The sequence below is a fragment of the Staurois parvus genome, unplaced genomic scaffold (genome assembly GCF_062004578.1).
Source record: "Staurois parvus isolate SC_StPar_1 unplaced genomic scaffold, SC_StPar_1.0 ptg000147l, whole genome shotgun sequence".
Lineage (NCBI taxonomy): Eukaryota > Metazoa > Chordata > Amphibia > Anura > Ranidae > Staurois > Staurois parvus.
This window is the reverse complement of record NW_028317943.1, coordinates 25844304-25988482: the sequence shown is the minus strand read 5'-3', so window position 1 is coordinate 25988482 and position 144179 is coordinate 25844304. Positions and strand designations below refer to the sequence as shown.

General features: G+C 42.5%; 1 protein-coding gene and 2 pseudogenes across 4 annotated transcripts; 1 reads left to right on the top strand and 2 right to left on the bottom strand.

Moving 5' to 3' along the window:
- The first annotated feature begins 26043 nt into the window (after positions 1–26043).
- On the top strand, positions 26044–122775 carry TBC1D30 (TBC1 domain family member 30). Of its 4 annotated transcripts, XM_089674154.1 has the most exons (15): positions 26044–26175; positions 26259–27370; positions 63382–63546; positions 88090–88151; positions 89151–89216; positions 89558–89683; positions 93065–93250; positions 99869–100037; positions 100995–101163; positions 106630–106735; positions 109750–109862; positions 116953–117089; positions 117422–117622; positions 118384–118443; positions 120575–122775. In XM_089674154.1, the coding sequence occupies exons 2-15, from the start codon at positions 26821–26823 to the stop codon at positions 121333–121335; spliced, it is 2871 nt and encodes a 956-aa protein (XP_089530280.1). In that variant the 5' UTR covers positions 26044–26175; positions 26259–26820; the 3' UTR covers positions 121336–122775. The 4 variants fall into 4 exon arrangements, with proteins under 4 accessions (XP_089530280.1, XP_089530281.1, XP_089530282.1 ...); XM_089674155.1 differs by lacking the exon at positions 118384–118443 and having other exon boundaries at positions 26047–26175; XM_089674156.1 differs by lacking the exons at positions 26044–26175; positions 26259–27370; positions 63382–63546 and adding an exon at positions 83929–84419.
- On the bottom strand, positions 101757–102299 carry LOC149464846 (cilia- and flagella-associated protein 57 C-like; annotated as a pseudogene).
- Positions 102298–103293, bottom strand: LOC149464845 (cilia- and flagella-associated protein 57-like; annotated as a pseudogene).
- Positions 122776–144179: the final 21404 nt, after the last annotated feature.

Sequence of the window (144179 nt, the reverse complement as noted above, 5' to 3'; positions counted from 1 at the left end):
CTATAACTTTCACACAGACTACATAATATGCACTGGTTTGGGTTATTTTTACCAAAGAAATGTAGCAATATAAATTTTGGCCTAAATTTATGTAGAAAAATGAATTATTTGCAAAATGTAAAAATAGAAACGATGAAAAATGCTTTTTTTTTAAATTTTGGTATTTTTAAAATTATATCTAAAAAAATAAACCCAGTGGTAAATAAATACCACCAAAAGAAAGCTCTATTTGTGTGAAAAGAATTAAAAAAATGTTGTTTGGGTACAGTGTGGCATGATTGAGTAATCGTCATTTAAAGTGTGAGAGCGCTGAAGGCTGAAAATTGTCCTGGGTAGGAAGGGGGTATAAGTGCCCTGTATTGAAGTGGTTAATATATATGCTGCAGGGACCGCACTGACTTTGTTAGCAATTATTATTTATTAGCAATAAAAACTGACATGGGTTCTAATTCTTCTCCACTGTATCCATCCCACTGGATATCACATGAGATATAATACAGCATGGTTTCATGAGATAAATACTGCATACTTTGGATAAATACTGCATGCAGTATTTTAGAAGTGTTTTATAATGAATGCCAAAATTTTTTTTAAAAACACTGAGCTGTATTTTACTGTATCTCTTAAAGCGATCAATACTGCTTTGTGAATGGAGCCCAATATGGGCGGCACAGTGGCTTAGTGGTTAGCACCTCTGCCTGGCAGCACTAGGGTCAATGGTTCAAATCCCAACCACAGCACCACCTGCCTGGAGTTTGCACGCTCTCCCTGTGACCCTGTGCCTGCATGCGCCTCCTCCAGGTACTCCAGTTTCCTTCCACACTCCAAAGACATGCTGGTAGGTTAATTGGATCCTGTATAAATTGTCCCTAGTATGTGTATGTATGAATGTGAGTTAGGGACCTTAGATTGTACACCCCTTGAGGGTTAGGGACTGATGTGAATGTACAATATATATGTGTAAAGCGCTGCATAAATTGACAGCGCTATATAAGTACCTGAAATAAATAAATATGCTACTTTTCCTTAATATTGCCCTTTATATAATATAACTGCAGAAAAAAATATGGTAGTCCAAAAGTAACTATCACTAAGACTAATAATAATAAGTAAGAAGAAATATGTTGTATGGCACAGTAAAAGGAAATCAGTAAATAGGGCAAACATAATATATAAGAGATTTTGATACATTTTCCATCTTTTTCACATATTATATGTCTAAAGATTGATGAGCTTATGAGTGAATGTATTGGAATTGCAAATACAGTAATGTCAGGTGGTTTATACAACTATTCCCTCAGTGCAGTCTTGTGTGTTGATTCAGCTGCTAAGCACCGCAGGAAATATAATCCTGTTATCTGTTTTACAAAACATATAGAAAGCTTTCCTATTACGCATATGTAGGCTGGTGCTTACTTCTATACACAAGGATTAAATAGCCCCCTGAAGAAATGTCAATAAAGCCAGTCATTCACAGTTACGCTTTTCATAGATTTGCTCTCTTAGATAAGTAGAATTAACTAAAACCTATGGAGTGAGGGGGTCTACCTTTTACTGATCTACTGATGGTCATACAGGTATCAATTTTCTCTAAGAATGTATATCACTTTACTAGCAGAATATTGTACACAAATTGATTTAGCAATCCGCCATATGGCTGGCCATAGAGGTTCGATCCATCTATAGGCAGGTTGGCTGTACTGAGGTCGATCCATCGATCAACTTCACTACATCCAGCCTGTTGTTTTTTTGCTATAGCCACCAGCAATAATCTACCAGATTTACTAAAACTGGTTCTCTCAGAATCTGGTGCAGTTTTGCATGGTAACCAATCAGCTTCTAACTTCAGCTTGTTCAGTTAAGCTTTGGCAATAAAATCTGGAAGATGATTGGTTTCTATGCAGAAGTGCACCAAAACCCTAGATTGTACGCCCCTTGAGGGTTAAGCAGGCCATAGACGGGTCGAACATCGGCTGATTTTTTTTAAAAAAAAGAAAAATCGGACGTCGATTGGTGACGTTACCACCAACGTTAAAAAAAAAAACGTCCGATTTTCGACCCGTCTATGGTCGGCATTAACCCCATAACTTCTGTCCCTTTCAGAGACAGGGGAGCACACCATACAATGTGACAGCAATACAAATACCTTATTTGGCTTACGTTTTTATTTGGATACATTTGTTGCAACCGCAAGACTTTTTCATATAAAATATAATAGCGGATATTTTTCTTCTTTGTCTTCTTCTTTTTCTTCTTATTCTTCTTTTTCTTCTTCTTCTTGCAGGTCATGGCTCATGCGCAGATTTTTTATTGGTAAAACGATAAAAATTCCCATCATTGCTGGGAAAATCGGCCGATCATCAAAATTGGCCGCAAATTTTCCAACATAACCGATAAAAAAATGTGCAAAAACCCCGAAAAACAGCCGACCAATTAACCCACTAACAGTGCGAAAATCGTCCGATTTTATTTTTCCGGCCGTAAAATCGGCTGATTTTTGACCCGTCTATGGCTGGCATTAGGGACTGATGTGAATGTACAAAATATATGTAAAGCACTGCGTAAATTGACGGCGCTTTACAAGTACCTGAAATAAATAAATAATAATAAAATTTGCGCTCCCCAGCTTTAGTAAATAATCCTAATTGTGTTCTGCTGGCAAGGAAGGCTCCCCGCTGGGAGAAAACAATAGCACTGTAGAAGGGATTCCCCCATCAACAATGGCTGTGTTGATGGGAGAATCAAGAAATTTTCTTCCCTGCAACCCACAGTTGCAGGAAAGCAAATTGCGTTATCTTTGGCTTGCTTACATTTGCAGTTTGTCATCTGATCCAATCGTATTTTCACTAAAAATCAATATAAATGTATAAAATATGTATGTATAAACTTTCAACCATCAAGAATCTCAAATTCCCTGTTCATGATTGCTTTGTGTGACTTTGTTTGTTTCGCACTGTTGCTTGTATAACTACCATAACAGATCAAATCGACGGAAAAGCTAACTGGCAAATGGCCAGCTTAGAAGAATATTAATGTGAATAATATTGTATTGTTAGTACTACACAATATGCAGGGCTTGTGCAGTTGCAGCAACAGTTTCTTAAACCTCTTGCTGACCACATAACACATATCAGTAGCTGCAGGAAAAATGGGCTTTAACTCCCAGCGGCCGCATATATGCACAGCAGCCTCAGGTTGTGTTCAGAGCATGCTCACTGTGCAATCCCAGCACACTGACCGAGGTATCACCAACAATTCTCAGTCACGGCTTCTAATTGGGAGCCAACAGGACAGGTTCTTGATCATGTGACCTCTGTGAAATCACAGCATCCACATGATAGCGAAGCTGTGAAGACTCCCAGACATTAAAGTCTACTAAAAGGGCAGTGTGAAAGGGTTAAAGAACATTTAATACTAAACTCTGGATGCTTCATAAATTATAAACATTATGTCCCTCAGTTTATACATACTATATTGCTCCTTTTGTCTAGGGCAGTGGTTCTCAACCTTTCTAACGCCGCGACCCCTTAATACAGTTCCTCATATTGTGGTGACCCCCAACCATAAAATTATTTTCGTTGCTACTTCAGAACTGTAATTTTGCAGTGGGAGGAATAGTGCCCCATCATTGGTATCAGTGGGAGGACTAGCGCCCCATCATTGGTATCAGTGGGAGGAATAGTGTCCCATCGTTGGTATCAGTGGGAGGAATAGTGCCCCATCACTGATGTCAGTGGGAGGAATAGTGTCCCATCGTTGGTATCAGTGGGAGGAATAGTGTCCCGCCACTGATGTCAGTGGGAGGAATAGTGTCCCATCGTTGGTATCAGTGGGAGGAATAGTGTCCCGCCATTGGTGTCAGTGGGAGGAATAGTGCCCCATCATTGGTATCAGTGGGAGGAATAGTGCCCCATCGTTGGTATCAGTGGGAGGACTAGCGCCCCATCACTGATGTCAGTGGGAGGAATAGTGTCCCATCGTTGGTATCAGTGGGAGGAATAGTGCCCCATCGTTGGTGTCAGTGGGAGGAATAGTGCCCCATCATTGGTATCAGTGGGAGGAATAGTGCCCCATCATTGGTGTCAGTGGGAGGAATAGTGCCCCATCATTGGTGTCAGTGGGGGGAATAGTGCTCCATCATTGGTGTCAGTGGGAGGAATAGTGTCCCATCATTGGTGTCAGTGGGAGGAATAGTGCCCCATCATTGGTATCAGTGGGAGGACTAGCGCCCCATCATTGGTATCAGTAGGAGGAATAGTGTCCCATCGTTGGTATCAGTGGGAGGAATAGTGCCCCATCACTGATGTCAGTGGGAGGAATAGTGTCCCATCGTTGGTATCAGTGGGAGGAATAGTGTCCCGCCATTGGTGTCAGTGGGAGGAATAGTGCCCCATCATTGGTATCAGTGGGAGGAATAGTGCCCCATCATTGGTATCAGTGGGAGGACTAGCGCCCCATCACTGATGTCAGTGGGAGGAATAGTGTCCCATCGTTGGTATCAGTGGGAGGAATAGTGCCCCATCGTTGGTGTCAGTGGGAGGAATAGTGCCCCATCATTGGTATCAGTGGGAGGAATAGTGCCCCATCATTGGGGGGAGGAATAGTGCCCCATCGTTGGTGTCAGTGGGGGGAGGAATAGTGCCTATCGTTGGTGTCAGTGGGGGGAGGAATAGTGCCTATCATTGGTGTCAGTAGGGGGAGGAATAGTGCCTATCATTGGTGCCAGTGGGAGGAATAGTGCCCCATCGTTGGTGTCAGTGGGAGGAATAGTGCCGCATCGTTGGTGTCAGTGGGGGGAGGAATAGTGCCTATCATTGGTGTCAGTGGGGGGAGGAATAGTGCCCCATCGTTGGTGTCAGTGGGGGGAGGAATAGTGCCCCATCGTTGGTGTCAGTGGGGGGAGGAATAGTGCCCCATCGTTGGTGTCAGTGGGGGGAGGAATAGTGCCCCATCGTTGGTGTCAGTGGGCGGAGGAATAGTGCCCCATCGTTGGTGTCAGTGGGGGGAGGAATAGTGCCCCATCGTTGGTGTCAGTGGGGGGAGGAATAGTGCCCCATCATTGGTGTCAGTGGGGGGAGGAATAGTGCCCCATCATTGGTGTCAGTGGGGGGAATAGTGCTCCATCATTGGTGTCAGTGGGAGGAATAGTGCCTATCATTGGTGTCAGTGGGGGGAGGAATAGTGCCCCATCGTTGGTGTCAGTGGGGGGAGGAATAGTGCCTATCATTGGTGTCAGTGGGGGGAGGAATAGTGCCCCATCGTTGGTGTCAGTGGGGGGAGGAATAGTGCCCCATCATTGGTGTCAGTGGGGGGAGGAATAGTGCCCCATCGTTGGTGTCAGTGGGGGGAGGAATAGTGCCACATCGTTGGTGTCAGTGGGGGGAGGAATAGTGCCCCATCGTTGGTGTCAGTGGGGGGAGGAATAGTGCCCCATCGTTGGTGTCAGTGGGGGGAGGAATAGTGCCCCATCGTTGGTGTCAGTGGGGGGAGGAATAGTGCCCCATCATTGGTGTCAGTGGGGGGAGGAATAGTGCCCCATCGTTGGTGTCAGTGGGGGGAGGAATAGTGCCTATCGTTGGTGTCAGTGGGGGGAGGAATAGTGCCCCATCGTTGGTGTCAGTGGGGGGAGGAATAGTGCCCCATCGTTGGTGTCAGTGGGCGGAGGAATAGTGCCTCATCGTTGGTGTCAGTGGGGGGAGGAATAGTGCCCCATCGTTGGTGTCAGTGGGGGGAGGAATAGTGCCCCATGGTTGGTGTCAGTGGGGGGAGGAATAGTGCCCCATGGTTGGTGTCAGTGGGGGGAGGAATAGTGCCCCATCGTTGGTGTCAGTGGGGGGAGGAATAGTGCCCCATCGTTGGTGTCAGTGGGGGGAGGAATAGTGCCCCATCGTTGGTGTCAGTGGGGGGAGGAATAGTGCCCCATCATTGGTGTCAGTGGGGGGAATAGTGCTCCATCATTGGTGTCAGTGGGAGGAATAGTGTCCCATCATTGGTGTCAGTGGGAGGAATAGTGCCCCATCATTGGTATCAGTGGGAGGAATAGTGTCCCATCATTGGTGTCAGTGGGAGGAATAGTGTCCCATCATTGGTGTCAGTGGGAGGAATAGTGCCCCATCATTGGTGTCAGTGGGAGGAATAGTGCCCCATCATTGGTGTCAGTGGGAGGAATAGTGCCCCATCATTGGTGTCAGTGGGAGGAATAGTGCCCCATCATTGGTATCAGTGGGAGGAATAGTGCCCCATCATTGGTGTCAGTGGGAGGAATAGTGCCCCATCATTGGTATCAGTGGGAGGAATAGTGCCTCATCATTGGTATCAGTGGGAGGAATAGTGCCCCATCATTGGTGTCAGTGGGAGGAATAGTGCCTATCATTGGTGTCAGTGGGGGGAGGAATAGTGCCCCATCGTTGGTGTCAGAGGGGGGAGGAATAGTGCCTATCATTGGTGTCAGTGGGGGGAGGAATAGTGCCCCATCGTTGGTGTCAGTGGGGGGAGGAATAGTGCCCCATCGTTGGTGTCAGTGGGGGGAGGAATAGTGCCCCATCGTTGGTGTCAGTGGGGGGAGGAATAGTGCCACATCGTTGGTGTCAGTGGGGGGAGGAATAGTGCCCCATCGTTGGTGTCAGTGGGGGGAGGAATAGTGCCCCATCGTTGGTGTCAGTGGGGGGAGGAATAGTGCCTATCGTTGGTGTCAGTGGGGGGAGGAATAGTGCCTATCATTGGTGTCAGTAGGGGGAGGAATAGTGCCTATCATTGGTGCCAGTGGGAGGAATAGTGCCCCATCGTTGGTGTCAGTGGGAGGAATAGTGCCGCATCGTTGGTGTCAGTGGGGGGAGGAATAGTGCCTATCATTGGTGTCAGTGGGGGGAGGAATAGTGCCCCATCGTTGGTGTCAGTGGGGGGAGGAATAGTGCCCCATCGTTGGTGTCAGTGGGGGGAGGAATAGTGCCCCATCGTTGGTGTCAGTGGGGGGAGGAATAGTGCCCCATCGTTGGTGTCAGTGGGCGGAGGAATAGTGCCTCATCGTTGGTGTCAGTGGGGGGAGGAATAGTGCCCCATCGTTGGTGTCAGTGGGGGGAGGAATAGTGCCCCATCGTTGGTGTCAGTGGGGGGAGGAATAGTGCCCCATCGTTGGTGTCAGTGGGGGGAGGAATAGTGCCCCATCGTTGGTGTCAGTGGGGGGAGGAATAGTGCCCCATCGTTGGTGTCAGTGGGGGGAGGAATAGTGCCCCATCATTGGTGTCAGTGGGGGGAATAGTGCTCCATCATTGGTGTCAGTGGGAGGAATAGTGTCCCATCATTGGTGTCAGTGGGAGGAATAGTGCCCCATCATTGGTATCAGTGGGAGGAATAGTGTCCCATCATTGGTGTCAGTGGGAGGAATAGTGTCCCATCATTGGTGTCAGTGGGAGGAATAGTGCCCCATCATTGGTGTCAGTGGGAGGAATAGTGCCCCATCATTGGTGTCAGTGGGAGGAATAGTGCCCCATCATTGGTGTCAGTGGGAGGAATAGTGCCCCATCATTGGTATCAGTGGGAGGAATAGTGCCCCATCATTGGTGTCAGTGGGAGGAATAGTGCCCCATCATTGGTATCAGTGGGAGGAATAGTGCCTCATCATTGGTATCAGTGGGAGGAATAGTGCCCCATCATTGGTGTCAGTGGGAGGAATAGTGCCTATCATTGGTGTCAGTGGGGGGAGGAATAGTGCCCCATCGTTGGTGTCAGAGGGGGGAGGAATAGTGCCTATCATTGGTGTCAGTGGGGGGAGGAATAGTGCCCCATCGTTGGTGTCAGTGGGGGGAGGAATAGTGCCCCATCGTTGGTGTCAGTGGGGGGAGGAATAGTGCCCCATCGTTGGTGTCAGTGGGGGGAGGAATAGTGCCCCATCGTTGGTGTCAGTGGGGGGAGGAATAGTGCCCCATCGTTGGTGTCAGTGGGGGGAGGAATAGTGCCCCATCGTTGGTGTCAGTGGGGGGAGGAATAGTGCCCCATCGTTGGTATTAGTGACACAAATGATGGGGCACTATTCCTCCCACTGACACCAATGATACTTACCTTGCTGACCCCTGCTCCAGCCTGGGCTCGCTCTCTCCCTCTCCCATCTACAGCCTGCAGAAGCAAAATTTGCACTTACCTGTCAGCTGTTCCTTCTCTGGCCTCTCTCCTCTTCACTCGGTCCTGCAGCTCCCTCGATCTTCTTCGATCTGCGCGCTCTGCCGCTCGGCTCCTCCTCTCCAAGCTCCACCTCCTCGCCGGTGATTGGCCGGCTGTGTGCCTCTCCTGAGCTACAGTTCCGGTGGCCAATCAGCGGCGAGGAGGCGGAGCTGTTGAGTGATCCCGGAGGTGTGGCCAGGTTACAGGGGCAGCATATCATCCCGCCCACAGATCGCGAGACAGAGCAGCGGTGTCTCGGTTCCTAAGACCATCGGAAATATGTTTTCCGATGATCTTAGGCGACCCCTGGGAAATGGTCGTTCGACCCCCAAAGGGGTCGCGACCCCCAGGTTGAGAACCGCTGGTCTAGGGGATGATTTACGAGATTTCACAGGATCTGCCTCAAGGAGGGTCAAGTTTGCGGCAAACATGACGTGTCTGTCACATTTGTTTTCAACAGTCAACATTCTCGGAACCCACAGACTTGACACCTTGTGCATGTCCAGCACTACTGTTAAAATGTGTCCAACACGTTCCTGGGATGTGCCCACTTTCTCTGCGATGAAGCGTTCTGTCACACGCCTGTCTGCCATTACGAGATGCTGGATTGCTGTGATGTTTTCCTCCGTACAGGCAGTTGCTGGCCTTCCACTGTGAGGGGCATCTTGAACAGCGGGGTTCCCCCTCTTGATTTCCCCCACCCACTTTTTAACGGTGGAATAGAAAGGCCTAATGTTTCCATTATGTCCTTGTGGATGTCCTGTCCACTCATTCACTTTTTCAGCAGTTGCTGGCCTTCCACTGTGAGGGGCATCTTGGACAGCGGGGTTCCCCCTCTTGAATTCCCACACCCACTTTTTAACGGTGGAATAGAAAGGCCTAATGTTTCCATTATGTCCTTGTGGATGTCCTGTCCACTCATTCACTTTTTCAGCAGTTGCTGGCCTTCCACTGTGAGGGGCATCTTGGACAGCGGGGTTCCCCCTCTTGAATTCCACCACCCACTTTTTAACGGTGGAATAGGAAGGCCTAATGTTTCCATCATGTCCTTGTCCTGTCAACTCTTTCACTTTTTCAGCAGGTATTGGATAACAGCACGTTTGCTCACTTTCTCTATCTTTCAGACAGTGATGACCTTCTGCGTTTCAGTCTTCAATAACTGAAACAAAGAAAAAGCTATTTGGGAGAAATTTAGAATGGAACCTTGCCAGGGGCGGACTGACAACTCATGGGCCCCCCGGGCAATAGGGGATCATGGGGTACCTGTGTCCATGCCCACACTCAAACCACACCCAAAAAAGCCTATGAAAGGTACCAGGGGCATCTCATGGGGCCCCCTACTGACTCCGGGCCCTCAGGCAGTGCCCGAGTACCCGAATAGGCAGTCTGCCCCTGAACCTTGCAAAGATATTTACTATGAGTAGCAAAAAAAAAATTGGGCTAAGACTAATGCTTCATGGGTAGGTCGAGAACTTTTCAGTTGCCCTTCGTAACTCTGAGCAAAACATGCCCTTCTGTACAGTCCAGCGGCAAATGGCACTCCGGTCATCTGCCCAGGAGTGTGGACAGACAGCTCTGACATCATCATGTACAATGCAAGATCAGTGGTGCTGCATTGTATGTGATTATGTCAGTATTGAAACTGGAGTGTAGGATTGTGGAATAAGTGGAAGAAATTGTGTAATAAGTTTTACTCAGTGTTAGACCATCCCATTGACAAAACAAGAAATGTATGTTTTGCATGAGCTGGGAAAGGAGTATTTCACAATTTTTATAATATACAGTATGAGGTGTCTAAAGTTCAGCTTTAATTCATAGGAAAAAACGATAACAATTATCAGCACCAAGGCAGGGTTATACTTTTTCCACTCCCCTGCCACTGTTAAAGTGTATCTACCTCTTCTGCCACTATTAAAGTGCATCTAAACCAAAAAACAAAAATGTAATATACTGCATCTTGTGAAACCTTAGTTGTGTTGTCTGAATTCATTTTTTGCAGGGTTTTCTTTGCCTTTTTTTCTGTCTTTCTGTCTATGGAGCATTGTCACCCTAGGCCTAATTTCTAATCAAACAGCCCCCAACTTCCCATTACATAGAGGGGAGTTGCTTTGCAATTCAAAGAAGATAGATGGGAAAGCTTGTAGGCAGATGCCAACAAATTGGAGATATTAGTTAGAGGTTCTGGACTGTCCAGGTGGGTAAGGTTTAATGCCAGTTTGGTGTTTTCCCGGGTTTTTGCTCTGGGTCCTGCTCTCCACCAGTGCTGCATAAACGGGGGAAGTTACTGAAGTTACTACAAAGGGGTGCATGAAAGTACTTGGTGTATTGAAGAACAGGGACTGTAAAGTACACATGGGGTAGAAGAGGAAGGCCACTACAAAAGAGTAACCATGAACTAGTGGAAACAGGTTAGGCAGCCATTCAGCAGCAGTACCCAGCATAGGTGACAGGTCCTCTGGTAGCAAGGAGGTTAGTGTTCTGGCTCCCTCCCTAGGGGTCAGTTCCGTCAAGCAATAACCGGAACTGAACCGACAGTATGGAGACCCCAGGTACCTCACCGCATGGTGCAGGAGAGAAGACGAGAGTGAATTATGTGCACATATGGGGTCTGTGCTAGTGAACAGTGGGACCCCATTCTGTTACTGGGAGTGAGGTGTCAGATTTATGCTGAACTGGTGGAGAGGGCATACGCCTAGCGGTGTCCCTCCTAAATGCAACATTCATAGAGTAAAGGTGTGTAGTGACATGGGACGGCACGATTACAGAGAGACTCTGTAGGTCATACAGCTACATACAGTGTACAGTTTATCTCTAAGCCAGGGTTCCACCTTAACGTTGGCTCTCACAAAAATGTGGTCCCACCTGATCCTGAGCATTGATGAGCGTGTCCGCAGGAAAAGGTACCCCCACATGTAGAGTGAGTTGGCCCTGCCCACAAGCTGATAATATTGTTTGAGATTTCATCTCAGTACACAGAATGCTACAAGGACACTGGGTTTTTGACAGGATCAACAGGTGTTTTCTGTACTTGTGGAAAATCTAGTTAGTCTATGCAGCCACCTATATCTGAAGACTGCTAGGCTGCAAAATGTTATATATTTATTCTTGGGCTACATACACTTTAATTTTGTCAGACAGCTAGGTTTGCTTGTACACTATATTGTCAAAAGTATTGGGGCGCCTGCCCTTACACGCAGATGAACTTTAGAACTTAGTCCATAGGGTTCAATATTGCATTGGCCCACCCTCTGCAACAGCTTCAACTCTTCTAGGGAAGGCTGTCCACAAGGTTTAGGAGTGTGTCTATGGGACACCTCTCCACTGCTCTAGAGTCCAGTGGTGGCGTGCTTTACGCCACTGCATCCAACACTTTGCATTGCACTTGGTGATGTAAGGCTTGGATGCAGCTGCTCAGCCATGGAAACCCATTTCATGAAGCTCTCTACACACTGTTGTTGTGCTAATCTGAAGGCCACACGAAGTCTGGAGGTCTTTATCCATTGCCTCTGCAGACAGTTGGCAATTTCTGGGCACTGTGCGCGTCATAATGCACTGACCCCACTCTATCATTTTATGTTGCCTACCACTTCATGGCTGAGTTGCTGTTGTTCCCAGTTGCTTCCACTTTGTTACATTATCACTAACAGTTGATTGTGGAATATTTAGTAGAAAGGAAATTTCACGGATGGACTTATTGCACAGGTGGCAACCTATCACGGTACTATGCTTGCATTCACTGAGCTGCTGAGAGCGACCCATTCTTTCACAAATGTTTGTAGAAGCAGTCTGCATGCCTAGGTGCTTGATCTTATACACCTGTGGCCATGGAGGTGATTGGAACACTTGCATCCAATGATTTGGAGGGGTGTCCCAACACTTTTGGCAATATAATGAATGCGTAGTAAAAAAGCATTAAAAGCATGTGAAATTAAAAAAGTAACTCATAATTTGAATACTTATGTAGAGCCCCAGTTGTAAACTAGTGTTAAATATTGTTTTTGGCCTCCCTGTAGCCAGGGAGAGCAATAATCCTTTAGCAGTGTCTGTTCTGGGGTCTGCTGGTGCAAGCTTGGTTGCTTTCCCCTGCATTCCTCTGGGTTTCGGGATATAGTGGGTGAAAGAACACAGACCCTGGCCTGCATATTACTGCCTCTTCAGCCAATCCATGGTCAGGGGTCTGAGAGACATATAAATAGGCTGGGGCCTAGAACAGTGGTCTCTTGATCCTGGGGAAGTAAGACCCAGCCCGAGGGCTGTGGCATCCCTGGGAGAGTAGCTGCAGATGTAAGAATCCTTTTGGGGTCCCGGCTTCTGCTTTGGCTGGGGGACCTCTGGCCTAGCCTCCCAAGCATTTGCAGAATGCCAATCTAAGCATCCAGGACACAGGCAAATCAAGTATAGAAACTCACTGATACTGCAGGTGGCAACACAGTATTCAGGACACAGTGAGCATCAGCATCTTGGAGACTTTCTTTAGCTCCATTTGGGAGACCTTTTTCTTAGTACATCCAGGACTATACTCCTGTTAAGGAGTCCCTATTTAGTACCGGTTTACCTTCAAGTTAAAGAGGACGCCCTCATCTTGAAGGAGTAGAACAGCTTTAGTGTCCTCTACTACAGTTAGTTTAAAATTTGTTGGAGTATTCTTAGGCTCACCCTATCCCAGTTCTTTTAGCAAATAAAACTACAAAAAGACACGTACAGCCTATTCTCTGACTCAAGTGACTATGAACTACCTTGTGCCTGGCTTCTGTGTGCCTATCAGGGAATAAAACCTGGGACCAAACAAACAGACCAGTCCCAGGTCTGTGCTACACTATGATCACATTTATTTGTGATTGGATGCAAGTGTTCCAATCACCACGTGCCACCACTACCAGACCCACACGCTCCTACACCTCCCATTCCCATGCCACCCTCCTCACCCTTCTCCTATCCGCTGGGGACATCTCCCCGAACCCTGGCCCCTCACCACCTCTCCCCCCCTCCAGGGACCCCCCTGCCCCCGCCTGCCACCGCAACCCCCTCAACCTCATACCTGTGCACCTCCTCCCCGCATCCATTCCCCCTCTCTCGGTTGCACTTCTGAACGCCCGTTCGGTTTGCAACAAACTAACTGCCATCCATGACCTCTTTATCTCCCGCTCCCTCAACCTCCTAGCCATCACCGAAACCTGGGTACAGGCCACTGACACTACCTCCCCTGCGGCACTCTCCCATGGAGGTCTCGTCTGGTCCCATTCACCAAGACTGAGCGGTCACAAAGGTGGTGGTGTCGGCCTGCTCCTATCACCGCTGAGCACCTTCCAGGTCCTCCCTAACCCCCCCTCCCTAACCTTCTCCTCCTTCGAGGCTCACTGCATCCGGCTCTTCTCACCCACCCCCCTAAGGATCGCAGTGATCTACAGGCCCCCCGGATCCATAGCCCGCTTCCTGGATGACTTCGCCGCCTGGCTTCCCTTCTTCCTCTCCTCTGAGCTACCGACCATCATCCTCGGGGACTTCAACATCCCCATCAATGACAACACCCCAGCTACCTCCCAACTCCTCCACCTAACCTCCTCCTTCACACTCACACAATACACTCAGTCCTCCACCCACATCAATGGGAACACCCCGGACCTCGTCTTCTCCCACCTCTGTACCCTCAACCACTTCACTAACACCCCCTTCCCTCTCTCCGACCACCACCTCCTCACGTTCTCCACCTCCCCTTCCCCTAACTCCCCCCCCAGTGCGCCAAACCATCACCAGCCGCAACCTCCGCAACCTGCACCCGGCCCCCCTCCACTCGACTGCCGACCACTTACACGACAGCATCCTTCCACTGTCATGTCCTGACCTAGCCACCTCCACGTACAACGACTCACTATCAGCTACCCTAGACTCTCTGGCACCCCTAACCACATGCAACATCAAACCCAGACCGCTCCAACCATGGCAGAACGACCACACTAAATGCCTCAAACGTCGCAGTCGTGCGCTGGAGAGACTATGGCGCAAAACCAGGTCCCCTCATGCATTCTCCCTCTACAAATCTGCCCTCCTCACCTACACCTCCTCCCTCCACGCCGCCAAGCAGGCCTACTTTGTTAACCTGATTAACACCCTCTCCACCTGCCCTCGCCGACTCTTCTCCATCTTCAACTCCCTGCTCTCTCCCCCCCCCTCCTCCACTCTGTACCTCACTTACCGCCCACGAGATTGCCACTCATCTCCACAACAAGATTGACGCAATCCGCAAGGACATAGTCAACTTGCAATCTACCTCCCCATCTAGCCTCCCCCCTTCCATCACCCCCTCATCTCTCCCCTCCTCTGACCTCGCAACGGCACTGCCCCCCACCACACCCAAGGCCCTGCCTACCGTAACCCCCCCATCACTGCACTCCTTCAGCCCTACTACCACTGAGGAAGTCAGCAGAGTCTTCTCAGAAGCCCGCCTCACTACCTGTCCCCTGGACCCTATCCCCTCTCAACTCCTTCGGTCACCCCCCTCTTCCCTCATCCGCTCCCTTACCCACATCTTTAATCTCTCCCTCTCTACTGGCGTCTTCCCCTCCCCCCTAAAACATGCGCACATCACCCCCATACTCAAAAAGCCCTCCCTGGACCCCACTGACCTCAACAACCTCAGACCAATTTCCCTGCTGCCACTCACTTCCAAGCTCCTTGAGCGCTTGGTCTTCGATCGCCTAAGCGCCCACCTGACTGACAGCAACCTCCTTGACCCACTACAGTCCGGCTTCCGTCCCCTTCACTCCACCGAAACTGCCCTCCTCAAAATCACCAACGATCTACTAACCGCCAAAGCTAAAGGCGACTACTCTGTCCTCCTCCTCCTAGACCTCTCCGCGGCCTTTGACACAGTCGACCACCCCCTCCTCCTTAATAAACTACTCTCCCTTGGCATCAGAGACACCGCTCTCTCCTGGTTCTCGTCCTATCTATCCCAACGCTCCTTCAGCGTTTCCTACAACGGTGCCACCTCCTCCTCACTCCCCCTCTCTGTTGGGGTCCCCCAGGGCTCTGTCCTTGGACCCCTTCTCTTCTCCATCTACACCTCCTCCCTTGGCAAACTCATACACTCCCACGGCTTCAATTACCACCTCTATGCTGATGATACTCAAATCTACCTAACCACCCCTCACCTCACCCCCACATTCTCCGCCCGCATCACTCACCTCCTAAACGACATCTCTGACTGGATGTCGCTCCATTTCCTCAAACTCAACCTCTCCAAAACCGAGCTTCTCATCTTCCCCCAGCCCGCACCCCCCCCCCCATCCTTTCCATCACTACCAACAACACCACCATCAATCCCGCCCAGCAAGCCAAGGTCCTTGGCGTCATTCTGGACTCAAACCTTTCCTTTCAACCTCATATCAAATCTCTCACAAACACATGCAGGCTCCACCTCCGGAACATCTCCAAGATACGCTCCTTCCTTACCCCAGACACCACTAAACTACTAGTACACTCCCTGATTATCTCACGCCTGGACTACTGCAACTCCCTCCTGACCGGCCTACCCCAGTGCAGGCTCTCCCCGCTTCAGACCATCCTGAACTCAGCGGCCAGACTCATCCACCTCACCAGCCGCTCCACCTCTGCCCCCCCCCCTCTGCCTCTCCCTCCACTGGCTCCCCATTGCCCAACGCATTAAATTCAAATTGCTCACCCTGACCTATAAGGCCATTCACAACACTGCCCCTAACTACCTCACCGACCTGATTCCCAGGTACCACCCTACCCGTACCCTTTGCTCTTCACAGGACCTCCTTCTATCTTGCTCCCTGGTCTCCTCCTCCCACGCACGACTGCAAGACTTCTCCAGGTCCTCCCCCATCCTCTGGAACTCACTACCCCAATCCATCAGACTGTCACCTTCCCTCCTCACCTTCAGGCGCTCCCTGAAAACCCACCTCTTCAGGGAAGCCTACCCCACCCTCACCTAACAGCCGCTGCCCTTCCCTCCTCCTACCACTCCATCCCCCACAGCCGTTTCCTCCTGTGCCTCTACCCCCTCCCTCCTAGATTGTAAGCTCAAAAGAGTAGGGCCCTCTTACCCCTTGTGTACTGTTTGATGTTACTGTTCTGTTTCATGTATTGTCCCCCCTCTATTGTACAGCGCTGAGCAAACCCTTTGGCGCTATATAAACTCGATAAATAAATAAATAAATAAATAAATTTGCTGCATACAGTTATCAGAATATTTGTTTTTCTTTTTCTTTCTTTTTTTTACATTTTTTTTTTGCAATAGTGGAAATTTAACATGGTGTAAGGAGCAATGTATATTACCCATAGCAGTGAATACAAATCTGTCTTGCACTACTCTAGCTTTAGTGAATTCTGATTAATTGTTATGGGTTATTCCATGCTACACATTTCCTTCTTGTTCTGTTATTTTATGGTATTATTATTTTCTTCATCCCCATGTGTTTTACTTTGCAATGTATGATGATGACACAAGGTATAGGAATTTTCTAATTAAAATGGAATTGACCTGTGCTATTCAAATGTCATGGCTGTAACAATGGCTGCCAATTTAAGTTACTGTCTAATGTTGCAGCTTTCTTCTTCAATGAATAGGAGGTTGTTGACTCTATCGGAACCCCACAGTGTACTATTACATGTGAGCTGGAAACAAACCTGCATTGTTACCCATCACTTCTCTTCACCAGATGGCTTTGGGAAAAAAATCTGGAGATAATACTGTTGTCTTCAAAGGACATCAGACTATTGTTAAAGGTCCTCTCCATCCAAAACTGATATTTTAGTAATAAGTGGATACTGGTGGGTTCAATCACTCGCTGATTTCCTGTGCTTTGGCTCTTGGGTTTGCCATTGAAAACATAAGCTTGGAGGTCCACTCAACCTTTTTCAGCCACTACTTGAGGGATTACCCTTTTTCTGTTTGAAATGTATTGATTTTACATTGCAGAAAATGCAGTTGGAGGAATGTAAAATCTCCTATTCTTGTAACAGAGGGCAGGAATGAAAACTTCACAGAGTCCCTTGGTCGGATGGAGACACACACAACCATCATGAATTCATATATGATGGTAGAAGGGAGAAGAACCCCCAGATTCTGTAGTTGGGGGGATGAGAGTGGGGGGCTATATACTCTTACCATACTTCATGTTACACCCTAAATATGGGTGTAACATGAAACATGGTTAATAAGATAAGACTTAGCTTTTAAATCATCTCAAAACCAAACAACAAAAATGTAATATGTTACAGTTTACCAGTCTTTTGACTGTAGTGGCTGCATTCGTTTTTACTCCCCGCAGCCATTAGAACCCTCCCTAACCCAACACAGCAGCTGGAAAATGGTTGTACAAGTCACGGTCATGTATAAAATTATACCCCCTCTTGTGTTCGATGGGAAGTACTGGCACCAAATGTGACCCATTCAAGTGAACGTGGTCATGCCACAACTGTGTCCAGTGAAGGCTTGCCTCCCAGCTGAGAATGTGCTTCCTGGTTTAAAAACTGCACTTGTGCAGTGCTCCCTCTCTTTCCCTATCCAAGCAACACTGAGCTTAGCTCCTGCTGAAATGTAGAAACAGAGAACGCATTGCACTTTAATGTTTTTTGGAACTAGGAAGCGTAGTTGCACTTGCGATGCTGAGGACGATCGCCTAACGTCTGCGGTGTCCTGGAAGTAAGCTGGGGTTGAGGAATGTAAATGTTGAGTATTTCAGCCAGGCTTCATTGGTCACAGAAAAGACCTACAGGTATGGCAATTGCATTAAACAATATTTTTACAAATGGAAGAGTGTACTTTAAACTACCGGGGACCCGTGTCAGCATGGGCCAGTTTATGTAAAAGGAGCACTGAAGGTGAATTGGGCTTTAAAAAGTACATTTTTTATAGAGGTTTATAGATCAGGCCAAAAATATGGACAACTGAGGACTAAAGAAGGACAGAAAGATGTGGTTCTCAAATAAGGACAGTCCCTCTCAACTAGGGTTTCAGTGGAACCATAGGGTTCCTCCAGAGGTTGCTAGGGCTTCCTTGAGCATTAAGCAAATTCTTCCTCTTAGATAAGTCCCGACTGACACCATTGATATTTTTAGCTATCTTTAAGGGGGGAATTCTTTCTAATGACCACAAGTGTATGGAGTATTCTTCCCACTGACTATCACACTAATGTAGCATGAGCTGTAGATACAGTAATTTCTCAGACCAGAAATTTATTTCAAGGGTTCCTCTGTGTTGCAAAGGTTGAGAAAGGCTGATAAACGGACAGTTGGCAGTTCTGGCTTGTATGCCAGTCTCAGAATTCAGACATCTCCATGCATTACTTGCTATATTACATTGTTTCCAGTGGTAATGATTAGTTTAAAAAATAATTACAATAATGACAACAATGTTCATTGCATTTTGGATAGGGGAACCAAATTCCCTCACAACATTGCCAATGATGGCTTAAAGCAGCGGTTCTCAACCTGGGGGTCGCGACCCCTTTGGGGGTCGAACGACCATTTCCCAGGGGTCGCCTAAGACCATCGGAAAACACATATTTCCGATGGTCTTAGGAACCGAGACGCCGCTCCTGTCTCCGGCGATGTGTGGGCGGGATGATATGCTGCCCCTGTCACCGCCTCCTCGCCGCTGATTGGCCACCGGAACTGTAGCTCATACAGGCGGCCAATCACCGGCCAGAAGGTGGAGCTTGGAGAGGAGGAGCCGAGCGGCAGCGCGCGGAGATCGAAGAAGATCGAGGGAGCTGCAGGAACGAGTGAAGAGAGAGGCCAGAGAAGGAAGACAGCTGACAGGTAAGTGCAAATTTTGCTGCTGCAGCCAGGTATGCAGGCTGTAGATGGGAGAGGGAGAGAGCGAGCCCAGGCTGGAGCAGGAGTCAGCAAGGTAAGTATCATTGGTGTCAGTGGGAGGGATAGTGCCCCATCATTTGTGTCACTAATACCAACGATGGGGCACTATTCCTCCCCCCACTGACACCAACGATGGGGCACTATTCCTTCCCCCACTGACACCAACGATGGGGCACTATTCCTCCCCCCACTGACACCAACGATGGGGCACTATTCCTCCCACTGACAAACACAATGGGGCACTATTCCTCCCACTGACACCCACAATGGGGCACTATTCCTCCCACTGACACCAATGATGGGGCACTATTCCTCCCACTGACGCCAATGATGGGGCACTATTCTTCCCACTGACACCAATGATGGGGCACTATTCCTCCCACTGACACCAATGATGGGGCACTATTCCTCCCACTGACACCAATGATGGGGCACTATTCCTCCCACTGACACTATTGATGGGGCACTATTCTTCCCACTGACACCAATGATGGAGCACTATTCCTCCCACTGACACCAATGATGGAGCACTATTCCTCCCACTGACACCAATGATGGGGCACTATTCCTCCCACTGACACCAATGATGGGGCACTATTCCTCCCACTGATACTAATGATGGGGCACTATTCCTCCCACTGACACCAATGATGGGGCACTATTCCTCCCACTGACACCAATGATGGGGCACTATTCCTCCCACTGATACCAATGATGGGGCACTATTCCTCCCACTGATACCAATGATGGGACACTATTCCTCCCACTGACACCAATGATGGGGCACTATTCCTCCCACTGACACCAATGATGGGACACTATTCCTCCCACTGACACCAATGATGGGACACTATTCCTCCCACTGATACCAACGATGGGACACTACTCATCCCACTGACATCAGTGATGGGGCGCTAGTCCTCCCACTGCAAAATTACAGTTATGAAGTAGCAACGAAAATAATTTTATGGTTGGGGGTCACCACAACATGAGGAACTGTATTAAGGGGTCGCGGCATTAGAAAGGTTGAGAACCACTGGCTTAAAGGAAAAGGAAGGAAGAAAGCAAGGAACTTCTGAATAAACATCATTACTAATGACAGGAAATTAGATAGCGATTTACAACTGCAGAAATGTAGTAAAACTACATAGGACTAATGAAACCTGTACATTACATGCTGTATAGGTGAGCAGAAATAATATAAAATATAAACTGAACATGAGTAGATTAATGTGCCACTGGTGATTTACAGTATATTAGTGTTTCCATAAATGACCTACTGTATATCATGGGGAAGTTGCTTTGCAATCTACCGTACCCTGCAGTACTAACAAATGCATATGCAGTCCTCAGTCTTGATTTATTCATTGATCATACCACATCTTGCAGTGACGGGAGTCTATTACCCACTTATATATTATATTTACAGAGCAGGCTTGAAAGCCAACTATAATGATCGGTCTTTTGCTGTTAAAAACACAGCTAATCCCCAACTTTTTTAAAAATGAGACCCAGTATTGCTGTTGTTTGAATCACCTCTCCTCTTGTCCTGGATATAGGGAGGAGAAGATAAGAGGAATGGGAGAGGAAAGTAAGGAAAAATCTCCCCAACAGGAACACAAAGGGTAATAAACACTAGGCAGATGCTCTAACCCATCAGTTACGCTAATGAAAACTAAAAAAGAAGAGATGTTCATTTTGATCCATGAGAAAATTCGATGACTAATATACAGTAAATGAGGAGTCAATTTTCCTCTAGTTCGTACTCACCCTGTGTTCGAAATAGTTTTCTGGTAAAGTTTAAAGAGGAACTTCACTCCCCCTGACTTTTTTTTTAAACCCTTCTTACCTGTTATACTGGGTTGTACTTGATTCACATACTCATCTGCCTAGTAAATCAAGCATTGTCCTGTTGCAATCTGCTGCCACAACTCAGGCCCTGGGACACCATCTTGATCCTCCTCACTCATCGGGGACCAGCTGCCTCTTCTGACTTCTTGCAGGCCCTGTCATGTTTCACAAGACTGTCATATGCCTTTAAGTGCTCTTTGTATTTTGTCTCTGCTCCTCCCTTTCCTTTGGTTTAGTTCTTGCTGTATTGATAGCCCTCCCCCTTTCCTAGTAATGCATTTCAGCTTCTAGCCTCAGTTCTTAAGGAAGCAGATCGCATTATGATCTTTTGACCTATCCGATGTTCATTGTTGTAAGATTCTCTCAGTTTATGGAATAAACTTCACAAGATCTACATGGTGTCATCTGATCGAGTCACTGCCTGTGTTATTCAACTAAGATTGGGGTTATCGCTATCTCATCACAACTGTAAGTTACAGAGATCACACTTTCAATGCTTAGATTGGAGAGACAGCACAGGCCCCATGGATTCGCATCAGGTCTACCCAGTGGTAACTGTGAGTCCCTGCTCCCGCAGCCTCCTGGGATATGTGACATGGTATCCCAGGAGGCTGCTGGTGGAGGAACACGTCATTCTTGCCTAGGTGAGAATGGCAGCAGCGGATGAGCTAAAGCAAAAAAAATAACAAAAAGTGAACAAGCAGAACAAAAACTGTATTTTTCGTTCACACGAGTGTGGAGAAGTTGAGTTGCTTAGAAGAGTGAAGGTCCTCTTTAATTAGATCCTAATTTAAATACTAAAATCGCATATAAGTTTTAACATGTTACTGTAATTGCAATAGTTGTTTTAATTTTTTTTTAAATCTGCAGCCTTTAGTAAAAAAATTCCTTGTGATCCTACCATGAAGGACTTTATTGAAGCTCTTCCTGTTTTCCAATTGTGATCCTGCATTGTCACCCTGTAATATAGGCCCCTGGTTAAGACCACCAACACACAGGAATGGTCTCCCGTTATCACTGAGCTCTTCTCTCCTGAGCAATAACATACAACTGTGGCTGAAGTCAGTGCATGTCCACAGGAAGTAACTAAAAAGGGCTGAAGGAGATCAGCAACAGAGATGCAAAAAAGGATGGACAAAAAAACATGACATGACATGATACTCATTGCTTAGGAAAGGTAAATGTCAACCATGTAATAATTTACTGATGTTTATATGCAGAATCTTGCTGACAGAAAGATCCTGAGTAAAAAATGTTATGTTCCTTAAAGGCGTGTAAAGCTACATTCACACGGGAGTTTGTATGTGGGTACTTTGCTGCGTTTCGAGGCAGCTAAACGTTGCTTCTAAATGCAACAACAGCCTCAGCTATGGCCGCATACAAACTGACCAATTACCTGTGGTCAGCTTGTGTGTGGCCAAAACTCCATAAAAATGTTGCAGATTTCTGAGGTGGTTGTCAGATAAGTACAAACCAATGACAGGGGCTGCTCTCCTGTTCAGATATAGCCGGTTACATGCGAATACAAACCCCGGATGCAGCCAATGTGCGTCCAGGATTGGTATTCCTATGACACCACACAGGAGAGCAGTTAGATATGAACAGCAGAGGCACCTGCCACTGATTTGTACATCTGACAGCCGCCGCTGAAACCTGCAGCTTTTCGCACACAGTGTGTACAACAGCATTCACAGTTGCTGACAAGATATTCGTCAGTGGCTACGCACAATCTCTCGTGTGAATGTTGCCTGAAAGTGCGTATGTGTATGCACATATAACATTTTTCTTCATTTTCTAGCTGCCAGTGTTTCAATTTACACATATGCACTCACATGTATTTACATATACAGGCAGAAATGTATTAATTACTACACTCAAAGGTAACATTTTCTGATTATTTTTTTTTCTACAGCTCATAGCTGCATTATGGATCTTCACGCAGCTGTGGGCATTGTCCTATAGACAACAGTGCACCTATGTTCAGATCTACATGGATACAAACAATGTTTTTTTTTTTTAAAAGTCCTCATGCACACTAGATGTTTTTACAGATGCTGTTTTTGGCTTTTGACATTTTTTTCTACAGCCAGTAAACTCCCCAGCATGTTATCCTATGTGTCTATGCACACATAGACTGTAATCAACGTTATTTCACAGGGACGTTTTTTGGCTGCAAAAACCCCCAGAACTAGTGGGTTTCTAAAGGATTTTTTTTAGCTGTAAAAACACTCTAATGCTGAAAAACACAGCAAAACACAATAAAATGCCCCACACTGGCGTTTTTGGACTTTTTTTGACCAAAAAATATATATATTTAAAAAAAAAACACGCTATAAAACGCAAAAGTGGAAAAATGTAGCTAAACGCTAATGCAAAGACGATTAAAAAGCTGAAAAACGCCCTTGCTTCCAATCGTTAACAACCCTCTTTTCCCACCGGGTCTAGATTGCCCGAGGGCATTTTCATGGTGGGTGGCTCATGGTTTCTCACAGGTGCAACACTTTTTGATTTTTCGGTCCTTTCCCGCCTGGAATGTCCTTCGGGAGTCTCGGGATGTTCCCCCAGCGGAATTTTTTCGGTACCTTCAATTGCGGCACTGGCTACTTTCGCTGAGAGCCACTTCTGCTTTCCCATATCAGAAATCTGCCTTTGAACGGCTTTGCCAGCAGCACCCGGGCGCCCCGGGCCTTATCTCCCTTCTTTACGCAGCTTTGAACAGACGCTCGTCTCACACTTCTCTTTCATATGTTGTTCAGTGGGAACGCGACCTGGGAGTGGCTGTGGATCCGGAGGACTGGAGTAGGGCCTGGTCACTCATAGCTAAATGTTCATTTAATACGACCACGCTGGAAGCAGCCTACAAGGTATTGTTCTGTTGGTACTGGGTTCCGGCTCGTCTGGCCCAGGCTAACCCTGCCTGTAGTGATCGATGTTTTCGGGGTTGTGGCCATCGTGGCGATGTACTGCATATCTGGTGGTCATGCCCGAGGTTGGTTCGTTTTTGGTCTCGTGTGTTTGGCCTCCTTTTCACTTTGTTCCATCTCTCCATACGCCGGGATGCTCGGTATGCTTTGCTTCATTGCCCCATACCGGGCCTCTTGGCTTGTCAGCAGCGGTTGGCTTCCTATTTGTTTTTATCGGCTACTAGGACAATTGCTCAGGCCTGGAAGAGTCCGTTTGTACATTTCCAGGGGGTGCGGGATCGTATGACTACTATGATGCTCAACGAACAGATGTCGAGTATATGCAACGACTCTCAACATAAATTTTTGAAAGTATGGGAGCCGTGGTTGCAATACGCCTTTCCCACGCTCCCCCCGGCCAGTGTGGGGAGGTAATGGAGTTTGGTATTGGCGCTCGTGGACCCCTGCTCTTTGTTTTTTTTTTTTTTTTGTTTTTTTTCCCTTTCTTCTCTGCTCTTCTTCTCTCCTTTTCTGTTTGTTTTGATGTGACAGTGGACAACTGTCTTTAGTTGCGATAGTCAGAGTCTTACTGATGTTATTGTAACCTATGTGCCATTGATAGCCCCTGCGTGGGCATACGTTTTGCCTTATTGGAATTAGAGCGTTGTCTGCTCTATTATGCCTTTTTTATTGGTGCAATTGATAGCCCCTGCGTGGGTGTGTTTTGTTGCCTCTGTTTTATACTGTTTAAAATTAATAAAAACCATTGAAATACAAAAAGCTGAAAAACTCACGTTTTTAACATGACTTTATACAGATAACGTTAACACATTATTAAAACACCCAGTGTGCATGGAGTCTGACACCCCGGTCACATCAAGCCTGACTTTGAAATTGTGTGACTTTTGACATTTTTTTCTACAGCCAGTAAACTCCCCAGCATGGTATCCCATGTATCCATGCGCACATAGACTGTAATCAACGTTTTTTCGCAGGGACGTTTTTTGGCTGGAAAAAAACCCCAGAACTATTTGGTTTCTAGAGGATTTTTTAAGCTGTAAAAACACTCTAACGCTGACAAATGCAGCAAAACACGATAAAACGCCCACACCGGCGTTTTTGGACTTTTGTGACAGAAAAAAATATTTTTTTGGTAAAAAAAACGCTATAAAACACAGACGTGGAAAAACGCCACTAAACGCTAATGGAAAAATGATTAGAAAGCTGAAAAACTCGTGTTTTTAACATGACTTTATACAGCTAACATTACCAGCGTTATCAAAACACCTAGTGTGCATGGAGTCTAACACCCCGGTCACATCAAGCCCGACTTTGAAATCGTGCGACTTTTGAAATTTTTTTCTACAGCCAGTAAACTCCCCAGCATGTTATCCTATGTGTCCGTGCACACATAGACTGGAATCAACGTTTTTTCGCAGGGACGTTCTTTGGCTGCAAAAAAAAACGCAGAACTAGTTGGTTTCTAGAGGATGTTTTTAGCTGTAAAAATGCACTAATGCTGAAAAACGCAGCAAAACACAATGAAACACAATAAAACGCACCAAACCGGAGTTTTTGGACTTTTTTTGACCAAAAAAATAATTTTTTGGGGGGGTAAAAAAACCTGCTATAAAATGCAAACGCAGAAAAACACCACTAAATGTTAATGCAAAAACGATTAAAAAGCTAAATAACTCAAGTTTTTAACAAGACTTTACTCAGCTAATGTTACCAGCGTTATCAAAACGCCCAGTGTGCATGGAGTCTGACACTACGGCCACATCAAGCCCGACTTTGAAATCGTTCAACTTACAGTGAAGTCGCACGATTTCAAAGTCGTGGGACATGCCGATTTCAGGTGCGATTTGCAAGACTTCTGACACAGATATCTATGAAAATCGCATGAAAAGTAATACATGAAATCGGTGCGGCTCTGACCAAGTCGGAACAGCACCGATTTGACCGCTGTAATTGCGGACAATAGGGTGCGACTTGGAATACAATTGCAAGTCGCATGCCTAGTCGCACCTGGGTGTAAGTGAGAAATAAACCAGATATACAACTTTTCCACTCTGTTGATTTTTCTTTAAAGCAACTTATTATTGAATGTCAGGTGAACCTCTGATAATATTTATAAATGCTCTGCATAGCCTCACATCCTAGCTCATGGGGCCATGGTGTAAACAATGTAAGGGATCCAGCGTGTGATATGGTGTGTCTTTGTATAGCATTCCCAAATCCCTCCAAGTGTCAGCTGTCTGGACTTCCCTGACTAGGAGAGACTAGCTCCACCCTGCTGAAGTTCTCATGGGGTGGTCAGTTTCCATGTGACAACAGCGGACACAGGAGCCCTGGAGAAGGCAGGAGGTGTCTGTGCTACAGCTGCTACACAGAGCCTTCATAGTGTGATCCAGGACAGGTAAAACCTTTCTCGTTGTCATTGCTGCATGCATGCTTGGGAGCTCTCCCTGTAAAAGGCTTTCATTTCTACTCTTACCACAGGATATGAAGCTTTCCAGAAAACTTGTAATGGACACAGGAAATGCCAGATGTCAAAGCAAGATAAAGGTCTGCCTGCCTTCATTATATTTCATGTGATGTATTTTTTATTTCCAGTCACCAGCTGTGTGGGTGAAAGGAAATGGTCCCAAAGTATGTGACTTATTTTGGTTAGTCTTCTCCCTGTGCCGTACTCCGTGGAAGCATTTTGGAAGTCGTTGTGAATGTCCGTGTCTTTATGATCCCTTTCACCCCACCCATCCTGCTAAGTCAACTGGGCAATCTGACAAGCATATCTGCAAGCTGCTGCAGGTGGAATGACTGAAGACGTCACACTTCTTATTCACCTGTTGGACAAGTCGCAGAGAAACTTACTAGACGGGTTTGCACCACTTCGAGGCGGAGGGAGGAAAGGTAAAACAAATAAAAGAAAATGACACTGAATGCAGAAAACTGAAAGGTGCCTCCACTCCCCAGAATGTGAGTAGTGCAATCCCAGGACACTTACTATTTCAGAAAGATGGTGCTCCTGGAGGAGAGCTGGCCAGAACTGAACCAGGTATGAATGGTGTGGGGCCTTCACCGTTATACTACACTTTATTCTACTATGGGTGACACTGGTGGAATTGGAAACATGTCCTCACAGTTCCCTACAGATGGAAACATGGATGACACCGTGTATGAGGAGTTATGTATAGACGATGACGGCAATGCCTTTGTCAACAATACAACTGAATATGGCCTTCCACAAAATTTGTGTCTGTGGCCTAACACTTACCCAGTCGTCTGGCCGCTTTCGCCCTCTGAGGACTGTGAAAATGAAGTGTTGCCCAGTGAGAATTCCAGTGGCCGAGGCAGTGCCGACAGTGCCAATCCTCAGGAAGCACGGAGTCACACTTCTTCCTTAGTGAATGGATTACTGACAGAACTCTACGACGCATATCGTGGCGAGGTTGGAACAGGTCGTTGGCAGTATCAGGATAGTGTGGACAGCTCGACAGAAGCATCTGGATCCGATGCCTTTCTCAGCAGAAGTAATCCTGAATGTGGATTCCTGCAGGAGTTGTCAGAACACCAGAGCCGCAGGCATCAAATACAGTTCCTCAGGCAGAAAGGTGAGTTGGCTACATGTTAATGGTGGTACTATATCATCTGCTATCCATATGCTTCAGGTCAACGTATGGATTTTTAGGAAGCTGTCAGAAGTGTTGTCTATAGTTTCATGTCAAAATCACTTAGAGAACAACTAAACCTATGTAGGCTATTTTTTGTAGGCATAATTGATTTTAATATGACATCATGTATGTTTTTATCAGTTGTAATAAAAGTTTTAAAGACCTAAGAAGAAGCCACACAGTAATGATTAGTGTATCTACTACCACTGCTGTTTATTTTTGTAGCTTTCTGTCAGGACAGTACAATCTGTTTTTCATGTTGTACGTGATTTGTCCAGCTAATGATATGGAGAGCCAAAGTGAATTAGAACTCATGCTCATGGCTGCTTAGGGCCATAAATATATGGCATATATCCCTGTCTGGGAGCCACAGGTACTGTGTACAGATGCCCCATAGACATGACTGGCTTTGCATGGCTATAATCGGGTATATGCTGAAACTTGTACAAAACTGGTATGCATATAGACATAAATCCCCAAACACAAGTACTGGAATATACTCGCATACAGCCAATCATATCTATTGAGCAGCTGTATGCAGCACCTGTGGCTTCTGGGAAATACACCTGAACATTACACTGTATGACCTCCGGCGACCATGTGCACGAGCTATTAGCATAAATCTAAAAGCAAACATTTTTCAGGGTGGGATAATGTAGGGGATAGTAAAATCGTCTCTTAGGGTTTTTTTTCCATCTGTGACCCATTGGATAGATTTCCCAGTAGGATACAGAGAGGGAAAAAAACCTGATTGGTGTTTGTTTACTCTATCCCAAAACTGAGATATTGCTTCACTTCCTCTGCCATGGACAAAGAGGATATGAGAGGGCATTCACCAAAGTGAGGGAAGTTCTTAGCAGTTGTCAGGACAACTCCCCTCATTAGGTTTCTACTCTGTGTGTTCCAATGTCGACTCAGCATTGTTCCTTATTTTCAGTTCCAGCTACAATGGCCACCAGGACAAATAGAAGGTTGAGACTCTCCCTCACCCTAGGTTCACATATGTGCTGGTGGAGCCGCTGCGGATCCGCACAAAAATCCATGCAGCCGCACCACCCGCACAGAGAAATGTGGACCCATGGGCGGGTGCCATTAGTTCTAATGGCACGCCGCCCGCACTGGAAAACGCAACCGTACTGGAAACCGAGGTTCCCGTGCGGGCTGCGTGTTACGGGCACGGGAGTCCATTCAAATTAATGGGCTCTCGTGCCCATTCAAAACGCAGCCCGTACTGCCGCATAAATGTTAACCGGGGCTTAGGTTTTTTTTTTTTCCATCTGTGACCCATTGGGTAGATTTCCCAATAGGATACAGAGAGGGGGAAAAAAAAAAACCTGACTGGCGGCATTTTAACCATAAGCTACTCTATCCCAAAACTGAGATATTGCTTCACTTCCTCTCCCATGGACAAGGAGGATATGAGGGGACATTCAACAAAGTGAGGGAAGTTCCTTCTTAGCAGTTGCCAGAACAACTCCCCTCATTAGACGGTTTCTCCTCTGTGTGTTCCAATGTCGACTCAACATTGTTCCTTATTTTCAGTTCCAGCTACAATGGCCACCAGGAAAAATAGGTTTGACTCTCCCTAACAGGGACACAGACAACAAGAAAAAAAATGATAGAGGCTCCAACCCCTGTTCTATCTAAACCTTTTATATATAGTACATACAGGGGCGGACTGACCATTTGGAAACTCGTGCACTGACCGAGGGCCCGGGGTCAGTAGGGGGCCCCATGAGATGCCCCTGGTACCTTTTTCATAGGCTTTTTTGAGTTTGGGCAAGGACACAGGGGCTCCATGATCCCCTATTGCCCGGGGGCCCCATGAGTTGTCTGTCCGCCCTTGAGTACATACATACATGCACAGTATATTGTGCACGCTTTCATTTATTCATTGTTTGTAAATCACTCCGCTGAGGTCATGCAAAATCTCCTAGTACAGGATCCAACAGAGTAAAGTAATTGGTGCAATTTAATATTACTTTTTTGACACCATCATCTTTGAAAAAGGCAAGGAACAATAAGCAAAGTACAGTAACCAATAGCAATAAGTCAGTAAATCGTCTTTGTCTGATTTCTCATTCCATTTTTAGCAGTCAGATTGGTTGCTATGATCTGTATCGTGTACATTACTGCTTCTGAATGCATCGTCCCTTCAGAACTGGTTGTCATGCTTTATGAATGTGACGTGATTGGGTCTGTCCAGCTATGCTCTTCCAGAGCCATGTCCAGACCAAGGTTTTGTACCTCCATTGTGTACGGTAATTATTTTCTATTGATAACACAAAATCTATAACTGTGGGAGGAAATGCTCTCAACTCTGTCAGATCTGTTTATACATTGCTGCTGCTGTTCACATGGCAGCAATCTGCTATACATAGGAATGGGCTGCGATCAAATGTGCGGTTTATTGCACAATACTGCTACACACAGTCATACCATGGCGCAGTGGTTACAGTGTCACTGATTTTGAAAGGCACCCTAAAACATCCCTCTCTGCAGAACGGACCTGCGTTTTAGCACTCCACAATGCAAAGGTGTGAATTATCTTTGCTTTGCAGCGCATTGGAAAAAAAAAATTGCATGTGCATTAGAAGGTACGTTGTAGTGCATCGGCAACTCATTCAAATGAAATGGCCTAGGTTTGAATCCAGCTTTAGCCTAGGTGCACAAATATGCGGTGTGAGGAACTTTTTCAGCACTGCAATGCAATCGCACTGTGTTTTAGATCCGCTGCGGGTGCTAGTACAAAGTTAATGGCACCCCAAACGCATCGCAATCTTGATCACATGGAAAAGTTGCCTGCATTTCTTTGGTGAGATGCAGTTGCGATTTGAGCCCACAAAATGAATGGGCTCAAATGGCACTGCACTGAATCGCTTGTGAATTGTACAGGTATGTGGTTCAGTTCCTCTGCAACTCACATGTAGGTTGTATTGTGAACTGGAGCTTAAAGTCTGTCTGCCATGAGAGACTTATGGGGACTGCCATTGCTGGCCTCCTGGAAATGCTAGATGCCTGGCAATGTTTCACTTCAGTTCTTCATAGTAACAGACACAAAACATTCTGAGTGTCAGAGTTCTTTATCTCTATGAACCAGCAAACACAAATGCTTCTGCGCTTGGGGATGGACTCGATGCAGGCTACAACCCCATTAAGAATGTCCTGGAACATGCACACCTTGCTGCCCTCAATAGACCGGGGAAATCCAAATATACTGAATGAGGAAAGAACAAACAGAGGGCGCATGGGCCTAGTGCATTACCATAAAAAATGTTTATTAAGAAATAAAGTAGGTGTTGTACTCACAAACGACAATGAAGTCAAAGCACGTCATAAAAGAACAGCTGGGTCAAGTAACAGTCCATAATAGGGAGTGTAGACATCCAATAGGCTGACGCATTTCGAGGACTTACCTCTTCCTCAGAGCCACTGACCAAGCTGTTCTTTTATGACAAGCCTTGACTTTATTGTCGTTTGTGAGCAGAGGTGGACTGACAACTCATGGGTCCCCTGGGCAATAGGGGATCATGGGTCCCCTGTGTCCTTGCCCAAACTCAAAAAAGCCTATGAAAAATGTACCAGGGGCATCTCATGGGGCCCCCTACTGACCCCCTGGGCAATAGGGGATCATGGGTCCCCTGTGTCCTTGCCCAAACTCAAAAAAGCCTATGAAAAAGGTACCAGGGGCATCTCATGGGGCCCCCTACTGACTTCGGGCAGTGCCCGAGTTTCCAAATGGTCAGTCCACCCCTGTTTGTGAGTACAACACCTACTTTATTTCTTATTGAACATTTTTTATGATAATGCACTAGGCCTGAGCGCCCTCTGTTTGTTCTTTCCTCATTCTTTATCTCTATACCTGTTCCAGGTCAATGACTTGGGCAGTGGTGAAGCCAAAGCATCATCATAACAGCCAGGGAACTAGCATTTAAAAAATCAGGTCAATTATTTTTTCCATTATTCTCTCATGATAATTTTCCTTTCTAGGGTAAGTTTTTAACCTTTTTCAGGAAAAATGAAAAGGTGAACTGACTCCAAATATCCTGGCCACCTCTCCAGTCCACACTGCACATAATGGCCGTGATGCCTTCAGTTGCTGGTCTTGTGGTCCATACACTGTACACCACAATACAAAGCCCTGAAGTGAATATCCATCAAAAAACCTCATGCACACTGGACACTTTGGCCATCTCCCCTAGACGCCTTTCCTCCTGGCAGTGGCATTTTTGTCACAAAATGCTTGACGCTTGTAAACGTGTATATTGCATTTAGGTGCATCAAATGCTTGGGAGTTAATTCATTTTATTGGCCAGAATAATACTGGCCATTGAAATGGGTTGGCACTGGGTGAGTTTAGTGCTTGAGTATTAACATGTGTTTACATGCATTTATGCACGTTAAGCACTTTTTTTTTTTTCTGCCTCTAAATGTCTTTATGTGCATTGATACACAGGCTAAAATGCAGGGGTGTTTAGATGCAGAAACAAAGCGCCAGTGACCCCTAAGAGCAGCATCAAAAACGTCCTGTGTGCATGATGCCAGCATGGTAACGTGGCTGTACTGACCATTGAGTGCTTGCCATTGCAAGCACAGAGCATCGCATCCGCTATGTGCAGTGGGGACTGGGGAGGGTGGCCAGAGTATTTGAGTTAGTTCAAGTTTTCATTTTAAATAAAAGATTGAACTTAGCTGCTCTACCAGGAGTGTAATTTAAACCTGAACTGTGCAAAAAAGTAACTATACATCATTTTGTGTGATCTGTTTTACTTGCCAAAGGATTTGTCTGGCCAATTGTATGATCCAGGCACCCCTACCAGATACCATAGCAAGGTAGGTTATCTTACTTTCTACTTGCAGTTTACAGCTTGAACAACTACCCACCCCCAGTGTAGAGAATGGACAAGGAGAAAACATCACCTTATTGTTCACTTTGCTCATTCACATCCTATATGAAGCTCCCAGCATTAGATTGTTAGCACTATGTAATACAAAGGAATCTTATTGATTTGAGATGCTCTCCCTCTCCCATTCAGTCACCTTATGTGTAGGAGATTGCAGAAACCTAATCAAAATATCATTTTCATTTCAGCTACTTCTAAAGGCTGTAGAGGAACATTATTATTATTATACAGGATTTATATAGCGCCAACAGTTTGCTCAGCGCTTTACAATATAACAGGAGACAATACAGCAACAATACAGTTCAATACAAGAGGGTTAGGAGGGCCCTGTTCCTTGGAGCTTACATTCTAGGAGCGTAACAATCTCCTCGCCTACATTCACAGAACACCTTACATTCTGTGAAAAAAATGCAAGAATTTCTCTGCGCTGTGATCAGTGTACTCCAGCCAGTACTTCTCACTCTGTTTCTCTCAAGACAGGTTCCTTTAAGGTGAATTCCTGCATAACATTAACAATTCTATTATGCCTACCCTATGTATCCCTAGTGTCTATTTGCCTTTTTTTAGTCTGCTCTGGTCCAGTCACAGGATCCCACTGCTTTGTCTCCCCTGTATCAGTGAGCTGCTGCTGGGGAGAGGAGGGAGTGCCAACAACAGCTGGACTATGGGTAACACCACCGTTCCCCGAATTTCCAGCTGTTTGTGATCACTACCTGGCACATGGGAGCTGGAGCTGCAGGATCACATGACTGGATCAGAGCAAACTGAAAAGGGTAACTATACCAGGGCTAGATCTAGTCTGTCCGATGTGTGGATGCAGTAAAAAATGTGTGTGTGGGGGGGGGGGCATCAGGGCAGAGGACAGGGGGTCACTGCTGGCAGGGCAGAGGACAGGGGCACAGCTCTTTCTCCCATACCTGCACAGCACACAGCCTGGGTACAAGCAGCAGAGCTCCTCCTCCTCACACAATGCACAACTGGGATCAGTATAGTGTCAGGCTAGGGCAGTAGAATGTCAAACTAGGGCAGTAAAGTATCAGAATAGGATGGTGTTGTCTTAATTTAGGGCAGTATAGCGGCAGGTTAGGGTTGGCTGGGGGGGGCACAACTTACATCTGGGGGGGCATAGTCCGCCCCAGCACCACCTTAGATCCAGCCATGAACTATACACATCTTTTTTTAACATGGGTATTCAGGATAGGTCAAATATAGGAAGAGCTCCTGCACATGGGTGTAGAGGACTGAAAACAGGGTATAGTATAGTGGAACTCCGATGTATGCAAAATTTCAGGCAGATAGGCCAGGCCTTGCTGCTCCCGTTTACCTCAGGGGGAAATCGGATATAACTGCAGAAACAATGCAGCCAGAGCTCAGTGGCCTAGCGCGCCATCCCAGATGCCAGTTTATTGAATTGTAATTAAAATATGCTCACAAACGAGGTGACAGATCACATAACATATGATAGTCACTGGAAGCATGCTCCATATGGCACCAAAGGCCTCGACATAAAAGAAGTGTCATCCAAGGGCCAAAGAAAGGCATACATGTTTCCAGGGAAGAGGGTTTTCATTGCAGCTACTTCTAAAGGCTCTGATTGAACATAATCTCCTTACCTACATTCACAGAACACCTTACATTCTGTGAAAAGAAAGCCAGAATCTTTCTCCGCTGTGATCAGGCTGACGCATTTCCAGGGAAGAGGGGCAAAGAGACTGATGCGTTTCAAGAAGAGGGTTTCCATCGAAACACATCAGACTTTCTTTGGCCCTTGGGATGGTGGTACTTTATTCAGGATGGGTAGCAGGAGGGGAGTGGGGACATTTTAAGAATATTTAGTGTTAGGCAGGAATTCCAGTTTAACTGTAGTATAGTTTGCCGGAAGGCCCAGGACCTTACTGACATGGTGTATGGATCAAAAAACCCTTTGGTAGGTCATAAAGTCCCTATACAAGCTCTTCTTGCAGTTTACCCACACTTGGGCTCTAAGGCTGGCCATACATTATACAATTTTCTTGAGATTTTTGGTTTAGATTTACCAAAAACCATATAATATGAGGTCAAACCTAACAACACTTTCAGTTGCATCCAGTTAGGCAGGCTCTTGCACTACGTAGTTGAAGGTAAATCTAAAGGAAATTGGACAGAAAATTGTATAGTGTATGGCCAGCCTTAGGTGTTTAAGGGCTCATGTACACTGCAGCTGATAAACTCACGTTTAGGAACTTTTCTGCATTTTTTTTTTTTTTTTTTTTTTTTTTTTTAAGCAGCCCCTAAACTCATTCTAATGTTTTCCTATGTGTCCATGTACACATCGTCGTTTACAGGCAGTTGAGTTTACAGTCATTTTTTTGAATGCAGAAAACTTGCGTTTAGCAGTAGATTTTATCAGTGTGCCAAACGCTTGTAAACGCAGCTAACCGCATTTATAAGCATTTGTGTTTGAAATTTTTTTTTAACTCTTCCATTTCCAGATGCTGTCCAGAGCCTTTTTTCATCATGAAAAATGCATGCAAAGCGTTTTCCTGGTACTCAAATGGACCTGGTACACCATACTTTGAGGTTTTGCATGAAAGAAAATGTTAGACACTGCTGCAATAATTTCTGCACAGAAATGAGCTGGAACACATCCAAACGCCACAAAAAAAAAAAAAAAAAAGACCGCTAATCTCAACAAATACTGCTCTCTCTGCTTCTGCTCTCTATTTCTTTCAAAATGTCTGAAATAGTTAATTTTTTACTGTTTTTCAGTGCATTCTGGGCATTTTGGAAGGTCTCCTGAGGTTATCTTAAAAAAAACGCTTCTAAACGCGGTATGCAAACGCGGTTAAACAGACGTTTTTTAACCTACTTTTTCCAGCAGTCAGTTTCCATCGTTCAGAAGTGTCCCGTGTACATGGGGCCTAAAGCTGAACTCTGGGTACAAAAATTTTAATTTTCAATGTATTTTTCAATAACCACAAAGCAAATGAATCCACTTTGTGTGCATCAAATGTCTTTGCAAACTGAGGTATTACCATATACTAATCACTGTGCTGTACATAGCTTGGGCAGAGAACAAAGTTGTGGGAGGGATCCAGCAGGCCCACAATCTACAGGCTGCCTGCAGAAAACTACATGACCAGGCAGAGATCAGACCTGTCACCCTGCACAAGAAAAAAGAGCAGCAGTGACCGGTCTGTATAACAGGAAGCTGCTGCACAGGGGTAATGTTTCACACTGGGTTACTGCACAGATCTGGAAGAAATACACAGAGCACAGCAAGAATAAACATGCCTCCTGTTTTTAGACAATATTTGGATATTCTGGCGTTCCGCTACAATATACAGCATACTATTTCCTTTTGGCTTTAAAACAAATCCAAGTTTTTACGTGTTAAAGACCAACTCTGGGAAACGTAATTACAATCCTTTGCTGTGGGGCTACTCTCACACTGCAGGGGTGAACGTAGTCTAAAGGAGAGGTTTTGCACTTTAACTTACCTGATCCTCCGCTTCCCCATTAGATGGCACTCCCCTACACTCCAGCAGTGGATTGTCTCTTGGCATCACCATGTCCAATGCAGGGCTATGAACTCTGCATTAGTCCTGATGATGTTGGTACCTTAGACTGCTAGAGGGCGGGGAGAAGATGCTGTGGAGGATCGAGTAAGTGAATTTTTTCTTTTCTATGTCCCCCAGACCTAAATGAGCAGTTAACCATTGCAGTGCGGGTGCAGCCCCACTGCAAGTGCTTATTTTTAATTTCACAGAGTTGAGCTTTAAATTTATTGATCTTATATATTTTTTATGCATGTTTATGTATGTATGAATGAAAGATATAAAGGCAAATACATAGCCCAATAGATCAGGATGCCTCCTCTTTTTCAAAACCGTTAATGTTCATCAAGTAACTGCACATGTAACCAAACACAGACATCTGTGTAGAATTTATCTAGAAGAGCTCTAGATCTGGGGCAGGCAATCTATTGGAGGATGGGGGGAATGTTGTCGACCTTTTTGTAAAAAACGAAAAAAAACACCCCCAATAAAAAGACAGCATGAAGAACACCTAGTGTGTCACAGTAGTGTCCTCTTTCTTGCTTCAAATCACTACCTCCTCCTCCCCACAGTAGGGTGCTCTGTCCCCCTTCAAATCCCCCCCCCACACAGTAGTATCGTCTGCCCCCCACTGTAGTGTCCTCTGCCCCGTTTCACACAACTGTAGTGTCTTCTGGCCCCCCCCCCCCCACACACATATATGGTAGTGTCCTCTGCGTTCCCATCTAGTAATGTCCACCCCCAAAGCAGTGTACTCTGCCCCCCACCCATAGCACTGTCCTCTGCATCCCCCTCCCCCCCACAGTAGTGTCTTCTGCCCCTACACACATGGTAGTGCCCTCTCACATGGTAATGTCTTGCCCAACCCCCCCCCCCCGCAACAGTGTCCTCTGCCCCCCACCTATAGTAGTGTCCTCTGCATCCGCCCCCCCCCCACCCGCAGTAGTGTCCTCTGCTCCCATAGATGTTTCCTCTGTTCCCTCCCACAGTAGTGCCCCATTCGCCCCCCCACCCCAAAAGAAGTGTTCTCTGTCCTCCACAAGTAGGGACATTTGCCTCCTTCACAATACACAGCCGTGTGTAGGTAGTTCTCTCCTACCTTTCACAAATGGACTGTATGGCAGCACAGTGCTAGATGGAGGATAGCAGCGGGAGCTGCCAGACTTTAACTTTTCATGTTAGCAAGCTGATGATTGATTACTAGGTCCGCCTAGCAGCCAATCACCTGCTGGTTAACTTATAAAGTTCATTAAAGCAGCTCCCGTGCTCCCCCCTTTGATCCAGCACTGTTTTGCCTCTCACTCCACTCTATTTAAAAGGAGAGCGGAGTAGGCTGAGGGTAAACATCAGAACAGCCCTGTTGGTGATCTACCCGTCAGCTTCCCGCGATCAACAGGTAGATCGACAGGTTGCTGACCCTGGCTCTAGATTATGGTCTTATTAAAATCTGTCCTGATGGGCCTAGTGTTCGGATTTAATTTAAAGCTGAATTGTAAGCAATTATAAAAGATACAAATGAGTGCTTCTCTGTAATCTTTAATACATCATGTATTTTTTTTTTTTAATCCAAGCAATGTAAGTACCTGAATATGACCTGGTATCAGCCTCTTGTAGTCACTGTACAGGAGGGCTGGAGTTTGAGAGAAAGAAACAACACAAGGAGCTAGTGAGGTTATGTACTGACTAGGAGCATGCTGGTAGGAGGAGAAAGCAGAGTGATCCTGTTGCTTCTTCTTTCACTGTCCAGTCACAGACTGGGGCAGGCCCAAGATGACCTAAGAGGTTCAAAGGAAGTGGGAGGAGCAATGCTGGCAATCTGAATGAGGCCATCTAGTACCAGAAAATAACCCTGTTTAGGAAATCTCTGTCCTCAAGTTGAGTATTGTAGTAAAAGCTGGTTTTGTTTATTTTTATTTTTTAATGGGCTAGTCTTTCTTAGCTTGTTCTTTTTGGCTGGAGTTCTGCTTTAATACTGTTCTGCTTATTGTCTAAGGCAAAGAATCATGTGCAGTGTATAGTAACCCAAATCAAACAATAGGAATTCGTATATCTTTGATCGTGGTATTCTAAAACTACTGTAGTTTATGAATTGTCTGCATATCATTCATTCTTGGGCATCATTCACATGGGCAGAAAATAAACTGTACTCATCAAAATGTAGCCCTATAGCAGTGATGGAGTGCCCAAACTACAACCCAAAACCCACTTATTTATCGCAAAGTACCAACACTTCAATTTAAACCTGAATACTGAGGTTTTACATTGGAAAACAACAACCCATACATTAACTTGTCGTAAAAGAAAAACACAATAACAGAGCTTCCACTGACCGCCAGCACAAGGGGGTAAAGTTCCACCGACCGCCAGCACAAGGGGGCAAAGGACCGCCAGCACAAGGGGGCAAAGGACCGCCAGCACAAGGGGGCAAAGGACCGCCAGCACAAGGGGGCAAAGGACCGCCAGCACAAGGGGGCAAAGGACCGCCAGCACAAGGGGGCAAAGGACCGCCAGCACAAGGGGGCAAAGTTCCACCGACCGCCAGCACAAGGGGGCAAAGTTCCACCGACCGCCAGCACAAGGGGGCAAAGTTCCACCGACCGCCAGCACAAGGGGGCAAAGTTCCACCGACCGCCAGCACAAGGGGGCAAAGTTCCACCGACCGCCAGCACAAGGGGGCAAAGTTCCACCGACCGCCAGCACAAAGGGACAAAGTTCCACCGACCGCCAGCACAAGGGGGCAAAGTTCCACCGACCGCCAGCACAAGGGGGCAAAGTTCCACCGACCGCCAGCACAAGGGGGCAAAGTTCCACCGACCGCCAGCACAAGGGGGCAAAGTTCCACCGACCGCCAGCACAAGGGGGCAAAGTTCCACCAGCACAAGGGGGCAAAGTTCCACCAGCACAAGGGGGCAAAGGACCGCCAGCACAAGGGGGCAAAGTTCCACCGACCGCCAGCACAAGGGGGCAAAGTTCCACCGACCGCCAGCACAAGGGGGCAAAGTTCCACCGACCGCCAGCACAAGGGGGCAAAGTTCCACCGACCGCCAGCACAAGGGGGCAAAGGACCGCCAGCACAAGGGGACAAAGTTCCACCGACCGTCAGCACAAGGGGGCAAAGTTCCACCGACCCCCAGCACAAGGGGGCAAAGTTCCACCGACCGCCAGCACAAGGGGGCAAAGTTCCACCGACCGCCAGCACAAGGGGGCAAAGTTCCACCGACCGCCAGCACAAGGGGGCAAAGTTCCACCGACCGCCAGCACAAGGGGGCAAAGTTCCACCGACCGCCAGCACAAGCTATAATTTTGTGTTCATAAAAACGAATGTATTAAAACTCACAGCCAGCCCAATATATATATATCTTTGGCAGTGCACTGACCGGCCATGCTAAAAAAAAAAAAACCTCAGACTGGTCGCAGCTAATGAGTCACAGCTCATGACATCATCACCAGTTGCTGCTACTCCTTTCAGAGCATGCGCATGGCCCTTTGTACATTGTTATCCAATGCTCGGCTGCTGGGGCGACTTGGTGCGTGTGCAGACAGAGGGCTCTCGCGTGCCATAGATTCGCCACCACTGCCCTATAGTAATTGATGAGCCCGAACCGCTTTGTCTACATACCAAAATGTTTGCCATGTTTTAGCTGCACACAAAAAAAGTATTACACCGCTGCATCCAGGACTGCAGAGATCTACATATTTTACAGAATTGTATGCAAGTACTTTTTGTATTTTGAGCAGGATCTTCTTCTAGCTCTGCCAGCAAGAACCTGCATTCCATGTTGAAAATCTGCATATACCTGCGTGAATGGAAAAAAAAGTGAATCCAGCAGTGATCTGACTACAGTATACAGTTCTTGCAATAGGTTACTGCACGTTGCATACTGTCATTGTAAATGTGCTGTTAGTATTCTAAGAAAACTCCTCCTCCTTTGAACTGCTATTATGCTTTCTTATGCTGCCCATTGAGTAAGCCTGCACAGATCCAGAGCCAGTATAGCCTACAGGACTGCGGTGGTTTCCTAGCTCTGGTACACATTTTAGTGCTGACACTGTCACCCAATAGGAGGATGGAAAGTCATCTCTTGGAGTAAATCAGGAATTGCTATTGGCCTGTACTACGAGGCGTGCCCGGATTGTGTTCAGAAAGATCTGTAGTCAAGCGCCCAAGGAAATGTACTGTGCAGATAGGAGACTCCAACATAATTACTGCAGCACTTTCCTCTCCTACCTGTTGTTTTATAGCAGAGCTGCAGAATTTAATTAAGGAGGAGATTGTAAAATAATTACTGGCTTTATTTAACTACTTCAAGTCACGAATGCACCAGTACCAGCAAGTGGGATTTACAAAAATATTTGTGTAATAATGTATAGTACTGATTATTTTCATGGTCAGGCTGCCAGAGTGTAGTGCCCCGTACACACGATTAAAAAAAAAATTTCGTATGAGGACCAATAGTCCGATAATAGGATTATTAGTAAACCGTTTTCGAGAGCCGATCACAACAATTCATGCGTCCAATATCTGAAAATTTTTCTCGTACGATACCAAATCATACAATTTGTTTATTCAGTACAGTAGTCGTCCGAAAATACAATACAAATACATGACATCAGTTTTGAAATTCTTTTCTTTTGTACGAGAATTTTCACATCTCACCTTTCCATTTCGATGTGAGACTAGCAGACGAAAAAAAACTGGACGATTGTTCATCTGATATTCTCATCTTGTGTACGGGGCTCAAGGATGGCCATACACGTGTAGATTTCCAGACAAGAATATTTGTAAGAAAAGTTGTATGAAATTTCTTTGAATGAATGGACGAATGTCGTTCAAAAACTGTCCTTTTCGCTTTTAACATTTGACTTTTAAAATGAATGTAATTTCTGAATGATAACCACATACACTGGCCGAAAATGTGTTTCATCAAGAAAAGTTTTCCTTCCTGCCCCTTCGAATTTTCCCGTCACTGCTTTGAAAACGAACATCAATTTGAACCCGACTGATGATTAGAAAATCAAACGAATATTATTGAAACGAAAATTCTTTAACGAAAATATAGATGTGTATGGCCAGCTTAAGTCTATCGGCTTTCTGACCCCATGCTGTTCCACTCAGCAGGCACATATGCAGGGGTTAGGCTGGACATAGACAGGCCGTTTATCAGCCGCATTGTCAGCCGATAAATGAAAAATCGGTCGGTGCCATTGCCGATGCTGCCACCAATGACCACAAAAACCTGCCGTTTTTCGTGGATTTTCCAGCATGACCGATAAAAATAAATGAGAAGATCTGTGAAAAACAGCTGATGGGCTGGCCCCACTAATGGCGTGAATATCGGCCGATTTTTCGTGCGGACGGAAATTTGGCCGATTAAACGACCCATCTATGGCCTGCAATAGAGAAAAAAAATGTAAATACTACATTATTTGCAGTGTGAAAGAGACATCATGTTTCGAGTTGAAGTGATGTAACATTCTTTTGCTCCCGCTGTGTGATGAGACACCTAGCTAGCAAGTAAGAAGCCTCACTTTCGTCATTCACTGCATGCACTGGTAGCAATATGGATGCTAATAATATGGAGTCATGTCAGAACTTACTGAGCTTCAAAGACGGCAAATTGTTGGTGCCGCTTAGCTGGTGCCTCTGTGACTGAAGTTGCCAAATTATTTGCGGTGTCACGAGGTACAGCACCAAAGGTTATGATGGCATATACAGTTTCTGGGAAAACGTCGGCTAGGTGTCTCATCACACAGCAGAAGCAAAAGAATGTTACATTGCTTCCACTTTCAACTTGTCACTTTTCACACCTGCAAATCCTGTAGTGTTTCCATTTTTTTTTTTTGTCTAACCCCTGTCTATGTTTAAAGCCGAACCCTGTGATGGCACGAGGCATGTGTATGCTTAGACTTCATGCACATTGGACATTTAGCCCCTGTGCTGCTTGAGATTCCTGTGTTTTTCATGCGGGAGGAAGGCACAGGCGCACCTTCCAGCCCTGCTGCAGGCAGCCTGTAAAATGCCATAAGAGGCTGAACGCTATTGTGGCTGGACAGTTCACTGAGTGGTACTAACGTTTATGGCTGTATGCGTCCTGGGACAAATGCCCGGAATACAGGAAGTCTGTTTTCTGGGCATTTGTCCCTGGGTGCATAATACTGTAAACCAGGGGCGGACTGACCATTTTGAAACTCGGGCACTGCCCGAAAGGCCTGGGTCAGTAGGGGGCCCCATGAGATGCCCCTGGTATCTTTTTCATAGGCTTTTTTGAGTTTGGGCAAGGACACAGGGGCCCCATGATCCCTTATTGCCCAGGGGCCCCATGAGTTGTCAGTCCGCCCCTGCTGTAAACGTTAGTACCACGAAGTTCACTGTCCAGCCGCAGCAGCTTTTAGCATGTCCTAGAATTTTACAGGCTGCTGACATTGGGGCTGGATGGTGCTCTGTCTGCACGAGGGAGCCAGAATCTCATGCACATGCATGAGGCCTAAGAATACACATCACTTGTGCTATTCCAAAGTTCAGCTTTTAAGGGGAAGTATAGCCGAGGCTCAACCTACCCTGTAAAATAATTGCTAACGGAATTCATGGAAACAGTTGCTTACGAGTGAGGGTCCATGCAATCGCCAAGGGTTGGATACGACTGAATGGATGGATAGATAGATAGATAGCCGAGGCTATTTTGGCTGTACTTCTGTGGATCACAGGAGTGCCGTTTTGACCTGTTTTCAGCTGACAGCAGGCTAAAGTCTGTTGTCTGCTGACGTCGCTCAGCCACTCCAGGCTCTGAAAAGACCCCAACTTTACAGTTGACATCCACCCAGATACTTGGACCGACAGCTGGCTCAGCCTCTCAGAGAGCTGCTGAGAACCTGAGCCATCTGCTCACACTGCATCCAAGGCCCAGTGCTCCAGTGTGGGTGCCATGCCAGGCTCCTGCAGACCCTTCCTCCAGTTCCCTGATCCCTACTGAGGTAGAGGCTTTTAGTTATTGACCTGTAGGAAGTGTCCATACAGTAGACTACAAGTGTGCAATAGAGCCCTGCATGGCCATGCAAATTTTAAAAGTGACAGTAACTGCAGAGAAGAACAACTCCTGCTCACTGGCTGGTCAAGGTGGGGAGAGGGGATGCAGCATTGTGGTGGTGGGGAGGTTGTTTGGCTACATGTTACACCCTAAATACAAGTATAACATGTTGCAAAATGTTATGTTTGCCTTTTTATGTTTGGGATATCTGAGCATAACAGCATGGAGTCACTGTTTTTTAGTCAGACCTTGATCATAAAATCCGGCCAGGCATGGATCAACAATTGGCCAGTTCAGCAGAAACCAGCCAAATTTCAATCCCTATATGGACAGGCTGGTTGCACAGAAGTCTACAGATTGACTTCTGTACAACCAGCCTGTCGGCTATAGGCAGCAACGCTGATCAGTGTGTTCTGACAGTAGGGAAGTCTCCCCACTATAGGAATACAAAGACTTACCAGAGAGGATTGTCCCATCTACATTGAGTGTGTGGATGGGGGAATCAAATCAGAAAAAAAACAAACAAATTGCCTGTGGGCTGCCAAAGAGTAGATTTGTCCATCTGGGCTGTTTTAACATAGATGGAAGAATTGGTTAGAAAAAAAGAACAAAATATATCTATGCAGCACCCCCCTAGATAGCTAGGGGGAGCTAGAGTCCAATTGTTAGAGGCTGAGCAGCAGCCTGTGGAAATAGAGAGAGGTCAAATTCAGATTAGAGCTGAGAGGCTCTGCAGACCAGCTTTCTGGAACTTCCTCCTGCTCTGGAATTTTGGAGAAGATTCTAGAAGCATTGGAAGGGAGTGAGGAGTGGCTGGTCTGCACTCATGGGATCCTGGCCAATCACCAACAGGAGGCTTGGCATGGGGCCAGGACAGTCCTTAAGCGTGAGAGAGCCTGTTCAGTAGCAGGAGCCTGCGAGGGGGCCCAGATGGGAAGAGGCTCACCTACAGGCAGAGGAGCTGGAAAGGAGGAAAGCTCAGGACCTCATCAGCCCCCAGATCGAGGACCATCTTTGCAGCAGGGAAGGAGTGGCCCAGCAGAAGGCCTGAGAGCAGCCACTGACCCATCAGCTCATAGACAGAGGACTGAGTGAGTAGACCTGGACCCCATGGGCCAGAAAGGGGAAGGAGCACTCTGGTGGGAAACTGGATTAGCTGCTAGCCGGGACTGTCTTACCCACTGTCTTACCCATAAAGTGGCAGGGGAACCAGCCCAGGGGTTCACCCAGAACAGCTGGATAGAGGAGTATCTAGGATCTGGGGTGGTACTACAGGAGATGCAGGCTAGCTCTCCAGAAGATAATTGTTTGCTGTAAAGACATGTATATAGTTCCAGGAAGTTTGTTCTCTCTTGCCATTCCTTTAGGCATTCCATACACCCTTTATTCCATCCAAGTTTAAATTCCCCTAATAAAATCCAAAAAAACTAAATCAAGGACTGGTTACTATCTCCTGGATTCAAGTCTGTGTGGAGAATGTGTCATGCCTGGCTGTGTCGGACTATAGGAGGACCCAAACTTCAGCAGCCCCTAAGGTGGTAGTGCTACATCTACAGTATATGTGTGTGGCCTGCTGCCCTTGAATCTTGATATACTTTATGTATTTGTTTCAGATCTGTGCAGTAATCCAGTGTGAAACTTTGCCTCTGTGTAGGAGCTTCCTGTAATAGTCCGCTCACTGCAGCTCTCTCCATATTTAGGTCTTTTATCTGTTTTTCAGGCAGTCTGTAGTGCGTGGAAGGTCGTAGTGCTAGGTCCCAATCACAGCTCCTGGCTGTGTACAGAACAGTGATGTACCTGCGAAATTCCAAAGTTTGCAAAGGCATTTGTTGCACACAGAATGGATCTACATATACTGATGTTAAATCTACATAGTCTTGCTATCTGGTAATATATTTCAGTAAAACTTTTTCCTGCCTGGAGTTCAGATTTAAGAAATGGATAGCAGGACATATCCAGCCTGATCTTGGAAGAAATAATATGATCATAGTTTTTTTTTTTTTTCTATATACTAAATGCTGCAACAGGGGTTAAATGCGTAGCGAGTCAGACTATGGCTCCAGCAAGCAAGTAGCTGGGTCTCCAGCAGTCCAATCTACCCCTGTACTCTGCTCCAATCCAGTGGCTCTATGCACTGCGTTATCACTGTAATTAATACAAAGACTTAATTTGGGCTTTCTACAAAAAATAATAAATGCACATTTTTTGCAGGTAAAAAAAAGTGCCTTTATTATTTTTTGTAGTAGGAGCCTGAAAGGCATTGCACCAGAGATCAGCAGATTGCTGATGCCATGCAGGTCTCTTCCAGACTGTCAGTGTATGTGGTTGCCCGTACATCCCGTCATCAAAGAGGGTACTTAAGAGAGACACTTTTCTTACCTCTGATCAGTTGGGCTCTAAAAACCATGCACGCAGTTAGGTCAGAATTTGAGTTTGCCATCTCTGCAGTCATTGTGAGAACTTGTTACAACTGATGTTAAGAAAACCATGATAGTGGGACATCTGCCTATCCTCAAATGGCATTGCAGATATGCAGTGTAATCTGCTTCCAAATTGAGCCGACAGATGGGAGAATGTAGCCTATCTTTTGGAGAAAAGCTTGATTCTGTTCTCTTCAAAGTAATTGAAAATGATCAACTGAAAAGAAAGTCACAAAAGATTTTTCAGCATGTTGGAAAATCTTTCTTGATAAGAATTAATTTCAGTTAAGTATGTATTGCTACATAATTGAATATGCCTAGATAGTTGCAACAAATGTTTAAAGGGACATTTTTTTGGTTTATATATGACTAGCCTTTTGTCACTTGAGAGATTATATACCAACAGACATTTAATAAGAAAGCGCTATTCATTTTTTTAATCTCGGGGCTTCCCTGAAATTGGATTTAAAGGTGACACTCTCACAATCCCCGGAACAGTTGTGCTACAGTTGGCTGTCAATTTTGAGCATGCAGTGGTGTTCCCTAATTTAGATTTGTTAATATATTTTTTCAATAGTTTTTTAATTATTCATTTTTTAAAAGTATGACATACGCAGTGTATTGCAGGGTACAACACATGTACTGGTAAAATACAAAACATTGGGCATACATAAAGTACAGGTGCTCAACTTACATCATGGCTAGAAGTATGAAATAGATTTGATTACAGGATGGGGTATGTCAATCGGTGATCCAATGCTTGTACTGAATTCAGGTGTATGACCAACAGACAAAAGTTATGCTTGCTGGGAGCAAAGACCAGCATAGAGTATAGGAATGAGACTGAGAAACAGTAGGAATGTTGGGATGGAAAAGAGGGATTTGTCAGGGTGAACTTGCACAGTTTGGTATAAAGAATGTAGGTACAGTAATGTATGGTTTAATTGTTTGGTATGTAGTGTTCCATCTGTAGGTGTTTATTCAAATTGGATAGGAGATTTGTGCAGGATAGATGTGAATTTCTTGTTGATTCACCTTTTGTTTCACTTTGGAGATATAATTATTATGATTATTATTATCATCATCATCCTAATCATCACCCATCATCATCCTATGTGTCCAGGAGTAAGCATTTTAAGAGGGGTAGAGTCTTCAATAGATTTAGTTACAATGCTTTTTTATTTGTAGATAAAGAAAAGTTTTGGCCGGTGGTGCATTATGGTTGGCTCATAAGGGGAACTCTACAACTCCATTCAGTGTAATAAGATTGTATATTCAGAGCAGTCCCTCCCTCAACCACCATTCAAATGTGTGGGGTTATTTAAAACCAGGCGAGTTACAGTGAACAATGGAAGATATAGCAAATTGAGTTTTACAGAATATTTATTTTATCCTATGTTTTTAAAAGAGATATATGGGTTGGAAAAAAAAAATTTATATTCACCTCCTGATCGCTCAGTTCTCCCCTCTTGTCTGAGCAGAGAGCCATGACTGTCAGACTCTCTGCTCTGTCCCTCCAGTGCTCACTGCATAACTGGGTTGTTGAGAGCAGAGAGTCTGAAATCTATTGTTTTGGGGGGGTAAATCTCATATTCATTTAGGGTCATCCATAAAGTTGTGTTGGGATAAAGGTTGTATTAGGCAATTGGCACTATTTGGGCTGCATAATAATACCTGGAGATCCATAGGACTGATAAATGTCCTTGTTGAAAAGGTATTTTTTTTTATTAACACTCATTCTTGTTGTACCCCAATTTGAATTGTAGACAGATGCAATGGAGGCAGGGCCAGCACTAGACTATTTTGCGCCCAGGGCAAGACCAGCTACTTGTACCCCCCCCCCTTCCTAAAAATAAATAAATAAAACATTTTAAACATTTTAAAAACAGTAGAAAATATTAAATCAACAAAACATGAAACTGCTAAAATTCTTTTGATTTGCAAAAATAAGTGCCATAAGATTCTACCGGCACCAATATTAAAGACAAAATCAGTGTCACGGACAGGCTGTATCTGTGGCTGGCAGTGGCAGGGTGACAGATGCAGCGAGAGGAGGATGATGGATCCACACTCTGACAGATCCCAGGCTGGAATTCCCCAGGCAATGGGGGGAGATAAAATGCTGTGACAGCAGGCAACCCAGCTCACAGACACAGAGAGAACACCTGAACTTAGTGATCCCACAGAGTGACAGATCTGACACAACACACCACCACCAACACTGACACAGATCAGCAGGCTCTGGGATCATGATGATGTCATCACTCACTGAGACATTGCACATTTGATGGATGGCTGGCCAGCCGGGTCACACTCCCACTAACACGAGACATCAGAGTCAGGCATTACATTCCTCACGCAGCTCTGCCTCTGCTGTTGAATGGGAAGAGAAGTGTTGGAACTCCACAGAGATCAGCTGCCAGCCAGTTCACAATAAGGGACTGAGTCTGAGAGGAAGACTGTTACACTGGCCTCCCCTCTGCCGCCCCTTCCCTCAGCTGAAGGATCATTCATGACATGGCGTTGTCACAAACAGAAAGAGTGCAAGCCTGTCCTGTGCCAAGGCACCCCTAGGTGGCAGTGCGCCCTAGGTGGCTGCCTAGTTTGCCTAGTGGAAACACCAGCCCTGAATGGAGGCATGTTGTTAAGTAAATGGTAACTCCTACAGGGGTAAAGACGTTTGAGGTGTAATAGCTGCTGTTCCCCTCAAGCAAGAAATTTGGTAGTGTTTCCTGAAAGGTTTGTCTTAAGTTAGCTGGTTTATTAGTGGCAAACATGGATTCATTCGAGGGTGTTACATAAATTTCCTGGTATTCCTAGTGAGAAGAATCCCAATGGGAAAAGATCATTGTAGAAGAGCAGTATCCAGTGACAGATTAATATTTAGGTCCTGAGATTAAACAAAAAAAAAGTCTATACATTTTAATATCCTGCTTGGAGCAAGGTCGCACAACAGTTTGTCCTGGGTGTGAAGAAGTCTCCGTTTTGTGTGCCCCCTGCCATTCTTTATTCATCTGCTCCAACCTCAAATGTGGACGGGGCCTCAATATCCTTATATACAGTATAGCGCAGAAAAACTGGTCCTCCATTGTACCCAATGACTTGGGTGAAGAGTAGCTTTTATTGACCTGATGTCAATTCTGGAACTGGAAGGGCAGAGTCCTACAGGACCATGGAATATGGTAAGGTAATGCTTATTAAGTCTGGAGGGGGGATGTAAAGGAAAGTGATTCTTCTGTGGTCAGGAGAGGGACGTTTAACTGCCCCTAAACTCTGATAAAAGCCTATGCGTGTATGGACATAGGCTTTTACTGAGTTGAGTTCTGGGGCCTTGGCAAAAAAAATCCAAAAACTCCTGAACTCATGTTTAGGAGCATCAGTGTGCATGGGGCCTTAGGGCTCATGTACACGGGTGTTTGAAAAATGTTTCTGAATGCTGGAAACTGACTGCTAGAAAATGTAGCTTAAAAACGTCAGTTTAGCCGCATTTACCTACTGAGCTTATGCTCGTTTAACCACAAATATGCGCGTTTTGCATTTTTAGAAGCGTTTTTAACAGATAACTTCAGGAGACCCTCCCATATGCCCGGAATGCACTGAAATGTAAATTAACTATTTCAGACATTTTGTGAGAAATAGAGAGAGCACTACTTTCTGATGGGTGTTGCAACTGTAGCAAAAGTGGCTGGTGAAACATGCTTGGCACTGTGGGAGGAGCTACATAGTGCTGTAAGGCCTCCGGATGCATTCTGGAGTGCACACAACACTCCTTGTGCTTTTTTGCTGTGTTTTCATGTGTTCTGTGCAGAAATAATGCAGCATGTTCTACCATTTTTTTTTTTTCCTGCACGCGAAACCTGGAACTGACTGCACTGGTGTACTAGGTTCATTTGAATACACGCTTAGCATGCATTTTTGATGAAGAAAAAGACACTGGACAGCATCTGGATATGGACCAGCCCAAAAACGCATCTAAACGCAAACGGGCATAAACGCGTTTACAAGCATTTGGCATTTGAAACACCGGTAAACTCTACTCCTGAATGCGATTTTTGTGCTTTCAAAAAAAATGCCTGTAACCTGAACGGCCTGCAAACTACTGTAAATGACTATGTGTACGTGTACACATAGGAAAATATAAAGGAGAGTTCAGGGGCTGCTGAAAAGAACGCACAACTGCTCCTAAACTTCAGTTTAGCAGCTGTAGTTTACATGAGCCCTTGGACATTATTATATTTACTGCAATGTTTTCATTCAAATAAAATACACAAAGTATTTTATTTCCATGCTGGAAACTCAAGATGATGATTTTCCTCTACTGAAAAATATGCTGTCAAGGTAAAATAATTTTTTCGGAGCATCCTCTCCCTGCAACAATGACCTCAGGAGATGTGTTAAAGGACACCATATGTTAACAAAAGCCTTGATTAACAAAGTGATTATGGTCATGTACCAAAACCTACCTATATCCGTAATCATGATGGATTTATTTTACGCATTAAGCCCACTTACACTCCTATGGACTTCCTATTACAGTATTTCTGTATACTGAATACATTTATTCTTCAATTTGCTTCCTCTGTTAACCTCTCGTGTGAAGAAAATCCATGTGAACACACTATTTTTCCAAATATTTTACTTGCCTCTGATACTCATTGACAGCAATCAAATTCTCTTTTTGACAAATGAAATCAGAAACGTTAGTCTGATTATTGGCCAAGAATAGCATACACAGTTTATCGCCAGCATACTTTGACAAATGAGGCCCCTGACTTGCTACTCCCAGATATTTTTTCCATCTAGTAATTTCTTGCTGTAGAAAGGAATATATTTTCTTTTCTCTTTTCCAAATAGGAACATTGGGTGAGTGCTCTTGGTTATATAGAAAACTCATTTTATAAACCTCCTTTTATAAATCAGTTCTATTGTTTAATATATTATATTCACTTTTAAAAACATGCCTTTATTGGCAAGATAAGACAATAAAATGTGGACCATGGAAACCAAAGTGACTAATATTTTGTGAAAGAAGCACTACTGAGCAACTTACTTATTTTGTGTTGCTGAAAAGTACAATGTTATAAGACGATATGTACCGTAATGATCCACGTGTAGACCTGCTGCTCTTTTCAGCAGTCCTGGTGGTTGCGTGGGCTTGTTAACACTAGAATGCAAACATTAACACATGCTGCATTGAGTGCCTTGATATGCATTTTAGATCTGTTGCTTTGCATTTTTAAAATACTAGTTCACTTAGTATCTCCCATGGTCTATCTGCTGCTAAAGACAATACATTTTCTCATATTCTTGCATTTTGCCTGCATCAGAAAATGCTGCAAAATGTGCAACAAATCTTTTGGTGTAAATAGGCCTTCTCTGATGGCTATAATGATTCAATGTTCTTCTTTCTGCTCCACTACCTGCATTCTGATGAGGAAGAGTCCAATCTGGTCTTCTGATTTCTCTCTTCTGAAGTAAGAGAAGGACATGGTGACACCAATGTATCTGTGCTTGCCAGTTATAACATAGGAGACAAATATGATGTCTTTAAATATATTACTTAAATCTTTCACCATCAGGCCTTGTTCACACTTGGATGCAGAAGCGCACTGAATGCAATGGGGGAGATTTACTAAAATTGGTGCACACAGAATCTGGTCAATTTGTGCATAGTAACCAGTCCGCTTCTAGGTTTTATTGTCAAAGCTTAACTGAACAAGCTGAAATTAGAAGCCGATTGGTTACTATGCACAGCTACACCAGATTCTGTGTGCAGTAGTTTTAGTAAATCTGCCCCACTGTGTCTTTTAACCACTTGCCAAGCTCAGATAGCCGAATGTCGGCTTCACCAAGGCCAGCCAGTTATGGGAGGGCATCAAATTGACATCCTCCCAGAACGTGCCGTCCCACGTGCTCCCGGGGGTGTGCACCTGGCGATCTCCCTGATCACTGTGTCCTATGGACACAGCTGATCACGTGCTGTGGTAGAAGGCCAATCACAGCGGCCTTTTAGCACATGATCAGCCGTGTCCAATGACACAGCAGATCACCGGTAAATGCAGTTGCCGGTTATCGACTGCACTTTCATCACGCTGTGACTACTGCTGATAACTGGTAATTGTCAGAGGACGGATTGGCACTGATCCTCAGGGCACTGAAGATCAGTGCCCAGTAGTGCCACCCACCAGTGCCACCCACCTTTGCCCATCAGTGCCGCCAATCAGTGCCCATCATTGTTGCATATCAGTGCCACCTATCAGTGCCCATCAGTGCAGCCTCATCAACGCACATCATTGAAGGAGAAAAACTAAATGTTTGTGAAATTTTATAATGGAAACAAAAAAAAATAATTTTTCTCTAAATTTTTGCTCTTTTTTTTGTTTATAGTGCAAAAAATAAAACCACAATCAGCAAGTACATACCACTAAAAGAAAGCTCTATTTGTGTGAAATAAATTATAAAAATTTCATATGGGTGCAGTGTTGCATGACCACGCAATTGCCAGTCAAAGTGCAACAAAGCTGAAAATTGGCCTGGGCACGAAGGGGGTATAAGTGCCTGGTAGGCAAGTGGTTGGGTGGCACAATGGCTTAGTGGTTAGCATGTCTGCTGTGCAGTAAATGGGTCATGGGTTCAATTCCCAACCATGGCGCCTCCTGCATGGAGTTTGCATGTTCTCCCTGTGCTTGCGTGGGTTTCCTCTGGGTACTCCGGTTTCCTCCCACACTCCAAAGACATGCTGATAGGTTAATTGGCTCCTGTCTAAATTGTCCTAGTTTCATCCCTGGCCATGCGGGATATCCTGCATGGTAGGGGTTGGGGAAAGACCTGGCAACCTACCCTGTAAAATAATTGCTAAGAGAATTCATGGATAAAGTTGCTTACGAGTGACAGTCCATGCAATCACCAAGGGTCGGATACGACTGAATGGATAGAGAGAGAGAGGCAAGTGGTTAAAGGCAATGGTCTTTCTGCAGCTGGACCACTTTCTTTTAGGAATATGCTGTAAAAAACATAGGTAGCAATGGTTTGAATGCTGCAGATAGTACTTGAACTGCCCTCCATCTGACAAATGTCAGCTGAGCCATTTTGGTTCAGTACTAATTTTAGGAACTGCCATTTGCACAGCACATGGCTGTGGTCAAAACTGTAAAACCAAGTGCCATGTCAGGACTGTAGTGTCCAAGAACTTTAAACAAATAACCTTAAATGCATTACCCTGTTTAGTACCGCCTGCTGTTCACCACATTGCATTTGCATTCTTTTAAAGAACAATGCAATCCAAATTTATAAAACACACAAAGCAAGTTCTAGTATACCCAGAAACCATAACCATGGTGCATATTGAGAATCAAAATACTGAGGTGTCTTCACTACACAATCAGATTTTTTTCATCTGCTTGCTGATGTTCACAGGATGACACCCGTGACACTTGCTCCTACATGAACATAGCGATTAATAGGCTTCTTTTTATACTCTAAACACCTCCAATGTGAGTCAGCAGGGAGATGTGGAAGATTGTATTTTAGAAGTTACACTATATTCTTTGCACAGAGCAGATGGACTAAAATTTGGTTGCTGTTGGCTGCTTATCCTAAGAAGAGTGGAACATTATCAATGGCTCATGAGTAATACTCTGCTTTAGATATGTATGCTCTGGAACTTTAACTGAAGACATCTTTGCAAAATGTAAACTCTTAATCCTCATATCAAGCATTTGCTATTATTTACCACTGGGGAAAGCATTGACTGTTGTCCTGTCTCCATGTTGTTCTCTGTCTGTTGCTACTGTCTCCATGATCATCTCTTTAAGCTCCCAAGAACAATGGTTTCTGGCTCTGCATTTCCCCTGGAATGTGGATCATTTACTGTGAACCTGCAGCTGCCAAGTTAAGACCAAATCCCCCCCACCTGACAACCTATTTCATTTACTGAGGCCCTAAAATGCCAAGGCAGTACAAATATCCCCCACATTATCCCTTTTTGGAAAGTAGACAGGCCAATGAACTTTTGTTTGAGGTATAGTGAGGATTTTTTTGCCATTGTTTTGTTTTTTGGCAAAAATAAATTGAATTGCTTGGAAGAAAGCAAATAAAATAAAATGTGTTTTTTTCACAAATTTTGTAATTTTATCAAGTTATTTCCCACACAGCATACACATACTTATAATTGCACCCCATAACACATTCTGCTACGCCTCCCAAGGGATACCAAATGTGTGAGACTTTTTTACAGTCTAGATGCTTAGAGGGGCCCAAAACCAAGGAGCACCTTCAGGCATTCCTGGAGCATAAATTAGACATCTAATTTTCTGACTACCTATTATATACAGAACTGTGGAAACACCCACAGTATGACCGCATTTTGAAAAGCAAACACAGCAAGGTATTTTCTGAAAGGCATAATGAGTCTTTTGAAAATTGTTATTTTTGTTTTGTTTGTTTTTTTTGCCACAAGTTTTGGAAAATGCTGGAAAGAAAATGAAAATGTATTTGGTTTTACAGAAAGTTGTTAATATGACATTTCTAACACACAGCATATGCATACTTAGAATGATACTACAAAACACATTTGTGCGGCTTATTCTGAGTGTGGTAATACCACGTGTGAGACCTTTTCACAGCCAAACCACATAGAGAGGCCCAAATCAAAGGATCAGTTTCAGGTTTTCTAGGGACATAAATTATGTATCTAATTTCTTAACTATCCTTCACCAGGACAGTGAAAGTACCCACAAAATGGGAGTGATCGGGATTTTTTTTTTTTTTTTCTTGCTTACTCTCATAATGGCTGTAAAAGCAATAATTTTTTACACTCCCTGACTGCATTCCGGCAGCCATTGACTACTACTGTGATAGCTGTGATTGACCACAGTTGTTGCATGGTACAGGGCAGCTGTGATTGGACCTTTACTATGTGATCGCTGTGACCACATCAGAGATCACAGTAGTAAACAAAGGCATCATGGATGACAGATGTTGTTTACTGCTGGTAGGGTGATTGGTGCAATTGGTCAAAGCAATTACATGGTACCATGGCCAATCATAGTGGCATGGTACCCTGATTTGTGAGCCGCTGTGTCTGGTGGACGCAGCCATCACAGATCGTACCGCTGCGTGGCCCTGAGGCAGAGAACAAGCACCAAAAGTGGGAGGAATGATTCTAGTCCCGCCAGGCCGCATATGTTTAGTGGAAAGTGGTATATCTATGGTCAAAATGAAAAATCCAATATTCATTTCCACATTGTATTTCAATTATATCTAACATGCTCTTATTATTCTAATGATCTTGAAGTTTGTAAACTTTGTGAAGACCCCCACACATTTGTTACTGGATTCAAGGAAGTACTTATTCACTATGTCCTGTTGATAGGCATTGCGTGTCACAGAGTTCACAGAGCCTGCCTTGTGAGCTACAGAAGTGCTCAGAAGAGGCGTTTTGGCAGGCAAAGCCAGTACAGACAGCAAGGTATTGTGGGATATGCACTCCTTAGACATTGAAAGTAAACTGCAAAGGAGAAGCTGCAAAGCATGCAGGGAATCCAGTAAGTTATATAAAGAGATGGTTATCAAACAGGCAGCACTCACAACATAAAAGGTTTTTTTTTCAAATAACCTATTATTGCTGATGTTCTAAAAAAAAAAAAGAAAAAAAAAAAGGTGTTTGCTGTGGCTATCAAGCTCCATGCACACTGGGTGTTTTAATAATGATGGTAATGTTAGCTGTGTAAAGTCACGTTAAAAACGTTTTTCAGGGATTTTTTTTTGGCATTTTTGTGTTTAGCGTAAAAAAAGGCTAAAAATGTTGGTCTACTGCGTTATGCCGTGTTTTTCAGCGTTAAATCGTTTTTACAGCTAAAAAAAACTCCTCTACAAACTCACCAGTTTTTTTTTTTTTTTTTTTTTTTTCAGCCAAAAAATGCCCCTGCCAAAAAACATTGATTACAGTCTGTGTGCATTGACACAGGATAACATGCTGGGGGGTTTCCTGTCTGTAGCAAAAAAACATCCAAAAGCCAAAAACCGCAGCTGTAAAAACATCCAGTGTGCATGAGGACTCATACTCCTTTAATAATGTTCACACCTTGGATCCAGACAGTGTTTCTTCTGTTTGGGGAAAACTTTCCACCAATTTGAAAAATTTACCTCTGCCATACTCTGGTGTAAGCGGGGTAAAATTTCCCAAAGGCTCCACAAAACCCCTTACAAAGCCTCATCGTTGACATCACTTTGCATTATTGTCATTCAATTTACTTAATACCATATGACATTGGCTAGCTAAGGGACTCTAGCATCATGGCTATGGAGAAGAGTCATCCAAGTCCAGGCTTAGCTGGCTAAAAACCAACTAGGAGCTTTTGGGGTTGATTTACCAAATCTAGAGAGTGCAAAACTGGTGCACCTGTGCATGGTGGCCAATGAGCTTCTAACTTCAGCTTGTTTAATTTAGCTTTGACAATAAAACCTGGACATTGATTGGTTTCTATGCAGAGCTGCACCAGATTTTGCGCTCTCCAATTTTAGTAAGTCAACCCCATTGTGTTGCTGCATTCAGAATATTGGATGAAAGCAGCAGCCATGTCCATGATAATTTAGAACAATTGTACCCCATTCCAAAAAGATTTTATCTGGTCCTTTTTCATTTTTTAATTTAAGCATAGAAAAGTGAGCAGTCAATGCTGGGCCTTTTACGAAAAATCCAGCATGGAAGCAGCCTTTTAATAACATTTTTAGTTGCAAAATAGCTTGGCAATTAACACACGGAAAGTTTCCAGCTTGTTAGCACAAATTGATACTTATTGTTCTGTGGAGAAGCGTGGGGGACTAAATGTACAGTACATGCACCAATGTCAGTGACAGGTTGAAATATTGTAGCACTTTAAATGTTCTGTTCATTGATTTAACCTATTTCCAAGAGGTCACCTGAAACTACAGTAAAATATGCATTAGATTTTTTCTAATTTTTATTAATCTGCTTTTTTAGGGCCAGTTCACACTATGCCCTGATATGAATCGCACAGGAACACGCTGTGCATTCCTGAGCGATTCATTTGTGGGTCTATGCGGTGCCATTTCTTGCCCATTCATCTGAATGGGATAAAATCGCACTGCAGCAGGCTAAAAGTGCATGCACTACTTTTTTTTCAAATGCACGGCAACCTCATCGCATGGTACTTTGTACCATGTAGTTTGGTGCGGGCTGGTGCAGGCAAACGCAATGTGGCGTTGTGAAAACCGTGCGGAAAACTGCACAGGAGCACGGCTCTCCTCATTCTAGTGTGAACGAGCACTTCGAGATGGTCTTAATGCATGATGTGCCAGAAACCAGCTTTCCTTCTAACCTAAACACCTTCTGGAATGGGGAGGGTGTTCATTTAGAGGAAGTAACAGTAAGAAAACCTGAATCCTACAGCAAATTGCTCCATTTAGTTTTATTGGGGTAGAATGGAAAATCCAATTACCAAAATAGTAGTATGAGCGAAAGAGAACTATAAGAAAATTGAGAAATGTATGGACTGCATTCTCTAAGTATTCCCGGGCAGTAGAGAGTTGATTTAATTTAATTAAAGTAGAACTATTGGCAAAACATTTTTTTCATTTTGGACAGCGCAAGGGAGGGTTGTAACCCCTGTAAGATTTTTTTTTTTCCACTGTGTCCTATTGGGGAGATTTACCTTCACTTCCTGTCTCAAAGCCAAACAGGAAGTGAGAGGAAATCCCTGCAAATTGAGGGAATTCCTTGGGGACCCCTAGGTCACCAGAACTGTCCCCATTGGAAGGTTTATCCTCTCAACCCAAAATCTGGAATTTTCTCTTACTTTCAATAAATGGTAAACAGGACAAATCTCCTTAGCCAGTTCGGTTCCAGAACATTTTTTTTTTATTTTTAGAATATATGAAATAATGTTAATTTTTGGCAATAAAATTACTTAAACCCCCAGAACGTGATATAATTTTTGAAAGCGGAGGCCCTGTAGAATAAAAAGTTGCTAGTTGCAAATTTTTATGTTGCATGATATTTGCGCAACTGTTTATTAAATGCAAATTTAAAAAAAAATTTTAAAAAATGAATTTTAGTGCAAAAACACACAATATAATATCCAGTTTTGTTTAAAATATAAAAGATGAGGTTGCATTGAGTAAACCCACACTAAACGAATTTTAGTGCAAAAACACAAATATTATATACATTTTTGTAAAATATAAAAGATGAGGTTGCATCGAGTAAACCCGTGATATCGCCAAAAACTACAGTGCCCAAATGTCCCCATATGTGACGTTTTTAAAAGCCTCAGTTTAGAGTTAACTAGGAGCTCTTTTTCTAGAATTATCGTTCTCACTCTGCGGTGATATGTCACACATGTGGTGCATCCGTGGTTTACATACGCTTGCACATTCTGGGCTTGCGTTTGCATTTGTGCAGGTGTGCGGGGCAACGGGTTTATTTTATTTTTATTTTTTAAAACTTTTTTTTCTTTAATTTTGTTATTTATTTTTACTTGATTGCAATCACAAGGGGTTTATAAACCACTATGTGATAGCATTGGGCAGGTGACAGGTACTCTTTATGGAGACATTAGGGGTCTAATAGACCCCAATGTCTCCCCTGCCCTTCACACCATCTAACCAAGCACAGATCAGCCCCTGGCTGTACTGGCCAAGAAGTGGTGTATCTGAAACCAGAACCATTGTTTTGCATGTGAGATTGAGGCATGGCTAACGGAGGCACAGACAGCAATAAAAACTGACAGGCGCTCTAATCCCTCTGCACTCTATCTAAAATTAAAAAAAAAAAAAAAAAAAAGTTTTGCCTTTCACTTTAATTATGTTTTACTTCTGCCATTACTGTGGCAGGTGCTGCCATTTATTATGTTGCTGTACAGCTAGCTTCATTTAAGCAGAGCAGGATGTAGTAAGATCAAGGACAGTGCCAATACGCAGAGAGAAAGCTGTTGTTGTTTTGCAATTTTACCTAGATTTCCGGTATGACTCTATGGTCACGCAACATTATATATAACCATGTATCAAGGTAGCACAACAAAGGACATTCATCACAAATGGCCTTGCTTTCTTTATCCTTCACATTATAAAACATTCTAGTATCTAAGCACTGATGTCACATTTACTTTCTGAGCATGATGCCTTTCATTGGGAAAAAAACATTAATAAAACTGGGATGGCTTGAATTAACTGCTTCCTGTCCGCCCTATAGCAGTAATATGGCTACAAGGTGGCACAGGTGCGCAAAATCACGTGTATATATACCTGATTTTGCATTTCCGGGGCAGGGGGCGTGCGTGAGCCGCATGTACACCCTACCTGTGACACTATTCATGGCCTCGGCTGTCAATCACCAGTTCCCAGCCGGTGATTACTCACCGCCACCCGGTGATCAAGGAGCATTTCCAACAGAGCAAGAGAACTGCAAGTAAACAATACAGATCTCTCCCCGGTCAGCTCCTGCACACTGCTATGCATGGCTTTGCTTAGCACAGCCATGCAAAGCAGTGTGCTTACAGTGAAGCACAAACACATATATACATATATATATATATATATATATATATATATATATATACATACATACAGCACAGAGTAAAACAGCACACAGCTAACCCTTTGATCGCCCCACATGTTAACCCCTTCCTGCCCAGTGCCATTAGTACAGTGTCCGTGCTTTTTATTAGTACTGATCACTGTATTGGTGTCACTGGGCATGTCTGATTGCCGCCATTACTAGTAAAAATTAAAAAAAAAAATCCCAGTGTATATATACCGCCATTTGTAAACGCTATAACTTTCACATAAACCAATTCATTTACACGTATTGGGATTTTTGTTTTAGCAAAGACGTAGCAGAATACATTTTGGCCTGAATTTTATGACGAAATTTGATTTTTTTTTTTTTTTTTTACTGGACATGTTTAATGGCAAAAAGTAAAAAATATTGTTTTTTCTCAAAATTGTCGGTCTTTTTTTATAGAACAAAGAATAAAAAACACACTTACAAAATACCAATGAAAGAAAAAAGGACGTAGATTTCATTTGGGTACAGCATTGCATGACCGCGCCAGTTAAAGTAACGCAGCTACATAACGCAAAAAATGGCCTGGTCAAGGTGGGGTAAATCCTCTGGAGGGCAAATTATCAAATTACTCTTCAATTACTCAAAGCTTTTGTAAACGGTGTCAGTGAAGGTGATCCGCCACAAAACTTACTTGGTCCCACCAATGAGCAATTGTGCATTGCGTAAAAACCTATGTAGCAGGCAAATTTACTTACTGTATTTTTCCTGTACAAATATGCTAATTGATTCCTGAATCTGAATAAATCTAAAAAGCAGAGCCAACTTCCGCACCACCACTTTTACTTGGACTAGATTTAGGTTTGATATACCCTTCTATTTTGGAAGTGAGCCGTAAATGTGTTTCGGCTTACTGTTGCTAAAGAGAGGGTGATTGGGCTCCACCAGCCAGCCTGCTCCCCATATTTCCAGATTGCAGGCGGGAGAGGTGATGGTAGGCAAATGATTGGCTCCTGCAGTTGTCTATTAGAAGCTCAGGTCCCCAATCAGGGGAGCACATAGATGGGTGTCTCCTCTAGGAAGTAGGTCATACAATTATACTGTATATACTAATGTTTGCTCACTTTTCATTGTGGGGTTTTTTTTTTTTTGTATGTTGCCTTGAGAAAAAGGGTCTTTGTGTCTCTGACACCTCACATTTCCCTGTATGGAAAGTCAAGAGATTACCTAACTGACACTTGGGGGTTTATTTACTAAAGCTGGAGAGTCCAAAATCAGACTCCCTTCTGCATAGAAACCAATCAGCTTCCAGGTTTCATTGCCAAAGCTTCATTGAACAAGCTGAGGTTAGAAGCTGATTGGTTTCTATGCAGAAGGGAGTCTGATTTTGGACTCTCCAGCTTTAGTAAATAAACCCCTTGTTGTCTACAGGTTTTTATTGTATTGCTCTGTGTTTCATATGAGCCGATTTCCCCTCATTTGCTGGGTTGGTGGCAGGAGTCACAGGAATCGATAGGAAATTATCATTAATGGATACAGATAGTTTGCAGAAAGACAGCAATAAAATCATTCCTTTCTAACTCTATCCAAATCTAAGATAAAGAGTCCAAGATTTTGCAGAGTTAAGCTTGTTAGATACACTCTTTTATTATTTTTTGATTGTCACAGTAATGAACAATGAGGAGGTCTGGGAAACTTTGATCTCTGGGAGGCCATTTTAAACAGCCTTAAAGTGTTAATATTTTCAGAAAAAAATGAGAAGGTGAATTAACACTGAACACCCTCTCCACCCCCCCCCCCCCTCGGCCCTTGCTGTACTTGCCTTTTAGTGATGCTGAACTGTCAATGCCCATGCAGCCAGTCCAGTTATCTCGGAATTTGAAATCCCAGTTCTTCTCTCGTTTCCCTGTGCAGCACTTCTGGGACAGACTAGAGCAATTCATTATATAGGCACGAACAAATCAGAATCTCTCCATCCTGGAAGTGCTGTACAGTGAGGATTTCAAATCTCTGGATCGCTGGACTGGCTACGTGGGCGCAGACAGCTCAGCATCCCCGGAGGTAAGTACAAAGTGGACCAAGGGGTGGGGAAGGGGTATGGTGTTCATGTTTCAGTTTTGTGGAAAGGTGAACTAACACTTTAAAGCAGTAGAATACCCATAAACAAAATATATAAGAAGAAGCCCAATCTGATCAAGCTTGGTGCCACATCCCAAAATACAATAGATGAGAACAGGGAAGCAAATGAAGGGGATTTTAAAGGCAACCACAAAAAAAAATACTGACTTAAAAAATAGAAAGTTTATTACAAAAATATATATTAAAACACAGTACATATTAGTACAAAAGCTTTGTCCATAAAATAATCTATACAACCACCATGAGGCACATGAATACAATAATACATATGACAACACCAATGCATTTCAATTTTTGGCGGCTGGCTCAGGCTCTCAGTCAGAGGAAGGGCTTAGCCATGTGCCGCACCAGACTCTGGGGTGGATCCTGACTTTAAAGTTGGGATTTTTCCTTAGACTGGACCAGTTGAGTGATGTCAGCTGACAGCGGGTTGAAACCTGCTGTGAGCTGAAAACGGGTCACAGGAGTGCAGAATGACCTGTACTCCTGTGATCCATAGGAGAAGTAAAGCCAATAGAGCTTCGTGTGTACTTCTTATTAATTTGTCTTTTTTTTTTCCACTGTTTTTCACCTGCTGAGTCTGTGTTTTTTTTTTTTTTTTTTTTTTAACTTCCTTTAACAGACCAGCAAAAAAAGCAGTTAGAGGGTGGAGATCATTTAAGAATGATGGGGATGATTACATTGGTAATCCTTTATTCATTGATGTTAAGAAGAACTGTTGTAACTGCTTAACCTCCTCGGCGGTCTGATTATTTCCGATTTTTTTTGTGCTGAAAGCGGTACCATTTTTTTGCATGGAAATATGTAGTTTTTTATTGTAGGCTGTAATTTTTAGAAATAACTCACTGAAATCTGTACAAACGAGAGTCTAGTAATCATCCCGGGTAGGATAAAATTTGAAACACGAAATCATAAATTATAATTTAATAAATAATCATAAAAAATAATAATACATTTAATTCAATAATATAATCAAACCAAAAACACTGAAATTTGAAATACAGAGGAAAATTCGCACATTGCTGAGCAAAGTCACAAAATCGTTTTCAGTGTCTGATGATGAATTTCCCCACGAATCATTATCACTCAATTCTGCAAGTGGTTCTGATTTACTATTGCTGTTCTCTAGCTGGTCTAAAACCGCTTTTGATGTAAAGGGACACTTTTTGGACGCCATGGACTTTTCTAAGTTTCCAGGCAGAAAGAACAGTCAAAATGCAGGCAGGGCACAGGACAAAACAGTAGGGACAAAATGTATGTGAAATGCATTAAAACAGCAATGTTTTACTATGTAATAGTCATTTTAAAAAAAATTTAATTTTTTAAAAATGTCAAATTTGCCGCTGGTTCTGGCGCCCGTACGTCCCGTCGTCACAGGGACCGTAACATGGAAGCCGGATGCCGGCATCGGCCAGAGGAGGTGGCCGGGGACGCTGCAGGGGACACATCGTGGGAGCGAAGGACAAGGTAAGTGCTGCAGGGACTCCCTGAGCAACACCGCATGGTAAGCCCGAGTGTAGCTCGGGGTTACTGCTCTTGGTACTGAAGTTGTACCCCGAGCTACACTCGGGATTACCGCCAGGGAGGTTAAAAAGTGATAGCTGGCTTTAATTTGTTAGTCTAGTCTTTATAAATTTGCTAGTGCATTTAACACTATCCTCTCCACAGATTGACAATGCTGCTGTCCAAAGGTGTGTCTATTGCTCTTCAATCCAAAGTGGAGGCATAATACAGGAAGACTGTTACTGGCCAGATCTCTCGGTGAAAATTAAAGGTGAAGTAGTGCACTCCTGTGACCCGGGATTTAGCCTGCTGTTGGCTGACTTCACTCAGCTGCTCCAGAAATCCTGAATTTAATTTTGGGATCCACCCAGATACCTGGACCGGAAGCTGTCTCTGCCTCTCAGCAAGCCACTGAGAACCTGAGCCAGTCGTTCCCCTACCCCCCCCCCCTCCACATCCCAGTGCTCCAGTGAGTGCTGGACTGGAAGATCAGAGAGAGGGTGACTGACAGTCACCTGCTCTCTGGTCACAGAAGACCGAGAACTCAACAATCAGCAGTCTTTTGTTTTTCAGTTCTCGGTGTAGGGTGGCGAGGAATGGGTGCTGCTTCAGACCGATGCCACATCTGCCTAGGTGAGTATAAATTTATTTATTTTTTTTTAAATTCTGAACTTCAAATTTAAGGAAAAATAAAACCTTAAAAATTTTAAATAAAGCTTTAAAACTAATGTAGCCACCACATTTAAGGACTGGCGAACTACAACATATTACATTTGTGTTTTTTGGGTTGCATACCACATTAAACTAGGCTACTTTAGTAACAATCTACCTAAATGCCCACTCATATTGGCCAGCTTTATGAACTATTCATGGTTGTTATTTTGTTCTGATTATTGCAGATTGCAGTGAACTGAAAACAATAAGAGGAGAACTTAAACGTCGTATTGAGGTTCAGTCTGCCAAGCTCTTACGCCAGTTGAAGCAGAAGGACAGACTACAGCATAAACGGCAAAAAAACTGCGATATTGTTACTGCCTGTCTGCAGGCGGTCTCCCAGAAACGCTGTAAGTATTCATTGGGCAGCCAAAAAAATTTTACTTTAAGCTACCGAAGAACAAAATTTTATAGTTGGGTTTCTAAAATCCTTTGTGTAACAAAATACCAAGCAATATTTCAAGAGTAGTAATCCGTAGGTCTGTACCTCTTTGAGTCTTACTGCTATTTGGGGCTTCATCACTGAGATTTCCTTTTACTGTATTTGCTGTTTTTTGACAATGGTTTTACCAGACCAGAAGTTGAGGAAAAACCACAAAAGGGTACAAATAGCATTACAAGCTGACTGGGGTTCTATCTTCTAATATACTAAAAATTGTTTTTCCTTCTGTTTGGTGAAGCCTTGTCACTGGGAATTAAGTGAGAGGAAATCTTGCATCTATCTATTAGAGCTCCAGATAACAGTAAAAACCCAAAGGTGTTCTAATCTAATCTAAAACTAAAAATTAACCGATTTGGTTGGACATGCCACTATAACTAACTAAAGCTGCATATTTAAAAAGAAATTAGAAACACTTTTTAAATTTCTTGAAAATGTCAGTTTATAGGAGATTTAGAGATTGGGTTTAGGTCTACTATAAGGGTTCAGTTTTAGGTTGGGCTTTGGGTTAAGGTTTCCTGTAGGGGAGGATTAAGTGTTATGGGGAGATGTATTGTAGAGAAGGTTTTAAAGGTAGGGACACTTTGTACATTTTTACTAATTGTCACAGCCAAATGCCCAGTACTTTATAACTGTGCCAAGCTTCCAGCTCAGATCACTACCAAACTGGGGTTCTGTATGAACAGTTTACAATGTATTCAGTGTAAGGGATGTGATCACAGGTGGTGACAGAAAGAACAGCCTTTTTGGGTCTAGGGACTGAAATAAATTGTGGAAAAGCTTACAGCCTGTCAGTGTATAAAAACCTAATGTGACAAAAGACAGTGTTGTGAGATAAAAAAAAACAAAACATTTTTGCATTATTATTATGGGGGTACATGCATAGAGGCGTATGCAGAGAAGGAGGATTAGGACTCTGCTCCCCCAAGCAGTTGATAGACAACTATTTGGCTTTGGTATAATAAGTAGACTGGTGAAGTCTTATTTTGCATTGCAATTAGAAAGGCTTATGTGTGGCAACTGTTAATATATCACCAGGTGGTGATATATTAAAAATATCACCAGGTGGTGTTCAGTATAAATCTAAATGAATGTTTGTTTTTGCTTCATAATTGCTTTTTCATTGTAATGTGCAGTATGCTATTGCTTTAACTAAATGCTCCTAAGCTAACCTACCTGTATTTTGTTTCTACATGCAGCATGGCAGTATTAGGTACAGTAATTTGAAAAGCATGATAACTTCATCAGTGTGCTTGTGAATCTTTACAGCCAGTTTTGGTAATAACTGGTTTAAAACTTTATTTGATGTTACCTTTACAACAATAAAAGACACAAAGAGATAGGTCTAGATTCATATCCTACTTTTTCTCGCCCTGCTGCCCTATTCCTAAGTCAATTGTCTTGTGCTGCTCCCACCATTCTACCGCATTACCTGGCTAGTCTTCGTATTATACTAAAAACATTAGACATGCTGCAAATGGGGGCAGATAGACTTGGACAGCTCACACACTCTGCTCCAGTACACTCTAAACCCAGCCATTCTCAACCAGGGTTCTTCCAGAGGTTATTGTTTCCTTGTGCTGTGGCTGTTTTATCTCCTGTTTGATGGTGCCTGCATATTTTCAGGGGCAAAACCACTTGGCAAAGGCAGCAGCATGACTCTGATTATCTGTTTTAGCTGTATGTAAGGGTGGCATCCTGACCACCAACCACAAATCTAATGGGCATTTTTTTATTGATCCCAATAAATTGCTTTTAGTAAGGGTTCCCCCAGACATGAATTTTTTTTAGGATATCTTCTGGGGTAAATTGGTTGTGAGAGGCTGCCCTAAATAATGTTACCCCACTTTGCTACCTCTTCTGCTTCAGGTAAATGGACCAAGATTGGGCAAGTACACCATTTCTCCATTACAACTGTACAGGCTGTGCAGGTGCAGCAACACACAATCTCACATTCTGACACCTCTAGGTAATTAGGGCAACAGTCTGTGCATCAGCCTGGAACCATGTTGTTACACAAAAAAATCTTTGTGACGCTAAGAAACATATCATGTGGATGATGTGTGCAATCCAGGTGGTCCTGCCACCCTAAGCCTTCCATGTATAACACTTGTGCCCAAGTCTGTAGTAAGAGTAGCTTCCAAACCTGCACATAACTGGGCTTGTCAATTAATCAGCTGCCTATGTATTTAGTTCCATTACTAGAACATTGCACTGTACTAGGATTTTAACCAGGGCTTTTTTGTCAGAGAATAGGTGTAGAAATTCAACTCCCTGGGTGGTAGATGGGAGGAGAGTAGTGATGTGTTGTGCTTTGCATGCTGCGTCATAGGGTGGGTGTATCCAAATTGGGAGGTCTTAAAGGGACATTTTATTAAAAAAAAAAAAAAACCCAGCAGGGTTCAGGAGTGTATATCTCATAGGCAAGTCTACAACCAAAAATGTACCTTCCCCCAATATTCAACGTTGTACCCTCCTTGTGCTCCTATAGTTTTTTATTCAAATTTTTCAAACAGAAGATATAAGACAATGTTACATTCGTTTACCAATACATGTCAAATAAAGGGAGGTGTAAGAGAGATAATGAGTTCACCCTCCAGTATATACCGTAATAATACATTAAACATGCAAAAATGAAGGGGCTCCGAGGTCTCACCTTATACTGCCACATGTAATCTTCAAACATTATGCACAAAAAAGAGAAAAACAAATAAGAAAAGAGAGGAAGGAAAGAGAAAAGAAGAACATTGGTTTTCTCATTCCCAGTCCCCGGCCACAGGACATCCCGGTGTCTATGAGGCCTCAAGATATGCAATCCAAGGATTCCACACCCTGTGAAACCTGGCTTGTTTATCTTTAAGAATGCTGGTTGATTTTCCACTTGACATAATCCAAGACATTTTGTGTTTGACCAGGGCGATGGTAGTTACAGGAGATTTCCATGTTCGCGCGATGGTTATTTTAGTGGCGGAAAAGATAAAGAAGATAAGGGTTCGAAGCTGTCTGAGGATTTCATCCGAAATATCAGCAAATAATGCTGTTTTATCGCCTTTAGGAATGTTTCACCCTGTAAACGAATAGACTGAATATTCGGATTCAAAATTGTTAGATCTTCGGACAGGACCACAAGGCATGATAGATAGATAGATAGATAGATAGATAGATAGATAGATAGATATATCTCTATCTCCATCCCACCCACACCCCCGGAAACATAGGGAGGAGGTGCCTGGGTAGAGTTTTGCAAGCTGCGCCGGAACCATATACCATCTAGATAGCACCTTGTAGTTCGCCTCCACTTGAGTGGTGTTGAGTATTCCCTTGTGCACCATGGTTGACAACCGTATCCACTCCTCTTCCGCTATTGTCTCACCCAGGTCTGACTCTCACACCATTTGGTAGGATGGTTTATGGTATTGGCTACTGAACTGAGCATATAGCTCTGAAATACCCCCTCAGGAAGTGGTGGCTCTTAGATATTTATTCTCAAACAAAGTCCTAGTGGTTACGTCAACCTGTTCCATGTCCAAACTTTGCAAGAAGTGGGTAATTTGGCACAGGTGAAATGTTTCAGCAGCGGGCATCTGCAATGTTTCTAAAAAGGACTGTCTGATCCCTCTATAGTCTAGAAAATGTGCTATCCTATAGAGACCCTTGTTAATCCACGATGTAAATTGTTGAGGGTTTTGCCCAGGAGGTAAATGAGGGTTACCGAATAAGGGGGCCATTGGTGAGTGAGGGGAATTCATTGGATATAGTTTGCATACTGTGTCCCATAAATGTAGGGAATGCGATAAGGAGGGATTCAAAACTGCCTGGCGTTCCTTTGGCGAAATCCACATCAACAGGTCTATAGGGATTGATGGGACAGCTTGTGCCTCTAACTGCACCCAGTCAGGGCAATATCTTGAAAAAGATCTGGTATAGCTGGACCAATTGAGCAGCCTGATAATAACATAGAAGGTGGGGAAGCCCCAGACTCCCCTCCTGCCACTTGGAGACATATAAGGTGCAGCGTGCTACCCTGCAACCTCCAGTACTCAAGATACATTTGTAGATTAACGATTGCAATTTCTGGAAGAATGTAGATGTAACGGGATTGGCAGGGACCTAAAGTGATATAAGATGCTAGGGAGAGTCGGCATTTTGACTGCCGATATTCGTCCCATCCAGGAAAGAGCATGAGCCTGCCAGCTTTTAAAGCCTCATTCAATTGAAGTATAAAGGTGGAGGTGATTAGCGCTATATAGCATAGAAATATAGGGGGTAAGTTTGTTACCAAGGTAAGGAAGTGCTTGTGTACACCATTTTAAAGGGGAAGGACATCTGCACCGAGTACAGTGTTGACTCAAAAAGATTTATATTTAACGCTTCTGATTTAGATTTATTTACTCGTAGTCCCGAAATGGCTCCAAAATTAGACAAGGTTGGCAAATAAAGCCCATTTATGAGCTTTGCCTCTGCTAGGGATACCATTGGGATTAGACCTAATAGTGATCACCAGTGTCTTGATTGCTATAACAAAACGAAGGGGTGAAAGGGGATACCCCTGCCTGGTTTCCTTTTGTATATGCAAGAGGTCTGACTTGCGGTCTTAGGCAATGATATTAGCCGAGGGATTGGAATATAATACCAACAGAAGTGAGGAATTTTTGCCCACAGTTCCACTTCCTCAATATATGAAGGGCCAGTATAAAGAATCGAAGGCCTTATGTAGGCCCAATGACAACAGCATTCCCTGCCTGGGGCCTACACCATCTCAATTAGAGTGCAATAAAGAAATCAAGTCTATTGCTCGCTGAATCTAATCTGTGGCCTGCCGCCCCAGGACAAATCCCACCCTGTCTCTATGAATGTATTGTGCCAGAAAGCTATTACGTCAGTTTGTATAGTTTTGTATACAGTTTTAAGTCATTGTTGACCAGGGATATCTGGTGGTAATTGGCCACGTCAGTGTGGCCCTTCTCAGGATTAGGTATCAAACTTATATGCACTCTATTGGAATCTGCATCTAGGGCAGTACCATCGCATATAGCCATAAAGAATTTAAGGAGGTGGGGTGCCAACAACAGGGCAAATTTTTTTATAATAAGAGGTGGAAAATCCGTCTGGACCCAGGGTTTTGGAGGCATTTGTTTGTTCAATAACCGCCAATATCTCTTCCATAGTAATATCCTTCCCCAGTATTTCCCGGTGGGGGGCTGCCAGAGAAGGAAGGGTTAAATCCCTAAAGAAGTCATTCAAGGCCTCAGGAGGTAGAGCACCTTGTTCAGTATACAAAGAGAAATCGTAAGAATGGAAGAGATCCATGATCGTCTGTGGGTTCTGGGTTCGGGTCCCATTGGCTTGTCTAATCTTAGGAAGCACAGTCTGCCGGAGTTTGGGTGTGATTTTTCAAGCCAACATTGTCCCTGGCTTATCCTTCAGTGTGTAGAAGGAGGCCTGGGTCCATCTAACGCTTTTTCCGCTCTAGTAGTTGGACAAAGATTCAGTTCTAGTTGAACAGTGTCAATTTTATCCCTGAGGTCTAGGTCTGGGTTCTGCTTATGCTGGACTAATAGGTCTCATGTATTAGGGATTCTGAATTCCTTTTTAATCGGGCCGCTATTTGAATCAGCCCCTAATCGTGGCCTTCTGGGCCGCCCAGTTATTCATAGGAGAAGTATCTTTAGAATCATTAAGGGTGAAAAACTGCTTGATGTGGTGTTCTATATCAAAGCAGACAAAGGGGTTGCTCAGTAAGGAGTCATTTATTCTCCGTGGGGCTGGACCCCGTGGACTTGTCAAAGTGTCACGCGTGGTCCAGAACAAGGAGTGGTCCAACCAAGTCACTTTTACTATTTTGCTGGCTCGAAAGAGGGACACGGCAGTAGGTATCGTGAAGAAATTATTTATTCTGGAATAAGTGTTATGGACACAGGAGAAGAACGTGTAGTCCTTCCTGGATGTGTTGAGCTCCATCGAGCAGATTATAATAATGTAGCATTTTGGCCAATTTGGACCTGATTTTAGGGTAACGTCCAGTGGAGGGTCTCCTGGTTTTCTCAAAGATAGGATCCAGCGCCACCTTAGAGTCCCCTTCAAATAGCCCAACCCCATTCATAGTCAAAGTCACAGTATGCAATAGCATTAAAAAAAAAAAAGGCAGTTGACCTGTACTAGGGATGTAATAGGCCACAAGAATGACTGGAGAACCCTCTAAACAACCCACTAGGACAAAAAGTATCAACCATCAGGGTCACTAATCTTCTTCTCCAGCTTAGAGAAACCTATCGCTACTCCCCCTGTCTTACCCGGCCCATTAGCTAAGTATAAGTGGGGGTAATATTGATACTGAAAGTTTGAATTCTAATTCAGTGTTAAATGCATTTCCTGAAGGAAAAGAACCCCTGCATGTAAAGATTTGTAATATTGGAAAGCCTTCCGTTGTTTAACTGAGGAGCTCAGTCCCTGGACATTGTCACATATGTAGTTACATAGTTAGTCTGGCTGAAAAAAAGACAAAAGTCCATCCAGTTCAACCATTTTAGAAAAAAAAAAAAGTTATAATCCTATACCCACAGTTGATCCAGAGGATATTGTGAGTGATAAATTTGAAGGGTAGTCTAATTGTGGAATTTGCCATGGTGCACAACTAAGAGGAAGACCCACTTACCAGTATCCTTGTCGGTGGAGCCTGTACCCCTAATTCAATGCTAACCTCTGTACTCCCTGTACCCCTCTTCCACCAGTGCTCACCTCTGCAACCCCCCCAACCATTTTTCATCAATGCTCACCTCAGCAACCCCCTGTACCTCTCTTTTACCAGTGCTCACCTGTGCACCCCTCTTTAACCAGTGCTCGCCTCTGACCCCCCCCCCCCCCCCCCCACTCACACACACCACTTTTTTTTTTTTTCCCCAGTGGTTACTTTTACACCTCCAACCCCTCTCACCACTGCTCCCCAGCTGTTCTGCTCCCCTGTTGTGGCAAGTTTTAAGGGCAGGACTCTGGTTCTTAAACTGCTGACAGACCTGAACAGAAGGAAAGATGAGATATAGCTGGTGGGATTACAGTTGGTGGGTGGGCAAGTAGTGCTAGCGACTCTTGTGTCGATGCTGTACCTGCCCCTTCAGAGGTGCAGTGCACAAATACACAGATTAGATCTTTGTATTTGCCAAGTAGTGCCAGGCATGGCTGCAGCTCAAAGCCTCTTCAAGCCTCTTTGTTCCCAAGCCTTTGTTCCCAATGTGCTTTATGTGATATCTTAACTTTTTACTGTAATTAAAAAGTTAGCCAGGCTACTGAGGAATAATAGGGGAGGAATAAGGCTTGGGGATGAAGAAAATCTAAATGTGCTTTCAGCAGAGTGAAACATTATGTTGGCACTAATAATTCCATGTTTTCTAAGCTGCACCATAAATATTTTCGCCTACAGTGAGCCTTTCACAGACCTGAAATGTGTTTTTTAGTTTAATTTCTACGGGTACCCTTAGAGTTCAGTTATGGCTTTCTAATGGCCTAAGGGTTAGTCTTTAATGACCCACAGAATTTCCTTTAACATAACTTAATATAAAGTAATGTTACTTCCTGCTAAGGCTCAGCCCCAGGCATTTTGGAATTAAAATGAAATGGCTTTATGCAAGTTGGTGCTGCTGTTAATGCTCTATGTGCTAATCTTGGTGCATTGTAGAGGATTTGCAGTAAGGAATCAATCCCAAATCATACTTTTTGTTTGTGGACAGGAGTGCAAAACTGCTAAATGGACACATTTTCAAATCATACAAAGATATGATTTTTGAAAAAAAACAAAGAATAAATGTACTTAAGGTTTTATGCCTGGAATAACATGTTTTTTTTGCATTATGATATGAATTGACTATTAGAAATCTGCATCAGCTACAGGAATCTTGCAGATTCTTCTATTCATGTGTAGTGATACTCCCATAGGAGAGAGCAGTTACGTCCCTGTGGTATTTTCCCGTGGTGTTTCCCTGTAGGCAGGCACACAAAAAACGCATCACTCTTTGGCTCAGCAGTCCAGGGGTGTTCTTTTTGGTGTTTTTATGTCTTGGGGTAACTTGGATGGGGACTGGGGATGACTGGGATGCTCCAAAGAAAAACTATGTACAAGATGAGGACACTTTTGGGGGCCAGTAATGGATTCAGTTTAGTTGAATCAGGCAAAGGCAAAAAGTATTTTCTTTAACCCCTTCATGCCTAAGGGTAAAACAAATCTAAATGCCAAACACAATTTTGCATCATTGACATATATTAGTAAAACCATACATATCATCACAACTACTTTATACATCCAGGTGAATTATACCGCGTTTTTTTTAGGACAAATTGGGCTTTCATTTGGTGGTAAATGGTAATGGATATCTCCTGATTTATTTTTTTTTATTTTTATTATCAAAGGAAAACTGGCCCAAAAAATGTATTTTTTATTTAGCTGTGTGTTTCTTGTTACTACCATAACCTACCACCAAATAACAACCCAAAAGAAATGATCTAGCTCTTGACAATCACAGTGATACCATATATGTGTATGTCATTTGTACCCGTAGTACAGCCCAGAAACAATAGTGCACATTTTTGTTTTTGGCTTTTTTTTTTTTTTTACCTAAAACACAGACATTGACACTAACTGACACTCATACCAATTTTTTTAAAATCCTGACCTTTTTACCTTGACCTTTGACCCTGACCTCGACCCAAACACTAACCCTGGCACTAAACTAGATCAAACCTTGATCTAGGTATTTTTTCTTTATTTTTTTTATATTTATTTATGTATTTGATCTTTTTGTAAAAAAAAAAAACAAAAAACATTTTTTTCTCTCTATGCCAGGAGTTGGAGAGAGACAATATATCTCTCTCCTCCATTCATAGAGAGAGAAAAAAAACAAGGGGGCTGGGCTGTACAGTAACTGATCACTGTGATAGCAAATCAAAGGCTATCACAGCGATCATGTGACCCGTAATTGGGAGTCCCGGGTCTCGATTGCTAGAATGGGACCCGGTGCTCTGTTACACTGCGGTCTTTGTGCTGGGGGTGTGCAGTCCCAGCACAAAGAGAGGTACTTGCTTGTTGTCCTAGAAGGTCCTTAACCCATCAGCAGGACTGGTATGTGCTTCTTTGTGCACTGGTAACAGGATGAGCACTGTCAGAGCCCTACAAAATGGCCTCCAGCAGGCCATTGGTGTGAATGTCTCTGACAAAACAATCAAAAACAGACGTCATGAGGGTGGCCTGAAGGCCTGACGTCCTCTAGTGGGCCCTATGCTCACTGCCCGGCATCATAGAGCTCGATTGGCATTTGCCATTGAACACCAGAATTGTCAGGTCCCCCACTGGTGCCCTGTGCTTTTCACAGATGAGAGCAGGTTCACCCTGAGCACATGTGAAAGGGTCTGGAGAAGCCGTGGAGAATGTTATGATGCCTGTAACTTCAGCATGACCGTTTTGTTGGTGGGTTAGTGATGGTTTGGGGAGCCATATCCATGGAGAGATGCACAGACCTCTACAGGCTAGACAATGGCACCCTGACTGCCATTAGGTATCGGGATGAAATCCTTGGACCCATTGTCAGACCCTACACTGGTGCAGTTTGTCCTGGGTTCCTCCTGGTGCACGACAATTCCTGGCCTCATGTGGCAAGAGTATGCAGGTAGTTCCTGGAGGATGAAGGAATTGATACCATTGAATAGCCCCCATGCTCACCTGACCTAAATTCAATAGAACACCTCTGGGATATCGTGTTTCAGTCCATCCACCGCCGCCAGGTTGCATCTCAGACTGTCCAGGAGCTCAGTGATGCCCTGATCCAGATCTGGGAGGAAATACCCCAGGACACCATCTGTCTTCTCATTAGGAGCAAGCCCCGACGTTGTCAGGCATGCATACAAGCATGTGGGGGCCATACAAACTACTGAGTACTGGTTTGAGTTGCTGCAATGAAATTTCAACAAAATGGACTAGGCTGCTGCATCATTTTTTCACTTTGATTTTTGGGGTATTCGGACGCCTAAAGAACTAAGGGGCCAAGCCCAACCCCACATCATAATCTCCCCTCCACCAAACTTTACACTTGGCACAATGTAGTCAGGCAAGTATCATACTTCTGACAACCACCGAACCAAAACACATTCATCAGATTGCCAGACAGAAGAAGAGTGATTCATCACTCCAGAGAACACGTCTCCACTGCTCTAGAGTTCAGTGGCAGTATGCTTTACACCACTGCATCCGACACTTTGCATTGCACTTGGTGATGTATGGCTTGGATGCAGCTTCTCGGCCATGGAAACCCATTCCATGAAGCTCTTTATGCACTAATGTTGTGCTAATCTGAAGGCCACACGAAGCTTGGAGGTCTTTAGCTAGTGACTCTGAAGACAGTTGGCAACTTCTGTGCACTTCAGCACATGCTGACCCTGTTCTATTCATTTCACTGAGCTCCTGAGAGCGACCCATTCTTTCACAAATGTTTGTAGAAGTAGTCTGCATGCCTAGGTGCTCGATTGTGTACACTTGTGGCCATGGAGGTGATTGGAACACCTGAATCCACTGATTTGGAGGGGTGTCGCAATACTTTTGGCAATATAGCGTGTATTCTACATAATGAGCGATTTTGAAGAACTATCCCTGTGAAGGGCGGCTCTCTAAGAAATCTCAAAACCTAGCATCCTATACACTGAATTATATAAGGATATACAGTCTTAGCTTAAAGTTTATAAATCTTTAATACTTACACATTTTCTACTTTACATAGTACCACACCTAAATATGATAAAATGACCTTAATGGGCACAAAAGCACACATTCACAATTATACAGTAACTAAGTCCAACGGCAAGTATCTTGCCACGAAGAGTCCTTAATTGTTTCAGTAAATGAGTATAGTCTTCCAAAAGAAAACAAAATACTTCTTGCTTACTGTTTGTGCCAAATTTGATAGAGTGGGCAAGAAAATGAGCCATGATAATCTGAAAAAAAATCAGTGTCTTGGCATTTGCATTTTTTATGTGCAAAAATCATGTGTTTCTAACATAGTTTAATGTATCCCCCCAAACATAAAAAAATCCTGCTAGAAAACGGCAGGTAAAGCAGTCCTTTTTATATGAAAGAAAGCATCACCAGGTAGATTAGGAACACTAGTGGATGATGATTGTGTAATTAGGGCCCATTGATACCTTCCTTGGTCCTACTACTCTGTAAAAATGACGACATTGCAGAAATCATTAGAAACCTCAGGCTTTTTGATAAAGACAGAAAGTAAGCTAGTTAAAGTTTGTTTTCATGTTGTCTAATTGGAGTATTTATATTAAATGGGCTACGGTGTGTTAAAAGTGCACGTATTCTTAAGACTGCAGGCAGTGTGTCCTTGGCTTTGGAATATGAACAGATGTCTCTCTCCCACTCAGCATGAGCTAATGATGTTTTTCTCTGTCTTACTAAGGATTGTCAGAAAGTTAATATTGGGGGAGAGGTTTTTATCAGCCTAGCGAGTCTGCCAATGCTAAGTCCTGTGGTGATTCACCAAAGGCCATTTTAATGTCACAGGTTTTTTTGGAAATTGGCACATTAAAGGAGAATTGCAGCCCAAATGCAAAGAAAAAGTGCATCCTTCAAAACAAAAGACAACTTCAATGATATTTGAGTACTTTTTGTTATCTCCATAATATACAGGGTTGGAACCATATGTTCTAAGACATAGCTGCCATCTAAGACCGCAAAATGCCCATTGCTTTCAGAAACCCTTGAAAAAGGGCTCTTTGTGATTTGTAAACTTCACATATATAATCAGCAAGGAGGCCTCTCCACTGTGAAATGGAGGCTGCCATTGTTAACCTCTTGAAAATGTCGGCTGGCTAGTCATTAAGAGATATGACCATCTAAGATCAGAGGGCTGCAAGCAGACTTTCATGTGTAGCAGACTTGGACCTGGCACTGGAGGTGAGGTGGTTTCCATGTGGCAGCAAGCTTTTCTTATATATGTGACTGTCCATAATGCCAATCCAGTGACTGGCTTGCATGTTTTCGGAATCCCTAATATGAAACAAGTATGCAAATAAAAAAGTTAGAAATCTGAATACTTGCTCTGGTCAGTGATTCAAACTGTTGAAGCAGAAGAGTCAGCATGGCCGCAAGGCAATTAGCATTTTTTGAAAGAGAATCCAATGACAGCCTTTGTCAATGGTAGTCAGAAGGGAGAAAAATAAGGCACAGTCAGTTCAGATTCTGAAAAACCAGCCATTTTTGTAAAGTGAAAGATATTTACATTCAGTTGTCTTCTGTTTCTATTTCAGCAGTGTATCATAGTGAATGACAGTCATTCAACAAAATAATGGTTGTTAGTGTGCCCACTGAATACTTTAATTTTTGTTTTCCTGTAAAACAGTCTATTTCTGCCTATCACATCCTTGCAGCAAATCTTTCTAGGTAATGTCACTAAGCCTATGGCCCAACTATGGGCAGTTACATCTTTGTTAATTAAATAACTACATGTGTGCAACCATACAATCAATGTGACAATAATTAGACAATTGTCAACTATTGATGAAATAATCACCAAAATAGCCGTAGGCTTAAATTACAAGTGTATGCCATGGCAAAAATAATAAAAAAAAAAGAATTATTACTTGCACATTTCTCCCACTGAACATGCTAGAAGTACAAAAAATAATAGTTGATGAGCTAGAAGCATAGTATGCTTTCACCTTCCTCTGTGGCATGACAAAACATCTCTGAATTGCTAAACAATTGGTGTCAGCCCTGCCTACTTCATTTTATAATGGATTACAAGGAACATACACTACTCCTCCCCCCCCTCCTCATTTCTATAACTCCTCTTTATGTACAGACAGAACATAGGAAGTTATTAATTCACAAGGTTTCAACAGATATTTTTTGAAACGGTCTAATGGATATAACAAATCACTGTGAATAGTCTATTTAGCAGGCCAAAAGGGATCAAATAGGAATGCTCATTGTTAAGGTTTGCATACACTTTTCATATATTTCACATTCTCAGTCATTCTCAGTTTAAGTGTTCCCATTAACACAGCATACCTAAAAATAAAAATAAATAAATTTTAGTTTAGCTTTATAGTTGTTTGTAGCAGGATTATGCACAGGATTCTATAGGAAGCTTCTTTTGTTCAAAATAACTTTAGGAACTAATTGGTTTAAGAGTGCATTAACATGCAATGTACTACCCCAGGGGCGGACTAACAACTCATGGGGCCCCCGGGCATTAGGGGATCATGGGGCCCCTGTGTCCTTGCCCAAACTCAAAATGCCTATGAAAAAGGTACCAGGGGCATCTCATGGGGCCCCCTACTGGCCCCGGGCCCTCTGGCAGTGCCCGAGTTTCCTAATGGTCAGTCCGCCCCTGTACTACCCATACCTTGGAATGGTTATAGTGGTTCTAAAGCCTGAAGGCTTTTTACCTTAAAGTGGTTCTAAAGGCTCACTGTTTTTTTCCTTCATGCATTCTATGGGTGAAGGTACAAAACCTGTGTGCAGAGGCTTCCCCCAATCCTTACCTAGAAATTAGTCAAGCCCCAAAACTGGTAGTCTTTCATAAAAAGGTGTTGCTGATGGTATCGAAGCATTTATAATATAAATATAAATAAATATTATAAGAGAAGAAAAAAATTGTTTTGCTAAAATCAGGCTGCGTGAAATGACTGCCCATATTTTAGCACCATTACAAGTGTAACATGATATTTTCCAAAATTAAATGGGCACTAATCAAATTAAGGCCCAGAGCAGGCGTTTCCATAGCATTCTCCTTCTTAAAATGCAGCTGCACATTGTAAGCCTGAATTTAATGTGTTTGGCTTATCTGCAAAGTGCTATGCGTTCTGCTAAGTTAATGGACAGGGAGAGAGGAGTGGTGATTAATGAAAGCGATTCTTCCGGAAATAAGATCAGTGTCCTGGCAAAGCACTTCTGTTACCTAGTCATAATCTGGACAAATAATTGTTTGTTTTTTTATATTTTTAATTTCTATTAACAAGTACCTATTGCAACTGGTATTGAGCATAATGCATTTAAAGTGACACTAAATGATATCCTTATTCTCCAAAAATAATCTATACACATCCACCTTTTATCAAGGTCTCGTGAAATTGTTTCTTACTGTTCTTTTCTATCACTTCATCTTCTCCATGAGCTCCCAAACCTCTCCTGTTCCCTCTCACTTCCATTTATTTGGGAGGAGCATGCTAGTTGTGATCATGTGCACTGCTGTGTGCACACTACACAGCCCATAGTTCATTATCCATTGTTCATCTTAATTATGAGCAAGACAAGGTGGCTACATGTCTGGGAGGCCAAAAGGGAGAGGTAGAGGTTATTTACATTTTGGCTAGCAGGCAGGCAGGGTCTGCATTCCCAGGGCAAAGCAGTGATGAGGCCTTACAAACTATTCTGTTTACTGCTTAACCACTTCACCTCTCACATTTCTTCTATGGACCTGTTTGTTTGGCAATGTCTATGTCATTCCATATATTGCTTTTTTAAGGAAAAACAAATCTTTTTTTTTTTTTTCATGATATTGTCTTACAACAATTTATTTTTATTTTTTTAAGGTAAAACACAACAAAACACACTTTTTATTTTTTGCAAATGTTTAAAAATAGTGTTACTGCACTTAAAATGTGCACATTTCATTCTGTAATTTGTCCTGTTTAAATAACACTCAAATTATGATTCGGGTACAAAGCATTGCAAAGTTATTTATAAATGAAATATGTTTTTTTTTCTTCAATTTAGCGTTTTTAAAATGGGACATGTAAATATATGTTAAATGTGTGAACAAGGTTTCTTTAACTGCTATCATCTACTGATCTGAGTTCATCCCTTTGATCTGCAGATGGATGAACAGAAAGATACAAATGTAACAATGTATAATCAGTCTGGAGCAGTGTTGTAAATACTGTCAGGTTGCTTTTTTGACAGCTAGAGTTTCTACTTCTCTGAGCATACTGTAGTGCCTGGGATTAATCACAGCCAATAATTATGGTATACTGGGAAGATGGAGGGGGGTCCTAGAAGCAGGTCAGAGAGACTGGATGTGCTACACATATCCTGTGTACAATGATGACATTCTTTTGGGCATGTGTAGCACACCCAAAAGTTAAATACTGTGTGAAGTCAGTACAATATTTCTTCTTATGTATGCTCACATGTGGATTTTTAAGCTGAAAAGCTAAATGCCGTCTATAAAAGAGTGCTAAATACTTTTCATGAAGCATGTACAACATTCCCTCTTTTTTTTTCTGTGAGATATACACACCTAAATGTGGATGTTTGTGTTTATAAAAGGTTGCATGCTGTGTGTCCTTTTCAAAATGTGATCTACTCCAACTACTTCAATGCTATCTATGGAGTCTGTACAATATTTCCAGCTATTGTGTCAGAAAAACCTGTTTGATATCTGCCTCTGAAATTGTGGCCCTGTATATTTTTAAACTTATTTTTGCATTGGAAATGTCTCCATGCTCGGCTCCCCATGCACCTTGTTTCACTTTGAAAATGGCCAGAATTGATTTGCAAGATTTGCTTTCCCCCATCCCCATTGCCTTTACTGGAGCTAATATTAACCCCTTCACGCCAGTGCCTCCCGACCCTTTAAAGGGTTTCTGACGCCCGGGGGTGGGGTTTAGGATCATGTGACTGCCGTGATTGGCTGTCAAGGCAGTCACATGATCGGAAAGGTCCCGATCACAAGGAGAGATCTGGAACTTTCCGGGGGATGCCGTCACATGTGCTGGGAGTGCACAGGGTGCGCGCTCTCAGCACATATTTGTTTGCTAATATGTACGCAAACATGCAGCCGTGTGGCATCAAGGCCCAGCTGCCAAGAGGCCGCATATTTGCGTACTGTCGGCATGAAGAGGTTAAAGTTCATAATTTCTGAATTTTATCATGGGTTTGATAAATGTCCTGCAAATAGAGCCCAGGTTCACTTGTTTGAGGCATACATGTCACAGCTAGTTGGGATAATTACCTTTTTGAGAACAGTTTGCATCACGAGTGGGGCAAAAGCAAAGTCCTAGCCTTGACAATATATAGTCTTACATATGTGTATCTGTAAATAGAATACATAGAGAGAGAGAGAGAGAGAGAGAGAGAGAGAGAATTACCATATCCAATATGGTAGCTAGGATCAATCACAAAATTCCATGAGATGCAGAGTGAGTGTAAAAGGACCTAAGTCTTTTATAAAATGGCCAAAGCCATATGGTTTGAAGTGTATTCTTCTACCTTCTAACAGGAGAGGCCAAGGTCCTGTGTGCATCACTTTCTAATGTGCTTGACTTTAGAAAGGTATATAGAAAGTAGTAAACAGAAGTGAGTTACAGGAAGCATTTTAAAGTAGTTTTAAAAGCAAAAGTATTTTTTACCTTAATGCATTATCTGCATTAAGGTAAAAAAAAACTTTCAATAGCCCTCAGCACACCCTCTTAAAAACTTAACTAGTCCATTGTTGATCCAGTGCTGTCCTGCCTGCCGCAGCTCTTCTCCCCTCCTCTTCTCACAGGCTTTGCTGATGGCAGTGGGATCCATTGGCTCCTGCTGCTGTCAATTAAATCATATAAGAAGGGAGCGGGGGGGGGCCTAGCTGTGCTGTGTGTGTCTGGATTGGGAGCATGCCTGCACAAGTGTCCCCTTAGCAAGCTGCTTACTATGGGTGCACTCGAGAGAACAGGAAAAGTGGGGAACACTGGCAGGGGACCCCAGAAAAGGGTTTTCATGGCTGCTCTGTGCAAAACCATTGCCCAGAGCAGTTAGGTATATCACATTTTTCATTTTAGAAACATGTAGGTTTAGAACACTTTTCTGACCTTTTATAGATGCTTTCAGGGCTGCTTATCTCTTCCAAATAACACGTCACCACACGGATGGGTGGTTGCATGCCTACAGCTATGGTGTCTGTCAGCCTGTCATTAATTTGTACTGGCTGCTGGCTGTGGATGAACTCAAGCACTTGTGAGTCCTGACCACACAAATATGTTGGTTCTTGGTGGTGTATGGCCCTCCCTCTATGGTCATGTGAATGAGGCCTTAAAAGGTATCATATATATGCTGAAATGCCCTTTTCGCTTGGCATATACACTATATTGCCAAAAGTATTGGGACACCCCTCCAAATCATTGGATTCAGGTGTGCCAATCATCTCCATAGCCACAGGTGTATAAAATCAAGCACCTAGGCATGCAGAGTGCTTCTACAAACATTTGTGAACGAATGGGTCGCTCTCAGGAGCTCAGTGAATTCAAGTGTGGTACCATAATAGGCTGTCACCTGTGCAATAAGTCCATCCGTAAAATCTCCTTGCTACTAAATATTTAATGGTCAACTGTTAGTGGTATTATAACAAACTGGAAGCAATTGGGAACAACAGCAACTCAGCCATGAAGTGGTAGGCCATGTAAAATGACAGAGCGGGGTCAGCACATGCTGAAGCTCACAGTGCACAGAAGTCACCAACTGTCTGCAGAGTCAGTAGCTAAAGACCTCCAAACTTTGTGTGGCCTTCCGATTAGCACAACAGTGCATAGAGAGCTTCATGGAATGGGTCTCCATGGCCAAGCAGCTGCATCCAAGCCTTACATCACTAAGTGCAATGCAAAGCGTCGGATGCAGTGGTGTAAAGCATGTCGCCACTGGACTCTGAAGCAGTGGAAACATGTTCTCTGGAGTGATGAATCATGTTCTCTGTCCAATGGACGGGTTGGGTTTGGCAGTTGCCAGAACAGTACTTGCCTGACTGCATTGTGCCAAGTGTAAAGTTTGGTGGAAGGGGTTATGGTGTGTGGTTGTTTTTCAAGGGTTGTGTTTGGCCCTTCAGTTCTAGTGAAAAAAATTCTTAAGGCACCAGCATACCAGGACAATTTCATGCTCCCAACTGCCCTAAAAAAGTATTCATATCACTTGAAATTTTCCACATTTTGTCATGTTACAACCAAAAACCTAAATTTATTTTATTGCGAATTTATGTGATAGACCAACACAAAGTGGCACATAATTGTGAAGTGGAAGGAAAATGATTAAATGGTTTCCAAATTTTTTTTACAAATCTGTGAAAAGTGTGGTGTGCATTTGTGTTCAGCCCCCCTGAGTCAATACTTTGTAGAACCACCTTTTACTGCAAATACAGCTGTAAGTCTTTTTGGGGATGTCTCTACCAGCTTTGCACATCTAGAGAGTAAAACTTTTGCCCATTTTGCAAAATAGCTCAAGCTCTGTCAGATTGGATGGAGAGCGTCTGAGAACAGCAATATGCAAGTCTTGCCACAGATTCTCAATAGGATTTAGGTCTGGACTTTGACTCGACCATTCTAACACATGAATATACTTTGATCTACACGATTCCATTGTAGCTCTGGCTGTATATTTATGGTCGTTGTCCTGCTGGAAGGTGAACCTCCACTCCAGTCTCAAGTCTTTTGCAAACTTTAACAGGTTTTCTTCTAAGATTGCCTTGTATTTGGCTCCATCCATCTTCCCATCAACTCTGACCAGCTTCCCTGTTCCTGCTGAAGAAAAGCATCCCCACAACATGATGCTGCCACCACCATGTTTCACGGTGGGGATGGTGTGTTCAGGGTGATGTACAGTGTTTAGTTTTCCGCCACACATAGCGTTTTGCTTTTAGGCCAAAAAGTTCAATTTTGGTTTCATCTGACCAGCACACCTTCATGATGCTGTTTGTTCACTAATGTCCTCTAACAAACCTCTGAGGGCTTCACAGAACAGCTGTATTTATACTGAAATTAAATTACACACAGGTGGACTCTATTTACTAATTAGATGACTTCTGAAGGCATTTGGTTCCACTAGAGCAGGGGTCTCCAAACCTTTTAAACAAAGGGCCAGTTTACTGCCCTTCAGGATTCGGGGGGGGACTGATCAGTGTGAGTAGAAAATGTCTTGGCATAGTTAAGAGTAAACACTGCCCCATCATTGGGTTTAACACGAGGAATAATGTCCCATTGTTGGTTTTAGCAGGAGGAATTGTGCCCTATGGTTTGTATCAATGGGAGGAATAGTGCCTCATCGACAATGTCCGTGGGAGGAGTAGTGCCCCATCATTGGTCTTAGCAGGAGGAATAGTGGCCCATTGTTGGTGTTAGTGGGCGGAATAGTGTCCCATTAATGGTGTCAGTAGGAGGAACGGTGCTCATCACTGGTGTCAGTTGAAGGAATTGTGCCCCATGGATGGTATCATATGGAGAAATAGTGCCTCATCGACAATGTCAGTGGGAGGAGTAGTGCCCCATCATTGGTCTTGGCAGGAGGAATAGTGGCCCATTGTTGGCATTAGTGGAAGGAATAGTATCCCATTATTGGTGTCAGTAGGAGGAATGGTGCCTCATCACTGGTATTCGTTGAAGGAATTGTGCCCCATGGTTGGTGTCAATGGGAGGAATAGTGCCTCATCGACAATGTCAGTGGGAGGAGTAGTGCCCCATCATTGGTCTTAGCAGGAGGAATAGTGGCCCATTGTTGATGGGAGGAATAGTGTCCCATTAATTGTGTCAGTAGGAGGAATGGTGCCTCATCACTGGTATTCGTTGAAGGAATTGTGCCCCATGGTTGGTGTCAATGGGAGGAATAGTGCCTCATCGACAATGTCAGTGGGAGGAGTAGTGCCTCATCATTGGTCTTAGCAGGAGGAATAGTGGCCCATTGTTGGCATTAGTGCAAATAGTGGTCCATTAATGGTGTCAGTAAGAGGAATAGTACCTCATTGCTGGTGTCAATTGGAGAAATAGTGTCTCAAGGGCTGGCTAGGGTCAAGCAAAGGGCTGTAGTTTGGAGACCACTGCACTAGATTTTAGTTAGGGGTATCAGAGCAAAGCGGGGCTGAAAAGAAATGCACGCCACACTATTCAGATATTTATTTGTAAAAAAATGTAAAAACCATTTATTATTTTTCTTCCACTTCACAATTATGTGTCACTTTGTGTTGGTCTATCACATAAAATCTCAAAACAAAACATTTACGTTTTTGGTTGTAACATGACAAAATGTGGAAAATTTCAAGAGGTTGAAATACTTTTTTCAAGGTGCTGTATATAGGTTAAATTAGTTCTACATCAGAAGTATTGTAAATAAATAAATCTATTTTAAAAAAAATGCCAGTGCAACTCTTTGTAGATTTTTGCCCCCTTATGGCACTGCATGATGACATTCAGGGGTGTGTTTGCCTGTATGTCAGGAACTGATTGCAGCCACCCAGTGCAGGGAGTGAGATGATGGTGTAACCTTAGAAAGAGCTGGATCCCTGGCAGAAGGATGATATATGTGTTGGTAGGTGGAGCATCCCTACCCCAGTCCCTCCTCATCCCTGCATCCACACTCGGTCGCCTCTGCACTGCAGATTTCCTCGACAAAAGCCAGCTTGGACCGATCCACCGATGCCATTCCACCTGTTTTGCTGCTGATCGTGTTCCTTGCAGAGGAGAGAGGAGATCGGTGCCAGTCCCTGGTGTTCTCCCTGCTCCCAGTTCACACACACTGATGTATTTGCGTCATTGATGGGAAGCAGCCGCCGGTGAGGAGCACACACAGATCAGCAGCTGTCATCGTGCCTGGAGCCGGGGATCGGGACTCCTCGATGAGACAAGAGAGGCTGAGCTGCAGCTTGAGGAGAGGGGGACGATGCTTGAAGAGGCAGAACGCCGGAGGAGGAGGAGTGGGGAACATCCTGAGCAATGTGCTGAAGAAGAGGAACTGCATCTCCAGGACCGCACCGCGCCTGCTCTGCACCCTGGAGCCAGGTGAATGGGCAGCATCCATCACACCTCCTCCGGGGCTAGGGGTCCCCTAAGGTCAGGCGCGGAGGAGAGGTGGATCGGAGGGCGATCTGGATCTGGCTGTGTGTTGTAGGAAGACTTAGTAATCTTGGCTTAACCCTACATTGTTCTAGTAATCGGCTCAGCAGCAGCGGGTGCTTTGTTGTTTTTCTGGATGGTGATCCATTGTAGGCACGAGGGGTGGTGTGGAGGGAGCTGATTGATGAGTAGCACTGAGTACATGGCACACCATGGCGGGGGAACGATGAGATCTCCGATGAAAGGTGTGTACATTCATGATCGTTGTCTGCTGGCACAGTGACGTCACTGGTCGTGCTGAGTGATCGGCGGCTTCAGCACTGGACAGCGCCCCCCGCCCTCCTCTACATGGCACCCGGCTTCACCTGTCACCTGTCCAAGATCCCTCCCTCTCTATTGATTGCTTTTATCACCTGTATTCATGTATTGTCCTCAAGGAGCTGACAATCTAAGGTCCCCATCTCACAGGATAGATGTGCACCATTAATACATGATGATGATGATGAATGGAGATAGGGACCTTAGAATGAGCGTTAGGGACTGATGTGATTGTACAATATATGTAAAGTGCTGACTACATGTTTGGTGCTATAAAAATGCCTCTAATAATACTAAAAAATGTGTATTTACCCGTATGAGCTAGGGAGCGTAGATTATATGCTCCCTGAGGGCATGGACTGATGTGAATGTACAATATAGATGTAAAGTGCTGTGTAAATTGTTGGCTGTAAATTAAGAGCCAACAGTTTACATATATATTATACATTCACATTGGTCCCAGTTCTCAAGGAGCATACTCTCTAAGGTTCCTAACTTACATGGATATTTACACATTATTATTGGTATTTATATAGAACTGACAATTTAAACAAAGCTTTACATATACTACATTCACATTAGTCCCTGCCCTCAAGGAGCTTACAATCTAAAGTCCCTATCTACATGAATATATACTTAGTATTACTATTATTAATAATACTAATGTACATATATCTGTGTGCCTACAGTTTAAATATGTATTACACAGTCCCTGTCTTCAAGGAGCGCATAATAATAATATTATTATTACACCAAAAATTTACACACCTTGTACATTCACATCAGCCCTTGTCCCCAAGGAGAGCACATGGATAGATGCACATCATTCTTATTTTTAGTAGTAGTATTTATATAGCACCAGCAATTGACGTGGAGCTTTACCCTTGGTTCATACATACACTATATTGCCAAAAGTATTGGTCGGCCTGCCTTTAAACGCACATGAACTTTACTGGCATCCCTGTCTTAGTCCGCAGGGTTCAATATTGAGTTGGCCCACCCTTTGCAGCTATAACAGCTTCAACTCTTCTGGGAAGGCTGTCCACAAGGTTTAGGAGTGTCTATGGGAATGTTTGACCATTCTTCCAGAAGAGCATTTGTGAGGTCAGGCAGTGATGTCGGAAGAGAAGGCCTGGCTCACAGTCTCCACTCTAATTCATCCCAAAGGTGTTCTATTAAGTTGAGGTCAGGACTCTGTGCAGGCCAGTCAAGTTCCTTCACTCCATACTCGCTCATCCATGTCTTTATAGACCTTGCTTTGTGCACTGGTGCGCAGTCATGTTGGAACAGGAAGGGGCCATCCCCAAACTGTTCCCACAAAGCTGAGAGCATGAAATTGTCCAAAATGTCTTGTATGCTGACGCCTTAAGAGTTCCCTTCACTGGAACTAAGGGGCCAAGCTCAACCCCTGAAAAACAACCCCACACCATAGTCCCCCTCCACCAAACTTTACACTTGGCACAATGCAGTCAGGTAAGTACCGTTCTCTTGGTCACCACCAAATCCAGACACATCCATCCAATTGCCAGACAGAGAAGCATGATTGGTTACTCCAGAGAACACGTCTCCACTGCTTTAGAGTCCAGTGGTGGCATGCTTTACACCACTGCATCCAAGGCTTTGCATTGCACTTGGTGATGTAAGGCTTAGATGCAGCTGCTCTGCCGTGGAAACCCATTCCATGAAGCTCTCTACGCACCGTTGTTGTGATAATCTGAAGGCCACATGAAGTTTGGAGGTCTTTAGCTATTGACTCTGCAGACAGTTGGTGACTTCTATGCACTGTGCGCTTCAGCATGCACTGACCCCGCTCTGTCATTTTATGTGGCCTACCACTTTGTGGCCCAGTTACTGTTGTTCCCAGTTGCTTCCACTTTGTTATGATACCACTAACAGTTGACTGTGGAATATTTAGTAGCAAGGAAATTTCATGGATGGACTTATTGCACAGGTGGCAACCTATCTCGGTACCACGCTTGAATTCACTGAGCTCCTGAGAGCGACCCATTCTTTCACAAATGTTTGTAGAAGCAGTCTGCATGCTTAGCTGCTTGATTTTATACACCTGTGGCCATGAAGGGGATTGGAAGGGGATTGGATCCAATGATTTTGAGGGGTGTCCCAATACTTTTGGCAATAGTGTATGTGGTGTGGGAAACGCTATGATCCCTGTGTGTTTCCCACACTGTATTGCAATCACACTGTGTTTGTGATCTGCTGTAGGTGTCCATACAAATTTAATGACACCCCAAATGGATTGCAAACACATTGCGGTTTGCCAGCACAGGACCGCACAGTAAAAAAAGACCATGCAATCCTGTTGCATTTCAGCTAGAAAAAAAAAGTGCCTTCACATTTTTAGTGCTATGCGGTTTGATTTGATGGACTCAAGCTGCACCACACTGAATGGCATGTGAATTGCACAGGAATGCGGAACTGTTCCTGTACAGCTCACATGTGAGCTGTAGTGTGAACAAGGGCTTACACATATTGTACATTTTACATCAGTCTCTGTGTTCAAGGAGCTTATTACGTAGGGTCCCTGTCATGCATGATTGTAATTAATATTATTATTACAGGTTGTTATTTAGTGCTAACAATTTATGCAGAGCTTTACATATATTGTACATTCACATCAGACCCTGTCCTCAAGGACTTTACAGTCGAAGGTCCTTAACTCACATTTATACATACATACATGTTGTTGTTATTATTATTATTCTTTTAGGTATTTATATAGCACTAACTTGTACATAGCAATTTTACATATATTGTATGTTCACAGCAGTCCCTACCTTACAGCGCACAATTTAAGGTCTCGTATACATACACATTATTATTACTTCAGGTATTTATTACTACTATTATTATTAGAGATATTTATGCAGCAGCAACCATTTAGATAGCAATTTACATATACTTTACATTATCATCAGTCTCTGCCCTCAAGGAGCTTACAATCTAAGGTCCCTTACTTACATACATACCAAGGTCAAATAGAAGCCAATTAACCGATCAGTATGTCTGGAGTGAGTGTTGGAAGTAACTGGGTACCCAGAGAAAACCCCACACAAACACGCAGAGAACATGCAAACTCCATGCAGATAGTCTCTAGGGCGATAGTGTCTAAACGAGGATCTAGTGCTGCCCCAAATACACTACCTACTAAGCCACTGTGCTCCCCCAAATACAAAATATCCCTAACATGCTCTCTGCATTACCAACTGTTGTAAGCACTTGTGTTTATTGTTGCATAAATTTGGTAGATCACTAAACCTATATATTTTTTTCATTGCAGGGGTAGACACAAAATTGAAATTTACCCTGGAACCTTCACTGGGACAGAATGGTTTTCAACAGGTAATGCTGTGCAGGTTTATGTATATAAATCTGTGTTGGTTTTTTTTTTTTGACAGACTGTCCCATGTTTTGATATTTTGTACAGTTGCAGATACAGTGGCCTAGCATATTGCACTGTTGTCTAATAGCAATTTAAGTGGCTAAACTAGCCTTTCTCAACCTTTTACCTTCAAGAACTCATAAAGCTGAACTTCAGAAATGATCCTAATTGTATACTTCCATCAAGCCAGCTTGTACCAATGCAAGCATGTGCAGTATAACTTCTACCCGAGGGACCATTGGGAAAGCTGCTAGTCACTGTAGTTGTCGGTGCTGCTACAGCGATCACTGAATTCATGAGGCAGAGTTGGGACGGGAGCTCTTAATCTGTGCTGATAAAATGTTTTCAGTAAGCAGAATAAAATGTTTAGGGGTTTGGAATAGCTAGATAGATAGATAGATAGATAGATCACAACACTGAACAGTCATGCTCATCAATGGTTAGATGTTGCTATAGCCTAAGCTATGTAATGCTATTCTTTTTGTACAAAAAGACTGTTGCCTGTGTACTGGATAAGGTACTCTGAGCCTCAATTTCACATAGTTAGTCTGGAAATGACTTTTTTACTGAACAGTAACCTTATTATTATTATTATACAGGATTTATATAGCGCCAACAGTTTGCTCAGCGCTTTACAATATAACGGGAGACAATACAGCAACAATACAGTTCAATACAAGAGGGATAGGAGGGCCCTGATCCTTGGAGCTTACAATCTAGGAGGGAGGGGCTTGTGGTTATTATTATACATATTATATTATAATATATTATTAAGCACTGGTTTGAACTGGTTACATTACTGTATCTTCAATGGGTATTTATACAATTAGAACATTGTAGTTCATTAATTAAAAATGCTAGGCATAAATAATTTATTATCCTATGATGGTTGGCCCTTACTTTTTCTAAGAGCTTGTAAACTAATGGGACACTTATGCTACTGTTTTCTGTGTTTCTAGTGGTACGATTCACTCAAAGCTGTTGCCAGACTACCCACTGGAATACCTAAAGAGTGGAGGAGGAAAGTAAGTGCTTGTTAACATTTTAAATACATCGGTCTAGTGTATTGGCAGTAAATACAGCAAGCATTTCTTTTTTATTTTGTAATTTAAAAAAAATGGTAACATGGATATTTTATATAGTTTGTCACCTTGCACACTGAAACCACAAGAAATATTATTATTATATTTATTTTAATAGTATACAGGATTTTTATAGCATAAGTAGTTTGTGCAGTGCTTTAAAATATAAAAGGAGACCGTACAATCACTATACAATACAATTCAATAGAAAATGGATTGGATACAAGAGGGTTAGGTTAAAATCACTATAAAATAAATTTTTTTTTTTTTTTTACTGATTTCAGGTATGGCTGACACTTGCAGACCACTACTTACATAGCATCTCTATAGACTGGGATAAAACTATGCGCTTTACATTTAATGAAAGAAGCAATCCTGATGATGACTCAATGGGAATCCAAATTGTCAAGGTAATACTCTTCAACAATAGCTTTTAGTGTTAGAAGGAAATGACTGATTACTTCTTTCTGGATTGGGGCCTGATCAGTGTATGCTTGCTTAGTGGCGTCGCTGTGGGGGTGCGGACCGCACCCAGGTGACACCCGCCAGTGACTGATCTGCATCTTTTGCCTGCTGTCTGGGTTACTATCTCTGTCCCTGGCTCACACAGCAGAGCAGATTCCTTACTGAATCTGCCTCCCCCTCCTCGGCTGTTTGCATTGTACACATACAGGAGGGGGAGGAGGGGGAGGAGGGACACCACTGTACATGTCCCACGCTGATCTGAGGTTTGTACCAAGTGTACTATATGGTAGCTGGACAGACTGACCAGGAAGAGAGGCAAGCTAGCTAGCACACGTGGAGAGGGTGGGGGGTTTGTACTGAGGGGGAGTCTGTACTGAGGGAGGGGGAGGGTCTATACTGGGGGTGGTTGTCTGTACTGAAGGGAGAGGGTTCTATATTGAGGGAGGTTGGGATCTGAACTGAGGGAGGGGTTCTATACTAAGGGGGAGTATCTGTACTGAGGGACTGAGGGAGGAGGGTCTTTATTGAGGGTGGTGGATCTATATTGAGGGAAGGGGGACCTGTACTGAGGGAAGGGGGACCTGTACTGAGGGAAGGGGGACCTGTACTGAGGGAAGGGGGACCTGTACTGAGGGAGGGGGGTCTACACTGAGGGAGGGGGGTCTACACTGAGGGAGGGGGGTCTACACTGAGGAGGGGGGTCTATACTGAGGAGAGGGGTCTATACTGAGGAGAGGGGTCTATACTGAGGAGGGAGGGTCTATACTGAGGAGGGAGGGTCTATACTGAGGAGGGAGGGTCTATACTGAGGAGGGGGGGTCTATACTGAGGAGGGGGGGTCTATACTGAGGAGGGAGGGTCTATACTGAGGAGGGAGGGTCTATACTGAGGAGGGAGGGTCTATACTGAGGAGGGAGGGTCTATACTGAGGAGGGGGGGTCTATACTGAGGAGGGGGGGTCTATACTGAGGAGGGGGGGTCTATACTGAGGAGGGGGGGTCTATACTGAGGAGGGGGGGTCTATACTGAGGAGGGGGGGTCTATACTGAGGAGGGGGGGTCTATACTGAGGGAGAGGGTCTGTACTTAGCGGAGAGGGGGGGTCTGTAGTGAGGGAGGGGGAGACTATACATGTGGGGGGGGGTTAAACAGTTTTACTGCACCAGGTGACACCAACTCTAGTGACGCTACTGTGCTTGTTGCTGTAATAGGAGCCTGAAAACCTAGAAGAATTATTATTTATATCTGTCCCTGTTCTTCCCTCTGCCAACACTTCATTATTGTGGTGGTCACCTGCAATGCTGTTTGTCCACTATGGGTAGCACTTGCATAAGGTGTTGTCTTTGTCCTTTGGAATCCTGGAGTACTAGAAAAAAAAAAAAAGGAAAAAAGTTGAATCTACACATGGGCCTGCACAGCACACATGGCCAGCGGCTTCTGTTTTTCACACAGGTGGGTCTGGAAAGCATTAGACAATCCAGTTGCTGACAATTTCCTAATTATGTAGCCTGTGCTCTAGGAACATCAATTCTTGGGTTTTGTGAATATGTAGGCCGGGTTTTCCAGACTCTGCTAGAGTCTGACCTATGGGGGTTGTTTTGCACAGAATCCTGTGACAAGAGGCTTCAGGCCCAGCAGGAAGATACATAAGCAGGCTGTTATATAAAGGTCATATTAAACATTTGAGTGTGAATTTTAATGTTAGAACAGTTAGACAGCATTTGCCGTTCACTGTCCGGATATACTTGCTGACTGGAGTTTCTTTTTAAGTTGCCATATCAGTGTTTGATATGTCTAAGACCTTCCTAGGAACATTTAGTCCACATATACAGTATGTGCATGCATAAAAATTGACATGGTGTATTTCATTTAATGATCTAAATGAACCAAAATGCAGATTTGTTATGTGTAAAAATGAGTACACCCCTACATTTACCACTTTTTCAAATTCATGACATTAGAATATGGTGTTCCAGATTAGGTGCCAATTATTAAAACCTCCATAGCGTGCATGCAGGTGGAACCTGTCTTATTTAAACCTCAGACACCCAGGGGTTTATTTTACTGTTTAGGTAACTCTTACTATAGTTGGAGTCCAAGTGCATGCATCTACAGTCATAAAGAGATTGCACCAATTCAACGTGCATTAGAGGAGTGATAAGAAAAAGTCTTTGCTGTCCAATAAGATTATTAAAGCACGATTGCAGTTTGCCATTTAACCTAAAAGCAAAGATCAGGTCTTTTGGAACAATGTGCTGAAGACTGATTCACGATTGACTTGTTTGGTCACAGTAACAGTAGACATGTTTGCTGCAAACCAGGACAGTATTTCAGGAAAAGAGCCCCATAACTGTGAAGCATGGCGGTGGAAAGGTTATGGTTTGGGGTTGCTTTGCTGCTTACAGACTCAGTCCTCTGTTCTTCTATACATTCTGCATCATATCAGAGTGTGTCTGATGAGAAAGTGAGGCCATCTATCCAAATGTTGAAGTTGAACCGTAAATAAATCCTTCAACACAATAATGATCCTACCTATACACACAAGCAAATCCACCAATAAATGGCTCAAAACGAAGTAAGAAGACTGTCCTAATCAAAGCCTTGATTTGATTCCCATTGAGGTTTTGTGTAGGAATTTTGCAAGTAAGGTTCATGCGAGGAAACCCACAAACCTTTTTGCAACCAAAATAATTTTGCTTGGAAAAGTGGCCAAAAAGTTCACTGAATTGATCTTAGAAAACGGGGGCAGTTTTATAAAATGCCTACAAGAAGTAATTTCTGCTACAGAGACTGCAATACCAGCTTTTGGTGCTAAGGGTGTACTTAACTGTTCTACATACACCATTAGGCTACATTCACATGGGCCACTAGCCCTGGAGCGAATGGCAGAGGCAGGAATTGCTGCTGATTTTGTCGTCCATGAGCTGCTAGGTATAGCGGCCAAGCCCTGTACACTTCAATGACATGTTGCCAGCGGCTGTCCACACAGCCAGTGATTATCTGTGGTGATTGCTGCTGGATGCACTTTTTGGCTGCAGGCAGCCCATCGTTGAATTGTACAGGGTTCAGGGGCTGCAGATAGCCATCCACGGGTGACAAAAACAACTTCAGGAATCAGTAGATTCCTGCCGCTGTCATTTGCACTGGGGCTGGTCGCCCATGTGTATACAGCCTTAAACCTACTCATATTTTTGGCAAATGCAATAAATTATATCATGAATGAAATGAATGAATTTTTCTTATTCCTTTTCAAGTATATCACCTTTACCTGTAGGCACTGCTTTAATGAACATCTAATGTTTGCATGTTCAATACCTTTCTTTTTAGGACCTCCACAGGACTGGCTGTAGCTCCTACTGTGGACAGGAGGCAGAACAGGATAGAGTGGTACTTAAACGGGTTCTTTTGGCCTACGCCAGATGGAACAAGTCTGTCGGCTATTGTCAAGGGTTTAATATTCTGGCTGCACTCATCCTGGAAGTAATGGAGGGCAATGAGGGGGATGCACTTAAGGTATATACAATTATTCTGTTATTATTCTGTTGTTAATGTGGCATCAATTTATTTGTTTTATTTTACAGTTTCCAATACACGCAGTGGTAATTGATTCCAATACAGATTCATTACAATTGTACACAATAAAACTCCTGCTTATGGCAAGTGTTCTTAGCATTGCAACGGATATTTAAATACATCACCAAATATACATTTAAGCTTTTCCTTCGAGGTTGTGTGCAAATAAGATGTCATGATGGCTTAGCAGCAGCTTGAACAGAAACACTTCTAACTAATGGAATATGTCTGCTAAGAAAACTCCCTTGATTCTCATCAGAGATGTCTCCTCCTCTTGTCTGTGCTAGGCAGATGGCCTGCTATTGCTACACTGATTGACAGGCTCTGTACTGATCTCATCCTCCTTGTAGATCTCATCAACGAAAAAAAGAAAAAACTGTATCCATTACAAAAAAAAAAACCTGATTGCTATCTAAATCTTTTCTAGTAATGCCATCTGACTTAAAATTTCAGAAAATCATTGTGGTATGCACACAGCATACATGGATGGTGTGCTGTCTTTTGTTTGTTTTTATAGTGTTTTGGACTAGGTCACCTACAGACCATTTACCGTGATCTACCAGTGAGCCAAATTAATATAGAATTACGTGCACGTGGAAGCAAGAATCTGACACTGTTGCAGTTTGCCAACTTCCTAAAATTCTGTTTTATTGAGGAACTAGCAGTATCATTTATAGGGCTTATGATGCAGGCAAAGCATATACGTTGATTGGGTGAAAAGTCCACTGGGTTTCTGCGTGTTCTTCCATCCGTGTTGATATCTTCCAATCATTGTCCCCAAAAAGACTCATTCCCTTTTATGGGGGTTGTTTACATTAAAATATACTTTTCTCCTAATGAGTCACCTAGGGTGAGACTCCGGATAAAGGCGCCATCTTAATTATCATCATTGTTCTGTCAACTTATATCTGATTGTTTTCTTAAGAGAGTAAGGAATTTAAAGAGCAAGAAGCAGAAAGTAGCAAGACTATAAAATTGTCATTTTACTGATCATCTAATAAAACGTGGACTGTCTATCACAATCCACTACAATATAGATTTAGCATTTTACTTAAAAAAAAAATTGGAGATATAAAAGACACAGATGAATGTATCTATGTTATCATCAATACATCAATATTTATTTATTTATTTTTTTTCTCCCACGTTTGAGTCACTTTCACTTATGTGTGTGTTTTTTTAATTTCTCACGGAGGGTAGGGTGTGGGTCCTCGGGCATACCCAGAAGTCTAGGGGGAGGATGTGTGGCCTTTTGGTTCCTTCCTCCCCTGTTCCTGGGGGGTCTCTCTTCGGGAGAGCCCCCTGAACTAGTACTTGGTGGTGGTTTTGGCTAGCCACAAGGAAAGGGGTCCGCCAGGCCTTTTCGCTAGGTGGACCATGTGAAAACCTCAGTCCCTGTCTGGATCTTCGTGCCCCGGGGGATCAGGGTAGAGGTCCTACCTCTTCGGGGGTGTAGACAAAGCACACCCCTAAGTGAACTTTTTTGTGTTGGTGTTTTGCACTTGCACCTTTTTTTGTTCACTTACGGGTTTTTCATTCTTTCTCACTTCCACGGACTTAAAAAAAAAAAAAAAAAAAAAAAAAGTGTAATTTCTGTTTGCTGCCTCATTCCTCTACTATTAGTATGAATCACTTCTGACACGATTTCATGACACCAAGAGAAAAAGGTGACAGGAGAGGGACCTCCAGCAGAGTGATAGCCACAGCTCTGTTCCTGTGGTGATATCTGTGCAGGGGGAGGGTGGCCAGGAGCCCTGCAGATAAAGGATAACTGTACTTTGTTTAAAAATCGTTAAAGGATAAGTTCACCTTTGAAGCATTGTACATATTACATCTGTATTTAGGGTGTAACCTGCTCCAAGTCTCCCCTTCACCCCATAAGCAGTCCCCCTCCCTGTTACAGTGAATGGAGATTCTCTCCCTGCACCCGCTGTCACATTTCAAAATCAATGTGACTGTGCAGGGCTCCGCCCACACAGCCGCATCATTCATTCACAGCACCCTGTGAATGAGAACACTATAAGTCCTGTCTGCCACTGCGGCCCTCATAGTTCATTCGCAAGCCCTGCAGCTTTCTAAATCCTGTGCAGAGATGCAGGCAAAAAGTTGTAGGACTTGTCTACAGGAACGTGGCATTGCACTTGCGATCCACTGCTTATGGATGCAATGCTTTGCAGGCTCCTTGGGGGAAAAAAAATAAGTAGTGCACATTTTTTTTTCTGCAAAAATATATGAATTTATTAATTTTTCTTCAAAGGTGAAAAATTTGTTCTATATGTTCTGTACAAATACTCCCAATAGGCTTATTTAATAATTTACAATACAATGTAAAGGCGGATTGCTATGTACTTTCCTAACTGTTACACCCATAAAATGTTTAATTGATCATACAATAGGTAAAGCTTTAGACTGGCAGACATTGGTGCATTTGTAGAACTGACACCATTTTCTTTGTGGAGACAGTCCTTGTCTTTAATAATTCACAGATCGCTGCTGCTCCATAATTCAGAGAAAGCTTTCACTAGTCATCTGTTCATTTCTTCAAGGCAGGATGTATGTAAACTCTTTTTGAGCAAGTAAAGCATATGCATAAAATGAATATTGATTTAACTTCAAACATTTTTTTAATCTCATTGATAATCCTCATCTATGTAAATTATTTAATATGTCTCCTCCCCTTCCCAAAAAAACAACAAAGACCAGTTCATTAGAAGTATTGCTATGAGCTGCACAGCATGAGAGGATGCAGAATTTTCTCCCTTGGGGCTGCTTTCCTCTCTTGCAGCTAGTATGCCCACAAAACTCAATGTATAGTTTATCAATATTGCCAGTAGAAGTTGGCTGTAATGATCAATGTGTTGTGATCTCTTGATTCTGACTACACAAATGCCTCCCTCTCCTTATATCTATGACATAAGAAGGAATGATTATGTGGTTCACATAAGGTAGCTGGGAAAGCTGATAACATTGTTTGCATTTTCTGAAATTACGAGGACATGGGATTTCTAGATTAATAGGTATTTTTCTGTACTTGCAGAAACTTTACCTAGTCTAGTCTGAAAAAAATAAACTGTTGCAGCCACCCCATCTAAAGCCTTGTAGGCTGCCTATGACAAGACAAAAAACCCCCAAAAAGTAACACATGCAGTTTTGTGTAGCAAGTGGTATCAGCCCTGCCCTGCTATCATTTGCTAATCCACCTAAAACATCCCTCTTTCCTATTATCCACAACATAGAGATCAATCATTACATCTTATTCCTCATCCTCTAAAGTTAAAGAGCATTTAATCATATGCAAAGCTGGGTTCATTTATGGGGTTTATATATGCCTGTTCCCACTGGCAGGTCACATATATGCGGCCTCTTGGTGGGTGAACTTTAACACTGAGAGGCTGCATATATGTGTTCCAATTGTAAACATTTCTGCGCTGAGAGTCCGCACCCTGTGATCTCCCAGCATACTTACTGGCAGGTGCTAGAAAGCTCTCGACGCCCATTTGCGATTGGGAGCTTCCTGATCATGTGATCTCTGTGACTGCCATCCCAGTGGTCACATGATCGGAATGCCTTCCTCTTAAAGGGTCGTGAGCCTGCGGCTGGAAGGGGTTAATAAAGTGGCCACTGTGTTTGTATTCATTTGCAGCCACAGCCATTACTCCTTCTAAATTTGTTACACATTTTCAGGTATGTTAGCATCTCCTCACTAGTAGAAGTTTGTCAGTTAGTATTTTGAAGCGCAGAATGACATGGTTCTGCGTCAGTTGAGAAAACCGCAATTGGCAGCCCATGCCTGTAGAAGCTTGCAGTCTCAAAAGAGCTCCAAGCACACACTGTTGGCATATAGTACAAAGGGCATTACCTATAGCAAACGGCTGAATCCGTCTCCAGCTGACCTGAAATCCGTATCATTTTAATTCCTGTGCTTTCTTAAGGATTACAGTCCTCTTAAGCTTAGCACTTTGCTTCTTGCACTGTTCATTAAATACGCTTGACTGTTTTCGTGCAAAAGGGAGTTGATTTACTGCTTAACATCAGGGGAACAAGTCCTAAAATGTTGAACCACCTACAGTACATATTGTCACACTGAGACTATATTTAATTTCAGTTCTCAGATTTTCTCAGGATCACAGTCCTAAACCAAGCCAAAAGCTGACCCCTAGTGGTGGCTGCATGATGCCTGTGCAAATATGGTATGGACCACTACACCATCAAGTAATCTTAAAGTGCATGTCAAGGCAAAACAAAAAATATTTAGCACCTATCTGCAATACATGCACATTTCCCCATGTTGTATCCCATTAAACATGCTGCAAGTGCAGAACAATAAGTGTTGATGTGCCACAAGTGTAGTATGCTCCTTCCTTCTCTTTGGCATGACAACGCAGCTCTAAATTCCTAGGCATGTGGTGTCATCACTGCCCACTTCATTTCTGATGGATTAAAAAAGAACGCATACCTCTCTCCTTTTCTTCCCCTTTTCCACATCTCAATAACTCCTCCTTGTACACAGGCAGAGAGCACAGGAATATATCAGCTCTCAAGATTTCTGGCTAAATCAACAGGCTTTTTTTTTTGCGTATATTCAACAGATATAACCAAAATATTTCCATATTTATCAGACCAAAAGACAGCAAATAAGAGATGTGCAACTTGTCATGCGATTTTGGACATCAAAGTCTCAGCCCATTATTTTCAATGGCTCCCATTGACAACGTTGCAACTTTGAAAAGGTGCCTGCACTACTTTGATGTGACTTTGATCCAGAGAGTGTAAAGTTGCACAGGTGTGAATGGAGTCTAAAGTGGAACTAAACCCATTTATTTAACAAAGTCCCAAAACCGTTACATTCAGTGCATGCTGTCAACTGACCTGTCAAGCTATTAAATGGATGGTGTTATAACTGATCACATATGCAACACATGGCAAGTGCAGATCAAACGGGCTACGATGGCAGTTTCCTTGGCTGTAAAGGATAGGAGGCTTTAATTCCACTTTCAAACATTAGAATAGCTGGTGTGTACAAACGTCTTTTGTTTTAAGACCAAAATAAAGTCACACCAACACATTATAACAAAAGAACAAACTGTGGCGGAGATTTACTAAAACTGAAACACTCAGACTCTGCTGCAACTGTGCATGGTAGCCATTCAGCTTCTATTATTATTATTATTATTATTATTATTACTACGAGTTTATATAGCGCCAAAGGGTTTGCTCAGCGCTGTACAATAGGGGGGGACAATACATGGCACAGTACAACAAAGACAGATAGCGTACGAGGGGTAAGAGGGCCCTACTCTTACGAGCTTACAATCTAGGAGGGAGGGGGTAAAGGTACAGTAGGAAGTGGCTGGGGGGGATGAAGTGGTAGGAGGAATGAGGGAGGATGGCCGTTAGGTGAGGGTGGGGTAGGCTTCCCTGAAGAGATGGGTTTTGAGGGAGCGCCTGAATGTGAATAGAGAAGGCGACAGTCTGATGGATTGGGGCAGTGAGTTCCAGAGGATGGGGGAGGACCTGGAGAAGTCCTGCAGTCGTGCATGGGAGGAGGAGACCAGGGAGCAGGATAGAAGGAGGTCCTGTGAGGAGCGAAGGGTACGGGTAGGGTGGTACCTGGTGATCAGATTGGTGAGGTAGTCAGGGGCAGTGTTGTGAACGGCTTTGTAGGTCAGGGTAAGGAGTTTAAATTTGATGCGTTGGGCAATCGGGAGCCAGTGGAGGGAGAGGCAGAGGGGGGTGGCAGAGGTGGAGCGGGTGGTAAGGTGGATGAGTCTGGCAGCTGAGTTCAGGATGGTCTGGAGCGGGGAGAGCCTGCACTTGGGTAGGCCAGTGAGGAGGGAGTTGCAGTAGTCAAGGCGTGAGATGATGAGGGAGTGTACTAGAAGTTTGGTGGTGTCTGGGGTGAGGAAGGAGCGGATCTTGGCTATCTTCAGCTTGTTCATTTAAGCTTTGACAATAAAACCTGGAAGCTGATTGGTTTCTCTGCACGGCTGTACCAGATTTGCACTCTCCAGTTTTAGTACATCAACCCCACTGTATAGTATATATTACATCACCAGCTGTTATATGAGGAATTAATAAAATATTATGTCATAACAAAAATGTTAATGATAATCACAAAAGCAGACACAGTTCATGGGGGGTGCTTCTCGGCTTGCTTATGAGATGCTCCCAGGTCCTATGGAGGTCCTTCTGACCTGAATTTCACATGGCCATCGCATTGGCTGCATTTGGATTCCCATCGAAACAAACAAAACACCGTGTACAAAAGTATTTAAATGGTACAAGAGTTAAGCTATGATAATGTCATTGAATCTGAACCCTTGATATGCTGGCATGTAAAAAGGCTCTCCAGTTTCTCTTTTTTTTTTGCAGTGTTGTTCCTGTTCCTCTGTATTGGTATGATTGCTCTGTAATTGTTCACCTACAGTATTCTTCCAGTATAAATGGTTGTCATTTTCTTGAGGCAGAGCTTTAACATTTAATGTGTCACTCTTAAAATAGTTCACATATGTTTATTTATCTGACAATGAGAAGATGTTGCTTTTAATCTTTCCATAGATAATGATTTACCTTATAGACAAAGTGCTGCCGGATAGTTACTTTGTCAATAATCTGCGAGCGCTTTCCGTGGATATGGCTGTATTTAGGGATCTCTTGAGAATGAAGCTACCAGAACTATCTCGCCACCTGGATGTGCTTCAGAAAACTGCAAACAAGGAGAGTGGTGGTATGTGGACTTATTAGATATGCAGTGTTTCATCATGCCCTGTTCTGTCTCTCCAATCTAAGCATTGATAGCGTGATCTCTGTAACTTACAATTGTGATGAGATAGCGATAACTTCAACCTCAGTTGGATACCACAGTCACTGACTCAATCGATAAGACATCTTTTGAAGTTTATTCCATAAACTGGGAGAATCTTACAACAATGAACATTCGATAGGTCAAAAGATCATAATGTTTTCTGCTCCATGACATGAGGCTAGAGCTGCAATGCATTTCTAGGAAAGGGGGAGGGCTATCTATACAGCATTAACTAAACCAAAGGAAAGGGAGGAGCAGAAACAAAATATAGAAACTCGTAAAGGCATATGACTGTAATAGGGCATGTCATGTTTCACATGACTGTCATATTGACTAAGGAACACCCTGAAACATGCTTAATTTTTATATATTTTATTAACGGGTACCTTTTTATAAAGGCATAATTCCTTTTTAAAGCTTTTGCAGTTCATGTCTTAATGATTTGCAAACCCTGGTGACTTCTGTCTCCATTAATGCAGACAAGTCTGATGGATATTTCTGGCTGCATGAAGTCTTGTGCTTGAAGTACATAAAAGATAGATACTTTTCAGAGCTAATTAGTGATTAAAGCTTTACACGGTTTGTTAATCAGTGAAAAATAAGAGCCTGTTAAAACTGTGAAGAAAAAAAAAATCAGCGGCAGCTCTAAAATACAACTTTGGTATTTGGTTTCAGTGATTATATTAATAAAATTCTCTGTGCATCAAATCTGTGGGCTTGCTATCAAAACATAGGCTCATTCATATAGAGATACATACATGAGATCCTCACCTAATCTGGCTGAATGTGAATACAGGCATGCAGATAAGAAGAAAACAAAATAAGCAAAAATAGTTTAAAATGTTTAGAAATCTAAAAAATTTTATTTGTATTTTGCAGGAGGTTATGAGCCCCCACTTACGAATGTCTTCACTATGCAATGGTTCCTGACTTTGTTTGCAACCTGTCTTCCGAATCACACTGTTCTAAAGATCTGGGACTCTGTGTTCTTCGAAGGTTCAGAGATCATTCTAAGGGTGGCACTGGCAATTTGGGCAAAGCTGGGAGAGTAAGTTTGGCTCAATCCCAAAATCGAATTAATTAATAAAGCATTAATATTTTTAATTCAATGTTTTTTTGTGAACTCTTTTATATTTGAGGTATGTGTAAATTGACACTTGCAATACAAAGAAAAGAGGATAGAGAGATGTAAAAACAGGGGAAATTGAGAAGTGAAAGGTTGAAAAAAAATAAAAAGGAGAATGGGGAAAGAGAGGGGATGAAAAAGAAAGACATAGGAGCTCTAATTAGGGGTTGTGGGGGGCTGGGAGTGGTGTAAATGCACTGTTTAATATAATACAAGCTGTACAATCTGAGAATGTGTGATTGATCTCATGAAGCTGTCATTGATGGTAATCTACCCATTAATAGGAGTTGGATTCCCACTGGGAGGCCCTGTGAATGGAATAAATGTCATAGTTGTTTGACCACCATTTTCTTGCATCTAAGTACATTTTGCCATTCCATACTGGCTGTTGAGCTATAGGACCCCTGGGGACTGATGCCCACCGATGGATATTTTGGCATGTGAGACTGCTCTTTAAACTCTTCCAGTCCAATGTGCGAGCCACCTACAAGTCATTGGGGCTTTCAGCTCCTAACTTAATCCATTATTATTAGTGTGGCCTTTACCTTCACGAGATGTATATTGTTCCTTGATGGATCTTGGTCTCTTTAACCAAATTCTTTAATGCGCTTATTCTGCCCTTCAGGTGCTCCCTTTGATGGGTGCACTTATGGTAGATGTCAGGGGGGACAACCATAATCTCCACTGCATCACCCTTCAATACATATAAAGTGTAAAACTCCCAAATGCTATCCTTCAGCTTTTTGGGTTCATTCATAGATCCAAGACTGTTATGCAGATCTGTCACTACAGCTTCAAGGTTACAAACCATATGCTGTTCCCTCTGCATCTCCCAGTCTGTAGCTTTTAGCTTTTGTTTCAAGCTTAGTTATGTTGAGGTCCAGCTGGGTGTTTTGCTTGTGTTACAGTTCAACTTCCATCCCTTGAAACTGCCCTTTCATCTCTTTGATCTGATTTTCTCTAGTTTCAATTTGCTTCTCCAACACCTTGTTTTTATGGTCCAGAACAAATTTTAATTTCTCCAGTTCCCTTCTTTTCCATGTTATAAAGTCTCCTTGTTCTCTTTAGCCTGGATCTTGCTCGCTCGCTCTCTCGATCGATCTCTCGCTCGCTGTCGATCGATCTCTCTCTCGGTCTCTCCCTCTCTCGATCTCTCTCTCTCGACCCTGGATGTCCTCCAGAGGCCTAATCACACCCTGCTGTTCTATCTTCATATTTTCAATATTTTTGTCCTTCTGGAGGCTGCTGATCATCCTAAAAAAGCAATTCTCCCTATTTAGCTACAGTTCACTTTCTCTCACAGATGGTTCCCATATTTAACTTTTACATCTTGGATCATCTTGTTAAAATCTCTGTGGTGTTGTCAGGATTCCTCCTGGACCTGCTGCAGCTGGGTTACCTGTTATGAAGTTTCATCTCCCATTACTCTGTCAGTTTCTCTAGGGCTTGGCTTTTACTCTTCTTCAGCTCGTGCAGCTGATGCTGATTTCCCTCCGGCATCCTCTGTGATTTCACCTGCAGCTCCTGGTGCTTTTTATACCCCATCAGCAGCTTCAGGTTTTTGACCATTTCTTGCATCTTCCAAGAATACATTAGATTCAGCCATGCCCTCCTGATGTTTCAGCTCTTGTTTCTTACCTTCAGCATTTGTAATCTGGTTTGTCATCTTCAGCACCTCTCCATTTCCTGGGATAAAGTTTTAGTTCAGCCTGTCATAATTTATATCCTTCAGTTTGTTCTCAGTTTTCAGTTCACACACAGGTCTGTCCTCCACATGGGACTTTACTTCAATCATCACCTGGTACTTCACCACTAGGTTAGACTTGCTAATTGGAACTTTCTCAGCATACCCCAATTCCTTATCTCTTTTGAGTCCTTGACCCTCCTTGTTGGAAATTTTTCTAAGCAGTAGGCATTGAGAAATGGATAGAAGCTACTTGTGGTCACATGAAATAAAACCACTAACTTGGTGACTGGCCCTGCATGGACTTGGTTCTTGTTATACTACCTCTGTGGGGGAAAGAGGTATTTCATGGATCTTACAGTGCTCATAAATATGATCCTTCCAGAGAGAGATGGAAAGATTCCATTTGGGAGACCCTGAGTGAGCCATCAGGTAGTTTGGAGTAAGAAGAGAAGGCGATTCTGACAAATATCTGAGACATTTTTAAGTGTGCTAAGCACTTTATGAAGTGGCATGGAGGTTAGGTCATAGATGGTGATAGTGGTTTTATCTAGGCCTTTCTCGGACATGGCAAGATATTGGCAGTTTTGGCTGATGACCTTCAGCTACCCTGGTCTGGCCGATTCAGGAGTAGGGAGATTTCTGGCATTCACCTGAATGGAAAGCTGTAGTTTGGTGTTCTACAAAATTGCTGAAATCTGGAAAACCTGCACTTTCTGCCTACTCTACCACCAGCTACCCTGTAAAATAGTTTTTTTTATTGATATGCCATTTAAAATATGTTGACAAATGTAAATGATAAAGTCTTTCTTTACTATAGATGCCCTTTATATATTTCTTCCATATCTGTGCAACACTCCAGCAGGAAACCACTTCAGTACTTTGCCTCTATACAGGAGTTTCCTGTAATACAGACCAATCATTTTATCTCTCTCCTTGTACAGGATGACTGGTCTTGACTCCACCCCATGTAGTTTACCACAGGTAGCCTGTAGCTGGAAGACCGGCTGGGTCCTTGTCCACATCTCTGTTCTCTGCACAGGCTATATGCAGGCCAGTGATGAGATCATCACTATTTTTACAATGAAATATCTGGGATTGTAAAAGTATTTGTTGTACACAAAGTGGATTAATATCCTCTGTGTCTATTGGGAAATATATTTAAAGGAAAGTTTTTATGCCTATGGGTTCCTTTTAATGTTTATATAAGCCTGTAATCTATTTTTCAGTAAGTTTGGCATTGTGCATTACTATGTACAGTTTTCATAAAGTGGGTGTAAAGGTAAAACATTTTTTGTTCAGTTTTGGATGAAATAGGGAATGGTTAGACTCTCTCTCAAGTTTTGTTTGCTGTCAGTGTCAGTATAGAAGTGAAGGAAAAACTACGTAATGAGACAAAGACAGCAAAAAATAAACTTGCAGGGGTTTTAAACCTCTCCTACTCTATCCAAAACTTAAAATGTTTCGCTTTTTCTGATCCTATTGCAAAGTTTGTTACCTTGAAATCTTGCCAGTAACAGCAATTTCTGTTGCAGGCTGAAAGTGCTAAGTCATGGCTTCAGTCAGGAACAGCATTGTCAGTTTGGTGTGTGTGGCCAACATTGTTTGGTTGCTGGGCTGCCCATTAAGTCTAGCTTATAGACATCTCAATAGTCAATAGCGTTTATACAGCAGGCTGACAACAGCGCTGCTAATTGCAAGATAGTGGATCTGTGTTGTCAGCCTACAACAGCAAGTGCGGTTACTGACAGAATTTGCAGGTAAGCATTTGGTAGCTTTGCAACAGTGAAGTATTATTCCAAATATACTGAAACTACATTTTAGGTTTACATACACTTTTGTGCATTCATTTTTGTATTTCTTTTCTGGCAGCATTTAAAGTATAACTAGGCAAAACATTTTTGTTTTTTAAATTTGAATAGAATGGAGAGGGATTAGAATCCCTGTCAGGTTTTTTTTTTTTTTTTTTTGCTATCTCTGCCCCTGTTAACCACTTCAAGTCCGGACACTTTTACCCCCTTCCTGCCCAGGCCAATTTTCAGCTTTCAGCGCTGTCATACTTTGAAGTGCGTGGTCATGCAACACTGTATCCATATTCATTTTTTAGCATTTTTTTGAGACCGATAAAACTTTATTTTGGTGGTATTTATTCACCATTGGAAATTTTTTTTTTTTTTTGCTATATAAATGAAAAAGTCCAAAAATGTTGAAAAAAAGTGTTTTTCTTATAAAATTTTGCAAATAAATAATCTTTCTTCATAAATCTTGGCCAAAATTTATTCAGTTATCTTTTTAGTAAAAAACAATAACCCAAATTAGTTTATAACCAAAAATGTATAATTTTTCAAACTTTTTTTTTACATTTTTATTTTGACACTGTACTACTTATGGGGGGAGATTGAACATTTTTTTTTTTTCCACCCTGATTGCTTTTACACCCATAAAGGCTGTAAAAGCAATCATTTCTCTTTCTCTCTGACTGCATTCTTGCAGCCATTGAGAAATACTGTGCGAGTTGTGATTGGCCACAGCTTGTCACATGGTACAAGGCTGTTGTGAATAGCCTTGTACCATATGACCTCTGTCATCATTCACAGATTTCACTAGCCGTAAGCAATGATGTCAGAAGTGACATCTTGTTGACTACTGTGCATGTGATCACTGATTGGCCAATTAGTGATCACATGATCGGGACCTCACACAGAGGTCCCGTACAGCAATCGGTGTCCTCTGGACACAGCAGGCATCGGATCGTGGTGCCACGCACTTCCAGGGAGCGCGCACAGGCTAAAATGGCAGGCGCCGTTTATAAACAGCAACCCGCCCCTGCACTGCTCCTTCTGGCCGTTTATATACATGGGCCGGACAGGAAGTGGTTAAGGAGATTCACCCTTTCTAGTTGTCCTGTTCACCATGATCAATGAAAGTGCAAGTAATGAAAATCCCAAATTTTGGGTTGTTCCCAGAAAAGTAATAGAGGGGAAATCTTCCAATGCGGACACTAGTTTTGGTGACCTGGGGATCTCCAAGAGATTCCCTTGTTTGCAGGGATTTACTTTCACTTCCTGTTTGGCTATGGGACAGGAAGTAAATGGAAATCTCCGAATTGGGACACAGCGAAAAAAAAATCTGACATGGGTTATAACCCTTTCTTTCTGTATTCAAAATAAAAAAAAGAAAGTTCTACTTTAAAGCTGAACTTTAGGCAGATTAAAAAACACCAAATAATACAGTTCATAAAATTAATAAATGTTTAAATGTAGCTAATGCAAGTAACTTAATCTGTTCTGGTACTGGTATCAGTTTCTTGCAATCCCATGTAATGTAGAATTTGGAGTGGTAGTGACTGGATGGGATGTGGGGGCAAGAAGTGACTTTAGCTGTCTGCGTAGGCAGATGTGAAGTCCCCAACCAGACAGTGCTGTCTAGCAGGGCTTTCAAAGACTTAGGACTGGAAGAACAGGTTTACATATACAGAAAAAAAGCTACCTTACACCTGTTTCAATGCTGCATTTAGCTGTTTGACAGGAGGTCAGTTTTATTGTTGGCTTAGCTCTTTGAAAAAAAAGTGTGATTTGGGATGACCATTTTATGGTGTTAAACTGTGCTACAGTCATTTAAGGGATAAATACTGAATTCCAGCTGTCTGCTTAATGGAGTGTATCCTGAAGTTGCATAACAAGATAATGGTGTCTATGTTACAGGCAGATTGAGTGTTGCCAGAATGCAGATGAATTCTACAGTATGATGGGCAAACTGACGCAGGAGATGCTTGAAGACAATCTACTAGATAGCCATGAACTGATGCAGGTGTGTATGCAGTATGAGATTCAATATACTTTTTTCACTTTCTGAGTTCCCACTTAACAGTTTTTTGCCCTGCCAACTCTGTGATCTTTCCTTGAAGCAGACCACGATACAAACCGGTACAGGGGCCTGCTGGTCTACTGCAATAAAAAATTACAGTATGTTACAATGCAGTTTTCACTGGTATACTGTGATAGTAGCACCATTCTGAATTATGTTCTTTAATTCCAGAACTTGAGGTGTAACTCCAGCTCTCATACCTGTAAACCCTTCAATGATTTGTTTACATTCCAGCTGTATGCCTATTGATTCATCTGTAGCTTTGATGCCCAAGATACCCAAATGATACATCATTTTTTTTGTGAACATACAAGAATCCTCTTGCAATATTTATTTTATATTAACCCCCCCCCCCCATTTTAACCAGTGAAATGTGTACAACTTGTGTTCCTGTTGCTAAAAAGTTGACATTTTATTTTCCCTTTTTATAAAATCACTAAAAAAATCCTGCTTCTGGTACAAAGCATGGTAAAGTTCTTTCATTCTTTTTTGTATTAAAAAAATTGTAAAGGGCTTGAGGGCCCATTAAGATTGAGTTGCAGTTAAATTCACATTGTACAAATAGGTTAAATAGGAAAATTTTTTGTTTAAAAAAATGAAATTGTAAAGTTGATAAGTACAGAGCAATTTGATCTAAAAGCTCTAAAAATAGCAATATTGTTATAATGTGTTTTTAAATGCAGCCTGCAATCCGTGATTGCAGCTGCATTATTAGGGAAGCTGCTGTAAGCATTCCTATCAGAAGGAAGTCAAACTGACTGCAACTTATACTGTATCACCCTTTTCTGTTTATGCCCCCCCTTACACCCTCACCACCAGTGGCATCTAGTAAAAAAATTGCCCCACCTCCACTGTTTTAAAAATGGGCCAGCTGGATTCCCCTTTAATGCAAATGTCCCATTTTCTGTTGCCATTGCTGTTATTTTATAGTGTGTGGAGGCGGGGGGTCACAAAGGAAAATGTCATCAACATAGTTGAGTACTACTTGGCTACTAGAAACTTTTGGGCCATTGAACGCTTTGGTTGGAAGAATATAATATACAGCACAATTTGCAGGGTGCAGGGCTCAGGACTATGTAGTGAAGAACATTAGAGTATAGAGTGCAGGAGTGTAGAATATTCAGCAAACGGCATAAAGTAAAAATTGCACTGGTTAAAAGCAAGTACCTACATGAATTCCTAGAGTGCAAAGTTTAAGAATATATAACCTACAACATAACCTATATAGTGCAGCAGTCAGGAACTATAGTGTGTGTATAGTGCATTGGTCAAAGCAATGTATATAAAACAGAGCGTATGGAGTACAGTGCTACAAAATATTCAACATACAAGATAATATATTGGGTGCAGGGTAAGAGTATATTACATACAAGATAGGACACAGAGTGCAGGCTTCTTCAGTAAGCAATTTATAACACCATGTATGAGGTGCAGCGTTCAGGGGTGTGTAAGGTACTGCCCCCAACATTTGCTGGTCAGTTGGAGAAAGAATGCCTAGCAGACAGTCCGTGAACAGTGGAAATGTAATCATGTCCTGTGTCCGTGGCCAGTGAGAGGAAAATTGCCCTGGCATCCATTGTCAGTTGCAGGGAATAATGTCTCAGCTCCAGTAGTCAGTGGTACTGACACTCTGCAGACAGGGGCTTGAATGTGTGGCCTTCTTATTGTGGGGGGATTGAGGCCATTACCTCAATTATCTTGCTCTTCATCAAGCCCTATGTGAAAGTACGTAGACCCACCAGAGGATTCTCCAGTCCTAAGTTGGTTTATTGTGGTTCAATAAATAGTAACCAGAGGAAGCAGAAGGTACATTTTTTTACTCAAAATAATTTTTATTAATACTGCCGTGATTTATGGTATGTCTAGATAAGCACTATATGCTTTTATCTTACTTTTATATGCAGGGTTGTAGGGTGTGTTCTTCTACTTCAAGCTGTTCAGTGAGTACAGTGGTACTTGTTAGAACACCTTAAAGTAAACCACTGCTTGTCCCATGCAGGACAAAGCAACAAGTTACCTACTTATCCAATGTGTAAGCTACGATTTGCTTACTCAGGACTATGACCTGCTCTGATTGGTCTATTGCTGCCACTCAGAGAGTCACATGCTTCTCCATACATATTTTCTATAGCTATTGGTGCTGAATGGAGAAGTGTGTGTGTGTGTGTGTGTGTGTGTGTGTGTGTGTGTGGTGGGGGGGGGGGGGGGTCGCAAAGAAGGAAGATATGAATAAGCTGGGAATATGTAGGTGATCAAAGCAAACCTGCTGCCTTGAATTTCTTGTACAGTGGAATATTAGGCAGACCAATAAATAAACAGTTGAAATAAAAATTGTGTGGCAGACAAAATGAAAAACAAGTAATTATGTACAGCAAGTCTTGTGATTTACACACCTCTCCCACACTGCACAGCCAGGATGACCACTCTACTTTTTTCAGTCTACTGGTTCCACTTCACCTTAACCACATGAGTACCAGCCTGCATTAATTCAATTTTTTTTATTTGACATTTCTGGATATACAGTATGTTAATAGCTGAGGTCCTTGATGTGTCTGAACACCTGAAATTTGCCTAAAGAGTTACCATACACATCCTCTCTGTTTTATGTAGATTTTACAAGTAGGCCTCAAATAACAGCATTTGGTCATTTATTGCTGGTATATACTATGTATACTATGTGCGAGGTAATTTTATATAACTACATCAATGTAAAATGTGTGTATGTATTTGTGTGTGTGTGTATATACAATATTATTTATTGTATGTGTGTGTATATATGTGTGTGTATATGTGTGTGTATGTATGTATGTATGTATATATATATATATATATATATATATATATATGTGTGTGTGTATGTGTGTGTTTTTTGTGTGCGTGTAATTTTCATTTTAGATGCCGACAATGAATGCAGATGTTTCCCAAGTAATATTTTCATTTGCTTTTGCTTTCTCTAGACTGTTTACTCCATGGCTCCTTTCCCTTTTCCACAACTTGCAGAGCTGAGGGAGAAGTACACCTATAACATCACACCTTTCCCAGCACCTGTTAAGTCTGCTTCATTCTCTGGGTATGTAGTTATGACATTTTGTGCTTCACACCAATAATGACACTGCCAGTTTTAGAAAGGTTACATATGGGATGTGTACGTGTTAGTATCATCTAACACGGGGTCTCCAAACTTTCTAAACAAAAGGCCAGTCTGCAATCCTACAGATTTTAGCAGGGCCAGACTTTGACCAGTTGGAGTAGAAGATGCTCCAGCATCAGTGGTCATAAATAATGCTCTATTATTGGTTTGAAAGGAAGCAATAGTGCCCGATCATTAAATTGGATTGAATGGAAGGAATAGTGCCCCATTGTTGGTATCAATGGGAAGAATAGTGCCCCATCAACATTGTTAGTTGGTGGAATAGTGCCCCAAGGGCCAGATAAAGGCAAGCCAAGGGCCACATCCAGCCCCTGGGCCAGAGTTTGGAGACCACTGCTCTAACAGGAAAAATGCAGGACTTGGGCTATGTGGATGACCTATCTTTGATGTTACACTCATTAAGTGATATAAGCATCAAGCTTTAGTGGTCAAGAAAACCTGTATCTTCAAAACAATGTTTTTAAAAGGGTCAATAGATTTCCTGGATAGACAGCAGTGGAGGAATCATGATTTACAGAATCTTGGAAGACCAAATCCCTTTGCTATCCTTAGCATAATATGCTGATCTCTGGTATAGTGACCTGTAAATTTGTACAAGAAAGTGAAAATACTGTTACTATATGGGTGCAAAATGTGGAAGACAACTTACCAGGCAACCACTAGTCATGCAAAATAGTTCTAAAAAAAATATATACCTTGACTGGAACCCTTCACATGTTTTAAAAAGGGCAAAACTTGGGAAAAACAGTTACTGCTTAAAGTGATATTAAAGTATATGTAAACCCTCATCTTATAAAACAACCTATACAGTTTAAAATAGAAATCAAAGGTAAAACATTTGTGTACAGATATAAAAACATTACAAATACCTTTTCCCCCTGTTTTTACAAGTGACCACATACCCTCTGTTCTGAGCTGCATAGAGATCTGGGGAGGAGAAACAACAACACACTGGCCTTTCCAGTGAATGGCTGTGCAGGGTGAGGCAGAAGTCTGATCATTGGAGGAGAGCACATTGAGTTCCCAGCAAAGCTAGAGAACTGACCATGCCTATGCTCTCATGCACAATACACCATAATATAATGACAGTGTATTATTCAAAAAAATAAAAGTAATAAAGTGAGTCCGGAAAAGATAATTATTTAATAAATATTAAACATCCTCCAAAAGAAGTGCAGTGCTGTGTAGCTCTTCTTAAAAACACCCAGTGACACCAAATCCTTGCAAAAGGTCAACAGCTTACCAGATGACATAAACCTATGATACAGTTGCAAGAAAAAGTATGTGAACCCCTTGGGATTACGTGGAGTTTTGCATGAATTGGGCATAAAATGTGCTCTGAACGTCATCTAAGTCACAACAATAGAAGAACACAGTCTGCTGAACATAATACTACACAAACATTAGATGTTGCCATGGTTTAATTGCACATAACATGTAAACATTCACAGTGCAGGGAGGAAAAAGTATGTGAACCTTTGGACTTAATAACTGGTTGACCCTCCTTTGGCAGCAATAACCTCAACCAAACGTTTCCTGTAGTTGCAGATCAGACCTGCACAACGATCTGGAGTAATTTTGGACCACTCCTCTTCACAAAACTGTTTCAGTGTAGCAATATTCTTGGGATGTCTGGTGTGAATCGCTCTCTTAAGGTCATGCCACAGCATTTCAATCGGGTTGAGGTCAGGACTCTGACTGGGCCACTCCAGAAGGCGTATTCTGTGCTGTTGCAGCCATTGTTTTGTTGAATTACTTGTATGCTTTGGGTCATTGTCCTGTTGCCTCACCCATCCTCTGCAGAGCTTCAGTTGGCGGACAGATGGTCGTACGTTTTCCTGCAAAATGTCTTGATAAACTCTGGAATTCATTTTCCCATCAATGACAACAATCCATCCAGGCCCTGAGGCAGCAAAGCAGCCCCAAACCATGATGCTCCCTTCGCCATGTTTTACAGTGGGGATGAGGTTTTGATGTTGGTGTGCTGTGCCTTTTTTTCTCCACACATAGTGTTGTGTGTTCTTCCCAAACAACTCAATCTTGGTTTCATCTGTCCACAGTATATTTTGCCAGTAGTGCTGTGGAACATCCAGGTGCTCTTTTGCATACTTCAAACGTACTGCAATATTCTTTTTGGACAGCAAAGGCTTCCTCCGTGGTGTCCTCCCATGTACTCCATTCTTGTTTAATGTTTTCCTTATTGTAGATGTGTCAACAAAAATGTTAGTATGTGCCAGAGATTTCTGTAGGTCTTTAGCTGACACTCTGGGATTCTTCTTTACCTCATGCAGCATTCTGCGCTGTGCTCTTGCAGTCATTTTTACAGGACGACCATGCCTAGGGAGAGTAGCAACAGTGCTAAACTTTCTCCATTTGTAGACAGTCTGTCTTACCGTGGACACATGAACATCAAGGCTTTTGGAGATACTTTTGTAACCCTTTCCAGCTTCATGCAATTCAACAATTCTTGATCGTAGGTCTTCTGATAGCTCTTTTCTGCGAGGCATGGTTCACATCAGACAGTGCTTCTTGAAACCAGTAAACCCAAAACAGGTGTGTGTTTTTTAAGGGCAGGACAGCTGTCAGCAACACATCCAATATCATCACACTGATTGGAGTCAAAGTTGGCTCACTCCTGGCTCCAATTATCTCTGGGAGAAGTCATTAAGCTAGGGCTTCACATACTTTTTCCTCCCTGCACTGTGAATGTTTACATGTTATGTGCAATTAAACCATGGCAACATCTAATATTTGTGTAGTATTATGTTCAGCAGACTGTGTTCTTCTATTGTTGTGACTTAGATGCCGTTCAGAGCACATTTTATGCCCAATTCATGCAAAACTCCACGTAATCCCAAGGGGTTCACATACTTTTTCTTGCAACTGTATAAAGCAAATGGTCTACATGTGCCTTTAGGGTTGTTCTGGCCACCATCTTGCCAAAAGGACCATCTGTGCCGCAGTCTTTATATCCAACAGAGTTGCTCAGTATCTCTCAAAAATAAAAACACAATGCCGACCCATCGTGTAAAACTGTATGAAAATACTTTATTACTTAAAACAAAGTATTGAACTTCCATTCCAGCGCATCATACCACATCATAGGAAGCGTTCCCACAGTTTGCTGAAAGGAATGTCCAATCGTCTTTATTTATAAGTACATGGTGCAGTAGGCACATATCAGGAATATGAAATGTTGGGTTTACATATTCTTTAATGTGATTTTATTTCTCTTTTTTTCAAATTCTTTTGCAATAACTTGACCTTGCAAAGTGTTCCTTTGTGTCTGCATCAGTTGGTCTTCTTAGCACTGGTTGTGATATATGGATGGAAGGTAGTTCCTTTCTCTTGTAGGGCTCTATTGAGCCACCCTTGTGTGCATGTTTTCAACTTGTGTCCATAGCACAAGACAGGCCTTGAAATTTCTGCTCACCAATGGCAGGTGGAAATTATGGTGGGGGCGAGTGTGTCCCCCAGGGCCGTCTTGCTGAGCAGGCTCAGAGCTCAGACTGGATCTGTCATTGGCACTGGGAGCCGTCAGACTGCTCAATAGCAGTGAAAGCAAAGGAAGGAGTGTGTGCTGTGCTCTCTGCCTCCCCCTAGAGTGCAGTACCCGGCTCTGAGAGTGAACAACAAAGTACTGCAACTTTTTATAGGGGTGTGTGCGCACCTACCTAATTTCAGCTCACTCTGGTCACATGATCCTCTATGTCAGCTAGTGGTGGCTTCAGGGGAGAGGAGAGAGCACTTAACAGTGTGCGTGTGTGTGTCAAGGTGTGTGTGTTTTGTTTGTGTCTGTGTATGCATGTACATGTGACTGTGTGTATCTGTACATGTGTCTGCACGTATGTACGTGTGTGTGTGCATGTACACGTGTGTGTGTGTTTGTGTATGTACGTACAGTGGGGCAAAAAAGTATTTAGTCAGCCACCAATTGTGAAAGTTCTCCCACTTAAAAAGATGAGAGAGGCCTGTAATTGGCATCATAGGTAGACCTCGACTAAGAGACAAAATGAGAAAAAAATCCAGACAATCACATTGGCTGATTTAGAAAGAATTTTTATTTGCAAATTATGGTGGAAAATAAGTATTTGGTCAATATGAAAAATTCATCTCAATACTTTGTTACATACCCTTTATTGGCAATGACAGAGGTCAAATGTTTCCTGTAAGTCTTCACAAGGTTGGCACACACTGTTGCTGATATGTTGGCCCATTCCTCCATGCAGATCTCCTCTAGAGCAGTGATGTTTTGGGGCTGTCGCTGGGCAACATGGACTTTCAACACCCTCCAAAGGTTTTCTATGGGGTTGAGATCTGGAGACTGGCTAGGCCACTCCAGGACCTTGAAATGCTTCTTACGAAGCCACTCCTTCGTTGCCTGGGCGGTATGTTTGGGATCATTGTAATGTTGGAAGACCCAGCCACGTTTCATCTTCAACGCCCTTGCTGATGGAAGGAGGTTTTGTCAGGGCAGGAGCTGAGGAACGGACAGGCAGGCCTAACAATGTAACGCACTGGCTGATGACAACCACCACCCACAGACCAAAGTCCCTCAGGGCGCGGAGTCTAAGTCCCAGGCTGCCCTTCACCAGGGCCCCTGATGGTGGGGATGGACTTGACGCAGCCAGGAACCAGGTCGCGGCCCCCGAGACACCTCAGCTGCGGTAATGGCCGCCGCCAATGGCGTGTAGCTGGTGGAAGAGACAAAAGAGTAGTCAGACAAGCCGGGGTCAACAACAACAGGACAGAACAGTACAGGACAGCAGACGAGAATCACAGGTCACGAGCCGGGTTCAGCAACAGAGGGTCAGATCAAAGGAGGATACAAAGAATAGTCAAGACAAGCCGAATCAGATACCAGGAGAGTCACGAGAGTCAGAACAGAGTAACAGCAACACAAAGACACAAGACACAAGTGCAAAGAGCATGTGCGGGCCACAGGCTTATATGTCATCAGCCACACCCCTCTGGAGGATGGACCACAGAAACCTGAAGGCATAAAAGGGCTCCCATCATGCACAGCAGAATCCATGATGGACACCAGCACATGAAGTAACAACCACAGGAAAAAGGTAGGACCTTGACAGGTTTGCACTCAAAATCTCACGATACATGGCCCCATTCATTCTGTCCTGTACATGGATCAGTCGTCCTGGTCCCTTTGTGGAGAAATAGCCCCAAAGCATGATGTTGCCACCCCCATGCTTCACAGTAGGTATGGTGTTCTTTGGATGCAACTCAGCATTCTCTCTCCTCCAAACACGATGAGTTGTGTTTCTACCAAACAGTTCTATTTTGGTTTCATCTGACCATATGACATTCTCCCAATCCAAATGCTCTCTAGCAAACTTCAGACGGGCCCGGACATGTACTGGCTTAAGCAGGGGGACACGTCGGGCACTGCAGGATCTGAGTCCCTGGCGGCATAGTGCGTTACTGATGGTAGCCTTTGTTACGTTGGTCCCAGCTCTCTGCAGGTCATTCACTAGGTCCCCCTGTGTGGTCCTGGGATTTTTGCTCACCGTTCTTGTGATCATTTTGACCCCACGGGGTGAGATCTTGCGTGGAGCCCCAGATCGAGGGAGATTATCAGTGGTCTTGTATGTCTTCCATTTTCTAATTATTGCTCCCACAGTTGATTTGTTCACACCAAGCTGCTTGCCTATTGCAGATTCAGTCTTCCCAGCCTGGTGCAGGTCTACAATTTTGTTTCTAGTGTCCTTCGACAGCTCTTTGGTCTTCACCATAGTGGAGTTTGGAGTGTGACTGTTTGAGGTTGTGGACAGGTGTCTTTTATACTGATAACAAGTTCAAACAGGTGCTATTGATACAGGTAATGAATGCAGGACAGGGGAGCCTCTTAAAGAAGAAGGTACAAGTCTGTGAGAGCCAGAAATCTTACTTGTTTGTAGGTGACCAAATACTTATTTTCCACCATAATTTGCAAATAAATTCTTTCCAAACCAGCCAATGTGATTGTCTGGATTTTTTTTCTCATTTTGTCTCTCATAGTTGAGGTCTACCTATGATGCCAATTACAGGCCTCTCTCTTCTTTTTAAGTGGGAGAACTTGCACAATTGGTGGCTGACTAAATACTTTTTTGCCTCACTGTACATGTGTCTGTGTGTACATGTGTCTGTGCATGTATGTACATGTGTCTGTGCATGTGTATTTCTGTGTATGTACATGTGTCTGTGTGTATGCGTGTCTGTACGTGCCTGTGTGTGTATACATGTCTGTGTATGTGTACACATGTGTCTCTGTGCGTGTGTGTACATGTTTCTGTGAGTGTGTATGTACATATGTGTGTGTGTGTGTCTGTTTGTGTGTGTTTGTTGGTGGCGAGTAACTCTTAAGGCCTGGCTAGTAGCTCGGGACTTGAAATTTTAAGCCCTGGCATAAGACATCTGGGCGGCAAGCCACTTCCATGCCTCTTGCCACCCTTCCTTAGCCCATGTGCTGTTCCTTCTGAACAGTGCATGTGAGATACTTGGCATGAACTTCCCTTCCCAAAATATTGGGGTTTACACACATAGTGAGTGTTAGCAATGTACTATTTAAAAAATTAGTATTCAATACTATTTCAAGAATAGAATAATTTGTGTATATAACCTACATTCGATGGCAGAATAATTACACTGTCTGGCTGTCTATTTATCTTTCTAAAATGCGTCTGTAGCAAATCTTTTTAGTTGAAGCACTATCAAATTTGAAAAGACCACCCAAGCTGCAATATTAGCCCATTACTGTAATTGGGAGCCTCAGAGACCAATACTGAGGCATATCTATGTGAAGAGACATTCTAAGCACCTGTAAAGCTTAAACTAAAAGTGAACATGAGGGGCTAGATAAATGCTAGACTTGACCCAGTATTTTGGAGTTCAGGTTGTTTAAAAAGTTATTATCAAATAAAGGCTTCAGTCATTTAAACATTTCTAGTAAGAAGTGAGTGAAGAAAATACAGAATAAATCAGATCTAGCATGTATTACGCCTTAATATTTTAGGCGACCAAGCAAAATGGGAGACAGCGATGAAGAAATTGATGAAGATGAAGACATAAATGCTAATTCTGTTGGATGTCTGGGCCCATTTAGTGGACTTTTAGCCCCAGAACTGCAGAGGTACCAGAAACAAATTAAAGGTAAGCTAAAATTCCAGTTTTAAAATAGAAGCGTGTATACATAAATATTGTTCCCTACCACCAATGTGACAGTTAAAAGCTACAGTATATTTGCTCTAGTGAGATGCATTCCATTCCTTCACTTCTAGAAAAATTCACTCCTTTCCCTTGTTTCTAGTAAGATGCACTCAATTTCTTCACTTTTTAGTAGCGACTAAAAGTGCCTATAAAGATAAACACTTATTTACAGGTTTAGGTTATAACCCACAGCATTTTGCTAATCTCTGCACTTAGGGTCTCATTAAAGTTTCATGTTATAATATCCACACTTTAACATAGTCTGTTTTTTCCAGAGCATAAAGAAGAGCAGAAACTTGGCAACATTGCAGAGCTCAGCCCAGGTGCAATTGACTCATATCGTGGAGAATATCATGCTGTGTTTAATAGTATGATGATGGAGCGTATGACCACTGACATCAATGCCCTAAAACAGCAGTACTCCAGGATCAAGAAGAGGCAGCTGCAGCAAATTCACCAGGTCTACATCAGAGCAGGTAATATATTTAGTTTGTCTGTGAACATTCCTCATAGTGGAGCGTTTTGTATTCATCTCAGGAAAACAATTTAATAGTTGTAATAGTGACCCAGGTGATTATCAGTTTCTTTTCCTAATGAAACTCACTGCAAGTTGGAATCTACATTTGTCTTCAATATCATGTAGATTTCAATATTTGCTTGTAATTGTAAGCAGTCTTTTCATAAAGATAAAATTATAGCAAAGATATTGTGCAAAAAAGTCATAAATGCTGCCCCAGAATCACTAATACTTTCACTTCTAGTTATTACCACTATTATAGTTTTGATGGACGCACAAGAGCCATTTAGAAGGAACCAGCCAGGATATCCATATTGGAGCAGCCATTGCTGACTTCTTTTTTGTTTTTTAAGGTACAAGATCCAGGGCTGTCACCCAGATCCTAGCTTCAAGGATATGCAAAGATTATGCATATCTGGTTTTCTGACACCTGATACACACATGTGAGTTCCAAGTCAGTCACTCAATAACTGGGGCAACAAGAATAAGTATGACTGCACCGAATCTTGCACCTCCAAGACTCATCAATGGCAGCTCTAATATTCCTATCCTGGCAGATTCCTTTTAATATGTATACATATGGTATACTGTATCTTTGCATTTATCCATACCTACTAAGCTGATGCCTTTAAAAAACAAGTTGTGGCAAAGGGCACTAATATATTTGTTTTATATCCATTAATACACATTGTATTTTGTTTTTTTTTCCTGTAAACTTAGGACTCGAAGAAGAAAGGGATCCTGGGATTTTGTTTGATCCCAGGGATCAGCTGAATAATGGTATTTTAAAAAGTTCCTGTTTTATGGAGGTTTTGTTTGTTTTATTCCTAACATGCACGGTCATCCTTTTAATGAAGCATCTTGATAGTTGTTAACTAGAATAGAAAACTCAGTTTACCCCATACATGAATGTGTATGTATGTGTACAATTTATATAATTCTCTACAGAGCAACTGAATGATCAGATCAGTCTGACTGTTTCCCACTTCTTGGTAACGCTTAGTTGACCAATATTCAGATGGTCTCATGAAGTAGGTACTTGTATTTAGATCAAAAGAGAGGGAGGAATAATTGCAGTCTTAGAATATAGCCACATTAGCTGTATTCCATAAATACATGTGCTGGAATCAGACTTGCTGCAAGTTGATGGATCCATACACATAGGACATTGGCTGAATTGGTCAGTTTCGCCTCAGCCAGACAGCAGCTATCATGTGAAGAAAGCAGCTAATAATTCTTTCATTTGGGTGGGGTGAATAGTAATTTTCCCGGTTTTAAATATTTTTGAACATTATTGATAATTTCCCTGAGATAAAACTAGTTCCGGGAATGTCTGGCTGCTTTCCTGGTTTATACCTCCAGAGATACAGTACCTACCTGCACATTTTAGCAAGAAAAGCCTGCTTGCCAGATAATGTTACACACCTGTTTACTTGTACCTCTGCTACATTAAGAATTACTGTGCATGTTTTATTGTAAATCATCCCTTTAAGACACTGAATTACTATCTCACTGTTTATATTTTTCTTAAAACTTGTTACATGGACATTGTAATGTTGCTTAAAATACAGCATAAGAGACTAATTAAGGCTGGCATTGCTGACCCCTCCATTTAAGAAACTAATTCCCTAGTTGTCATGCTGAATCTTTTGCTGAGTCTGTGACTTAAAAGTACTGAAGACAGACCTGGCTAGGCAAGGTTCATTTTAAGCAGTCCAGTAGTGGCAGCCCCCATACCTATTTCACAACTCTACTTTCATTTATGTTAAATACAGTGTCCAGTTACAGTAAGTATTAATGCAACGTCCGCAATGTTTCACTGATTGGTGATGCTGATTGGTGATGGTTTTTTAATTAAATCTAATCAAAAACTTTAAATGTTGGATATCCTTTATTTGTCAATTCTTTCCTTTTCTTCAACACGGTGAAGTACTTATACTCTATTTTAAAATGATGTACAATCTATTCATGGCGGTGAGGGGTGTTGCATATGTTACATGTTTAATTATTAAGTATCTTGTGACAATAAATAATGAAATAAGAGTGTATTGTTTGTATCTGATAATGATAATCCGTTATGAATGGGAGAAGTTAGAGAAGTATTTCCAGCTGCAAAAACCCCCAGAAAACGAATTTTATATATGAAAAACCCTGCACTGTTGGGCTGATGCTGAATTGGGAGAGTTGCATTATTTGGGCCCCAGCTAATTGCTACTTTGGGGCAGTGAAAAATAAATTCTGAGAGTGCTAAAGCATTTGCAGGTGCTCAGCTTTTTTAAACATGACATACCGCTTGATTTATGAACCCACTGAAAACAAGTGGTTTCTGAAGCCATAGCAAAGTCATGCTGAAAATGCTCCAATGACAATGAATTTGCTGGTGGGGTGAGTGACCCCAGCAGTTTGGTATTTGTCCACTAGAGGGAGAGTTGAAGAAAAGGCATTTCAGTCCAGGACACTGCCTTGGAAGCTGGGCACACACTAGTAGATTTCTGAATGAACATTAACAAAAAAAAGTCTGATCAGTGCATTTGAATAGTTAACAAATATAATTTGAAAGTACTGCAAAATTTGCTTTTGGTTTTAATGGACTGTCCCTAACAAAAAACACATTCATTGCTAGAAATGTATTCATTTGAGAAAAAATTTACATCTTGCCCCTTCATATTTTCTCATCATTGTGGTCAAAAACTAATGTTGATTTGAATGCACTAATAGGAAAATTGAATAAACGTTTCAAATATGAAATTTTTAAATGGAATTCTGCTAATGTAAGGCATGCTTTACTGATTCACTATTCAATTTTCTGCAAAAGGATGGTATCCAGGTTAACTATGATGTCTAGCACTGAGGGATGAAACTGTTCCTGTGGTTAAAATTCTTACATTCTTTTAATTTTCCTTAATTTTAGATAAAGGTCCTGTGAGCAGTATTCTGCCATCTCAGGTTAATCAGTCTCCTGTTATAAACCATCTGCTACTTGGCAAGAAGTTGAAGCAAGCAAACAGGTCTTCTAAAAACACTGTTGTGCAGTTACCATCCTCCAAGTCTATGATCTTACCCAATGAAGAAGCGAAAGCCAAGCTGAATTCTCCATGGCGAACCCACATCAGAGTTCATAGAAAGAACATTGCAAGGGCAAAAAGTCAGCTTGGCTACGGGGATACAATTGGGCTTATAGAGGAGCAAAATGAAGTCCCAAAAGATCAGGTTGATGCTGCCAAAGATAGTGAGGACATTGTGGAGAATGCTGACTCAGTAGCAGAAGATGAAAGTGGCTCAGACAGGACTGTTATGAAGGTTGATGGACACTCTCCAGAGCCTGTTTTCCAGGATGAAAATGCAAATGTGACTGTGGTACAGAGCAAACTAGAAGCACTAGAGCTGAGCTCCACTGATGAAACTAAGGACATGTCTGAGATAATCCATTCTGTAGAGCAAACACCACCTGATTCTCACAACTCCTCCAGTGAAAGTGGAACTTTATCAAAATCCCCAAGGGGACATGTATTTACCCCTTTTCCAAGCGTTAAGCCACTAAGAAAATCTGCTGCTGCTAGGAATCTAGGGTTATATGGGCCAAACAACAGAACCCCAACAGTAAATTTCCCACATATGAGCAGAAGTTTCAACAAGACTTCCAATGGCACTACGGGGAGCAAGAAACGGTAGCTCAACATTAGCACTTTATTTCTGAAAGACTTTTTTTTTTCCTCTCTTGTTCTGCCATTGCTTTCATGAAAAAGTGTCATGGATGGAGTTTCTGAAAATGTTGTACAGATTTGTGCTCTGGTGTTAAAGGTGGTCCTGTTATGATTGTGTGGTACAAGTCTAGAAAATGATCCTAGATTTTGTATGACAATATGGTATTTGTTTAATTATTTTACATTGATCAGTGATGCTAATTGACTTATTTATTTAAATGTTTTTTCCTCTTACAGTCTCTTCAGCCATTCCTCTGTTCAGCCAATTAGTCTATACTCACTGGTGGAAAGTTTTAGGGAAGTGTGGACTGTGGTGTCAGACTGTAAGCCTTTTAATGTGCAATGGAAAGAAATTCATAGACCCAGCTTTAGGGCTAAGTTACATGCTGGTTTGTTGTTCTACAGCCATGTCTTGGCAATGATTAATTTTACTCAGGAATTCCAGTAGAGTTATCCTGCAGAATCTGAGGAACTAGGAGGAATCTCTTTAATTGGCATATCAGGTAAATGCAGAGTCAAGCCAATAGAGGTGATTATTTGAGAAGGTTTAAATGACTCAAAGAAATTTCATTACATCCATAATGGCCCTCACTGCAATTGTAAAACCCATACATGAGGTCCAGTTTGAGGTCTTCAAGACAGTAAATGGTGCTTCTCCATATAATCATCATCCAGCAAACCTTTATTCTCTAAAGATGTAATATCAGAAATATTTGCATTTTACAGAATGTACTGTTTGCCAAGATCAGTTCTGAGTGCCAAAATTCAATGCATGCATAGATAAAGGGATCCTTTGCATTAAACTCGTAGCACCTAAATTATTACTTAATTGTTGTTAATAGGTCCCAAAATAATGATTGCCGTGTGACACAGCAGCTGAATACAGTATATATTATTATTGAGTACTTTGTATTTTGCCATGTGGCTATGCAAACTAGTTTAATTAGAATTGTCCCAAGATGACCTAACTTTTTTTCTTTGAGGTTTGTACAGTTGCATGGAAATTACCACCGTTAATATTAGACAAGGCCTGGAAAATGTAGTTATTTAAACATAGAGGGAGCAATTTCCACCTGAATGCTGAAGTTTTGCATGCTTTGATTTGCATCTTGTGTTGCCTTGTTCTTCAGCTATTTTACGCAAAAGGTTTTTTTTTCTAGAACCTAGGTTATTGACTGTGCTGATCTGTTTCTTTGTTTTCCTAGAAAACTCACACCTAGACTTTCAAACTTTGTGTGAAATGTCCTTTCATTTATTTGTTTTGTTGTTTCCCAAATATCACTTATTCATAAAGTGCCAGATAGGAAGGGTTCTCTAAAATGGTGACAATGCAAAGTGAAAGTTTAAAATGTTGTGGTGTTTCATAGCTTTCTTTTTCAATAATAAAGACCTAAACTGCATTGTACAATGTGTCATCTTATGATGGTAGTTCATTAACTCTCATCTTGTCTCTTTTGATACCTGTAAAATGATGAACGGCACATTTGTGTTATTTTTTTCTGTGCACAAAAGTGAAACTGTGATCATAAAGTTTTTGATGGTTTTGTTACATGTGTGCTGGATGCTCCATTGTACATCCATTAAATTAATTTTCAGAATTGCAGGATCTAATGTACAGTACAGTACGTATTTGACTATATGGTATTGATCTTGTACATTAACATCCAGGCACTATAGAATGTATAGTTTCATACTAAAGCAATGAAGTTAAATTCCCTTCCGGAGCTCAGCAGTACATATGTAGCCCAGGGCTTTATCAAGTATGGTATGTATTAACCACTTGCCCTCCAGAGGATTTACCCCCCTTCCTGACCAGGCCATTTTTTGCAATAGGGTGCTGAGTTATTTTAACTGACAATTGCTCAGTCATGCAATGTTGTACGTAAGTGAAATTTATGTCCTTTTTTTCCCCACAAAAAGAACTGTCTTTCAGTGGTATTTGATCACCTGTGCGGTTTTAATTTTTTGCGCTATAAACAAAAAAAGACCGACAATTTTTTTACTTTTTGCTATTAAACATATCCAATAAAAAAATTTAAAAAATCAAATTCCGTCATAAATTTAGCCCAAAATGTATTCTGCTACATGTCTTTGCTAAAAAAAAAAATCCCAATAAGTGTAAATTAATTAGTTTACGTGAAGGTTATAGCGTTGTAGTGGCGGCGATCAGCGACTTATTGCAGGACTGTGGCGGGCATATTGACACGGGGGGGGGGGGAGAGACTAACTTCCATTGACATCCCCAGTGACACTACTTTAGTGATCAGTGCTTATGACACTGGGCAGAGAGGGGTTAACATCTGGGGCAATCGAAGGGTTAACTGTGCTGTGTGTGTTTTACATAGTGTGCTGTGTGTGTGTTTTACTGTGTAGACAAGCTGCTTAGCAGAGCAATACAAAGCAGCCTGTTCATGCTGACAGGGAAGAGATCTGTATTGTTTACATACAGACCTCTCCCCTGTCAGCTCTGCCGATGATCACTGAATCCCAGCCGAGAATCGGCGGCCAGAACCTAGTGATTGACATGTCGAGGAGCCAATAGTGGCGCGGATAGGGAGTGCCCTCTACCCGGAAATACAAAAGCACGGAAGTACTTCTGCTAAAGGGTGGTCGGGAAGCGGTTAAGGTATATACAGTGGGGAAAATAACTATTTGATCCCCTGCAGATTTTGTAGGTTTGCCCACTTACAAAGAAATGAGAGGTCTATAATTTTTATCATAGGTGTATTTTAAATGATAGAGACAGAATATCAACCAAAAATCCAGAAAAAACACATGATACAAATGTTATAAATGGAGTTGCAGTTCAGTGAGTAAAATAAGTATTTGATACCCAAGCAAAACATGACTTAGTATTTGGTGGAGAAACCCTTGTTGGTAAGCACAGAGGTAAGATGTTTCTTGTAGTTGGTTAACAGGTTTGCACACATCTCAGGAGTGATTTTGGTCCACTCTTCTTTACAGATCTTCTCTAAATCTTTAAGGTTTCTTGGTTGTCACTTGGCAACTCGAAGTTTCAGCTCCCTCTATAAATTTTCTATAGGATTAAGGTCTGGAGACTGGCTAGTGCACTCCTAGACCTTAATGTGCTTCTTCTTGGGCCACACTTTTGTTGCCTTGGTGGTATGGTTTGGGTCATTGTCATGCTGGAAGACCCATCCACGACCCATCCTCTGGCTGAGGGAAGAAGGTTCTCATCCAAGATTTTACAATACATGGCCCTGTCCATTGGCCCCTCAATGCGGCAAAGTCTGCCTGTACCTTTTAGCAGAGAAACCGCCCCAAAGCATAATTTTTCCACCACCATGCTTGACTGTAAGGATGGTGTTCTTAGGGTCATAGTCAGCATTTTTCTTCTTCCAAACACGGTGAGTCACGTTAATGCCAAAGAACTCAATTTTGGTCTTATCTAACAACAGCACTTTCTCCCAATCCTTCTCTGAAACATTTAGAAGTTCATTGGCAAACTCCAGACAGGCCTGTACATGTGCCTTCTTGAGGAGGGGGACCTTGCGGCCGCTGCAGGATTTCAATCCACGGTAGTGTATTGTGTTACCAATGGTTTGTTTGGTGACTGTGGTCCCAACTGCCTTAAGATTATTTACAAGCTCTTCCCGTGTAGTTCTGGGCTAATCCCTCACTATTCTCATGATCATCCTTACCCCATGAGGCAAAATCTTGCATGGAGCTACAGACTGAGGGCGATTTGATGTTTTTTTTTTTTTTTAATTTGTGAATGTTTGCTCCAGTAGTTGTCTCCTTCTTACCAAGCTTCTTACTAATGGTCTTGAAGCCCATTCCAGCCCATTCCAGCCTTGTGCAGGTCTACAATCTTGTCCCTGACATCGTTTGACAGCTCTTTGTCTTGTCCATGATGGTGCCCAAGAAAGAGATTCTGTGGACTAATGTACAGTACGTACCCTATACAGTACGTATATAACTATATTGTATTGATCTTGTACATCAACATCCAGGCAGTATAGAATGTAGAGTTTCATACTAAAGCAATGAAGTTAAATTTTAAAATTTAAAGTTAAATTGGCTGTCTTTTATACACATAATGAGATGTTGTTAGGAGCACCTTCTTAAATTGACAGGACTAATCTGTGTACCACATGAACACAGTCTGCAAGGAGCCAGAATTATTGTTGGTTGGTAGGGGATCAAATACTTATTTTACTCACTGAACAGCAACTCAATTTATAATACTTGTATCATGTTTTTTCTGGACTTTTGGTTGATATTCTGTCTCTATCACTGTCTTTCTATTTGTTTGTAACTGGGCAAACTTTCACAAATCTGCAGGGGGTCAATTATTTTCCCCACTGTAATATTCACTGATATTTATGGTGCCCAATTCCTCTTGTACAATAACACACATAATGTGCATGCAGGTACTGCCGCACACTGTATTGAATCCTGAGGTAAGGTAAATGAAAGACAGGCTTCAGCTCAGATCCCAGTCCATCGGTCACTCCCCTCTGATATGTTTCACCCCCCTTGGGCTTGATCATAGAGGAGTGACTCTGATCTGTTATGGTGTTTATATAATATAAATTATCATTGGGATTTATTTACTAAAATTGGAGTGCAAAACCTAGTGGAACTCTGCATAGAAACGAATCAGCTAGTGCAACTCTGCATAGAAACTAATGATGTTTTATTGCTAAAGCTTAATTGAACAAGCTGAAGGTATAAGCTGACTGGCTACCATGCACATCTGCACCAGATTTTGAGCGCACCAGTTTTAGTAAATCTACCCCATTACATGTGTTCAGTTGCATTCAAAGGGGTGATACTATTTTCTTTATGTGCTGGAGTCCTCCTTTTTCCTTGTTCTCTGCCAATATACATACATATAGTGATAAGAGTAAATTAATAGAGTGAAGCTACATTGCAAGGGTCACAACATAGTAAAGCTTTACCATTAATAATTATTTCCAGGAATACATTTTACATTTTGGCTATTGACTGGCAGCATCATAGCATGGCAAACTATAACATTTTACTTTTCAAAATATCACTATAAGATGCGGTAGGTACAAACATTTCCTAAATGCAATGTGCATATATAAAGAAGTGATTAGAGTTCTATATCTTGTTTAATAAGCTGGCTTTCCAAAGGTTAAGGCTGCTTCTGAAAGGAGGCGACATGATGAGAGATACAGAAAAACTATTGTCACACCTAAAGGAACTAGGTCAGTGAAGCTGGTCCCCCTACAATCAGCACAAATAACTCTAGTGTTTCTTTACTGCTGCGTTTGTACTGTTTTGTGCAGTAAATATTTTCATTTGTGCTGCTTTTATTTTTAAGATATTCGCAATTGTTTTTCCCAGATGATGACATCACCAGACCCCCTACCACAACACAAAACTGAGCAGGTTGGTTAGTGCCATGTTTATGCTAGTTTGTGCCATCTGATCATATCAACATGAAGTTCAAAGCTCAACATTGATTAATATTTGAATACATACAATGCATAAATCACTTTCCATTGTATAAAACAAGCATAAGAGTGCAAGGTGAGAGAAGAAAGGGAAGAAGGAATTGCTCTTGCCGGGTCTACATAATCTAATGATGCATATTGAATCCATAGCATCCATGATTTATCAAATGTTTTTTTTGTGCGTTTTGATGCACGCATACTGTATGACTTTGTCATTTACCACGTTCCAGTTTATATTCTGTTTGACAAACTGATTGGGTACACTCCATTATTTCCAGTTTTTGTGACTGCTACTTTGGCAGCTAAGATTAGATATGACACCTGTGTTTTCCTCATTACATTTGAGAAATAAGGTATTTTCAGATGATATGGGTAGATGGCTCTTAGTAACGGAGTAGATCAGATCATAAAGCCTGATCCAGAATCTGTACACTTTGGGACCTTGCCACTACATATGGAACATAGGTCAAAATGTTCATTTACCTTATCCCTTGCTCAGCAGCAAACCACTTTTCTTCTCTCCAAAACTCCAGGTTGTGGGCAGGCATTCAGCATCCTCCCTTGAAATGCAAGACTGCTGGTCCTACTTTGTACAACTGTGCACATGATGACGGCATTGCCTGTGACCAACAGAGCACAAAAGGGAAGTGGCTTCAGGGGACTGGTCTCAAAGGGAAGAGGAAGCCTGCCAGAGTTCAGTTTTAAATCGACTCTGTCACTAAAATTTAAATGCTAAATAAAGTGCCCTTTGCAAATTATATAACTAATTCTTACTTATTGAACCAATCACCCCAGAGATTGCTGCTGTATTGCAGGAAAAAAAAGAAAGAATCTTTAAAATCCAATATTTCTGTTAGTGTTGGGTGCTTGATTATTTTCTGCAATCAGTGGTTCCTCCTTTTGGCCCCCATGTCACTTCTGTGTCCAGTAGGGAAGTAGTGGCTGGTTGATGGAACCACTAATTTCATCAGGAATTAAACCAGGAATTTAACGCATCCAGAAGTGTTGGATTTTAAAGTTTTCTTTAAGTGATGATCAGAAATTGGAGTAAATCTGGTGAGACTTGGTCATTCATGTGAAGAACAGCGCAATGGACATTACCAAGATTTAAACAAATACCCAATAGCAATGGAAAAACAATGTGTAAAATATTGTGTGTTTTGTTAGCAACCGTGCTTCAATTTACAGGCTAATACTAGTACTAGATTCATAGATCCCTTTATCAGGGTTGTGTTTAATTCTCATCAGGGAACCTTTGTTGTAGCTTCTTCCCACTTGCACCATGCACACATTTGAGTAAATACTAATAAAGGAGCAAGCTATTGGAGATCCAATAATTTTGCTTGTGCTGCCTTAGACACTGGCTCACCATCGGCTTTGTAACAAATACAGCCCTGTCCCACTAATGATTTCAGTCAATGCACTAGTCTACAAAGTGGCTAATAGGCATGTTTTCCTAGCTGCTCTGGGGCTTTGGTTTGCATCCTGATAGAAGTATTATTTTAATAAATATGCTGTATGTTCTCCCCATGTCTGCTTGAGTTTCTTTTTCGTGCACACTTTTCCTCCCACAGTCCAAAAATTACAGTGCTTCTAAAGGCTCAAGATTTTTTACCGTCATGCATTCTATACATGAAGGTAAAAAACCTTCAGTGCAAACATTGTGGGCATACTGAAGTAGTCAGGACACCACAAAATTGCAGCTTATGCAGATGACCTGATATTTTTCCTGCGTATCTCGTTGCTAAACATTCTAGAGGCCCTATGGATGTATGGGGAACTGTCTTACTTCAAGATTAACCTTGCTAAATTGGCAGCGTTGAATATAACTATCACAAACTCTGAGGTCTATAGCCTTCACTCTTCTTTCACCTTCCAATAGGCGGATAATTCCATACGGTATCTGGGTCTAAACATCACTCCCTACCTGGCTAATTTATATATGGAAAACCTGTTACCACTTCTCTGTGGACTGCAGATGGATCTTCAGAATTGACCTTCCATAGCTCTGACCTGGTTTAGCTGATGTAAGGCCATAAAGGTGACGGTGCTACCACGGATCCTTTACATACTTCAAGCCATGCCAGTATGCATCCCCATCATTTCTTTTCAGGCGCTCCGCTCTTTGTTCAGGGATTTTGTGTGGTTCCACAGATCTCCGAGCATAAGCCTGCATCTTCTTTCTCTACCTAAAGCTAGAGGAGGTATCGGCTTCCCCGGTGTTTTCATATATTCTAGAGCTGTACATCTTTCAAGGGTGGTACACTGGCATTGTAATGCAGATCTCAAACAATGGGTGGCCATGGAGATTGAAGACGCTTCCATGCATCTCTTGCCATCACCCTGGATTGCCGCCCCATTCCCTCGCGACTTGCAGACCTATCCCCTGATTGGAGCCACTCTGGAAGTAGTGAGGTCAGTTTTTTGGATGACAGTCCTCTTACCACAGTCTTCAGTGACTCCCATCATTGGGAATCCTGACTTTTCTCCAGGCCTAACCAGTAGAAGCCTGCAGAGGTTGGCGCTAGGGAAATCCCTTCTATCAGACATTTGGCCGCAGGGAGGGTTTCCCACTTTGGTGCTTTCTAGGCTATCAGAACTGCCTCTAGATAATTTGAGCTCTATTGAGCTCAGACATTTTTTGCAGACCTTTCAAAAAGTGTGTTATACCCCTCGCGCCCTTACACCCTTTGAGACCTTATGCAAGAAAGGGGAACCATCGAGACATAAGTTGTCCTTGTTATATAGTTGCCTAACGACCCCTGCAGATAATCTGAGGCCATCTTTTGTCCACCATTCTGAGGCTGATCTGCATCTCCACCTGATGCCGCAACAAGTAGACAAAATCTATATACTGGCCCATAAACCCTCCATAGTAATCAATATCAAGAAGTGGGTTACAAAATTATCTCTAGGTGGTACAGGGTACCTTATGTCCTACATAAGATGAATAGAGCTGTCCTTGATGTATGTCAGTGATGCAATGCAGTTGTGGGCGCTATATTTTACATTTTCTAGTCCTGTCTTGCTCTTACCTCTTTTTGGGAGAAGGTGACATCCACCATTAAACATTTAACCTCAGTTGATCTGAAAAATAATCTGGCCACATGCTTACTGCATCTGAGAGGCCTTCTGGAAATATAAGAGAACTCTAACTATGCAATTACTCAATGCAGCAAAGGCCTGCATTCCTGCCATGTGGAGGCAATCCCAACCACCAACCAGAGTCCTTTGGTATGCTAAAATTGAGGATATTCATCACATGGAAGAATTAAATGCCACTCTTCATAATACGGAAGAACAGTTATAGATGTATTTTTAACAAACATTAGTTGATACTCCTGCCTACCTAAAGGATACTAAACTGGTACTTAACGTGCATATTAATAGTGCAATAGATGATCAGATGTTTTTAGTTAAAGCAGATGTGATTTCCCTCTACACTAACATTAAGCATGAGGACGACTGCCCACTATTTTTTTTATTAAAAAAGGAATTACCCTCTTTACAAATGGACTTCATTCTTAATTTATTAGACTTTGCCATGTCACATAATTTTTGCTGGTTTAACGGACAATTCTATTTAGAAAATAAAGGTGTGGCCACGGGCGCTAAGTTTGCCCCTAGTTTAGCCAATCGTTTCATGTCTAGGTGGGAAATCGATGCCATTTATACCAACATGTATGAAAATTTACTTTTTTATAAGAGATATCCAGACAATATTTTAATTTTTTGGAGAGGTTATGAAATATCCCTAAAGGATTTTATGACCTACTTGAATGATAATCAAAATATAGACCTTTCATACACTTACAGTAAATCAGAGGTTCATTTTTGGGATCTCAATTTAAAGATAGTCAATGGTGAAATATATACTAAATCTTTTTTTTAAAAGCTCAGAGAGAAATTGCTAGATCTCCCTAAATAGCTGTCACCATTCGTCATGGCTCAAAAATGTCTCTAAAGGACAATTTTTAAGAATGAGGCGTAATTGCAAAGATCATGATTTTGTACAAAAGTCTTTAATATTAAAGGAGAGGTTTCTAGAGAAGGGTTATTCAGGAAGTTGCTGTAATAGATAGAGGTTCATTATTGGTCCCTAATACCAGAAAAAGAGGTGCAAATAAACTTTTTTGTCCTTTTTGGTTACCAATTTTTCAACTCAATACTCTCAAATTAGAAAAAGCATGCAACAGATGTGGAGTATATTAAAAGCTGATCCAGTTTTAAAGAAAGTATTACCAGATAGACCAGAAATTGTTTTCAGGAGAGCGCAGAATCTGCAAAATTGTTTAAGCTCCCAATATCATTAATCCTCCGAAAAAATTAAATTTTTTTAAGGAACTAATAAGTTTTTATCCTTTTAACAAGTGTGTTATATGCAAAGTGGATGGTAAGAGGAAGAAAAAAATTATGAATTTCTCCTCATCCATCACTAACAAACAATACCAGATAGACAAATTCATTTCTTGTGAAACTAGGTGTGTAGTTTGTTAGAATGTCCTTGCCACAAACAATATGTGGAAAGAACCACTAGGAGGTTAAGAGACAGATTAAGAGAGCATGTTTACAACATTAAAAAAGGCTTTAAAAATCATAGTCTCTCAGCCCACTTCCGTACATGTCACAATAGAGACCCGACGGGTTTGAAATTTTAAGCAATAGATAAACTTAATCCACATTGGAGAGGTTGTCATCAAACGTGAGAGGTCTCCAAGAAAATAAATGGATTTACGAATTACAATCTTTTTCCACTAGGGGGCTAAATATTGACTGAGATGTTAATGCATTTAGATACCAGTTTGTGATTTTTATCTAATTTATTTTATTTAGTATTTTTTTTTATTATGAAAATTTGTTTGAGGTATAATGTTTTTATTAATGTATTTTTATCACTCTCTGCTTTTTCATATGCCCATAGATTGTACCAAATAGTCCATCTGGCATTTAATCAATTTTTAATCTTCCATATGAATATACATGCACATTTGTCTGCGTCTTATGTTTAGTGTTTCTGGTCTTCTTTAACATGGCACTGGAATGGTTATGACACTGTTAAAACGGTGCTCAAACCGGAAGTTAATATGTGTTCCACATTCCCGGAAGTGACGTCATTAAGATGGCGCCAATTCTGGAAGTGACACCGGAATGCAATTCAATTTTGGAAGCAGCAAATATTACCAATAAGAACATTGATAGTAATGAATCAGCTTCAGTTAGAGGTAGATTTTGCAAGCAGTATAGATTAGCATATAGCACAGCAGTGTCAGTTAGAAGTCATACATGGGATGGGAGATGGTACAGATGGATATTGTTCACAGACATTTGCCATATAGCACAGCAGTGTTAGTTAGCAGTCATACATGGCATGGGAGATAATAAAGAAGGATATTGCTTGCAGACACTCCATCTCTACTATCTGTAGAAGGCTGTCTTCTGGAAACTCAACCATGAAGCTAATTTTTGTTCAAGTATCATCGTATTGTGCACCTTTAAAACAACCACATCGTCTTTTTCCAGAGAAGCCTGTATTTCCACTAAGGTTCCCTGTGGGTTTGTCTTTGCATCCAAAACAATTTTTCTGGCAGTTGTAGCTGCAATCTTTCTTGGTGTACCTGACCTTAGCTTGGTATCAAGGGATCCTGAATTTTCCACATTTAAATAAGTGGTTGAACAGTACTGACTGGCAAATTCAAGATTTGGATATCTTTTTATATCCTTCTTTATGAAGTTCCATTACCTTATTATGCAGGTCTTTTGATGGTACGTTTTTGCTCCTTATGGCTCAGTTTGGCTCACTAAAGAGAGTCAATCATTTGATAATAAATGAATTCATATGATCATATAACTATCCTTAAAGCAATAATAAAGATTCTTTTTTTTTTTGTTGGTAAAATTACAAACATGTTATACATACCTACTCTGTGTAGTGGTTCTGCACAGAGCAGCCTGGATCCTTCTCTTCTCGGGTCCCCTGCCGGCACTCCTAGCTCCTTTTCAGTCGAGTGCTCTCATAGCAAGCAGCTTGCTATGGGGGCATCCAAGCAGACATGTTTCTGAGCTGCTACTCCGTGTGTCTATTCACACATGGAGCCACAGCTTGGCCCCACCCCCTCCCTCTCCTCATTGGCTGACTGGCTGTGATTGACAGCAGAAGCCAATGGCTCCCATTCACTGTCTCAGCCAATGAGGAAGCAGAGACCTGGGATAGCTGAGGCTGTCGTGCACATTGCTGGATTGCGATGGGGCTCAGGTAAATATTGAGGGGGCTGGGGGCAATGCTGCACAGTTGTTTTGGAATACAGGAAGGTAAAAAAACCCTATGACTTTAAAACCACTTTAAATAAAGTGTTTTCATGTTTTCAATATTCTTGCCAAAATGTCATGATTTCTGCCAGGGTATGCAAACTTTTGAGCACAATTGTATTTTAACCTAGCTAAAAGTAAATGTAGCCCACCATACTGCAATTTGTTGTAAAGTAGCAAAATGGCCACATGTCATGGATTGCCATGATTTGAAAGTACATATCTTGTATACTTTATAACAGATAAGGTCACTAAAACTGACCATACATGGATCGAAATTTGTCCAGTTCAGCAAGGAATGGCTGAATTTCAATCCATGTAGGGTAGGGTGGTTGTACAGAAGTCAATATACCAATTGACTTCTGTACAACAACCCTGTTGGATTTTTGGCACCTGATCAGTGTATTCTGATAGGGAAATCTCCCAGCTGTCAAAATACAATAGCACGGGGGGGGAGAGTATTCCCCCTATCCACATCTAATGTGTTGATGAGGGAAGCAGGTAATTTTTTTTTTAATTTAACACGCTGATTGAACAAAAAAAATGACTCCCCTATAGCTAGCCTTGCTGTGTAACCTTGTGCAGTCCTTCAGATGTATGGATCCAGACCACAAACTGCAAAGAGAGATGTACCTAACCCATTTTATACTAAAAGTGCATTTTCTTGGTGATCCTGTACCAGTTCTCTTTCAGCATGAAACCTTTACTTCTGACCTGTGTCATTTGGATTCATAAATTTTCACAATATTTAAAGAATTTAACCCCTTTGTGCCCTCCCTATCATTCCTTTAAATAGTTCAGAATGCCCAGGGAGTGGGAAGGATCAGTGATCATGTGACCACTGTCACATGATCAGAAGCCAGTCCTGTTGGCTACTGAGCTTTAGTCTGGCTAAGAGCTACCTTTGACAGCTTGATCTTTGTGCTGGGAGCACGCAATGATCTCAGAACATAAACTTTGGGCGCTCAACAACACATAGTGCATTATGTGGGTGTTAAAGCCCATAATTTTGCAAATTGGGTTGTAACTATTAGGATATTGAACCTAATATGTAACAATACATAATGTTGCTGTGAGCTTCCAGTCAAACTGGTAAAATTATCCCTTGCAGTGGGCTATGCCCATGCTGCAATGGGTAATTGCTTGTTTAGGTCCAGGGGACGCAGAAAAGCATATTTACTTACTCTCCTCCCCTTTGCTAGACTGGTCCCTGCAGCATCTTCTCCCCTATGCTCTACCTGTCTAAGGTCCTGAGACTCCTGACATCATCAAGACCAGTGACGGGTCCATAGCACTGCACTGCACATGAGGGAACTGAAGGACAGTCTACCACTGGAGCATGGAGAAGCGCCATCTGCTGGAGGAACGGAGGATCAGGTAAAGGTGTGTGTCCATGTTGAAATGTTTTCCCTCACTTACAGTCTTAGTGATGTTCACCAGCAAAAGAAAGTCTTTCCAACATAAATAATGACAGTAACAAGGACTTGGCAGAAATTTAGCCCTTTCCCTTTCTACCCATACTATGAGCGGTAGTAATGTCATTTTTCTAAAGTCACTATTTGTATAACAACTTGTGCAGGGTTTGGCAATACTGGGGAATTTCTTTTTTTTTTTTTACAATGCAGGCATGATCAGGAACTACTATGTACTTACTGTTTCCTTTTTATGTTATAATAAATACAAAGAATGTTTTTTTCTTTTTGTTATATTTACCAGGAGTGCCAAAATAATGCTTTACATGCATGGTGATATGTTTCAATGATAATATACTTTGTTACCACCAGAGGTCAGTATTGCAATGATTTACTTTAGCAGATCTTTTTATACAAAGCACATGCTGTAAGGTTTACCATATTAGACAAATATTGTTTCTTATTTATATTAAATAGCATCACAATGCACTTCTACGGTCTCAAAATATTTCCTAAAATTGACCTTTTTATTCATCTTCCAGAGTTATCAAATATACAGCATATAGTAACAGAGGGCCTGTTTCAGCAGTGAAATGGTAGTTTAGGTGTGAATCAGGGGCGGACTGACCATTTGGAAACTCAGGCATTGCCCGAGGGCCCGGGGTCAGTAGGGGGCCCCATGAGATGCCCCTTGTACCTTTTTTCATAGGCTGTTTTGAGTTTGGGCAAGGACACGGGCCCCATGATCCCCTATTGCCCGGGGGCCCCATGAGTTGTCAGTCCACCCCTGGTGTAAACGCGAAATACAAGTATACATACTAAAAAATCTGCACAAAAAAAGATGTTTCGAGGTTGCTAAGGAGCACTTCTTCAGTCAGCAGTGACACTTCTGCCTAAAGAAGAGTTCTGTCAGGAAGGGCATGCCAGCAGACAAGATGGTTCCCCTCTGGGCTGACTTCTGTGCATCTTCACAGGCTAATCCATGTTCCTTCCCGTGGATATAGGAATTGGGCACATGCTCATACGTGCACATAGTGGAGTGCGTACCCGTGTGCATCAGAGTGCTCACACACACTTGTGACACATAATGGCTCCAAATGTGCTATTTAACCACTTGCCTACTGGGCACTTTTACCCCCTTCCTGCCCAGGCCAATTTTCAGCTTTCGGTGCTGTCGCACTTTGACAATTGCAACACCGTACCCAAGCAAAATTGTTATTTTTTTGAGACAGAGCTTTCTTTTGGTGGTATTTAATCAACACTGGGTTTCTATTTTTTTTTGCAAAAAAAATTTTATAGACAGAAAATTAAAAAAAATGTTTTCTTAGTTTCTGTTATACATTCTGTAAATAAGTAATTTTTCTCAACTGATGTGCACTAATGATGCTGCATTGATGGGCACTGATAGATGACACTGATAGGCAGCACTGATGAGGTGGTACTGATGGGTACTGGCAGGCATCATTGATGGACACTGAAAGGCAGCACTATTGGGCACTGATATGTAGCACTGATGGGAGGCAATGTGAAGGTTGCATTCATTTTCTTTTTTAGGCATTCTTTCTTTTATCTTCACCTGGTGATCCAGCAGTAATAATGTAGTTTTTCATCAGAACAAGCTGTCCTGGAAATGTAGCGGTTTACAGTGTTAAGACAAACCATTTACCACTGACAGGGATGCTTACAATGATCAGCTTTTATTTATTTATATGAAACCATTCTCTCAAAAGAAAAACTGTTTGTGTAACTGCAGTGAGAGCTGGAGTTTGGCTTCAAGTTGTTAGTGTATATAATTCTGCTAGTACATCTAACACTTCCCCTACCCCAGACTGACAATGCTACTGTCCAAAGGTTCCCCTGTGCTCCTTCATCCAGAGTGGTGTCTCACTAAAACACACAGAGCGCACTAAGTAAAACACAACACAGCACCCTGTTAACCCTTTGATTGCCCCAGATGTTAACCCCTTCCTGCCCAGTGTCAGTACAGTTTCAGTGCTCTTTATTAACACTGATCCCTGTATTAGTGTCACTGGGGATGTCAGTGGCAGTTAGTCAGTTCCCACCCAGTGTCAGAATGCCCGCCGCAGTCCCGCTATAAGTTGCTGATCACCGTCATTACTAGTAAAAAAAAGACCATACAAATTCCAGTGTATATACCACCATTTGTAGACGCTAGAACTTTCACATAAACTAATTAATTTACACATATTGGGATTTTTTTTTAGCAAAGACATGTTGCAGAATACAGTGATCAAATACCACTGAAAGAAAGCTCTATTTGTGGGGAAAAAAGGACATATATCTCATTTATGTACAATGTTGCATAACCGAGCAATTGTCAGTTAAAGTAACTCAGTGCTCTATCACGAAGAATACATTTTGGCCTAAATTTATGAAGAAATTTTATTATAGGACTTGACTAACCAGTATGCTCTTCAAAAAAGGTGATGAAGTTTGTGGCAGGAGATGATGGCACAAGTCAGTTCAGAAGGGGTTACCCACACACCATGAGGAAGGCCACATACACCTTTCGACTACTGGTCTGTTTATAGAAGAACACTGGGAGTACCTTATAACATAAAAGATGCGGCGCTATAGTATAAATAAAACGTCCAAAATATCAATATGGTGGTTAGGTGATTAATGTGATCACAAAAGTTATATCACAAGCAAAGTGACATGCGGTGCAAAACCAGTCCTTGTGACAGTTATTTTTCTTCAAAGTGCTGCTTCCATGCAGTAAACGTGAAAAGGATAAGGCTGTGCACTCACCAGATGCACAGTGTAACTGTGCATTTAGAGATATATTATCTCCACTAGATCCACAAGTAGCTTCAAGAGGTCAGGTCAGGCCAGATAGTCCTCCACCCGCTGGATGTTGCTAGTAATCCACGGTCTCTCTCTTAGGTGGCTCTATAGGTGATAAGTGACTCACCAAGGGCCACAAAGAAAGGAGACCAATAGCATGATACCGTTTTAAAAGATATTTATTTCATATACAGTATGATATAGGTGAGGAAAACAAACAATCACTGACCATGAGGTGAATAGAAAGATGGCCGCCGGGACCTCCGTGGTGCCGGCGGCAGAGAGATAGTGACGCTGTAGCTCCTACTCTGACGCGTTTCGTGCTAACCGCACATCATCAAAGGGGATAAGCTTCAGCGTCTGCTCCTTACTGTATCCATTAAATAACGTAAATGGCGCATGCGCATTACGAACGCGCCATTTTCCATAGGAGATATGTCTCCATATCGGGCGCCATTTTGCCGGAGACCAGCCTGATCTCACATGCGCGGGCGCCATTTTTAAGACCACAGGTGTGTGTCACTAAATCACCAGGGAAACCGAATATAAATGTGAAATAAACACTAAAAATTTATATAAAATCCAGGTGAGCAGTGCCAGGACTCAATCCATAATTCTTTGGTATCCTTTTTTGATGCTGTGGCTGCTTTTTTTGTTTTCATAGCGCTCACGACTTCTTTTATATTTGACTGGGAGTACCTTAGTTGGCATTCCCATGATGAGCTGCCAATTACATCACCATGTCATCTATCCATCTCAACTGTAACCTAAGAAAAGCATGAATGCGGTCAACACCATGTCAGCCTAGAACTGCTAGACGTATAGTTTTCCTTTCTGGCAGCAATAGTACAAGTACAAGTAATCCCTGGGAGGGACTGTTACTCCCACACCTGTCTGCAATGGAAAAAAATCACCTAGGTATGTAGACATAATAAATAGCCTCGTTCCTTCATACTACTACACAGAAACCCTGTACAGCCCTTCAAAAAACCCAAGCATAAACAAGCCAACAAATTTAATCTAGTAAAGTCAAGAAGAATCAACCTTATGCATAACATATACGCATTCTTTCTTTTCAAAGCGTAAGTGTATGATTGAACTTAAAACAACCAATCAAAAATCTTCTGATACTAATCTGATTGCTTAACATGGGCAGCACAGTGGCTAACTGGTTAGCACTTCCGCCTGGCAGTACTAGGGTTGTTGGTTCTAACCCCATCCATGGCACCACCTGCCTGGAGTTTGCATGTTCTCCCTGTGCCTGCATGGGTTTCCTCCGGGTACTTCGGTTTCCTCCCATGCTCCAGAGACATGCTGGTAGGTGAATTGGATCCTGTCTAAATTGGCCCTAGTATGTGTATGTATGAATGTGAGTTAGGGACCTTAGATTGTACACCCCTTGAGGGTTAGGGACTGATGTGAATGTACAATGTATATGTAAAAGCGCTGCGTATAAGTACCTGAAATAAATAAATAATAAGATGATATCTAATTAGCTGCTATGGATTCGCAAGTTAAAGTCTAAGTTTAGTCAGGAAAAATAAAATCAGCACAAGGGGCATTACGTACTTACAAGAGTGCCGACTATGCCTACCCTTTCTGCCCTGCTCCTCTGTTCATAGAAGCCATACTATAGCTTCCATCAATGAGAAATAATCTATGAATGGAGGACAGGCATGTGAATGAAAGATCTACCTCCTCCTGTCATAGATCGTGTTTCATTCATAAAAGTTATAGTACAGCTTCTATGAATGGAGGAACTGGGTGGAAAGGGCGGCATAGTTGCCACTCTTTGAGTGCTTATGACAGGTTGCTCGGTTCTTTTAACCCCCACCTCACTGGAAGATTACGGCAGTGGTGGTGGGGGGAAAGTTGTAGGAGATAGATTTCAATCAATGCATGCGCCAGCAGCACAAAGAACGCATTGGGGTTGATTTACTAAAACTAGAGAGTGCACAATCTGGTGCAGCTGTGCATGGTAGCCAATCAGCTTCTAACTTCAGCTTGTTCAATTAAGCTTTGACAATAAAACCTGGAAGCTGATTGGTTACTATGTACAGCTGCATCAGATTTTGCACTCTAGTTTTAGCAAATCAACCCCACTATATTGATAGCAAGTAATGTCCCTTATGCTGTTTTTTTTAAATAACTTTTTACTTAACTTAGGCTTTAAATAAATAATTGTGAAAATGGGTTATGAAAATGTCTATGCCTTGCTATTCGAACAAATGTCAATGAATTTCATTTACCATGTTTAATATGTTAGCTTTTGCTTAATGTTTCTACCATTTACCAGAAGGTGAAAAGAAAGAACAGCCATGCCTTAACATGTATATCAAACCCCTAAAATGATAATAATGGCAATTATTCTGATATTGTGGAATTTGTCTGACTAGAGAAAATAAGCAAATGCCGTAATGTATAACAGTCAATTTTCTAATCCTCTGAAATAACCCAACTTATGAATTTCTAGTGTATATTCCTGAAATGAGCCTGTGTGTGAGTGGGGTCCTTTTTGCAGACAGGAAAAATAGAAGCTATTTAGATAGTCCTCGAGCTTTGCTATTTCAGTGAGAAATGAAAACATTGGAAAGCTCCCTTCAGTTACTGTTGATTTTCTGCTAGATTCCCCAGGAGGACTTTCATCAAACGAGCTGGCAGAGGAATCCCACCATAAATACCATTAAGGAATAATTATCACAAGGCAATATCAGCCAGCTGTTAAACACAACATATCTCATTGCTGTCTTCTGCTCCTGTAAGCTGTGGAAGTGCAGCGCTGTGTTCTTTGGAGGGTGGTTTTCACATGTTTTTTCACAAATCTCTGAACCATTTTTTTGTGGCATGAAACTTTGCCAATGACCTAGAAGTTTAGTCAAACGAACTCTGTCAGGGACATTTAACAACAAATTACAACTCAAACATGTTGAAAATAGAACTTAATGAAGTAGACATTCTTTTATACTGGGAAGTGTGTTCTGCAAAGGGTATTGGGTTTTTGGGAGGACTTTTTCCAGTTGTCTTTTTTGAAACATTATCATTATTTGTTGCTTGCCGATAAGTAGTGATGGACCGAACATCCCCATGTCTGGTTCGCAATCGAACATTCAAATCTACCAAAAGGTTGATCGCAAACTTCAAACAGGGACAATTTACTGAGCGGTATCTTACCGCATCTGAGTATATGGTAAGTTACCACTCGGCTACTAAAATACTGCATGAGTTATATTATTAAGTCATGCAGTATTTTAGTAGTGAAAACATTCTTTATTGTTTCAGCTGTCAGTGGGGTTCCCCACTGACAGCTGAATGTCAATAGAATTAAATTTTTTTCTTTAAAAATGGCGTGGGGTCCCCCGTCCCATCCATACCAAGCCCTTTTAGGTCTGGTATGGATTTTGAGGGGAACCTCCATGCCAAAATTTAAAAAAAAATGTTGTGGGGGTGCCCCCCAAAGCCCATACCAGACCCTTATCCGAGCATGCAGCCTGGCAGGCCAGGAAAGGGGGGGGGAGAGCGAGCGCTGCCCCTGAACCATACCAGGCCACATGCCTTCAACATGGGGGGGCTGCTTTGGGGCAGGGGGGCTCTTCCCCACAGCCCTGGCCAGTGGTTGTGGGGGTCTGCAGATGGGGGGGCTTATCCCCCCAGATCCCGGCCCCCCAATTGGAATGAGTATGCGGTACATGGTACTGCTACAAGATACAAAATAAAAAGTAGTATAAAAATGACAGGAGACCGTCTTTGATGAGTCCTTTAATAAAAACAAAAATAAAAAAAATGATGCCTGCCGCCACTGTCGCCTTGAAAAAAGAAAGAAAACAAAACGCTCTGCTCTCGACGCTGGCTCCCGCCAGCTGACAGCTGTGTCATGATGACAGTTCTTAAATACTGTGATGACATCACCCCATCCCCTTCATCATAGGCTGTGATTGGCCAAAGCATTGTACCTGACCTGTGGTCAGGTGGTGCATTGCTTTGGTCAATCACAATGCACTGTCGGGGTGCAATGCATTGCGGGGTGCAGCAGGCGAATAGCCCACCGAATGCCTTTACCGTTCGTGGGTTCAGCAAACACACGAATGGCCAGTGATCGAGTCGAACTTACGTTCATCTCGAACATAAAGCCCATCACTACCGATAAGCAATTGTATATATTCTTTTTATCAATGTTATTTTATTTTTTTAATAGTTATTGAATGGGCAGCAAAATGGCTATGTGATTAGCACTTCACCTGGCAGCACTGGGGTCATCAGTTTGAATCTCAACCACGGCACTACCTGCCTGGAGTTTGCATGCTCTCCCTGTGCCTGCGTGGGTTTCCTTCGGGTACTCCAGTTTCCTTCCACACGCCAAAGACATTCTGGTAGGTTAATTAGTTTCTGTCTAAACTGGCCCTAGTAAATGAGTTAGGGACCTTAGACTGTACGCTCCTTGAGGGCAGGGACTGATGTGAATGAACAATATATATGTAAAGCTCTGTGTAGATTGTTGGCGCTATACCTGTAATAAATAAATAAATATAGTGGTATATTGAGTGTTTTGTGAATGTTAAAGACTTTCAGAACACTTTAACGTTGTTTAAGCTGAGTTCCACTCACCTGTCAAAAAATAAAAGCAGCTACAAAAACTGTAGCTGCTGACTTTTAAAAAATCAGTCACTTACCTGTCCCTCGGTCCCGTGGTGTGTCCCCCACAGTTCGTTTCACCAGCCGTCCTGTATTCCAGGAGGCCAGCATCTTCAGTGTGGTACCCGAATTTGACAGGTACCCACTCCCACTTCCGGTCCGATTGCCCAGGCGATCGGAAGCGGAAGGTGTCCTCCCTCCCTCCCTGTAGTCTTTTAGGACATGTGACAGGTCCCAGAAGACTACAGGACCATACACGAAGCGCAGTGCTACTCGCGTATGCGCAGTGGGTACCCAGCTGTGAAGCCGTAAGCTATCACAGCCAGACCGGAAGTGGGAGCGGGTACCTGTCAAATTCGGTTACCTGCTCCCCCCCACTCCCCAAAGGTGCCAATCCTTAATGGGGAGCGGGGGAGCAGTCCTTAAAGCGGAACTTCCCCTTTTGGGTGGCGCTCCACTTTAAAGCGCATCTATGATCAAAATGTAAAAGCATATATGAATTTTCACATTGTATTTCTATTATTTCAACCCCACTTGCATTATTCTGATAGATTTGTAAATTTACTGTGACGATCCCCATACATTTACTTCCTTGAATTCTGTGACACGTATTCACCATACCCTGTGAGTAAGCACTGCTGTATCACACATTTCACTGAACTACAGAGGTGCTGAGCAGAGGAGTTTCAGGAGGCGGAGTCAGTACAGGTTTGAAGGCAGCAAAGTGCCATGGGATATGTAGTCCTTGGAAATTGAAAGTCAACAGCAGAGGTGAAGCTGCAAAGTTGTGGAAATAGATGGACAGCAGACAGACAGCACTCATAGCATGACAGGAGATTTTCTAGTATTTTTTAATGGATTACCATATATATAACTATTGCTTTTATTTTTATTACAATGCTGATGTTATAAAATAAGTGTATGCTGTGAACTCCTTTAGGGGTGTATTTATAAGAAAAGTTGTATAACAACTAGCCCAGTGAAAGTGCATGTAAATTGTGTTCTGTACGAATGGGGCAAAAAGGGAATGCTATTGGGCTATTTCCTGAGCTGGTTGAATGTTTTTCATAAATGTTAAATGAACAATACTGCATTTGAACAATAGATGGTGGTAAGTATCATTGGAAATTTTGTAATAAATACTGTGAGACATCTTATGTTGTAGATACAAGCATGTTGGGTGCATATTTGGTGCAACTCCTTACCTATCTATAGGCACAGTTCACAAAGTTTTAACACCATGACTGTGATTTTAAAATCCCAGTAAACTGTAATTTTAAAAAATGTTTTTCCTTAAGTTTTACATTTTATGAATTGTGCATTGTGGCTTGTTTTTAGAGAAAACAAATTAACCCCCCCCCCCCTTCAGTGAATTGTAGGCTATCCACAATGCCCAGTAAATTTAAACTAACTTGCACCATATCTTCTCAAACCAGGTAAAGCAGTTAAGTTTTTAGATTTATTTCAGATACAGGAAAACATACCCACTGTTTTCCATGCAGACATAATGGCAATTTGGATTGAATTTAATTGCATTGATTGGCCCAATCACTTATCAAGTTTAAATGACACTGGATTCCCTTTAAACTTCACAAAGGAGTTAGACAAAAAATGCATACAAACATATTAACCACTAAACAAAACATTCACATGGTTTATGTTACACTAATCTTCTTGGACACTAGATCTCCATCCTAACCCCACATCAAAAGGGACGTGTTTGCTACGGTTAAGAATTTGATACTAACAAGCAGATTGTACAGTAGGCTTTTGTTTCCATCTTTCTATTTTTTTATTTTTTGCAATGGCAATGAATTCCTGATGTGCTCTTGTGTTTTTCTAGAAGACGCTGTTTTACAATTAACTATTTGGCAGATAGCTGTCATTCTTTGCCCAAGTTACTGCTTCTTGGAAATTACAATTCTTTCTCAGAAGTGCACCTAATAGAATGTTTTATCTGAATGTCAATGTGGTTAAAATCGTAAGCCACTTGTATACAAAGTAATACCGCATATATATGTTATAATCCACCAAAAATAAATACTAATCTTAATTATAGTGTTCAAATCCATTTGATTAGATGTCCGTAATATTGGCTATGAAGCTAGCTATCATAGCATTAAAATGTTTTCTGATCAATTTCCAATATGGAAGAACATTCCTACTGTTTTTTTGAGTTTGTGTGATCGGAGACACCAATATAGAAATAC

Coding starts and splice junctions, on each gene's coding strand:
- TBC1D30 (XM_089674154.1), top strand. CDS start 26,821: ATGGTGTGGGGCCTTCACCGTTATACTACACTTTATTCTACTATGGGT. Junction 88,152..89,150: donor GACAGAATGGTTTTCAACAG/GTAATGCTGTGC, acceptor CTGTGTTTCTAG/TGGTACGATTCACTCAAAGC. Junction 101,164..106,629: donor ATTTGGGCAAAGCTGGGAGA/GTAAGTTTGGCT, acceptor TCTATGTTACAG/GCAGATTGAGTGTTGCCAGA.